The 143,463-nt window shown below is 49.7% G+C and overlaps 1 protein-coding gene across 6 annotated transcripts; it reads right to left on the minus strand.

Moving 5' to 3' along the window:
* Positions 1–18,569: 18,569 nt before the first annotated feature.
* On the minus strand, positions 18,570–88,559 carry NFASC (neurofascin). 6 transcript variants are annotated; one of them, XM_065878112.1, is made up of 30 exons: positions 88,469–88,559; positions 82,363–82,380; positions 81,630–81,735; positions 79,734–79,930; positions 79,148–79,270; positions 75,701–75,871; positions 64,983–65,094; positions 64,358–64,542; positions 62,888–63,019; positions 60,285–60,428; positions 59,513–59,624; positions 59,051–59,217; positions 58,406–58,553; positions 56,998–57,122; positions 56,085–56,129; positions 54,736–54,837; positions 54,247–54,444; positions 53,357–53,427; positions 51,786–52,008; positions 49,680–49,795; positions 47,854–48,058; positions 46,557–46,679; positions 45,277–45,450; positions 42,827–42,841; positions 37,193–37,414; positions 33,581–33,697; positions 32,248–32,400; positions 24,609–24,740; positions 22,282–22,351; positions 18,570–18,801 (listed from the first exon to the last, which is right to left on the minus strand). In XM_065878112.1, exons 1-30 carry the CDS (start codon positions 88,557–88,559, stop codon positions 18,570–18,572), a joined length of 4,029 nt encoding a protein of 1,342 aa, XP_065734184.1. The 6 variants fall into 6 exon arrangements, with proteins under 6 accessions (XP_065734184.1, XP_065734192.1, XP_065734198.1 ...); XM_065878120.1 differs by lacking the exons at positions 47,854–48,058; positions 49,680–49,795; XM_065878126.1 differs by lacking the exons at positions 32,248–32,400; positions 33,581–33,697; positions 37,193–37,414; positions 82,363–82,380 and adding an exon at positions 71,130–71,180.
* Positions 88,560–143,463: the final 54,904 nt, after the last annotated feature.

The following is a 143,463-nucleotide window of genomic DNA, read 5'->3' on the forward strand; positions in this document are numbered from 1 at the left end:
TATCTCATTAACGTCTCTTCCCCCGCCCCCACCCCTGGCTTAACATAGTGACTGGTGCCTAGTAGAGACTCACATAACTATTTGTTGACTGGTGAATGAATGGTGGAGAATAACCGCTGTGACAGTTCAGGTGGGGGGAGAGAGGGAGCTAGGAGGTGGGTGAAGGTTTCCATCAGTGGGGGTGGGGTGGGGTGCATCTTGAATTGGGCCTGGATGGACAGAACGGAGGTGGGGAATGCATTCCTGGCATGAGGGTGTTGGGGGCTGGAAAGAGCATGATTTGTGCAGGTCTAGGAGGAGCCAAGTTGAACTGAGCCCCCTGGGGGCTGGAAATCTCACTACTCCATCCACATTTGCCTTCCTAATTTTGCTTGAGGGTCTGAAGGGGTCTGCGGCCCGGAGGGGCCTAATTATTCTCTTAGCCGTTTCAACCCAGGGCTTCTCGGAGCTTCTTTTCAGGCTTATAATAGACAATGCTAATGTCATTATTAATATTTAATAGTAACGGTGCTAATAATGCCCTGCCTTTATGTGGTCTCTCCGAAGAGCTCAGAGAACCTGAGATCTTTTTTTATGAACAATTTGGCCAGTGTGGGAGGTGGGAGGGTGGGAGGGCAGGGGCAGCAGGGGAAGGATTGAGTCATAGGGAAACTGAAGCCCAGAAAGGTTGGGCCAAGGTCACAGAGTGGTGGAGGTGCAGCTGGGACTAGGATTGGGTGCTTGGGTTCCCTGCCTCTCCAGGACATCTGGGTCTGAGGAGGACATGCTTGGTGGGGGAATCTTCTGGCAAAGCCAAATTGTGACCCCGGATGTGGCGGGGCTGCTGAGCAGGGGCCTCTGAGTGTTCTTGTCATAAGCCTGCCCTGGGTGGCTAATGTGCGGCCTGGGAACACGGGAGCCGGAAGGGACAGGTGAGGACACTAGGAGTCCTTGGCCAGATTCTGCAGGCCTCCCTGAGCCTCAGGCCAGGCCCCTGTTTTCTAGCATCCCTGGATGGCTGGTGTATAACCTCCTGGAAACAGCTTCAATCAGCTCACGTCAGGGCACAGACCCTCTCTCTACTCAGCCTTCTTTTTTTTTTTTTTTAAATTTGTTTATTTTTATTTATTTATTTTTGGCTGCGTTGGGTCTTCGTTGCTGTGCGCGGGCTTCTCAATGTCGTGGCTTCTCTTGTTGCAGAGCACAGGCTCTAGGCGCGCGGACTTCAGTAGTTGTGGCACACGGGCTTAGCTGCTCCGCGGCATGTGGGATCTTCCCAGACCAGGGCTCAAACCCGTGTCCCCTGCATTGGCAGGTGGATTCTTAACCACTGCGCCACCAGGGAAGCCCTACTCAGCCTTCTTGTGCTGACGTTGTCAGGGCCAAAAACATACCCCACCTATATAGTTACAAAAAAGCTAGCACGTTGGAATTTCAGGGCTGCTGTGTAGCACCGTCCAGGGAACCGCATTTATATAAGAACGGTGCGTGATGCTCCTTGAAGGAGACAGTGCAGAGCGGAGTTGACGACAGTGGGCTTTGGCATCTGACAGCTATTGATTCCAACCCCCCCCCCCCCACACTCTATTGATTGGCTGGCGACCTTAGGCTTCTCTAAGTCTCAGTTTCCTCGTCTGTAAAATGGAGGTGAGATTACCTGCCTCAAAGGGCTGTGTGGATCACACGAGGTAAGGTACACACGTTGCACAGCAGTGGAGGGGGCAGTGGGAATCTCAAGCTTCTGGCACCCTTGGAGGGAGTGTCCAGTGTGGGCGACGCCAGCGGTGGCACCCTGATCAGGCTGTTTCTGAGATGTGACCTGCATGTGTCTCTGCTGGCTAGCCTCCCTCAGTTTCTGCCCGTTTATGAGTTGGCTTCCGTAGCCTCCTCTGATTCTGTGATCCATCTGATAACCTTCTGGTGAATTTCCTTTTTGCTTATGACGGCCAAAGTCTGATTCTGCTTCCTGCAACCAAGAACCTGGACTGATTCTGGACTTAAAGTTCCTATAGCACAGTGCCTGGAACAAGAGAAGTGCCCAGTCAGTGATAGCCAGAAGTTGTTAGAAAACTGTTGTATCCACGCACCCAGCCACAGCCGTCCTTTCATCCATCCATCCGTTTAACAAGCAAATATCGAGTACCTCTTGTACCAAGCACCGTACTGAGTGCTGGGGACACGGAGGAGAATAAGACGTAGTATGAACCCTTGAGCTCACAGTGTAATGGTGAGATGACAGGAAAAATAATCAAAACACATTCAGGTGAGTGCTGTAATCCAGGCTTGCACAAGCCTCACCTGCCTTGGCCTAGTGAGGCTTAGGAACAGAGAAAACATTTTAATTGAGTCCTGAAGGAAGGCTCTGAGCTCACCAGATAGGTCAGCTGTATGAGGCATGCGCTGGGAGGGGCAAGGAGGGCGTGGTTCCCGGCGGTGGCACCGCAGAGCAGTGAGTGAGTTTGGGGCGGGAGTTGGTCAGCATGTCTGGAGTCAAAGGAACAAGGAACAAGTGAGGCCTGAGGAGTAGGCTGCGGTCAGTCCTGGAGGAGCCTTATGAGCCCTGCAGGGGCTTTATCTGAGAACAGTGGGGGCGGTCAGAGGGGGCTGAGCCGGCAAGAGACAGACTGAGACGTATGCTTTGGGAAATTCACTTTGGGGTGGCAGGGAGGGTGGAAGGCCTAGAGCAGACACAGACCTGGAGGTGGGGATCCGGGCTAGTCAGGCACTGTCGGAGGAGAAGTGACAGGGACCTGGAAGGATCCTTGGGCTCAGACCTGCGTCGGCCAGCCAGAAGTCTTCACTTGGGTGCCCATGGGCCTCTCACATCTCTAGATAGGATGAACCCCCTGTCCCCACCCCTGTGATGTTCAGTTTTGTGTGTCAACGTAGCTAGGCTACAGTACCCAGTCATCTAATCAAACACTGATCTAGGTGTTGCTGAGAAGGTATTTTGTAGATGTGGTTAACATCCACCATCAGTTGACTTTAAGTAAAGAGGTTACCCTCCATAATGTGCGAGGGCTTCATCCAGTCAGTTGAAGGGCCTGAAAAGCACAACTGAGGTTTTCCTGAGGAAGAAGAGATTCTGCCCTCAAACTGCAGCATCAGCTCTTACCAGAGTTTCCAGCCTGCCAGCTTGCCTACAGAAAACAGACTTGCCAGCCCCCGCAATTATGTAAGTCAGTCCCTTGAAATAAATCATATGTGTGTGTGTGTGTGTGTATGTGTGTGTATATATGTACATACACATGCACCTGTGCACACATCCTACTTGTTTTGTTTCTTGGGAGAACCCTGGTTGATACATCCCTCTTTGCCCTGTCTACCTGCTTCTCCTCCTGGGTTCCCTGTCCCGTGAATGGCACCCCCCAGACCTTCACATCCTCTATGACTTCTCCCTCCCTCACCCTCACTCCTATGTCTTGCCAACCACTCAGTCCTCCCACTTTGCCTCCAAGGGCCGCTCCTATACATGTCCCGCCACCTCCCCCCCCACCAGCCTCCCTCCCACAGTCTTAGCTCTGACCCTCACCCGTTTTCACCTGAATTCTTACCATCTGTCCTCCCAGGGTTTCTGTTTCCAGTCTTGCCCCCTCCCATTCACCCTCCAGACTGCAGTCAGAGAGAGCTTCCTAAAATGCAAATCAGATCATGCCACTTTCCTACTAAAAATTCTTCAGCTTCTCTTGTCTCCAGGTTGATGGCAGGCTCCTTCCTGTGACACACGGGCTGTTGTCATCTGGCCCCTCTTTAGCTCAGCCCTTGTCTTGCATATCCCCAGCTCACTCAAGGCATATTGACCTGCCTGCCCTTTTTGGAAGGGGCTGGACTCTCTCATTTCACTCTTTTAGTGTTGTTCCTTGTTTGGAAGGGTTCTCTTTCTCCCTTAGGTATACCTGGCTAAGTCCTCCTTGCTCTCAAGGATTGGCCCTGAGGTCCCACCTCCAGGAAGCCTAATCTGTCCCCACTCTCTCGGGCACTAGGTGGTCCTCTTCAGTGTCCTTGTCACCTCATAGGCAACCCTCTCACTAATCTGTATGGGGATGGGGTGTCTCACCCTGTGTCTTATACCTTTGCACCCTCATCATAGTATCTGGTGCTCAATATATATTTGTTAAATGGCTTGATTAGTGGGTCATCCATTCTACTCTGAGGTTCAGGATGGGGCAGAGGAGACCATGCTGGGCCACATTTGGCTACCTCCCTCCCCAACCTGGATGACCTGGTGTTGTGACCCCTCTGAGATGCTTGGGTCCAAGTGCTAAGTGTGTGTTTCAAAGTTTCAAATAGTTGGGAAAAAAAAGAAAAGAGTTTTGTGACATTTGACAAAAGAATATGACATTCAAATTTCAACGTTCATAAGTAAAGATTTATTGGAACACAGTCACGCTTGTTCATCTGTGTATTTCTGGCCACTTTCATGCTGCACTGACAGTGGAATAGTTGCCACAGAGGGCTGTATGGTCTGCAAAGCTGAAATTATTTACTATCTGGCCCTTAACAGAAAATGTTTGCCAGTGCCTAGTTTGAGCCATCCCTTTGTCAGCTGGAGCCTGGGAGTCAGAAACGTGGGGGGTGTCAGTCACTGATGTTCAGGTGTCAGTTTTCTTTCTTGCCTTAGCTCAGTGGTTCTCAACCAGGGGACATTTGGCGATGTCTGGAGATAGTTTTCATTATCACGACGGGTGTGGGTGGGGGGGGGTGGAATGTGTGTTAGGCATCTAGGGGGTAGAGGTCAGGGATGCTGCTCAGTAGCCTGTTAAGCATTGGGCAGCCACACAACTAAGAATTACCTAGCCCCAAACGTCAGCCGTGCCGTGGTTGGGAACCCTGTGCAGAAGCTCAGGACAGGGCAGGCCAGAGTCCTGGTAGGTCTTCTGGATTGAGGGCCCAGCCAGAACTTCCACTGCCCTGGAACTGAGCAGTCCAAGGACCGTGTGTATAGGGAAGGGGGCAGTGGGCAGGCCAGCTTTCTTCTTGGCCCCCTGAGTCTCCTGTACCTGTTAGGGGCCTGGGTGGGCCTCCAATGAAAGAATCGCCTTTTCCCCTATAGCCCCCTAAGGAACAGGACAGGTGCCTACCTGCTTGGGCAAGTGAACTTGGTTTCAGAAGGGGAGATGGTTATCGAGGCTGCCAGCTGAGGTCATAGGGAGGAGTGCCAGGACCAGGGATGTAGAGGAACTGGAGGTGCTCCCAGGGGACCAGGTGATCAGGGTGTCCAAACTGGCAGAAGGAACGTGAGGCAGGGGGAGCCCCAGGGAAGGGGCTGGCACTGCTCCCACCCAGCCTTCTGGAGAGTGAGAAGAACAGATGCTGTGACTGTCAGATGAGATGCTCCTGGCACTTTGGGAAATTGCAAAATTAACAAAAGGACAGTTGCTTTCAGGGAACACAAGCAGCAGTGCAGTGTGTACAGCTGGGCTGGCCTCTGGGGACTCCCTTTCCTTGGAAGGGCACAGAGCAGGGGTCCTCCTGCCTGGCTTCTGGGCTGCTTGTGGATTGGGATTAGGGAGAGGGAGGGCTGAGGCAGAGCGTCGGGCCTGGGGGCAGAACAGGGTCAGGTCAGATTCAGGGCCAGGGTACATGTAGCTTGGAGTCTGGTAAGCGGCAGGGCTGTTTGGAGGTCATCTCATCTATCCTCCTGTCTCTGGGTCCAGCCTCAGCAGACGGTGTCTTGCCGGCTGAGGATCCAAACAGAGGGGCCCTCAGCAGGAATGAGAATTCACCAGCTGTTACTTGCAAAGCCCCCAGAAGCAGCAGCCAGCGCTCTCTGGAAGCTTCATGGACAAAGAGGCATGTGCCTGAGGGTCTGCAGGGAGCCTGCACTTTCTCCTGGTAGAGAGTGGGGGCAGCAGGAGTGGCCGGAGCTGGTGTGGCCTCATCCTGGATGCTTACCTGGGACAGGGAGGGGACTGTGACTAAAACCATGTGGCTGGGAGTAACTGAGGAAGGGTCAGACTAGAGCAGGTTCACTGGGTCCAGCTTAGAGGGAGGAGGATTAGACTCTATGCTTCTAAACCTATTAAAAGAACAGGAAAAGAGAAGGAAGATAAGCAATTTCCTAAGTGGGGATGGTTTGAATTGCAATGTGGAGCTAATTTAGACCCAGAGAAAACTCCTTCTTTTTTTTTTTTTTTTTTGTTCTTTTTTAAAACATTGAAGTATAGCTGATTTACAATATTGTGTCAGTTTCAGGTATATATATATATATATATATATATATATATATATATATATATATATATATTCCAGAGTATTTTCCATTATAGGTTATTATAAGATATTGAACATAGTTCCCTGTGCTATACAGTAAATCCTTGTTGTTTATCTATTTTATATATAGCAGGGTGTATCTGTTAATCCCATACTCCTGATTTTATCCCTCCCCACCCTTCCCCTTTGGTAACCATAAGTTTGTTTTCTATGTCTATGAGTCTGTTTCTGTTTTGTAAATAGCTTCATTTGTATTATTTTTTAGCTTCCACATATAAGTGATATCACATCATATTTGCCTTTCTCTGACTTTCTGACTTCACTTAGTATGATATTCTCTAGGTCCATCCATCCCCAAAAAACTTTCTAACACTGGGATGTCAGACAAGTGACAGGGGAGCGGTGGAATCCATCTCAGGTGTCAGGGACCTACCTGCCTGCTCTGATGGCCAGACCTGGCTAAAGGTCCCCCGACAGATGGTCCTGGGGCACAGCTTTGTCCTTGCCTGGGAGACCCTCTGCTTCCTTGTTCCTGGAGCTGCAGCAGCTGAAGTATAGACGGGAGACTGGGGGTGGGGGGTCTGGGGACTCCGAGTCTTTGGAGGCCCTGGGCATCGGCCAGGGAGCCCCCGAGAGGAGGCAGTTGCCCGTCTGTCCATTGGAGAAGTGAACTGGCCATCAACCGATGGCCAGTCATGACTGGGAGGCGAGCAGGGCCAGAGGGCAAGGGGCAGCAGACAGATGCGAGGGGTCATGCTCCTCATTTGCTGGAGTGCCATCCCTTTCCTTGTCAAAAATCTCTCCGGGGGGCCAGCCAGCTGACAGATGCGCCCCGGAGGAGGGGGGGCTGCCGGCCTCCTCCCCGTTGGCCAGCCGTCCCTGGCTTCTTCCCCCTTCCCTGTTTCCCTGGAGCCTGCTACATTGTTAGCTGGCACCCCAGGGGACGGACTTCAGATGCAGGGAAGCGGGTGTGTATTTTGTTCTGTGGTGGTGGGGTCTCTGAACCAAGAACATATTTGGCTAATGAAGTCGTAATTACTCCCGGCCTCACTAATAGGATGAAAGCCAGAGGCTCCCTTAAAAGCCACTGATGGACCCGCGAGAGTGTGCCTGACAGCTCTGAAGAGGGGCTGGACAATCAGAAATGGAAAGGGGTGGATGTTGTGGGGGGACTGGGGGTGGGAGGAAAGGGCTAAAGAGGCTCTGCCCTGGTCTGGGGCCTACCTGCTCCTGGGAATGAAAGTTATACCTACATATTCCTCAGTTTAGGATAAGACGAGTTTCCTGAGAATTATCATATTGTCTCTTCTGCCCCCAACTTTCCCAAACTCAGCACAGCTTCCAGCTGTCTGCTTTGGTGGGAGATAGAGGGCCAGGGGGAATCTAGGGCAGCTAAAAATCCCAAACTATTTCTACCTGTCTTTAGAATGAGTCTACTTATGTTTGTGTATGTATATATATATTTTTTCTTTTTCTCCCCTCGAAAAACCTTCAGCCTTTTCAAATGCAGTCTGGTTGGCCATAATTTGAAATGTGAGCCTGCTTTCCCCAAGGAGGCCTCAGCTAATGTGGAAGGCAAGGGCAGGGCATTCACGGGGGTGTGTGGCAGAGCCAATTTGGATTTAGCGTTTGATGTGGGGAATCCATGGGATGAGGGGATGGACCAGGGCTCACACCAGCCCTCACATCCTGTGGGTCCAAGCTGCATGCACATAACTGAGAGGGGCTGGGGTGACTCCAAGGACCCTGACAACTAAAGACTGCCCCAGTGGCCCCTGTGCACACCCAGTCCAGCCCATATTCTCTCCCCTGCAGTTAGCCTGTGGCCTTGACTACCTCAGCCACACCAGGGCACAGCCCTGAGGAAAACTTGGGAAGGACGCCCATGTGGTTCAGGAAGAAGGACCTTTTGTTTTTTGTTTCCCGTGGAGGTTGTTGCTGGACCTTGGGAGGGAGAAGGATGGCAGATTTTAGCTTCTCTGGACCTAAGAGCTGATTGCATCAATGATGGTCTTTGCCAAACTCCCCTTCCTTGGGGAGAGGTGTGTCAGTGTTGAGCAGGAAGGAGCCCTGAGTCTTATACCTGTGGCCTAGAAGAGGTGGTTTCTCCTGTGCTGAGCTTGGGCATTGGGCTCCTAAATCTCAGGGGAAATGACCCCAGGTCATGAGTTGCTGTCGTGCCCTCTAGAGGCCTGTAGACTGGCCAGGCCTAGGGACAAGTTGGGCACTTATGCTGAAGGCCAATGAGAAGGGGAGGCAGGAAGTTCAAGAGAAGCTCCTTGGAGAGAGACAGACCTGTGGGCCAAGGTACTTATGAAAGGAGGGGTTTGAGCCTGGCTGGAAGGATGGGAAGGACTTTTGAAGGAAGGAGTCAAGGTCAGGGTGAACATTCTAGAAGGCAGAAGAAGGGGATTCATTCATTTATCTAAATTTAACAAATTATTATATAGTGCCTACCATGCATCAGGCATTTTTCATATTTTAACTAATTTGACCCTTACAACAACCTAAAAGGTAGCTACAATTATAACCCCTGTTTTATAGATGAAGAAACTGAGGAAAGCAAGGTTAGGTAACTTGCCCAAGGTCACACAGCTAGGACCTTACTGCCCTGTCTGCCGAGCCCTGGCTCTTTCTAGGTACTCAAGGCCGACTTGCAGAAGGATGAGCGCCTATGGCTTCCCTGCCCCTCATCACATGACCAGCGGCTGCATGGCACCCCAACCCTCTCCTGAGCTCTCCTGGGCTCCCTTGGGGTGGAGTCAGGAGCCCACATGTCCTGCTACAGCAGCGCAGAGCAGGAAGGGATAAACCGTTGCCGGGTCCTGTGAAGAGCTGGCAGGGGCTGCTCTGGCATGAAGCCTTTGAAGCACGTCGCCAGGGCTAATTCTTCACAATGATGCCCATTCATACCCAAGTGTGGCAGTGAAAGCTGAGGTTTCAGAGTCAGACGGACCTGACAGCTGGTTCTGGCTTTGTCACCTACCTTGGGCAAGTTATCCAGCCACGCGGAGCCACAGTTTCCTCATGAGTAACAGGATAGAAAGCTACCTGCCTCAGGCGGCTGGTGTGAGGTTAAGAGAACATTTGCATAAAGTGCGCAGCCCTCTGCTTTGCACAGTTGGCCGGCGTCAACACTATTGGTTACTCTTCTCCTAAGTCACTTAATGTAAATGCACGGTGACCCAAGTACCAGCTGGTGCCCTCTTGCCTCTTTGCCATCTACATATAAATGGCTTAGTTGCCTGCCAATTCCATGGTCTGTGGAAGTCAAAGTCTCTCCCGTAATTTTTGCTAATTCCTGAGGTCTTGTGCTCTGACCTCTACATCCTCCTGTGGTCTCTGCTTCATCCTGCGTCACTTTGGATGTAGAATTCGCCAACTTTGCTAGTTTTTATAAAACGTCTACTCACACGAAGCTAACTCATCAACTGGGTAGATTTGACTGACAATTTGGGGGCACCAGGTAGGGCCACATCCCAGAGTGCCCAGCCTTCTCCTTGTGGCCCTCTAGTCTAGGAGTCCTCAAACTTCAGTCTGCCTCAGAATCACCTAGAGGGTTTGTCAAAACACAGATTTCAGAGTTTCTGAGACGGTAGATCAGGGTGGGGACCCGAGAATCTGCATTTTAATAAATCCCCTGGTGATTCTGATGCTGCTGGTCTAGGGACCATACTTGGAAACCACTACTCTAACCTTCCTTCTGCCTGTCTCTGCGCCTAGGTTGCCTTTTGCCCTGGGCTGCTGCGGAGTTCTCAAATCTCTCCCCTCTGTTATGCAGGATTCTCTCGCTGCTATCTGCAAACTCCCTACCCAGACCAATCCTGGACCCTCCATTTAATAGGATTCAGCCCTGTTAGAGGGCAACTGTGATTTTAAATATATCCTAAGTAATTTTGTTTGTCTGTTTCGGAGTGAGCTACTCCCCTGCCCTCCAGGCACAGCTCGCCCTCTGCTGTGGTCTCTTACTTGAGCCTGAGGGGTCAGAGTTCCTGTTTAGGGTGGGTAAGATGAGTTCCTGCGGAGCCTGAGCCAGGACTGAGAGTCTGTCTGTGGACCCCGCCAGACTGTTCCCTGTCTACACAAAGCTGTGCTTCTCTATCGTGGGGTCTGGGGCTAGTCAGCAGCAAGTTCTGGGGAGGGGGGTGGGAGTGGGGGTGGGGAGCTGGGCCGCTGAGCCGCAGCTGTGGCTCCAAATTGCTCTGAGGCCCACTGCCCGGCCCGTGCTCCAGCAGGAACCAGCATCAAACAAATGGGCTCTGATGCATTAAGTGGGGAGAGGGTGGCTGAAATGGGCCCTCCCCCACCCGCTTCCATCTAATACGGTGTTGAGCAGTAGAGGCTGACTTGATGAGAGGAGCCATAACGAATCCTCAGATTCCATCCCTTTGGGGGCAGCTGGGCAAGAGCAGGTATAGCCTTCACTCTTAATAAAGACTGGAAGATGACTTGTCCCCTCCCACTGGGTCAGTTAATCCAACTGCACGCTGGAGATTAGCATTTCTAATGGGCTGGGAGGCGCAGCCTTCAGAAGACAGGGATGAGGGATGACAGATATTCTGGGGTTTCCCGGGGCTCTGAAGGGAGGCGGGCCTCTCTTTGTTTGGCCTCAGTTAAATTGAGGTCCATGTTCTTCGAATAAGGTGGTCGCTTCATCTCTCCACTTCTGTCCCCTTGAGAGAGGGCTCCTGCTCTAAAAATGGGCCAGTGGGCCCCCCAAATGTCATATCCAAGTCCAAAATCCAAATATCCAAAGAGGATGACACAAAAGTCTCGAATTCACCTGGCCACTTCTTTCCTTCAAAGCCAGAATCTGTCTCTGTCATTCATTCATCCACTTATTCACTCATATTCTTTCATTTTGTCCTTGCTCTGTGCCAGACTGGCCTGTGGATAGAGGTGAAAAAATGGTCTCTTACACTTAGGATGGTCACAATTTAGTGAAAGAAACAGACAATAAATGTCATATGACAAGCCCCAGTGAGAGATAGAAAATAGGTGTTCTGGGGGCATAGCGAGGGGATCTCAACCAGACCGTGCTGATGTGTGTGTGTGTGTGTGTGTGTGTGTGTGTGTGTGTGTGTACGTGTGTACTTGTGCGGTCATATCAGGATCAGGGAGGACTTCCTGAGACAGTGTCACCTGCACTTCCTGTTAAAGATGTGTGACCCGGCACGGAGGCCACAGCCTGCCTTCCAGGAGCCCAGAGAGATGATCTGTAAGGAGAAAGGTGATTACAGAGGTATGAGAGCCTGGAATCAGGACTTACAAGTCTTGGTTGTGAGCATCAACTCCAGGGATTATGAATTATCCAGAGGGAGGGGGTTCTGGAAGGTTGAGAGGAGAATATTCCAAGCGGACTCACCTTTGGGCCATAATTCATTTGTTGAACCCACAGTATGCTGTCCTGGACACTATCACATTGCTTTTGTTACCTGACTGTCGCCCATGACAGTCTGAATTTCCTGAGGACTGGAATTCTATCCTACTTACTTTATGTCATTAATTGGCCCAGAGTAGGTTATTAATAGGTGCTTTTTGAGCTCAATTGAATTTCCGAAGTTGAGGAGTCTGAGAAACCATTGCATGTCAAGGGAGCTGGAAATAGCTTGAAATGGCTAGAATTTAGGGTATATGTGAGGAGTAGTAAAAAAAAAAAAAAAAAAAAAATGAGGCTGCAGATGTAAGGTCTAACATGTCAAACCATGGAGTTTAGATTTTATCCTATTATAGCAAACAAGGTTATTATAGCAAAGGTTATTGTAGCAAACTTGAAGTTTTCCAGTCAAGGAGTGACATGATCAGATTTGTATTTTAGAAGACCCTTTTGGCTACAGTTTCAAGGGGGAGTAGGCAACACAGGAGGCAAGGACACTGTCAATTCAGGATGAGGCCTTGGACTAATGGAGGGGCAGTGCAAGTGGACACAAGGAGCAAATTTCTGAGACAATCTGTGAACTTGAGAATGATGAGGTCTTTCTCATATTCCAGTAAGTGAATAGGGAGGTTCAGAGGTGGTGTGTGATAAACCCAACGAGTTATTCAGGAGCCAGACCTGGAAATAAGGTCTTATTTTAATCTAATGAAGCAATAACCCCTCAAGTCAATGATGTTTTCTGAAGGAAGAATAAACACAGGTGGCTTGGATAGTTACTTTGCAGTTCTTTGTCCGAGAGATTTGGGTCTACATTTGCAGGGGAATCTTTTTGCCCTTATTTCCCATTACTGCCTACAAGCCACTAGTTATCTTTCTACACGAGCAGAACCACTCTACTCCCCACACTAACCTGAGGAAAGGGAGGGGGCTTACAGTGCATCCTCACGCTGCCTGGGTGACGGTCTTCAGCCACTCCTCAGGGGCAATGTGCACGACAGGCCAAAGTATCAAGAAAGGCGGCGTGGTGAAACTTAAGCGGTGTCGCTAACCAACACAGCCCCCTGTGTTTCCTTCCCTTCTCTACTCGCTTGTTGATTGAGATTCCTTTGAGTCTATTAAGAGGGGGGGTTTGGTTTGTTGTAAGCAGTTTTATTCATCCTTTCAACGATATGAAATGTCTGTTCTGTGTCAGGCACAAGGCAGGGCATATGCCGGTGTTCTCACATCCTCAGGGCAGGCAGGGCTGCAAAGGAGGAGCGGCTAGGAGGCAGAGCTTCACTGCACGTTCCTTTCCTTCTCCCCACATCCCGACACGGCCCTTCTTAACAGGTGGCTGTGCACAAGCACACGTCCGTTGCATTGAGTCAGGGGTGTCTCCATGGCTACCACTCGTTCTACCTTGAAAACACTAACTGTGCCAATGAGTTTTCCAAGATAAGACCAACTTCAAGATGGGGGCTGGTATCGCGGAATTTCTGGGTATGCTGTCTGGTGCCCATGAAAAACCCCATGATTCATTTCTGTCATTAATCCCCAGACATCCCTCTTCTACCCACTAGGGAAAATGAACAAATTACATGGCCAGAGTCCATTTTGAACAACTTTTATTATACGTTTAGTGTTCTCTATACAAAAGAAATCAGTTTTTTTTTTTTACAGTGATTCAAAAAAAATTCTGAATAATTTGGCCTTTTCATTGCTCATGCAGTCGTTTATAAGTCCACATATTAGATGGTCCTCACGACCCAGAAGCCTTCCCTGCTGAAGGTCGAGCGTGACACCCTCAGATATGCATCTGTCACTGACAACGTTGGTTAATGCAAAACAACTCGCAAAAAGGAAAGAACACGATGTGAGAGGGGTTAAAACGAGGTGTGCCATGGTGAGTTAAATATTTAACCAATGGAAGAAAAGATCAGACCAATTTGTGGGTGTGTGGGTAGGTGGGAAGGGATGGAGACATTCGGAAAAGATTTCCCCACTGAAAGGAACAAACTGGAAAATGTGTGTGTTGAAGGGAGGTGAAGGGCAAGAGGTCCTCCAGGGCCCAGCATGGGTGAGGGTGGGACCGGGACAGAAGGTGGCCACGCCACAGACAACTGATGCTCAGTGCAGGAGGATGTGAGGTTGGCAAAGAGCTGGGAGCTGGGCAGAGGGACAACACTGACCGAGGACGTCGAATTTGGGAATCAGAAAGGAGAGCAGGGCAGGGTCACCTGATCTGCATCCTTTTTGAAAAAGAAACAGAGAAGTGCACAAAATTCTGGATTTCTTCTCCCAGATTTTTGTATTTATTGCTTCACTGAAGTCTTTACACGTGCTGACCTCCAGCCCAGCAAATCCCGGGGTCGGGGGGAGCTTCCATGGGCCCTGCTGCCCCTCGGCACCCTGTGGCCGTCGCTCTTCCGAGGGACACAGTATGCTGGGGGCGCGATGCATTACGACGAAGCGAGAGACACCACCCTAGGGGATACTCTAGGCTTCATGGTGGCAAACACCAATCAGCTCGTCACTCTCTTCTCCTGGCTTGGGTCTCCCCTGAACAGCACGGCTGGTTCACCACAGGCTGGCACAGACTGGCTGAGCTGGGACTCAGAAAAATCCGCTGATTTCATCTGTGGAGGTGTATGGGGATGTGGGAGACGTGGAAAGAGACGTGGGAGACAGTGAACCAGCAGGCCAGATCTTAAGTAACACCACTGCTCCCAAGGCAGCAGCTGCAGTGAGATGAAAGAACACTGAACAAGGAGTCAGAAGGCCTGAGCTCAAGCCCTACCTCACCTTGATTTACTAGCTGTGTGACCTTGGGCAAGTCCCTTTACCTCCCTGGATTTTAGCTTACGATGAGTACTTTCAATCAGATCAGCTCTGTGATCCTTCTGCGTGCTGAGATCTGATCCTGTCTTAAGCTAGACAGCTTTGTACCTATTTCACTTCCATCCTTATCGTTACAAAACATCCATTTAATACTAATGTACTGCTAGAGGGGCACTGGTTTTGGGTGTGGCTTGAGATACTGGGTGGTGGGGTATGGTGGCTTCCCTGGACAGCTGTCCTCCTTTCCCTCTGTTCCTTCTCAGAACCCATTCTTAGTAGGGGAGGGAAGGAAAGGGCACTGCCCTGGCTTGGGCTGGGCAGGCTGGGGACAGCCACAAGGTTGGCTTGAACTCCCATGGGGTGGCCCCTGCCTGGTTTCAAGGAGGGGCTGCCCAGGATTTGGGCTCTGCCCGGGGCACTGAGTGTCCTCCTGACATTTCAAGCTCTTTGTTTCATTCGTTGGACTCCTCTGATTTTCTGTTTTAATCAGGGATCTCCCTATATGCTACTCTTAAGCCACCATGTAAAGATCAACTCGGATCCACAGGGTGATTTCTTTCCAGTGGACCTAGCTGGGTGGAACGAATTACAACACGGGCTTGTGTGTGTGTGGCAGGGGCTGGTGCAGTGGTGACCGAGGTATCACGGGCGGGGAGTGTGCTCTGTGCCCTCCCGCTGAGAAGTGATTCCTGACACCCGCCCCACCAGCTGAGAGCCCAGGAAGCCTCGCCTTTTCAGCGTGTTAGTGGAGCAGCCTTGCAAAGACTGAGGCAAGGGTGTGTGAAATCCCCACGGCTCTCGTCACACGGGCTGTTTGGGATGCTCTGTGACTTGGCTCTGATACTGCAAAGAGGAGCCCCAGGAGCCTTAAAAAGCTGCTGCCTGTGCTGTTCCTGGGGAAGATTCGCTCTCCTTTGGATCAGACTCTGTCTCTCTTGGTTTTGCCTCCAAGAATTGCCCAAGTGGGGCCCAGCATGGGCAGCCTCCTTCCCCTGCCCTGAGTTGTGCACGGCACCCCACACAGCCCTTCACGTTTCATCTCCAGCGGGTCTGGCTATGGACTCATCCTCTTCAAGACACGGTCGTAATCTGGATTGCTCCCCCGAAAGTGCTGCCCTGCAAAGGCGCCTGCCACTAGGTCTGCTGTGAGTGTGCCGGTGTGGCTGCCGGCTGTGTGCAGGGAGGCAGTCCAGCGGCTGGAAAAGCCACAGGTATCTGTGGGTCTGTTCCCACCCCTTTTCCAGGGCTAACTGCATGCACGGAAACCATGAAAGCACTGTCTGGGCCCAGGCAGCGGTCCCCTTGCAGGGTGATTAGTACTGGCACCAGCAGCCTCTCGGACCTTGGGACTGAGACCTTGGGACCTGCCAGGAAGGGGGTAGACCAAATGCCTCTGACCCCTCAGGGCGAAGGCAACGGACGAGGGAAGTGGCTACTTTTCAGCTGAAACTCAACCATCTCCCCAAAAGCAAGGTAAGGAAAGAAGGGTCCCATTCACAACGACCCAGGCAAGGTGAGAGGCAGCTGTCCCCCGGCCCCGCAGTGGTGCCCTCCCCAGACACTGGCCTCCCCGCTCCTTTAGCTGGGCCCATGCCCCTCCGTGGGGACAGGTTTTCAAAGGAGGGACTGACTAGGGGAGACAGAGGCACCAAAATACAGACAAGTTCAGCAACTTGGCCCAAGGGGCAGAGAAGAGAGGCTCAGGCAGCAGGCACCAGGACCAAGTTCCCGCTCCAAAGCTCTTCCCTTTGAGCCTGGAGCCACTGGCGGCTTAAGCACTCAGTGCCAACCAATGCCAACCAATGCCACTCTGTCCCAAGACTCAGTTCCACGACTGTCAGCCCTTCCCCCATCATCAGTTGTGTGGAGGACTTTCCTGAGGCAGAGGGACGGGTGTGACATCTTACGGTCCATCCTACCCAAAGAGCTTACTTCCGGTGCAATGAGTTTACTAGTGCGTCCTGTGCAATATGGAATGAGGGCCTGAGAGGCTGACTGCTCTGCTCAGATCCAGAGTGTTTTCTGGAAAGGCCGGTCCTTTAATTCAGCTCACAGGCACACTTCCCTGACATTCCCTAGGCTACAGGAATGCCCAGCAGTATCCAGGCAGGTGGAGGAGGAAAGGCAGGGGAGGGGACCCCTGAGCTGGCTCCCTAGTCCCCTACTATTCGCCCTGTCCCCCATCATCACGAGAGCGCTTCCCCCCAGGCTTCCGGGCAGCACACCTGGCTACGGCTTGGACCAAAGGACAGTTACTCGCTCGGGTTCAGACAACATAACTGGCTCAGCTCTGGGCTACATTTTCTCACCTGCAGACAGAGTAGGTGTGCCTATGGGCTTGACCTTCAACTGACTGATTATTAAGTGATGCAGGCATTGCTAATACCTTTGCGGCTTAAACATGTGGCAAACGATGCTTTAAGAATGTCTCTGAAGGACACAGCCTTGCTCCTGCCCAGGTCGCCTGGCAAGAAGCTGGAGGCTCCTATCAGAGGCTGTGTCTGTGGCAGGTGGTCCACTACTGGGGGTCAGCTTCACCCTCCTGAAACCGACTTTAGCTGCAGCAACAGCTGAAGGGTTACTCTTAGGCTCTAGATCTCTCTCTCTTTCTCTCTCTGAGGCTAGGTACCTTTGGTTTCAAAATGGAGTAGGTGGGGAGCGTGAAGGCAGTGCCTTGGGTCTCAGAGAACTGCAGGTCTGCGAGTGTCTCCATCTGGGGCAACGGGCTGCAGGACACATTTTGAGTGGCTGCTTCTGGTTCTGCTGTGATGCTTGCATAGGCCGCCCCATTCTCCTTGAGACTGATGTCACTGGAGGCTTCAAGGCTTGCAGGGAGGGGCTGGGAACCTGGGAACTGCAGGGACAGGTCAGAGCTGCATAAGGCATATGAAGAGCACTCCCAGGCCAGGCTTTACAGCACTGTTGGGGGGGGGCGGGGAGGGGCTCCTGATAGGTAAATACCCTAAGGAAAGGACACACCGGCTCAGTCTTGGGGGCAGCAGGGCCCCATCCACACGCCATAAAACACCAGTTTCAACATCATACAGGAGCTGCCATCTGCTAGAGACGAAAGGGGGAGCAGTGCTTTCCACCCCCAAGCACACCGGCACAGCCTTCACATCGCAGGGGTCCATCTCCTGGAGGGCAGCAGCACAGACCCCGACCAGGTGGGAGGCACCCTCTACTCTGGATGCAGTGGGTGTGGTCCTCTCTCCCACATCCTGAGTTTCACTGATGGGGAGGCAGGAAGTCCAAACCTAGCCCTTTCCTTCTCTCTAGAGGTGGGCAAAGCTCCCTAGGGACGGACGCCTGGTTTTCCTCTGCTTGAGGTACACAGTCACTGGAGCTGAAGTCCTTCCCGCTCCTGTTCCTTAAACTCCTTCAGTCATTGCAGCTTTCGTCTCAGACACTCCAGAGGCAGGGGCAGGGTAAGAGCCAGGAGCAAGAGGTAAGCCCACCTCCCAACTGCACCAGAGCAAGGCAAGGAGGCCTGCTTACCCTCTCCCTGCCAAAAATACTGTCATTTTCCAGAAAGGAGCCAAGCCCAGCTCAGCAACTGACAAGGCTGAGGTGGATGGGTTGGGGGCCAGGGGAGGCATCTGGCGAGAAAGGCATCCTTCGGAAATACGTTGGCCCAGCTGCGGTTTGAATACTATAGCTTTTCTATGTGTTCGTTTACGGATCAATCCTTTTTTTGCCTATCTATCTCTGAAGTTTCCTGGGGGAGAATCCACCTATTCTTTCTTTTTTTCCAGGGACATTTCTTCAAAAGGAAAAGAAAATGGAGATGTTGGGTCTGGAGGAGAAGACCCACAAAGCAAAAATAAAGACAATGAGTTAAGTACCGTAACCAACAGAAACTGGTGAGTGTGTGTGTTGAGGTCAAGGGCAGGCAGTGTGGGTAGAGGCTGGGGGTGGCTGTGAGGCTGAGCAAGGGACCTGGGCTCCCTCCAGCTGAGCTTAGCCATGGCTCCAGCTCGCCCACCGGTGGCACCCCGGGGGGGTCATCGGGAGGGGGCTTGCGGTTGGCTGGGTGGTCACTGGTCCTCACAGCTTGGCAGATTCCCATGTTGTACCCTTGTCCCTGAAGGTGGTGGCGGCTTTGTGGTAGGTCTGCAGTGGCTCGTCTCCCCCTCTCCCCTCCTTCTACTTGCAAGGTAGTGGCTGTGCCTGGGGGGCTCTGTTAGGCCAGAGAATAGATGGCGTTGACAGGAGATGTGGCCTCTGAGCTTTCGTTGCCCTCTGTCTCTTCCTTGTCCTTTTTGACTGTGTACTGGCCGATGAAGGAGCCGTCCTCATTGAACTGTCCCTCGCCGCCCTCGCCATAGTCCACCAGGCTGTCATCACTCTCCTGCTGCTTGATGGTGCCATCCAGGGACGTCTGGCTGCCCTGCAAGGGCTTGTTGTCCTCGTCACTGGATGGAGAGAGGACAGAGAGTCAGGGCTGGCCCACCCAGCGCAGCCCAAACCCAGGCCGGGCGGAGGAAGGCCTCCAGCCTCTTGCCAGGCATGCGTACCACACAGCTCAGAGAGGACGGGACCTCAGGGATGACCCAGATCAGCCCTCACTCCCCTCCTCGTCCGGCCAGTTCTGCAGAAGGGAAGCTGAGGCCTAGAGAGGGCAGCATCGTCTCCCAGGCGAGGGGCAAGCTGGTGCAGAGCTGGGATGGACCCACACTCCTGGACGCTGGGTCTGGGGTCCTCTCTGGGAAGCTGGGTGACTCTCCGGGATGGAAGCGGGCAGAGGACGCCACCCCATGGTGAGGCAGAGCCAGCCGCTTGTAGACCAGGGGGACAGGAAGGGTCAAAGAAGGGGAGTCAAGGACTTGGAGTTCTGGTCCCATGTGTGTCACTGTGTGGTTCTGCAGCCTTGGGAAAGCCCTTCCTTCTTACTGGGCCTTAGTTCCTCCATCAAGAGGGTTCAACTAGCTTTGACTGTCTGTGATCTGTGACTGTCTCCGGAAAGACTCTGCTCTTGACAAAAAGCAAGGGTCTGGGCCTTAAAGGGACAAACCTCTCCCTGCCTTTCCCCTTCTTTGTCTTGGTGGTGTTCCTCTCAGCTCTGGTTTATCCACAGACAGATGCTGTTGTTTCAGGGCTAGCAAGTGATGGAGGGAGGAGGGAGGGACATGCAAATGAGATAGGAGGGGCCAGCAACTTGAGACAAAACCAGCAAGGCTCAGAGGATCCAGCTTAGCCCCCCTCTGAGGCCCCAGGTCCTGCCCTTAAGCTCCTCTCATGCAAGGAGAGCTGGTAGTTAAAGTGGCATCTACCCACTGGGGTGCCTGCTGTGCCCCCAGGAAGTGAGATACCCCGAGGGGGCCGGCATCTGCTCAAGCACCACATCCCTTCCCCTGGCTCTTCTAGGCTCAGAGGCGGGGACCAGGTGCTGCTGGCTGCACTTCAGAGGAGAGACGAGGTCCCGGCAGGGGGCAGCCGGACCAGCAGTGGGCATCTGGGGCCCGGCAGGCACGACCACAGCGGTGCCAGGCGGTCTGAGCAGACACCCCCCACCCCCACTCCCCTTGCCCCAGGCCACACTTAGCCCTCCCTGGGCTTGTGGCAAACCACCGGCTGAGTTGCCATTAGAGTGGGCCATGAGTTCTCACTTCTAACCGCAGTGCTGGTCAAAGACGGCTGTCGGGGCAGGGCCGCGAGCCAGAGGACCTAGGCATCAGGAGATGGAGGGCTATTAGCCCACTGCCCCCATGAGCTGAGTGAATGCGGCCCGTTACCCTGCTTAACTGTGTTCTCTGACGGCAGTGCTATGGGAGAGGCAGCTGAGTGAGGGAAGTGGGTGTCTGGGGTTGTGCTGTATTTGTTCAGGGGGTGGAATTCACGTTTTGAGAACCAGGAGATTCTAATGACCGGGCTCCTTACCCGACTTGCCAGTGTTTTTCACAGGCACCCTCTCCCCGGCGCCCTCCATTCCCCCTGCAAGGGAGTGACAATTGTGTCTATGTGTCTATGTGGTTCTCGGGAATTCGAGGCCCCCAAGCTAAATGCAATCACTGAACAGGGTGGCCCAGTGGGGGTTGGGGGGGTCCTTAGTGTGTCAGGTTCTTGTGGAGAAAGAGGATCTAGGTCTGGAAAGAACAGACCTCTCCTAAGGGAAGCCTGAAAGAAACCCAATGACTGTGGCCCCCTGGTCCAGCCACCTGTTAGCCGACCTTCCAGGAGACCTTCGAGGACCAGGTGGACAGACAAGGGAGAGAGAAGCAGAGAGAGACACGCCAGAGAGGTGCCTGGGCAGCGAGGTCCCAGACGAGCAGGGTGAGCCAGACCCCCAGCCTGTCCCACCCAGAAACTTGGTTTTTCCTCTAATGTATTAATTTCTCCCCTTTCCCAGTTTCGGACTCTTGGACTCATCCAAGTGGGGGCTCTAGGATGGATGCCGCAGGCCTCCCCAGAGCCGAAGCCAAGGGGTGTGTATGTGCGTGCGCGCGTGTGTGTACACGTGTGTGCGTGGTGTGGAAGCCCGTGCGTGCGTGCACCAGTATATGTGTATCCAGCCTCAGTGTCGGTGGGTCAGGGGGTTGGGGTGGTGAGGCAGGTGTTTTCACCCAACAGCTTTGGTGTCTGGTGGAGGAGAGGTACCTGAGGAAGTGGCTTCTCATAGCGCAGGTTACCTGGCCCTGTATTTGAGGAGGTCTTCACCCTTCCTCACGCTGCATTGAGGGCCTGGGGAGAGAAGGCCCAGGGCCTTTGGAACTGATGGCCAGAGGATAGCTCCTGGCCCATGGGGAAGCTGGGCCCCACCAAGGGTGCTGAGGACAGCCTGGGGCGGGGGGGGGGGTCTCTCGTGCTTGTTCTTTGGGAGGCTCCTGGGGATGCATGAATTGGATGGATAGACAGGGTCTATAAGCCGCCAGACGGGCTCCTGTGTGGGCAGAGCCTCTGCCGCCCATCGATCTGATCCTGTTTGAGAGGCTGCAGATGGGCAGAGTGGCGGAGGCCCAAGATAGGATAAGGAGAGGTCAGAGGAGGACGGGGTGACCTGGCCCCAGAGAGTGACTTGGTGGGGGTGGGGAAGGAGGGCTCCAATCAGAACATTTCCTCCCTTTGCACTTGGCCTGGGAACGAGACCTCCATGACTCACCCTGCACCATTCCTTTACTCAAAGCATACTTGCCAATAAAATGGACAGATTACAACTTTTGTTAAGCCAGATACAAAGGCCCGTCCAGATCTGAGGGGGAGCATGGGCATAGGACAGTGGCAGTAGCTGGACGCCGGTAGCTGGACGTTGGGCCCCTGGGCTCTCCAGTTCTGCACTAGCTCACTGAGTGGAGAGCACAGGAATCTTCCAGGTCACTTCCCAGCCTGGGCCTCGGTCTTCTCATCTGGGACACAGGCACCAGACCAAATGCCTCTCCAAGGCCTGTTCCAAGCTGCAGCCCAGAGAAGTCATTCTAGTTCCCGAGGAAAAGGCCTAGAACACCTCCCCACGCCCCCTTCATCCCTCACCTAGTTGAGTTTTAAAGACATTACAACTTCCCCAGGTCGTCATCTTCAGAGTTAAGGTGGGGTGTAGGCAGAGAGCAAGCTGAGAGCAGAGCTCATTTCACAGCAAGGGGGGGCCTGGGTGCGCTTTCAGAGCAAAAAGGTGGAAACACACATACAGAGATGCAATAAATCTGAGTTGTGCGGTTGAATGAATGAAATGCTGTTCATCGAATGAGTGTAAGTGTGCTGGGCAGTGCGCGCCATCCCCGGGGGTATGGGGGGGTGCTGTGACAGGCGGAGGTGACAGCCTGATGGGAGAGGACATCCGTGCAGCGGCGTCTCAGCCCAGCTGAGCAGCTCTGAGGGAAGGGGGCTGCCTCAGGGGGGGTGAGGAGAACCCACCTGACAAGGGGTGCTCTGTGTGAACAGGAGTCAAGGAGATCGCGCACCTGTAATCAAAGGAGCCATCCTCTTCTTTGGGGTCTTCAGGGCCAAGGGGAACATCCTTCTTTTCTCGCACTTGGTCAGTAAGGGAAGCAAAGACACAGACGTCACGATTGACCGTGCTCGAGCTCTGCGGGGCCCCAAAGTACAGCCAAAGAAGCCGCCTCTGGGTTCCATGACTCTCCCTCTTAACAAGGCCCCATCCATGCCCCCCTTGTTCTTGCCTCCCACGGTTGATCGGGTGCCAAGTGAATTCTGCTTCCTCCTCCCCGTCACTGGGGCTTTTCTTACATCTCCACTGACAACTGAAATCTCCCCCGACCCGGCTCCCCACCACCGCTCCGTGAGGTCTTCTCCAAACACCAAATGGATGCGATCCTTGGCACCTTTCTTTTTTTCTTTTGTCTTTTGGCTGCGGCACTCGGCATACTAGATCTTAGTTCCCTGACCAGGGATCGAACCCATGCCCCCTGCAGTGGAAGCGCCGAGTCCTAACCACTGGACCACCAGGGAATCCCTTGGCACCTTTCTTAATCTGGTTCCATGTTATAATTATGTGTGCACCTTTATTTTGCCTGTAACAGAATGCCAGTTCTTTTCTCGAGGGTGGGGACTGTGTGTTTCTTCAAAGCTCCTAAGAGAGTGCCCTGGGCAGACAGGACACGCCACACACACCTCTGGAATGGAAGGTGCTCTCTTAACTGTGACCTCACTTGTTTGTGCGACCCCCCTCTTCCCACACCTCCTCTGTGATGTGTCAGCGTCCCTCCCAGGCCCTGTCTTGTGCTGTGATCCTCCTACTATGCCAGCTGCACTGTCCTTGAGGGAGAGGTCACCTCTCCCTCTAGTATCCTTAGCACCCAGCACAGAGCCTGGCACACAGCAGACTGTGAGGTGAGTGACTTCGTTTCTTCCTGAGGTACGAGGCAGGATAATCACCCCTATTTTAGGGGAGGGAAGCTGAGGCCTTGAAGATGTCACGTAACTAATTAGCACCTAAAGTTTAAGGTGGAGACTGGAGCCCTGGCCTCAAGGCTCCTGGTTCACTCATCTTCCTAATGGATGGGGGGCTTCCCTTGGAGCTGGAGGAAAGGAGATTAGCTGTAAGAAGAACTTTCTGGAACGGGCAGAGGAAGGCTGAGTTTATCTGATCAGTTCTCAGGTGCATCAGTTCCACCTGGAACAGAGGGTAAGCTCAGAAAGGCTGCCCTTCTCCTAACTCTGCCTTTCTGTCTTACAGAAGAAAACCAGCCCCAACACAGCACAACAAAGTGAAAGAAAACATCATTCACCAATAAAGAAGTATAATTTCCTGCCCTCCCTGACTTGAAGGAGAGGCATAACTCTTTAGAATCCTAGGGTCTGAGGGCACACGGGCCAGGGGAAGAAAATAAAACAGAATCTCCTCTCTCTTTGAGTTGAGTTTTAGGGGATCGTGGAGGAGGATGTGTTCACAGAGATGTGCAGAAGCCGGCACTTGGGGAGCATGGGGTGTGCCTGGCGAGGGCTTTGGGGGCAGGGAGCAATTTCACTGTGCAATCCAGCTGGATTTTCACTCTCAGGGTCATCCATTAGCCTGTCTCCTGTCACCCTACCCACTCCATCACAGACAGATGGCTTTCTCATCCCTGTCTGAAAAACAGTCAATATTTCCAGAAACAAAAAAAGCCGGAGGTCCTTGTCCTTGACCTTGGTTTGTCTGGGCTGGAGGATCTTCAGGCCACAGAAGAGAAATACTGCTCTGGGACTCAAGAAAAGCTCAAAGCCCTTTAAGGACCGGGGGTGGTCCCTCTCAGTGCAACCCAGCCCTCAGCCTCTGCCAGCTCCTCAGGTAGGAGCATCTGACCCTCTCTTGGTATATCTGTGATTTCAACCCAGCCATGCTGAGAGCCCAGCTCTGCGGCCTCTTCCATCCAAACCTCTCTTCACTCCGGCCTCTCTCTTACAGTTCCAGAAAATGCATCTCTCCTTCCCCCTTCACTGGGACATAGCATCCTCATGAGATTCAGGCTGAAAAAAGCCAATTACTGAGCAGATGGGTGGTGAGTCAAGGGGAGGGAAGGTCATTTTTAATGGGAGCCAGGGTTCTTTCCATCTCCTCTCTGGCTGCCTGGACTGTTCCATCCCCCCACCTCAGGCGAACTTAATTAACTCAAGTGCTTTCTGGCAACTCTGAGATGCACAGAACAGGCAAGAGGACTGTACGTCCAAGCTTGGCAAGGATTGTGCTCACTGAGAGGGCGGAGCCTCCTGGAGCTGGCAGGGGACCTGGTGACTCACAGGAAAGCCCGCTGGCCCTGTCCCCCAAGCCCGCTCCTCTGACACATCTTACCTGGGTACTTGCCGCCTCGACTCCTCTTGATGAAACAGACGATGAGCAGGGTCAGCACCAGGAGGGCGACGGCACACATGAGCCCAATGAACCAGCCCTGGGTGGCGATGTCCGCCTGGTTGTTGGTGTAGGCTGGCGGGGGAGGGCCAGAAGCAAACACGTGGTGAACGATTCACATGGGAGAAGGTGAGGAGGGGAGGGAAGAACTTCAGTTATTTCATGTCCAGGTTCCTCCTGCAGCCTAACGGTACCACCCAGCAGCTCTCTGGCCCAAACTACCCTACCCTACTACAGGGACAAAGAGAAAATAATGTAAAAGTCAAGGTCAAAAGGTCAGAAAAGAGGCACAGGACAGGGGTACAGGGAGCAGAATAAGCAGCAGGAGGCTGGACAGGCCCTTTAGGAAGGGAAGTTTCCTAAGCAGGAGGCGTGGCATTCTTGCAAAGCCGGTGGCTGGGCACAGCCTGGTGGGGAATGAGGGAAGGCCAGGGGTTGACTGTGATTTCCCACGAATGAGCCACAGGGGTGAGCCGGCATGCTACCCGTCAGGGAACAAGGTCAGCGGTCACATGGCAAAACCCCTGGAAGAACGAACGCCTTCGCAGGCCTGCACAGGCACCGAGCGGCGGCCTGTCCCACCAGTACGGCCCTGAAGCCAATCGGGCTTCCCGGCAGCGGGTCGCAGGTGGGGTACAGTTCCAGGATGCCCTGTGCTTCCTTGTGTCTCCCCAGCTGCACTGTGGGCTCCCTGACAGCAAAGACAGCCCCTGTGTGGGTAGCCCAGACGGGCCGGTGGCGAGGTTAGGGCCAGGGCTGTGCATTCAGCACACCCCATGCTGCCTCTCCCAGACCACTTCCGTACGTGGAGACCCCTGTGACAGCGGGTCCCTCGCTGTCCCTGCCTGGACATGTGGAGACCTGTCTCAAAGTGGGCAGACACCTTCATGACGCGAGGGGCGGATGGGCGGGCCTGGAGACCAGAAGCAGATCTGACGGCATCCTGGAGGACCAATGGCTAAGGTTAGAGATCAGAAGGGGTGGGGTGGGTAGGAGTCACTTGCCCTCTTCCTTTCTATGGACTGGAGAACAAAAGAAGCAGCCTTCCACGGAAACCACGACGTGGAGGACAGGAAGGATCACAGGGGTAGAACAGACCCTGGGTAACCCTGGGGCCAGCAGAGCGAGCGGAGTGGCCTCTGGGAGAGCCAGACAACAGCGGGAGTGCTGAGAGCCACGCAGCCGGAACCGAAGCTCAGGGCCTCCTCGGGGGAGAAGCACAGGCACAGAGGATGGACCCTGGGCCCGTGCCGTACTCTAGGGTCTGCATCACACACCATTTTGTGGGCACGTATCTGGGTGCAGTCTACCCTTTGCTCTTCTTGGGCAGAGAAACTGTCTTTATAGCATTCTCAGCATCTAGCCAAGGGTATTGCACCAAGATGGGTCTCAATAAACAATGAAGACTGATGAACAAGACCTTCCACGCTCTGTGCTCTGGCTGCCCAGGCAGCCCGGGATGGAAAGCAGCTGAGTCCCATGGGAACATGGCTGTGACTACCCTGATCCAGGCACGCTGTGGGGCAAATCCCATCCCTGCTTCCGCTCCCGCTTCCGAAGGCCATTTCCTGCACAGGGTCAGAGAGGTCTTCCTAAACCCCATGCAGGATCAGATCATTTCCTCGCTTCAACCTCCAATGCTTCTCATTACTGCTAGGAAAAACCGTCCATTCCTTATCCTGATCTGCTGGGCTCCATCAGTCCCATCTCCCACCACCCTGGACACTCCAGCCACACTGGCCACTCCCACTCCTGCCTCAGGGCCTTTGCATCTGCTGCTCTTTTTTTCAGATGGCTCCCTCAGCAAACGTCATCTCTTCGGAAAGGCCTTCCTGGAACTTCCCAGCTAAGGCAAAAGCCCTCTCCCCCACCCAGCCACTCTCTATCCGAGGGCTCGAATTTGTCCTCTTCATAATAGCACTTATAACCATTTGCTACCTTACTAACAGTTTACACCTGGAAGCACTTCCTATGGGCTGGCACGACTCCAAGTGCTTTCCCATGATTATCTAATTTAATCCTCACAGCAACCCCATCAGGTGGATTTTCACCATTACCCCTATTTCACAGGTGGGGAAACTGAGGCACTGAGGTTAGTGATTTGCTTAGGGGCCCAGAGCTGGTAAGTGGTAGAGCTGAGCTGTGACCCTTGGCCGTCACAGCTCGAGTCCGTGCCCTTCACTACTCCGCTCTCATCTCTCCACCCAGAAGTAAGCTCCCTGAAGGAGGGACCGTCAGGGTTACTGTCACCCCCCCAGTGCTGGGACACAGCCTGGAACATAGAGGCACTTGATCTGCTTCCTGACTTCCTTCCCTTCGCTCAGTCCACTCATCCTCTTGGCCTGATGGGGTCTCTGCTTCCCTCAAACTCCACGCTTGCCCTCCCTTCTGCATCACCCACTCCAGCACGCGACTCAGTCGCCTGCTGTGGGTCCCCTTGGCAGTTATTATCGCATCTTTTTGTGCTTGCCTTGAGCTTTGCTGGAGGAAGATGAAGACCCAGGCCCCTCACAGATTCACTAAGTCATACTTCAACTGGACCTTCTCCGCAGCCTGGCCACCCTTCCACTCCTTTCTCACTGCCCCTCCCAACTGCTCCCCCTCCCCCTCTCGCTGCCCCCATGTGACCCCCCCTCTCTGAGTCAGTGTCTCGGCGTCGAGCTCACCTGCTCCACTCTGGAGACCACTGAAACCTCACAGCCTCCATGACTGTCCCTTCCTTCTGTGTCCAGTAGGGCTCTCCTCTCTCCCCTCTGAAGGGACCCAATGCCTCACCTCCTTGGTGGCTCAATCCTGTAAGGATCTCTGAAAACCCTAGCATTTTCAATTTCTTCCTCTGTGCTATCTCCTCCCTTCTGCTGTCTAGCACGTTGAAGCTCCTTGTACCTTAAAACAAAAAACCCTCGAGGAACCTGGCAGACTTTTTGGCTCTAGTGCACGCACTGTCCTCTTATAGGTAAACTCTTTGATCTTCCATCATCTCCAGCTCCTGCCAACTCCTTTCTCTGCCCCCAAGACGCTAACCTCGAGCCCCTCTGTACTCAGCGCTCATCCACCATCACTGAGGGCATCTTTCCCAGACTTACCTCGACACCCTTGACTCTTACTCTCACCTGCCCTCCAGTCCTGCCCTTCCAGCTGGTGATCCTTTTTTCATCTCTCATTGTCCTTCCAGCCTGTCCCACACTGTAAGCCCAGGGCTTGCTCCTGACACCTCCCTGGACGGTCCCTCTGCCCCCTTCCTGCCCCCATGCTTCTGCCAGTGGCTTCACGACTCATCTCTAAGGGCTATCATTTTACTCCTTCCAAAATGTCTCTCATATTCACGTCACTGCACCATTCTAAAGGAGTCCCCTCACCCCAGTGTCCATGAGATCCCAAGGATACAATGACACATCACGTTATCATGTTCCCAGAACACTTCCATCATGCCAGGTGCTCTGGTCTTCCCCTCCCTGCATTCTTCCCATCCTGCCCCAGAGAGCCTGGATCGCCACCCTTCTTGCCCTCCACCTTTCCACATTGTACCCCCTCCTTCCTGAATCTCCCATTCCTCCAGCTCACACCGATCTCTGAACCCCCACTTCACCCCTATTTACTCTGCACAATGTAACATTTAATTGCTCTGTTTCCTGCGTTCTGATGTCCAGTGATACTATTAAGGCTTGAGAAAAGGGTATTCCTTGGGCCCCCCGGTACTTAGCACGATGTTGATCTCCTAACAAGCAGTCATTGACTACTTACTGATTAATGACCGATTGAATCCTAATATGCTGTGGTTAACCTGGGGTATCGCTCTCATTTTTTCCTGATACCAGCTGGAGGGTCACATGGATATTGGCTTGACCACGTGCCACCTGGGCACTGGGATGAAGGAGCCACTTCAACTTGTGTTTGGATGGTGGTCGCCACCTTTTGCAGAGAAGTTGGTCTGAATGTCTGCGGTGACCTGTTTGCTCCACCATCTTGCTGATAGCCGTCTCCCACGAGACTCCTTTCTCTTGGGAGAGAAAGTCACAATTCCAGGGAAAGTGGCCATATGGGCAATTTAGAAATTAAATGTAGCTTTCCATTCCTGACAGCACCACGTAAAGTTCAAATGTGACCTTCAGTCCTCACTGAAAAGATCAAAGAAATTGCTGTGAAGTTTGGACACAGAAGGCTGTTCAAAACCAAGTAGATTTTGTAACTATGCTTGGTGATAGATGTTAACTAAACCTATAGTGTTAATCATTCTGCAGTATATACATAGGTCAAATCATTATGTTGTACACCTAGAATTGATCAGTGTCAATGAGGCACAAAAACAAACAAAGAAACCAAAAACCCAGTGGGATCTGGGGTAAGGTGGGCTCAACCAGACCCCATCAAAATGACTCTGTTTCTCAAGAACCAAAAGAAATTTAGGACGTGATCTCACTCACAACGTGACCCCACACACAGACTCTGAGAGGAATAAGGCGTTTTTGCAAGGCAGTTACATTTGTCTGCTAACACCATGCTTAATCGATCCGTTCAACATGTTTCCAGATTCCTAACGGACATAGTCATAGCAACATCCCAAGACCAGGGTATATTTACACTCACCACCTTTGCTGTAGCTAACGGAAGCCAGATCAGCACCCGTCCACTGGGGGCACACAGGTCCTAATAACTCTTACTCTGGCCTGGAGGCCATATTTTGTGTGCCTTCCACACCGCACCCTACAATCCTGCTCAGAAACGGGCAATTCACCTGCAAGGCAGACAGTTCCCATAACTCCGAACTCTCATCAGGAGGAAATTGGTTTGGCCATTGGAGAGAGGCCAGTCACTCAAAGTCAGCAAAAAAATGATATTTCAGAAATACGGCAGATGAACAAGCATGACAGGGATGGGCTTTTTTGTTTGTTCATTTTTGCAGTACACGGGCCTCTCACTGTTGTGGCCTCTCCTGCTGCGGAGCACAGGCTCCGGACGTGCAGGCTCAGCGGCCATGGCTCACGGGCCCAGCCGCTACGTGGCATGTGGGATCTTCCCGGACCGGGGCACGAACCCGCGTCCCCTGCATCAGCAGGCGGACTCTCAACCACTGCGCCACCAGGGAAGCCCCTGGGCTTCTTCACATGCAGTTTAGCTTGGCTGCTCTCACTTAAGCATCATTTTACACCTTTCCATCTTCACCTCGCTCCATCCTGGGTTTCTCCCAAACACAGCAGAAAGAGGCCCAATACAAGTAGGTCCCCTAATGTCCCTCCTCCCGGAGTCCCTGAGGTCTAAGGCAGTTTGCTGTCTGTCTCGCTGGCCCCCGTCAGCCCCCCATCCCACCTGCCCCAGGATGTAAGAGCTGGCAGGCCTCCTGGAGTCCAGGGTTATGTGTCTGTGGTCCCTCGGGTCTCTTTGGCTTCAAAAGCTTCAAGAATTGGTGATAACTTCCCATGTGAGATCTTTCTGGTGAGAGTCGGGGAGCTTGTTAGCATTCCTTGTGGTTTTCTCCCATTTCCTTCCTGAACCACTGTAGCATGTTTGAGCCTATAGACTACAGTGATGGCCTGTGGTTGCCTAAATGACTAGTGGTTGGGCCCAGAGATGATCACCTACTTTGATGAGACACAGGGACCTGGGACATTGTGTGAACTTGACTCTGGGGTCCAGCCACTCCTCTGTGTGTTTTCAAAGGATCTGAACACACACTCACAGACACACATGAACTTCAGAAAGTGGAAATAGTCTCCTTCTCTATGTGGTTTGCACATAGTCATTTCCAGCCAGCCGGTGAGGTAAGTGAGCTGTATGTACTCAGGGCGAGGGTCATACCTGCCCTCTCCAGCTTGCACTGGGAGGAACTGGGGAAACGTGCAAGTGCTTAAGGCCTCAATCACTCTGAAAGCAAGTTATGGGATCAGTTTCTCCATAGCAACCACAGGAAAAGAGAGATGAACACCTGAGTCAATATTCAGAAGCGTATTACCAATCATTATTATTATTTTTCTGTATTGCGCGTTTCATATCTCAAAGCAGATTGGGACATACCCCAGGGCAGGGGCTGGTCCTTTTTGCTCTGGCTCTTTCTCCCCAACCCTCACCCACAGTCCCAGGGCTCAGCTCTGGGAGAAGTCAAAGTCTGAAAGCAGGCTGAGCTGGCTTTCGCTGCAATCCCTAGGATGGAACGCCATCCTCAAATCTCATCTTTGCTTTCTGCCCCTGTGCTGGACTCAAGTTTGTAATGAGCAAAACCAAATGCACGCACTGGTGAGCAACAGCTTGGGACCTCGACTGGGTCAGACAGAATCCAGCCACCTGCTCTGCTTGGTCAACTGTCCAGTCCCCTGGCCTGGCTCCCAGGATGACCTGGCTGCTCACGGACATCCTGCCTGAGTTGGCCGGGTTAGCCTCAAGCAGGCAGCAGGACTCTCAGACTCCCCGAGACTTGATGGCATGGGCATGCATAGGACAGGCAGAGACACAGGGAGGAGGCCGGGACACCCAGACCAGGAGGCGCCAGGCTAGCAGGGGTGGAGTGCGGCCCTTATACACGTGGGCAGTGACTCTCAAGGTGCAAGCTACCAAGATCAGCCTCGTCAAGCCGGGCGCAGGGAGGGTAATCCGTACTTAAGTCCACATTCAGAAGTTCATATAAACCGTTGTGTGTTTTCTCCTTTATCCTGTGTCTAGCAACCTGCACGTGGTTAGGATGTGCCTTGAGGCAGGGACTGGTGCTTTCCTCTCTCAGTCTCTTTCCCCACACTCATCCTTACCCCAGGGCTCAGCAAACTGGCCACTTGGCTAGCTTGCCTGGATGATTTTAAAGAGACACAGAGACAGAGAAGCAAGTGTCCTCACGGTCTCCAGACTGCCAGCCACCCTGATCAACAGAGAGATTTCTGAACCTTGCACCTTTTACTGAGCCCCAGTTGGTACAAGTGAAGAAGCTTCTCTATCCACAGCCCTGATAGATCCAGAGCTCTTTCAGGATTAGAAAGCTTCTTCCCCTCCCCAGTACGACCAAAGGTCAACTACATTTAAGCCACGACAAACTTGGGGCAAAATTAAACCAAAACAACTTGTGTAACACACTTTCGAATTTTTAAACAACAGGTGACAGTGGCAAGGCAGTGACATACATGCTGATCCTTGGCTTGGTTCCTGGGAGGATTTTGGGGTCAAGACCCTTGGATGGCCTATCCCCCAACCCCACGTGCGAGAAGCAAGCCCCTGTGCCTCCGGGACACACTGCCCCCAGACCCACACACGGGGACCATGTCTGCATATACACCAAGCCCTGGTGGCTCAAGCACAGTGGAGGCCAGGTGGTCTCCCCTGCCCTCATTCTACAACGCCTCCGTTACCCCCTGACATCCCACTCATCCCCACAGGGTCAGAAGCATGGTTTCCTATCTACTGGCATGCACTTTTGGCTCGTCTTGTCTTCCGGGGAGCTGCAGACTGACACATAAGAAGAGCCGAGCCACGTCATGCAAGGTGAGGAAATGGGAGGATGAGTCTTCTTTCCGAGGAGAAGAGACAAGCAGGAAGCCGACAATGAGAACAACATGCCCCATGCTTGTAGGGGACGGCCAGGTCAGGCCAGATCCCCTCTCACCTGTACTGGTCATAAAGGTGATGACGGTACTGCTGATGCCCTCGTGGTCCCGGGAATAAACTCGCAACGTGTATGTCATACCGGGATAGAGGTCTGTCAGCTGTATGGGCTGGGCCTGGGCCTTAACAGGGACAGTTTTTTTCGTATGGTTGCCTGGGGAACAGAAACCTCAGTCAGCCTAAGGCTGGGCATGATGAGCCGGAGAGGCAGTGCTTAGGCTCCTGGGCACCTGTCAAAGGTAGAAGCATGGAGGGTGGGGGAAGGGGCCAGGCTGTCGTGCAGACCTGGAGGTCACGGGGCAGCTCCACCAGCTTTCTCACATGCTGACTCTCCTACACAATGGCCCTGCAGCCTAGGACACTGTTCCCTCTCCTAAAGTTTTCTGTCCTCACCCCAGTCTTAAGCACTTAGCACATCATGACCTGCTTCCTTAAGCTCTCAGGGTGTCAGCCAGCGCTCCGTTACCCTGGAGAGGGTCAGAGAGCCAGTCAGCATCCCTCACGGTAACCGGAGGTGAGACGGCCTCTGCTTCTCAGCTCTCACTCCTGGTTTCCCCTCTCATTTCTCGCTGCGTGGTGAATTCACACATCAGGAGAAGCGAGTGCCTGGGTGTCTGAAAAAGTGCGGACCAAACTAGGAATTCTGTATTCTGTGGATGTGAAGCTCTCTCCAACCGCAGAGAACTAAGAGTTGGCTTTGTTCTCCCTCAAAGAGCTTTGGGTGGATTCCCAGCACAAGCCAAATAGGCCAGCATGGTGGGTCTGAGCCCTCAGGAACAGGGGCCTTCACTCAGAGAAGGCAGATAGCCTGACCACATCTTACAGCCTCACAAATCTCAACGCTTGCTCCCCAGGTCCAGTAAAGAATGAACAGCTCAGCTCAAGCCACCAGCTGAGTCGAGTGACCCTGGACGGTGTCTCTGACCTGTGAGCAGCTGGTGTCCCTCTGTGAGCAAAGCACAGTTGAACCCCAAGTCTGGACTGGCCCAGCCTGTCTAGGGGAGACAGCTGAGAATCTGGATCCTGAATTAAGGAGATCCAAGCAAAGGTGAGATCTGGCTCATCGGAGGGCCACCAGAACCGTCATCCTGGGCAGGAAATGGACGAAGGGCCCCTCACCCAGGCCGCCCCCACCGCAAGGCACCCCTGGACCTTCACTAACGGCCGCAGAAACCCCTTCCTCCTCCTCGAGTCTGCTCTTCCTACCTCGCTGCCACCTGAGCACACGTCGACTTCATTAAGCCACAACGAAGCGGCTGGAAGGCCTCCCTGAGCCTGGGGGAGCGCATGGGATCTTTTTAATGGCATCTCCGCCACGCGCACAGAATGCTTACTGTCGATGTACTCAACCACAAAGTCAGTTCCGGGCCCGAAATTGTGCTTCCAGGTGATGTTGGCCCATTTACTGTTGGGGAGCACTGTGACATTCCAGATGGATCGCTCGTCGGGGGCTGGCAGGGGGGTTAGAAGAGGAGTTAGTGGTGAGGAGGGAGGCAGCGCTGCGGACACCACACACACACCACACACACGCACGCGCGGGCAGCTAGGAAAGGGTAGAGTAGGAAGTGGCTATGCACAGGGCCCGACAGAGCTCCAAGCTGCAGCCTTGGTAGCCAGGCTAGGTATGAGCAAGTCCAGTCAGGAGGACCCGTATGTGAGGGAGAGCCAGAAACTACGTGTCCACGTAGGTGGGAGTAGGAATGAAAGAGTGGGTTTGATCCAGGCCGTTGGAGGCTCTAACCTGGGTTTATTCCCTTTTTAGGTCCCTTGTCGTGGATGTGAACAGGGCAGCCAAAGGGGCCAGTGAAAAGCCCCATTAGCTAGGATGCAGACGGGGCGGGAGAGGTGTGCCAGCCTCCTTCCCCTCAACCATAGACATTCTACAGGAAGGAGAGAGGGTATCTTGAAAAGCCACTCGAGAGTCATGTTGAGATTTGCAGAAAGGACAGGACCAAACAGGGGAAAGCCTTAATGGGATCCTGAAACTGGAGGTGGAGAACGGCAACCTACAAGGGTGACTCTGGTCTGAGGAGCCCCTGGGGTCATTCTTGGTCAACAAGATGCTGAATTCTTGAAAAATGGCCTCAGATTCTCTAAGGGGACTTGGGGCCTAAAACCCCAGGGCCCCAAGCAGAGACAGTACGAATCCTTCCTCTCCCTTTCATGGGCTAGAGGGGACCAGAGAAGATAACTCCTTCTTGACACCCAACGTTCAGTGGTCCAGACACCAGAAGACTCCTGCTCTGTTGCCTTCTCAGCACTGTATCTTCGAGGCCTGATCTCTACGTAACACAGAAGACATTAATTATCTAGCTCCTATGAGCTGGGAGCTACTTTATCAAAGCCATCACCCTGTCTGAAACTACAGCCTGTGAACAGGAGAATGGCACTGATCTTCAAACGTAATCATTTTTCAAGCATCCCAGCGGTCTGATTACCCCATCTCCCAGCAAAGATTTAATAGTGGAATACTAGCATGAAGCCTTATATTTCAAAGACTTTACAAGTGTGTCTCCTCTATAGTTTATTAGCATGCAAGGGGGCACTGTCACCGACTCACCTGTCAAAAATAAATGAATAGAGTACCTTGGTGATGCATTTATTCATTATCTATTTGACATGTGGCTGAGTCTGCAGGGCTGGGGGAAGTGATAAAAGATCTCCTGGTCTCCACTTCAAAGAAGCACCTTCTCTACTACAACCTTGTCAGTTGTCAGTCGCCCCAGGTGAATATGATTCATTTTAGAAAGAGATTCCATTGATGGCACGAGGCATTCTCCGTGGGGAGGGCAGAAGGCAGCCTTCTTTACTGATCTGCCAAAGGTTTCCGCTGTATCGGCTGCTTTAACTCAGCCCAAATCCCAGCTCCTTAGAATCTCATGGCTCTTTCTAGTGGGAATGAATTATGATCAGTTATGATTTGGGAACTTGAGATTTTTCCTCCTCAGCCCTGGGTCCAAAGAATTTGGGTTTAGACAGTCTGACCACCAATACAACCCTGGCCTAAATCTGACCGTCTTAAAGGTAATGGAGATTGGGGCATTATTAGATACGGTCAAGCAATGGGAAACCAAAATGATTTAGAGGTGGGAGCTGGAAGAAGGCACTGGCATCTAGAGAGACCAAGATGACGGTCACTAAAGAACAGAAAAGCTCAAAGAAAGGCGCCGAGAAGGAAAGCTATCAATTACTATAAAAGCAAGAGGAAGAAGTGAGGGGAAACAGGGACTGTCCTGTCAGCTCCTGGGATGTGAGACTTAAGGCGTATCCCTTGAAATCTGAAAAAGACAAGGTAAGGACAAAGAAAAAGTCCCATTTCACCACCCAAAAGAGTCAACTTAGGAAACATCTTGTCCTAAGTTGTAAGACACGATAAAGATGAACTTTCATTTTGAAAATCCTGGACAACAGAGCCACTCTGCTGCGTTGAGGGAGATGAGAATGTTGAGGGGAGCCCCCGAGCTCTAAGGATAAGGTCAGAGTGTGGCCGGGCGCCCGCAGCATCTCAGGCTCAGTTAGCAGTTGGGATGTGAGAGTCCATAGGCTACTCCTCTGTGACAGCAAGGCCAATCCTTCCAGAACGGGCAAGACCCACTCCCTGTCTTCATTCTTGGTACATCTCCTCTGTGAACTCGGAGCATTAAAGTGGGGCACGGAGGCCCACCTGAACGCAAAAGAAGCCTCACTGTGGACCCAAAGAACACCCGTCACCAAACTGCCAATGGCAGCTTCTCACAGCCTAGCAGGTTTCTCTCAGCCAACTCTTCCCTACAGAGCACGCTGTTTAAATTCTCGTTATTGCAGCTTTAAGGCAAATCAGTGTTTTCAAGGTCTGAGGAGCATAATGTCAGCTACGTGTCACATGTCTCCCCTTACGGCTCACACAACTCCATGTAATTGGATTGAAGAAGATACTCACACATGCATTAAGCTTCTATCCTCATCCAAGTGCTGAGAGAAGAGGGGTGGGATGGGTGACAGCGAGGCCTCGGAAGGCGAAGGGGCTTGCCCAGGAAACAGAGGGGGCCTACAGCTCTACAGCTGCTGGAAGAGGGTTCCGGGTGCTTCCTGCCAGCCCTGCCGGCTGCATCGTGCTTTACAGCTGGCCTGTGGCTCCACAAGCTGGAGGCCCTCCCCTCCGTGGTAATAAGAGTGTTTGATGTCAGTTCTTAGAAGTACTGCTGGATTCCCGAGGGGGTCTCCTCGTGCTGGAAGAACAGAGCTTCCTGGCCTGGATGCATGATGCGGGAACAGCACACTCTCTGGGCTCGGCGGGCCAGCCCTGGGATCGACTCTTACCACGGGCCCCTAGAAAGGCTGCGATTTTCCCTCCGTGTGTATATCTGGGGGTGTGGGGAATATGAGTGGGGAGAGCCACAGAGCACTCTCTGGCATTACAGGACTCCTCGGTAATGTCGTTTCCTGCAAGCTCTGACTAGAAAAGTCTATAAGTGCGCCTTTCGGGGAGAGGTGCAAGGGAGGCGCACGGTTCTGGGGACAGAACCTGGCATGGCTGGCCACTCCCCACTCCTCAGCCCTCTGCTGCAAGGCTGGGGCATCATGGCGGAGACAGGAAGCCTTCCCAGGCTGGTTGCAGTGTCAGGCCCTTTCCTTCCCCACTCTCCGCCTTCTGGAGTGCTCAGCCCTAAGCTGATCCCTCAGCATGTGGTTGGAGGCAGCCCTACAGTCTGGGGCCCGGGGGCCTCTGTTAAAGAACAGGGATCCGAGGTTAGGACAGGGGCTCTGAGCAGTGGAGGCCACCATAGGGGCGGGTGCTCTGTGCCTCTAGGCCACCAGACAGAGAATCTAGTCTCTTGTGCTTTCAAAGCAGAAACAAAGGGAGGTGTTGACCAGCACCATCTCAGCCCCGCCCCCCACCCCCCACCCCCACCCCATCTGAGGAAGCCTGTGGTTGGAGGGACAGGAGCACGGATGACGGGCAGTACCGGATTCTTGAATCTCAGTCCTGGTGGTGGTGGGAGGACTCTCCGTGGTGGTGGCGGCGGCAGTGGTTGTAGTAGTTGTGGCGACGGTGGTGGTGGCGACGGTGGAGGGTGCGACAGTTGGGATGGTGGGGACTGTTGTGGCTTCGGTGGTGGCAGCAGTGGCATCAGTACTGCCCACCGTGCCCGTCACACCCACCGTGGTCGGGGGCGACGTGGGAGGAGCTAAGGGGGAAATGTAAAACAGCCAAGTCTGGTCGGTGTGGCCGTCCCCAGCCTGGACACACGGCCCCACGTGCAAGGCAGGCAGCCCGCAGAAGAGATGGAGCTTAGGGACCAGAAGCCTCCCCGAGCAGGATGGACTGGGTCAGACGGGTCGCCATGAAAGAGAACAGGACCATGGCAAGGAAAGAGAATGAAGCCTGTGTGTTTCATTTTCTTCTCATGGTCTGTGTGGCTCAAAGCACCAGCATGCACACAGCCAAGGGCGGTGATGAAGACGGGACACACACCAAATCACTCAGACCCCAGGGATGACATGGAGTCCCAGGTCAAGCACCACCCAGCACAGGCCAAGCAGCACCACTTGGGTCCAGGCCCGGAGCCCCGGCCTCGGAGGCGGGCAGGTTGCGGGGCCCTGCCCTGCAGGAGCACCGGGAAGCCTGCCATTCCCACCCATTCACGCCAAAATCACCCCTTCTCCTGCCTGCTTGAGTTCTACCACCACCCGAACCCAGTGACAGAGAGAGAGAACGATCCCCACTCTGTGGGCAAGACTTGCACCTTGGTTCGTCTTTCCTACCTCCACCGCCAGCCCCTCCCCAGGCTCTCAGCTCTTGTTCATTCCCTGGCCTCTCCTCCCTTCTTCTCTGTCCAGCGACGGTCCCAGATTACCCCAATCCACCCTGACTTGTAGTAACTGCCTTTCTCTCTAGGACATCTGGGGTCTGGGCACCGGAAGCCCTTTCCCTTTGATTAGAATGTGGGAAAAGGGCACTGACGGACTCACAGTGTGGCCTGCGCTCAAGTAGCACCATCTTCCCGGCCCACAGTAGATGTAGAAATCCGCAAAAGAGCATAAATCTTCAGAGAAGTTCAAATCTGCACTACCTCTTACTTCCTCATCTCCCATCCAAAGCTACCCTTTGCCGTCGGTCAGCCCTAAGGGGCTAAGTCTATCATGACAACATTTCCATAGACCCGTCTTTCCTTCTACAGAAGGGTTGTGGACACTAACAAAGGGCTGGCCTATTACTCTTTAGTTCCAGTATTGCTAAAGCTTAGGGTATGAGAAGAATGATGGGCAAATCAGAGAGAGACAGAGCTGCCTCTCCTCCTTGCCCACTATCTCCTGTGATCTGACCACAGTCTACTTTCTAGTGTCACTGCTGACGGGGCAGAAGGCAGTGATGTTAAGACAGAAGTAGGTAACTCTAAGTTTCAAGGAAGAGTGATCTCCTACCTTATCTCAAATCTGCAGAAGATCAGGAAATACTATCCCCGCTCTCCAGAAGGGAGCCAGGGCAGCGAGGGAACCAGAGAGAAAATTGCCAGAAAGCCTTTCTCAAGAAAGAATCAAGAGATCCTAAGTCTTCTCAACAAGAGCCTGACCAACAAAAGCCCTTTCATTCCCCCCGGGGACTCCAATATTACAAGTCCTCCATAGAGAAGGAGGGACTGTTCCCGGGATCCCAGTCGCTTCCCCATTTGTAAGATCAGAGGCGTTACTGGGCCTGAGGGTGCTGACCACAGAAGTCACACTGGGTAGCTGACTATGCCCCATGCATTCCAGAGATTCCTGGGCAAGGTGAAGGCAGACTGCGCTATATTCCCCAAACCCCAGTCAACTCGCAGACATCAGGAAGGGGTGGGGGGAGGGGAACGTGCGGTGGGAAAAACTCTCCCTCTCACAGTCGGTATTCAAGGATGTATTTCAGTCCAAGGTGGCCCCAGGCCTGGAATGCGAGCTCAGTGCTGTAAGAGCTCAGCCTGCGGGAATTCGCCTATCCCACCCACCAAGACACACACACACAGACACACACAGACACACACACACACACACACATAAGGGCCTGAGAGATCACAAGGCAAAGGTGAGCTCCCTCTCAGGCCTGATGCCTGGCAGCTCCCGTGGCCACGGAACACACATGGGCTTTTCCTGCTGTTCTGAGCTGCCGGAAGGAACCCTGAGAAGCTATTTTGTCCATCTGGATAGGACTGCTCTGCTCTGGTTCCTTACCAGTAGTGTATTTTCTAATAATTTCTGGCAACTGCAATGTTCACAAGGTCCCCCTTTGCTATGACTATTTAAGAGGCGTCATCCAAAAACTGAAAATGCCTTTCAAGTTAAATCATCCCACCCTGTGCAGTGCAGAGACGTGGGCTCCCCTTCTTATGTGCACAGCGGTGCTGCATTTCCCAGCCCCCGGAAGCTATTCACACTCTCACGTGGGCCCTGGTCCTCGTACAAGCAGGTACACACACTCATGCTCACACAGGGCCTGCAGCCAGGCCCACACGCTTCCCCGGGCGCTCCAGCCAGCAGCCCTAGAAACAGAGATGCTGAGAGAGGCTAGGCGAGAGCGAGTTTCTTCCTGGGCCCCGCTGGGCAGAGACAAGAATGAGCAATGACTGAGGATGCTTCCACACTCTCCTCCCCTCCCTCTGCCAAGTGTGACAGGAGGACGGGTTTTCTTTGATGATGGCTACCTAGATGCTTATCCTCCAGCTCAGCAGCAACAATCAGGTATTAGCGAGAGGGGACCAGAAGGGGGTGGGAGGAAAGGAGGCACTTCCCAGGCGTCCCCCCAGAGGGTCCCCGGCACTGGAGGCACAGTGGAGAAGACACCTTCTGGGCTGGCTGAGGTCCCAGCTGGTAAATCAGCATCCTCTCTGGCCTAGTCATTAGCTGTGTCTATTGTCCCAGGGTTGGACAGGGCCAGAGAGACTGGGAGGTCAGAGGTAAGAAGGCAAGGCTCTGAGGGAAGGGACAGAAGGGTCAGGTGAGTGAGTTGTTATTGGTGGGAGGGGAGGGCAGGATTTCCATGGGAAACTGTCCAGCGCTCAGGTCTAAGGGGATTCAGATGATTTCAACCCCTGGGGCGGGGTGGGGGTAGCAGATAAACGGGGAATAAGGACCAGAAGCGGGGCTTACAGTCAGAGTGGCCCACAGGCTGGACAGACTCGTTGCTGGGCTAGGGTGTCATCTTCAGCCACAGCAGGAACTATGGGCTGGAGAACCACCCTGGTCACTGCCCAGTGGAGACCACCAGCCCAGAGACCGAGAGTAACGGGGAGCCACAGTGGGCCTGGAGCTGGAAGCACAGGACCCCTACCTGAAGGCAGTGTCAACCTAATGGCTTACCTAATGCACACTGGAAGGCACCCCAGCTATGGCCAAGGGTTTTCCACCAGAGTTTTGGGCGACACCACGCAGGAGATGGAGAAAATTAAGACAACATGTCTCTTATTCATTTTTCGTTGCCCAGAACCTGCCCTGGAGCTGCCCACCAAACACTGGCAGATCTGAGCCGAGTCAAAGACAAGGACAGCAGTTTCCAGACATTCCAAGGTGGAGGGTTCAGTCCAAACATGTCCACCTGGTGCACGGACTACCCTGGCCAAATCACAGATGGCCAGGACAGATGGGCAGCAACCCTAAGAGACTGCAGATGGGGTGCATGAGAGGGATTATCTTTACCGGGTGAGATAGGAACAGATCAGTCCGGGGGGGAGAATGCCCACGTCTGGCGAAGATGAGAGGGAAGGGAGCAGCGGGCTGGACTCCAGGCCCGCGTCACCCGTAGAGAACCTGAGCGCCATCACCTCGCACCCGCAGACTGTGCAGGAGGTTCTTCTGCATCTGAGGCCGGGAACGGCTGATGTTCCCGGCACAGCTCATTTACCAAGACGTGCGTTGTGCCTCTACCACCACGTCACACGGAAGCTGGAGCCTAGGAAACACATCTGACCGATGGACAGAGGCCCTGGCAGCCTCTGCACACCAGGGTGAGCTTGGATCTTTCCTAAACGAGAAGTAGGAAGTGGGGTGTTTGGAATTACATGCACCCCCCTCACACCTGCCACACACGAGAGGGGCAGCAGACTGGCACGGATGCCCACTGAGCAAAGCGTACTCCCCGCGACCGGATCCACTTGCTTTGGGTCCTGGGTACCAGAATGGGGAAGGTGGACTGCAAGCCGCTTGACCAAAGAGCGTCTAGGTGATTCACGTGGTACCCTCCCTGCATCTCCCCTTCCATCTCCACTAAGTCGCTTCGGCTGCCCTGAGCATCTGCTATAATAGTCCCAGGGGAAACCCTTATGCAAACTTGAATCAGAAAGTTAGGGCCACTCCCAGACTGCAAGGATGGCTTTCTCCCGGTCTCCAGGCCCAGGACACCTCTCTGCCTCACATCCCAGCAGAGGTGGGGAGGCACTGGCCCCTGCAGGCCTGGGTTATTTGGGGGCGGGGGAGATGGAGAGGACGGGGGGTGGGAAGGATGATGGCAGCACACCACCCAGACCTGACTGGTGGAGCAAACGCAAACAAAGGAAGCAGGGTGCGCAACAGAAACAGAATCAACCTAAAATAGCGGGGCAGGGGGCGGTAAATGAGTGAAGGCGGAGTGGAACCAAACTGGGTAAGGCGGCGTCCCCTGCCTAAGCCAACCCTCCAGTTCCTCACCTGGCTCTCGGCTCTCCCTGCTGCCTAGAGCCTGAGGAGGCTCTGGCAAACCCTTGCCCTATAGCCTTGGTTCTGCCTCAAAGGAGGGCAGCGGAAGGCACCCTGAGGCCCCTGCCTAGCTCCTCCAGCTTGAGGAACGGCCTTCGGTGGCGATGTTCCTCAAACCCACAACATGAGGATTTGAGACAAGGACCTTGGCTAGCAGGTCATCTCCTGCTCCAGACTTGCCTGCCCAACTCCTCACTGTGCGTCCACCTCCCAGACCCCAAGAGTGGAGACTGTTCTTAACACCCAAGACTCTGAGAAGCTGGGCTTCTGAGGGGTGAGTGGGCCATCAGTGCATGGTGTCCACTGAGACTCCAGGTCCTGGGGCACCCGGCCCCATCCCGGGACATGCAGACCTGTTCTCACTGACTAGAAGCCATGGTGGATGGCAGAGCTGGTGCCAGGCCCCATGCAGCATGCAAGGCCAGCATGCACGGCGTGCTCACCCACAGGCCACCCTTTCAGGGGATGGCAGCCTGACCAGGAGACAGGAGCCAGCTGCCCCCACTCCTTCTAGGGCGCAGCCGGCCACCCAAAGGCTGTGGACCCTTTCTCTGTGCTCTGAGATGTCGAGCCTGGGCAAGGCCCCAGGTGGCTCAGGGGAAGTAATCACTCAGCTTCAGAGAAAGCTGCAGCTCCAGAGAACAGGTCTGCAGCCTGTGCGTGTGGGGCCCCTTCTCAGCCAACCTCCTTCTCTAGCGAAGGGAGGAGGATGTGTTTGATCTCCTCTGGTCCCATCCTCCACACACATCCTCCTGGAGAGTCTGGCTTCCCAACTACTGAAAGGGTGAGTCCGGAGCATGCTTTCACCCCAAGCCTCTCCCTCCTTCTCCGCTCTGGCTGGGCTGGACTCCACCTTGAATTGCCCCATGCCATGCCCATTACCTCCGCTGCTGGTACGGTACCTGCGGTTGGAGCAGCTTCAGAACACAGCGCCCAAGATAGCCAGAGAGGGAGAGGGCGAAAGAACGAGAGGGAAGAGAAAACAGCACAGGTGAAACCACAAGACAAGCAATCACAGGACAGAGAAGGTTCTGGCTCTAATCTGACCCAGACGGTGTGGCCAAGTGCTGGTCACGGCCCTGAGGATGCCACCTGGTGTTCGGGGATCATGTTAAACTCCACTGGGGTCTGGCACGTTCCTACGGAAAACTTTCCTGGGTCTTGGAAACCTTTCTAATATACTCGCTTCTGCCTCTACTCAAGGACATCTAAGAGGTGGCAGCAGAAACAGTCTACCTCGAGTGCTATGTTCCCAGGTCTTTCTCAAAGGGTGTGTCCTTTCCTAGCTGGGCTGGGGTGAAGGAGTCTGGGTAACCCTCAGTGACGCCAGGAATTGAAGGCATAAAATACAGGTGGTTTAGGAGGACATCAACGCCTGTCAACAGGATGGTTCCTTCATCCCCAGGGGCAGGCGTTGAATAGTGCTCGGGTGTGGGGGTGGGTGAGAGGGAGCACATTTGGCTGAACGCTCCCCACACCAGCTCAGCCTCTGAAGGCTGGGGCATGTGATGGACTGGAGCCCGGAGCCACTGTCCTGCTGCCCCGTTGTATTGTATGAAGTAAGAAACTCAACTGGGGACTGAGAGCCCTAAAAGGAATTCCTGAATTTGCCGCAAACCCCTAGGTTGAGAAGAGAGTCTCTCTTTGTTCTCCTGTCCCCTGGAGCTGAAGATCCTTCCCTGGGGTGGTCACTGGGGCCAGGCAACGGGGCTTTGTTTATCTGATGTTCTGTAATGGGGGGGGGGGAGATGGGGAGGGAGAAGAGGCTCTCTTTATGTATCTCCTTATAGAATTAAGTAATCAAGAAAGTGCATCATTCCTGGCCTGGCCTTCGGTAATAGGCATATATTAACCACTTACCCAAAGTCCCCCAGCCCTAATAAATTGCCCAAGTCCCCAGGAGACGGGAAGGGTACACTAGGAGGGGAGCTTCTTGTGTAGCTCACTCCTGGTTTACGAGAGCAGAGAGGTAGAGACAAAGCACTGTCAGCCTTTCTCTACATTCTGCCTGCCCCCTCTCCTCTCTGCTTCAGTGCTGGCCTACTGGCCAGGGAAGTGGGGCCTGGGGAGGGATGCAGGGCTGCTTATGAAGCTGCACCGGGAGCCTGGGGTAAGGCAGCAGAGGCAGCAGGGCCTGGAAGCACGGCTCCTCTCCTGGGTTGGGGGTACCGGTGCTCAGGAGGTCCAATCAGGCCAGGGTCAGGCCACCGGACCTCAGCCTTCTGGGGAAAGCACTAGACAGGATAACCTGTTGTCAGCCTCAAGGATTCCTAATCACATCACCCCTTCTTTGAAGTCTTCCCTTGTAGAATCAACCCCCCTCCCCTGCACAGCCACTGCACTCCTGCCATCTAGACATACACAGCTCATGGTGAATTACAATTAGATATTCCTGTGGATGTCCCTCCTTCTAGACTGTGTGAGCTTATTAGCTTTACATCCCTTGTTTTGGGTACAGCGTCTGGCACCTCATGTTGTGGGTGCTCAAGAAATGGCCTTTGAAGAGACCATGGTACCTCTGGAGAGGCAGAGCCTCCACCCGCTGTCATAGGGGATCTGCCAATATCGAGGCTTCTAGTGGCTGGTCTGCCCGAGAGGTTCCCGGAAGCCAGCACGTGTGCAGATGGGCCTGGAGCCCCCTCTAGTGGACTTCTCAGGCAGGCGCAGCTCTGGGGCGGGGTGCGACGCTGCTAGATGCCAGAACCCAGGAGAGGAGCTCACGTGCTCTCTGTGGAGCTGGTTTGGCAAATGGCTGTTTCCAAACCCCCTTTCCTCTCCTCAGCCTGACAACTCCCTCAATGCAGGCGGCAAGGAGGGACTACACCTCCTGCTCTACTCGTGATCCCAGCAATTAGCTTCAGTCACAGCTGTCCCCCTCTCTTCTCGGCGCCACGCATCCTCGACAGAAGAAGGGGCACCCCCAGATCCCTCACGGGGTGGTCTCCATTGTACTGCTGCCTCCCTCACTAGGCGAGCATCTTCACTGCTCTTTGGAGTTCGTGAGCACATTTACTTCCAGTATGCTTTCTCTCATCCCCTCAACTCAGCTACGATTCACACTCTCTTCCCTACTCCCCCACCAGAAGGAAAGATCACAGGTGTTAAGTATCTGAGTAAGTTAAGGCCGAGTTGGGATCCAGGTCTGACTGCATCAGTAAGAAGATGTGTTTTCCAGATACATCGCCGGTACCTACCTCTCAGCACACAGGGTGGCTCCCTCCTCTGGAGGGCTCGAGGGGCCTGCAGCCTCTCCATCCCAGGAGGCCGGGGAGGCCAGAGGCCGAGTGAGTGTTTCTCTAGGCATCTGAATTCCCCGGGACCATTCGCCCCGAGGCTGCCGCAGTGCACCTACCTTCATTTGGGGGTGCTGGTGACTCCTCTGTGACTGCTTCCCCAGAGCCCACCTGCGTCCTGGCACTGAGGGAAAAGCGGTAGCGCGACACGGGGTCTGCTCTTTGCATCGTGAACTTGGTCTGATTGGGAGAGAAGTTTTCCACTATCTGCTTTCCTACTTTGGTTCCATTAACTGGGGAGAGACAGGTAAGCGGAGTTGAACTTTAGCAACATTGACCATGATGGGTTATATGATCTGCAGCTGGAAGGACGAAGCCTTCCCGACTCTGCTGGGAAGGGAACCCGTGGAACCTGCCCGTGATCTTAAGGACTCAGGGGAGGGAGGTGATTCAAAGGCCGAGGGCTGCGCAAGAACTCCTTTCCGGCTCTTTGATGGCGCACCAGGGTAACGCTTTTTCACTGATCTCGTTATCGCCAGCTCAGTGCAAAGTTATGCGGCTGATTCGGAAAGATTCAATTTTTAATCCTCAAGCCTTTTCAACAAGAACAGAACTTGAAGTTCCTTTTTTCCTTTCAAACAGAACTAGGGCAAAACCACTAGAGCTTTTCATTGTTAATGCCTCCTTTGTAAAAGGCCTCCTTTGTCAAATACCTCGAAGGGGGAAGGTCAGGTCCAGAGATGGACTCAGGACCACGCACACAGTTGGCTATTAACATCCTCAACAGCACAGCACCTGTCCTTTGAACTTCACATTGAGGCACGTCGTCACCCACTTTAGGAGACCTGAAGCTTTTCAAATGAATGACACTCCTGTCCCTGCCTGGTGATGCCGAACTCTTTAGGTGAGGTCGTCCAGACCCAGGCTCCTGACTGAGCCACTCCCAATTCCACGGCAGCTCTACATACAGCTGCCTTACCATAAATGGCATCTTATTAAGGTGTCCCCGAGTGTCAGTGTCGTGTGGATTCCTATGCACGCGCTATCTGTCCCATCGGATGGAAGGTCCACCAGGTAAGGAAACTTCTCTCCTAGACTTGTAGGTGTTAGAGACTCTAAGATTCCTGAGGGCAGGGGTTGAATCCCTCATCAAACCAGAAGTCCCCTTTGTCTCACCGGGCCGACTGGAAGCTCCCTGCAGGAGGAGGTGTGTCAGAAGAGCAGGGATTGGGTCTCACTTGCCTCCCCTAACCCTACAGGAAACTTTTTCCCTGGCCCCTCTATCCCTCCACAGTGACCTCTGTACCCATAGGCTTTCTACCTTGATTCCTTAGGAAAAGTGTTGAGAATGGGGTTTCTGATTCTCAGGTTATCCAAGAGAAAGAAGGGCAGAACGTACAGGCCACGTATTTGAGAGTGTATCCAATCAGGATCCCATTGGGGTGTTCTGGATGATCCCATTCCAGGTTGATTGTCTCCAGGTTGGGCTGCCGGACTCGGAAACGCCTGGGGGCACTGGGTACTTGGGGAAGGAGGAGAGAGTGGGGGAGATGGGGGAGAGAAGAGGGGCGGGCAAGATGAAGAAAACACAAAAAACAAAGCACAAGTATGAAGGCATTGACCTCTGGGCAACCCCCGTGCTGGATCACTGTTAAGCCAGAACCCAGAGAACTACGAGGTGGCCAGTGCCCATTGCCCCGTCCAGGACGGCGTTTCCCCAGATCTGGGACAAGCACGGCTCAGACTCGGTTTACATGGGGAAGAAGTCAGTCAAGTTCTCCTTTAACAACTATCCTGGATTCAACACATGTTAGGCTCTGATTCTGCAAAGAAACCTCCAAGGTGGGCAGCCATTCCCAGGCAGGGAACCAGTCTTAGCCGTTTGGTAATAGAGGCTGCGGTTCCCAGTCCTCAGACAAGGGCTCTCACCGCTGGGTCCAAGCATCAGGCCCTGGCCTCTGGGCTGAGAATGCCGGGTCCAGGGGTGAAGAGAGAGAAACCCGTGATGGAACATGTGGATGGTGCCAAGAGCGTGAGCAATGGGGAGAGGCTGGTGATGAGAACCAGACGAGGAGGGAACACAGGAATAAAGAAACAAGACGGGGGAACAGAGGAGAGGACAAAGGAGGAAGAGAAGAAGAATGGGGAAAATAATAGTTAAGAAGGGAGAAAGGAGAAACAGGAGAGGGCAAAGCCACCGCCCAGCTGGTTCAAGAGGGCTGGCGGGAACAGGAGATGCGCCGGGACCTCGGCAGGTGTCTGCCTCCCAGGACCGGGCCACCCACTGCGGGGTAGTCTCTTGACTACAGTGGTGTAACAAGAGTGAAGGTCCTCGGGTATGGCAAACCAACCAGGTGCCTCTTGGGGTCAAGGTGCCTGAGCTCCCTCAGGAGGTGGTAGGCAGGCAGCCCCGGCTCCCGCAGTGCCCTCGGGAGTCCGTGTGCACATCCCGTCTGGAATCATGTCAGCAGCCAGCACAGTCTCGTCTTGATGTACAATCGCCTGTCAGGGCGGCCGCCTTGGTGACGGTGCTCCATGAGCACGGCTGGAGCTGCTCAGCTCGCAGGTCATCCCTCCTTGAGGTCAGGCAGAGGTCAATTTGTGTGGTCCAGGCCGAGCCACGCTGGAGCCGCTCAGGGCCACCTGGCCGCGCCACCCTCGTCCTGCCCTACCCAGGGAGCTGCGGCCGGACCTACCTCCTTCCGGGGTGGTGAACTCCTTGGTTTCACTGCGAGGCCCGTCGCCTCGCCCATTGACCACAGCCATCTCCAGCTTGTAGTTACTGTAGGGGAAGAGGCGGGACACCACGCCACGGAGGCGGTCGCCGGGGAAGCCGGCTTGCTGCCTCTTCTGAGACACCCACAGGTTCTTCAGCAAGCTGCTCTCCCTCCAGTAGTAGGCCTTCAGGACAGAGGCAGGCCGGTAAGGGTTCGGCCAGGCAGGGCCAGGTTAGTTGTTAGTGGTGGTGCTCGTGGTGACCGGTGTTCCCTTTGCTGGCCACAGGCTCCAAATCCCCAACGACCTCGTCCGGCCCACAGAGGGCTGGGGGTGTCCTGACAGTCCCCATACATTAGCCACTAGTGAGTGGGGACTGATGTCAAACAAAATGAGAGTTTTTGGTTTCAATCATTTTCTGAGCCATGTCGCCTCTCTGGGGAACAGGCAAGTCAGCCCAACTTACAGCTGAGCGGCTCCGTCTTGAGACTTCTTTCCAAGCTGGGAATAGGTTGCTCAGGGAGTCCGTGCCAGAACCACAAATTTGAGCCAAGGGTCCAGGCACGGAAAGCTCTTTTCCGTGCTCAAAGGCCGCACCACCTCGAGTTAGATTTAGTATGGTTTAGATTGGCAGCGGGCAGGAGTCGGAAAGCAGCAGGTTACCCCCGGAAGTGTGAATATAAGAAAGGGTTGATTTAATCCATTGAAGTCAAACAGTTCCTTTTAATACTGTTTAAAGACCTTTAGGATAGTGACATGTCCAAGCCAATGGGAGACCGGGCTGTGGGGTGGCAAGAGCTCGGATGGGATGGGACGGCCTGTGCAAGGCGGTAGTGTCACAGGTACAGTCGAGAGAGTCTGAGACACGGGGTCTGATGAGCAGTGGAGGAGAAGCCCCAGGGCAGCTGTCACACGAGCATCACCCGGGGCCTCCAAGGGCAAGGTAAGGAGGAAGTCCAGACTTAAGAGGGGGACCCAAAGGGAGCTTTAGCCAAAAAAATCTCTAGGCAAGTAGGTTAAGGGTGCAAGTTGGGGAAGAGCTCATTTAAGCATATATATCACCTTGCCTTCCTTCCCCTACCTACCAAATCCATTTCCCGAGAAGACACTGACTCCCTCTGTGTGCCCCCAACTGTCCGTCAGCCAACTCTCCATGACCCCTAAGCCTGTGTTACCCCGGGGCTACAGCCTCCCCAGGAAGTTTTAAAAAGAGCTACTCATCAGGGAGAGCCTTGCATCCCATGGGTTTTCTCTCCCTTCCCTTTCAAAGAGAGAGACGTCAGGGATGGAAGAGGTGGCCAGGGGAAGCCAAGGGCCTCGATAATCGGAGTTGGCTGCGACAACAGGGAAGGATTTGTACCCTTCTAGTGGCTCTTCCGGTTAGTTGGGGCTTCATGAAATCAGACTGGGTGAGGCAAGCAGCCCAGCGGGGGCCATTAGGAGAGGGGAGGGGTGTAGCTCAGCGGCGCCTCAACACTGCTTCTGGAGATACACGTGTGTCCACACACATGGATTACAAGCATAATGTGCTACGTATTGTCAGCCCAAACCAACACCCTTCACGTGATTTTCTGCTGAGCAGAATCTCTCAGCATACCCGGTGCGGGACACATCTGGGTGTATGTATATTTTTTTCTGGGTATATTTTTGAACAGCTAACCCTAGACATCATCTTCTTGAACCAACTCTGGATCCAACAGCTATCCCAAGGGACCCCTTCCAAATATCTTACGGCCCGCATCTGCTACCCCCTTGCCCTGGTTAGTGAGCTGGGTGGTTAGACAGGGCTTGGAGCTGGCTTCCTCACTCGGTACTCTCTGAGCTGGCCCTGGACCGTGTCGGAGTAGACGCGGTTCCACTGAAGGCTGATGGCTGTGCTGTTCAGGACTCGGATTTTAACATCAGTGGGTGCAGCCCTGGGATCTGCAATGTGTAGGGACAGAGAGCTGGTTATGCAGGCGGGGCTGGGCCCCCGACTCCGGAGTCCCCTCCGACTCGTCCTCTGCTGGCCTGCACCTCCAGCCCACTCTGGACACCGGGTACTCCCTGAGGGCAGGGGCCATGTCTCCTCCACCAGCCTGGACTTGAAAGAGTGTGGGGAGGCTCAGTACAGGTGGAGGGCTCTGCCTACACGTTTAGAGGGCAATTATGTGCAACCGTCACACAGAGTCTCTGTTTGCCCCTCCATCCCACTGGCCACCTTTCCCCACCCTGCTTTGGGTCCCGGGAGGCTTGTCCTCTCTGGACCGTGTCAGCGGGGCTCCCCTGTTCTCAGGCTTCCAGATGGGTCTGCCCAACAGGAGGTAGCAACAGGAGCTCCCAGGGCAGGAGAGGGAAGAGGGTATCTATCCCCTTAGCTGCCTGTTTGCGGGGAGGCAGGATGACAGTAGTGTACTCTTCTACACAAGGGCAGCCCTCGCTGGCCATGGTGACTCGCCCGCCACCAGCCCCTCAGGGCCGGAGCGGTATAACAGCTTCCTGCTGTTGCTGGCGCTCCAGCTGGTTTGCTGTACCTTGCTGCTGTCCCTCTTAACCCTGCCCTCACATTAGAAATAGTCCCCTTTGAGTGGCATTTATTTTCTGCCAGGGCCCTGCAGGAAACGTTACCTACAGACTGAAGACACCCTAACCAAGTTCAGGAAAAGATCCTGATCCCGTGACTACTTGCAAAGGGAGGGCCACTCCTCCCTCCCCCATAACTGGTTCTCACCCCCGTTTTCTCTACTCTCCTGCAAAAGCAGTTGTGCCCCATCCTCTCTAAAGCATCTGCCGCAGGGGTACACGGATGCGATGGAAGCCGTGAGGTGGCCCGTGAAGTCCATGGCTAGATGCTGCCTCTTCCATACTTACCCTCCAGTAGTCCCTACCATCTTCTGTCCGGAAGTGTCTGCCACCGTGCAGATGAGGAGTGGGACGGACGGAGGGCCTGCTGATCCCGTCTACTGATCTCCCAAGTGGGTCCAATGCATGATCACTTCCAGGGAAGCGCCCAACCCTCACTTACTCCCATCTCACCGTTATGAACCCCACTGGCCCTACTCCTGACCCCAGCATTGGCCCCTGTGACTCTGCTCTGCCCCAAGACTCTCTCCTCCCTTCCCTCTGGTCACCTCATCCACCTACATGATTTCTTCTTGGATCAGACCCACACACACCAGGACACGGATTGCCCTGACCAGGAGGGGCGTCACCGACCCTGTTGCTTTGCTCAAAAGCCTACAGGATTGACGTGCTGCGGGCAGAGAGGCTACCACCATCTGGAAAGCCAGACACATACTTCTACACGTATGCCCAGAATTGTGTTGATTTACTCGGTGACAGCCTCCAAAGAACTTCTCTTTTTATGTTCAATTCCAAGGGCTAAGAGCGACACTGGGAATGTTGCGGTGCCTGGTCTGGAGGGTTCCAGTCTGGGGCTCTGTGGACCTTGCTTCCTCAAGGATTCCCCTGGGGAGCCCAGGGGGGAGTCTGGCCTGTGGCCCTGCTTCCGGTGGAGGTGGCTAATTATGGCCCGTTGGGACGGATGGTCCGTGGTGCTAGCAAGCCCTGGCAGTAAGGTAGATCAGAAGGCCTGGGTTCTATTTTCAAGCCTGACATTTGCTATTGTGCAGTATTGGCAGGGGTTTCCCTTGCAGGGCCTCAGTTTTCATGTCGATAAAGTGAGAGTATTGGACTAGGTGACGACGTTCAAGGATACTAACTAGTGTTCGGATCGTACCATCTCTGCTCCCGGCATGACCTGGGGCCTGTCTGCTCGAGGTCACTGTGGGGGATTTCCCTTCCCTGGGAACTGGCTGTCCTCCCGGGATGCTCTCGGAAGACCCCCGACCCACCCTGAGGTTCCTGGTCTGTGAGGGTGGCCTGTGAAGCCCAGCCGTCAGGGTCCGGGGTGGGGACAGGGGCGGGTACTCACAGTCTTCTCCGGAGAAACCGATGACAGTGTCTGGTTCAGGGCCCTTCCCAAAGTCATTTTCCGCCTGGACTCGGATCTCATAGGGCACGTAGACAGGGGTCTGCCCCACCACATAGCGGGAGCCCCACACAGTGACATTGTTCCAGGTCTCTCGGGTCTCTCTCCGCCGCCACTTGACGATGTAGCGCAGGTTGGGGCCAAAGGCGGAGGTGGCGTTCATCGGCTGGGCAGGGAGAGAGATGGCAGGAGTGGAGAGGGTGCAGGCGAGGAGCCCAGGCCACCCACGGCTCGTACTCTTTCTGTGCCAGGCACCCTGCCCCAAAGTGCCCAACAGCGGCCAGCCCCCTGGCAGAGCTGGGGAGACCATGGCCCCCACTCTGAGTCCCCCCCGGAGCCTGGAGTCCTGTGAAGCCAGCAGCATGCAGATTCTCCACCCAAGCCCTAGTCCCTCTGATTCCACAGCCAGCCCCCCTGGCAGGTGCACAGGAGAGAAAGCTTTATTGTCGACAGGACTCTTTCCTGCGATGGAGCAACCAGAAAACAAAATATGGACAGTGATATAAGGTCTCCAAAGTCAGAAAGGGGTGAGTTTGGTTCAGCCACAGCATGCCTGCTGCCAATGAACTCAAAATTCCAGATTTCAGTCCTACTTGATCCTTGCATGTCTGCCCTGTCCTTCCCAAAAGGCCGGAGCTGGGAGTGAGCATAACTCTTGTTTTTGTTCCCTAAGGGCCTGGTCCGGGAAGCAGTCCCCCGGGAGCCTGGAATACAGAGCCGTAGACCAAGAACCGACCCTTGCAAGGTCCTGCAAGACGAGTCCCGGTGTCTTAAGTCTGGGCTCCGCCCAGTTGCCAAGGCTGCTGTGAAACCAGGCTCTCCGAAGACAGACGGGGATGGTCGTGATTCCAAACTCTGTCATCTCCCTGTTTCCACTACTCACGTCAACAGCACAAAAATGTTAATGTTTCAGTGGCTGAATTTGCATCTCTTAGACTTGGAAGGGGTTTGGAAAAAAGTCATTTTGAGGCCACATATCCCAGTTTTGGTTTGGAAAACGTGGGTCAGTGAGCCGACATGAAGATGAGCTTTTTCAATCCTGGCCCGGAGGACATCTTTTGAGTCACCTCGTCCATCCTGGACTTACAGATGGCTGATACTGGAGGACCACTCAGAGGCTGGTCTCTCCCCACTCCCAGCAATCTCCAGTGATGGGCCCCCAGAACACACCAAAGCGAGGTACTGGTGTTTGGACTAAATCTTTCCTACAGACTAATCTAAATTTCTCCCTCTTCTGAAGAAGCCCATTGATCCTGCAGGACTCTGTCTGATTTTTCTAGACTGACAGTCTCTGTCCCTTGGTCATCTCTGCTCCTGTCTCCCGTCTTAAATGTTGCTCTTAGACGTTCTCCTGTTTGGTTTCTGGATGCTCAGTGCAGAGACGAGTAGCCCCCGCACCAGCCAGGTAGTCTGAGCCACCCTGCGGCCTTGGAGTCACAGGGGTGTAAAGGGCGAGGGCTCCCAGGCTGCGAGGCAAGCAAGCCCATCGTGGATGGGCTGCGAGGGGCTCTTACCGTCCACGTGATCTCCATGTTGTTCTTTCTGGTCCCCTCTCCCTTCACATCAGAGGGGTTGGACTCAGGGGCTGGAATCCAAATGGATGCAAAGTTCAAGTCCAGTCTGTGCATTACCAGGGCACAGTAAGCAACCTCTCTCCCCCAGCCTGACTGGTCCCTTCTACGCTCTGTCTTTTCTCAGCGTCTCTCAACACACTCTGTCCCATAAGCAGCTGAACTCGCTCTGCCACTTTCTCATATGGCTGACGCGCCTTCCTAGCTAAGACTTAAACCCCCCAAAGCAGGGATAATTTCTTTTGAATTTTAATCCCTTACAAGACAGCATTTGTCATAAGGCTCTCCACACTTTAGATGACCAGTACAGCCAACTCAATGTGGATTATCCCCTTTGTGGATTATCCACTAAGTATGTTTAATACCAGACTGGTCTACCCTGGCATTCAACATTTTGGGGGAGCATCTCCACCCTCAATGAACCAGCATGATTTTAGAAATCTAAACATTTCATTACCCAAGTGTGTTAAGAAACCTGGTGCAACCCCAGATTATATATTTCTACTGCAAACCTTTGCCAGAGCTCTTCCCTTTAAAGCAGAGCATCAAGAATTATTCATAATATTAGTGATAATAAAAATGACAGTTAACTTTTATTGTGTGCTTGCTATATGCACATCACAGTAAGTACCCGAATCCCATTTTCGAACGTAATCCTCACAACAGCCCCATGACGGAGATGGTGTTATTATTCTCTGTTTCACAGATGAGGAAGCTGAGCCTTGGAGAGGTTAAGTAACTTGCCCAGATTCATGTGGCTGGGGACCGGGGGAACTCAGTCTGAACTTGGGGTACCTGGCTTCAGCACCTCCCGTTAGCTCTCAAGCACTCACGTGCTCCACTGGTTCGGTAGCGCTCGGACGGGAGGCTGGGATGGCTGCTGCCCACCTCATTGATGGCAATGACCCGGAACTGGTAGTTGACATAGGGGGACAGCTGGAGGATGGCTGAGTTGACACTGCCTGGGAACTTGGAATGGTCATGCCAGACCCCTGGCTGGAACTGGTCCTCTTCAAACTGGACAACGTAGTCTGAGGGGGCAAAGGAAGACAGGGCTGTTTGGGGAGCTGAGTTAGTGAGTTTTTTCTCAAGAGCACTCCTTCATGGTTTCCATTAGTCTTTATAATCTCCCTTGGGTAGACAAAGGCACTGGTATTCTTCCCAAAACCCAGAAAGGGAAACCAAGGCCTCCACGCGTTCTGTCAACAGGCCAGGACACACGTCAAGTGAGGCCGAAGTGGGACCAGAAACCAGGGCCAGGCCTCCGGCTCCCGGGCTGCCGTTCCCCCTTTTCTGGACAGTAGTGCAGGGCCTCGGCTGACCTGTGATGGGGCTGTTGTTATCGTCCCCCGGGATCCAGGTCAGTCTCACGCTCCTCTCGGCCAGGTCGGTGAGCTCCAGGTCCCGGGGTCGGTCTGGCCGTCCTGGCAGCAGAGGGAGAAGACACCACGCAGGCCTCCCGAGTTAGAGCCGGCCCGTCCCTGTGCTGGCCTCAGCCCTGAACACTGTCCCACGGACAGGACTCTGGCGGGCTGAGGTCACCACTGCAGGAACCAACCCCAGCCTGTGCCGGAGGGTCAGCACAGGGACCGCCCCCTTCCCTCAGGGTTCAAGGAAGAACAAAGAGAGAACCCTGAATTCCACCCCCACCCCCAAAATATCAAGGAATGCAGGGCACAGGGAGAGCTGGGGCCAACCCACCCCATTGCTGTGGATGTTCTCAGAGTGCAAGCATTTGGGAAATGCTGCCCTTTGCATTAGACCCATGTTCACAACCTTTAGGAAAACTGGTGAAGAAGTTTGGGATTTTGTCTCATTTTCTCATAATTAACTTCTACTCAGTGTACCGAGGCTCTGAGGGGGCAGGAGCCCAGCGGGTGTTCGGAGAGCTGAGCAGGGCAGACCAGTTAAGGGAATAGAGGGGACAAAGACGGAGGACCAGGCCAGGGAGGAGACAGGGACTCAGTCTAGAAGTTTCAGTGATGGACAGCAGGACAGAGGCCCTAACAAGGGTGGGGGCAGCACCTCTTTGGGGCTCCAGTCTCACTGGATTTCCTAAGTGTGTGTAAGTGCCCTCCCGGCCTGGGGATAAAGGCATCTGGCCACTGACTGGTGAGGGTAGGCGTGGTTTCTTTTCTCCTATCCTGGCTCCTTGAGCCAGCTATTTCCACATTTTGGCTGGTTACTGGAAGGATCTGGAAGGTGAGTCACTGGAGCCCACATTCATGTGTGTTGCACACGAATGTGTGCGGATTGGAAATGGGTGTATAGTAGATGTGAAAGGCTGCAAAAAAGATGGGCCTACAGATAACTCAAAGCAAGTGGGTTTCCTGACTGAATACACTTCAGAGGCTAAGCTGGGGGAAGAGAACAGGCCACCCCCAGGGAGTGGTGGGCGTGGCCAGAGGTCAGGGGCTGGGGACGCAGGGAGCGACAGCCGGACTTCGGAGCTCAGTCTGTGAAAGGAGCAGGAAGCCGGGAGTCGGGCTGTGATGGGCTAAGGTAGGTGACGTGGGCCTCTTCAGAGGAGTCAGATTTGGCAGGGAGCGGGGCAGGCCGCCCCTTGCCTGTACACAGCACTCCTGTCCAGCAGTGCTTTCCTCCTCCTGGACTCCTCCCTCCCAGACACCTCGAGTGCTTGGCGACGGTCCCCGGGATTAGTATGAATTACCTTTGGGCAGGGCAGCCAAACGGTTAGTTGGAGTGGCCTGATCAGCTGCAAAGGTAAGATGGGTTATCCAGGTTAGCAGGTTACGTGGGGATAAAGGTGTCCTCGAAGGGTGGGAATAGGTAGCCAAGGCCTGAACAGCTGCCCCTGCACAGCTTCACCCCTCCCCCACTTCCATGGAGAGTGCCCCACCCTCACAAAGGCCTTCCTGTGCTCCCTCCACAGCTGGGGGCAGACACCCTGGGTCCCTCCTGTCCCAATGCTACGACTGTGCCTGGGCCCAGTGTTCCCTGCGACCATGCAGGGACACTGCTGAGGGACAGGAGTGCACTGAGAGTTATGGCAACAGGGGGCCCAGAGACAGCAGAGATGAGGTGATTTGCTTCCCCGGACGGGAGAGGCTACGTCCCCAGGTCTGGGATGGCTTAGTATTTACAGTCTGGCCTGGACACGAGGGCAGGCCAAGACAGGATCACCCGAAATGCACAGCACCCTGTGAAATCCCATCAGGAAAGGGGTGCAGAGAGGAAGGCTAGCAGAGGGTGTTGGAAGGACAAACACAAAGTTCAGCCTTGCTTCAAGGATGGATTGTTTTAATTGACTTAGTGGTTTAGAGTTAGCTGTAAAGTTGGTAAAAATGATCCCAATGAGAACCCCCTGTCCATTTCCCTCTCTCCTTCAGGCACCCTTCAGGTGAGGATTTGGGCAAGTTAATGGTTCCATTCAGGAGGTAAGGCATCCAGCACAGCTTGTTCGGAAAGGAGCAGCTTCCTAACCCTTAAACCAGAAGGCAGGAGGATCACCAGGCCTGGCTGGCTCACTGACCACGGGCTCTGCCCTTGGAACCGTCCTCCACTTCTCTGGCCTCGGGAAGTAGGGGGTGGGGATCAGCGCCAGTGTGGGCAGCGGCAGTTACCTAGCACGGTCAGGTAGGCCTTGGCCAGGTCTTGGTCCAGCTCGGTGCTGGCAACGCATGTGTAGCTACCCTGGTCCCGCTCGGCCACACCAAAGATGGTCAGGGAGTCCTCTTCTTTCTTCATCCTGCAAAGGTATCGGGGAGGGGTTGGGAGGAAGGCGAGGAGGGTGACAGTGAAGGGGGCAGGCAGCAGGAATGCTGGGCACTGCCCGGCTGCTTTCTCCCTGAAGTGGGGACGGAGGGTCAGAAGGGAGGAGGCGGTGCTGTAGTCTGGGCTGGGCCGCCACAGCCCCTCCTAGGGGACGTGAGGCTCCACCTCAGTGCTTCAAGAGAGGCAGGGTCTTCATGTCACCTTGAGCACTTATGGTGCTTGCGGGAGGGGACAGGAGAGTGGGTGGAGCCAAAGCGGCCCTGGACCATGTTCACTGTCCTCAGTTCCCACACTGGGTCTGCTCTCTGTGCCTTTCCTGTGCTGTGCTCCCCTCCCGAATTAGGGCACAGTTAGGCCCACGCCCAAAAGGCAGGTCTTCTCGTACTTCCAGCTCTGTCTTCAGCCCAGATGGACGCCCAGGCTCAGCCCAGGTGCCCCGGGCTCCTCTGTACTGTCTCCCACAGAGGGAGGAGGGCACCAAAGAGCAGGGCTGACTGTGAGCATGGCTGAGGGCCAGAATGCCTGCACCCACCCGCAGGCTACGCCCCTGCAGAAAACCAGATCATCGCTGGAAACAGCTGGTACCGATGCTCAACCTGCCCCGAGACGGACGGAGTCCTGAGGGGAGGTTCGGATCAGCTCTTCTTAACCCTAGCTGCACGTTACAAACACCTGGGGGGACTTTTAAACACTATCTATGCCTGGGCCCCCCGTCAACTCCAATTAAATCCGAATCTGGGATGACGGATGGATGGGGCAGGCCTGAGCCCGGTAAGCGGTCCCAGGTGCGTTAAGGGCGGAGAGCCCCATTAACCACAAGGGTTAGAGTCTGCTCGGCCAACCGTGCCCTCTGCTGGAGAACAGGAGCGCTGCAGGCAGGGCTGAGAGGATGGGGAGGGCGTCCTGGCTGTGAAAAGGAGGAAGGGAAAGGATCAAAGTAAAGGGAGGAGGACAGGAGAAGAAGTGAGGGAAGAGAGGGAGAGAAGTGAAGACAGGAAGGAGTGGGAAGGAGAGGAGATGAGGGAGGGAGGAGGAGGAGAGAGGAGCAGAGCCCTGATGGGGGAGGGGGGAAGCTGCAGTGGGAGGGGGGTCTCGCCTGATGTGGAGGGAGTCGCTGAGGCTGTCACACCCTCCTCAGCAGTTCCCCGGTGACACACATGACACAGGTTCCCTGCGTTCTTCACTGCATCCCCAAGAGCAAGGGAAAAGAAAACGCCCCAGAGGAGCAGCAGGAAGAAAGGAGGGAGGAGCAGACACCTGTTCCCGACGTAGAGGGGCTCGTCGTCCTTCAGCCAGTACACTGTGAGCTTCAGGGAGGGGTCGTGCTTCACGCGACACTCCAGCTGCACCGTGGTGCCCCTTTTGGCGACCTGGTCCTCAGGCATCCGGTAGATCCTGGTGGGGTCTGTGGGGAAGCCCCCGGAGCTCGTCTCTGCCACCCCACGCCCGTGTGGCCACACAGTGTGACATGCATGACCTCCAGGTTAGATGGACCACGGAAGTGGCAGAAATAGGATTCGGTTACATGAATGGTAGGGGACGCCTGGTATGGGGGGGATCCCGAACGGTAGCCAATCCCCAAATCCTTTCTCTCCGGCTCAGGAACATAGGACGTATTTTCTGGGGTGGTAGTGGGGAGCTGGTGTGGGTAACAGGCGTCCCTGCCTACGTCTATTTGGACCAGGCTGGTAATGACTCAGTGCTCGCAACAGCAGGCCAGCCAGAGGCCCTGGCCACGAAACTTCCACGGAGAGGACACACAGACCTGGAGGGAGGTCCCACTAGGTATTAACCATTAGGTGTGGCACATTGTCAAAGTGAGTGACACACATGGATAACCTTGAGGAGATGGCTTCCTTGCCCTCCCCACCCCTCCCTCTAGCTAGCAACTCTCTCCTTTACCTTTGACCTCCAGGCGGACCTGGTTCTCAGCTTTGCCCAGGATGTTGGTGGCAACACAGGTGTAGATGCCTTGGTCCTCTTTGCGGATCATCTTGATTTCCAGACTGCCGTTCTCGTAGACATGGTAGTTGCCACCATCCAGGTTGCTTCCTTGCCCATTCTTAAACCTCACAACAGAGCAGCACGACACACAGCATACTGAGAAAGGACCAGCCCGGGGGGCGGGAGGAGCCCCGAGCCTTGTGGGTCTTGCCTCCGACCACTGGGTGGCCTTGGCAAGTCCCTGGGCCTCGGTTTCTTTCTTTGCACAATAAGAGGGTTGACCCAGCTGATCTGCCAACTCCTCCCAGCTTCAACCCTTTAAGGCTCCCAGGACTTGCTGAATACCTCTCATGGGCCGGATGGAATGAGAAAGGCAAGAAAGATGACCCCATGGTGGAGGCCTGGTCTCCTGGAACTTACCATCGGAGTGTGGGGATGGGAGACCCAAAGAACGGGCAGTCCAGCCGCGTCCGGTTGTACAGGATCACCCTGATGAGCTGGTTCCGGGGTGACAGCATCCGAGGCGGCACGTCTGCAATTCCCAGAGAACTGAGCTTGGGTGGGGAGTCTTCCTCTTCCTCTTTGTGGACCAGTCTTATCTCTCTGCTCCTTCTCCTCACAGCAGCTTTCTCAGCACCAGTGTACCTTCCCCCATCAACCTCCCTCCTTTAAGAAGCCTCTGAGGATTAGGTGAGGAAGGAGGAAGCTTATCCATTTGTCCTTCACCTACCCTACATCCAGTCCAGCTTTTGCAAAGGGTTCCCCCCAGTTTTCCAGCAGCTTCTCTACCTGCCCCTCCACAGCCCCAAGGCTTCTCCTAGCTGCACCTGCCCACTGCCCTCTCCCTGCTCTGGGAATGCCACGAACATATTCAGAACTATTTCCCACCGACACCATGGAGAACCCAGGCAGAGTCAACATGGACACACCAAGGAGACGAGACGGTCCCTCCTCTCATCAGGGGAGGAAGGGGACTGAGACTGACTTTTCGCATGGAATGAACTCTGTCTGCACACCCAGCTCTACGGATTTTAAGTCCTCCACCCTCCCCGCAAATGTCATTCTGGGTCTCCGTGCTTCCCCCATCCTGCCGCCCTCATACCCCACCAGCCTGGCCAATCACTGGAGAAGAAAGTGTACCCATGAGGGGAGAAAGGTCCAGGCAGGCGAGTGGAGGGAGGGGTGCACTCACCCAGCACGCTGACGAAGGCGTTGGCCAGCAGGTAGCCGTGCTCGTTGGAGGTGTTGCACTGGTACACGGCCCTGCTGCTGATCTGGGTGTCCCGGAAGATGATGGTGTCCCCGGCCACCTCACGGTTTGGGTTGGGTGGTGCCGCTACAGTCAGAAAAGACACTCCTTGTGAGAAAGGGGGAGGGCAGGGCGAAGGGCACTTGGGACTCTGGCCAGGACTCCCTGGTAGGACTGGGGTGCTGTGGAGGCAGTAGCACTGGGCCAGCTCAGACCCAGCTTCCGGCCCACCACTGCCTAGCTGTGTGGCCTGGGTCCATCACTGAGCCCACTGGAGTTTATTTCTCAATCCATCCAATGGGAATAGGAATCCCGGTCAAACCTACACAGCAGGTGGGCAGCTGTGGTTGACAGTGTAAGCTTTGGAAACAGGAGGGGTGTGAATTCTAACCACACTACCTGCCGGCACTCTTCAATGGCTCTGCACTTCAGTCTCCTCGTCAGCTGAATGGGGCTAACATATCACCTTGTGGGGCTCTTAGAGGATGACCGGAGATTCTCTGCATGTCATTAGCAGAGGGCTCAGCCCATACTGATTATTATCGTTGTTACTGTTTTAATTCAATGTGCATATACTCAGATGTGTTTTGAAAAGGATAAAGCAATATCCAACTAGATGGGACCTACCACCTTCCCATCCTCCGAGCAGAGCACGCTGTAGACATTCACAAAGTTAAATCCGGAAGTCGATGCCTGCTGAAAGCTGAATGAGTCCCTGCGTTTGCCAAAGCTACCTGATCTTCCCAAGACGAGTGCACACTGAGAGGACAACCCCTGCTGCAGTTCTGCTGGTACCACTGGGGATGCAGAGAGCAGAGGCTGGGGAGTGGCCGTGGGGTCTCACACCTGTCCCCGTTATCACTCCAAGACCCGGGGCAAATCAATAACTCCTCTGGGCCTCATTTCCTTCACCTGTCAAACGCGGAAGCATTACTCACATCTTTCCCCTCCTCTTGAGGAAGGTTAAGATAAGAGAATGATAATGAGATAATGAGCTGTACAAATAAAAGTTTTTTAGAAGTGTAAAGAATCCCTACTTTTCTCATCTTTCACCACCAGAAGGTGCCTTTCCTCTGTAAGATTTCGGGACTGAGCCAGATGACTTGGTTTGCGTGATCTAGGAACTCATCCAGGATCACTCAGACCTACCACAGAAGTCGGCAGAGAGGAACCCAGGGTCTGGCCCCGTGGGCTCCACCCCACAGATAGCAAGTCTGAGCCCGGAACTAGGGAATCAGCAGGTGAACAAAGCCGAGGTCAGCATCCTTATCGTCTTTCCGGAGTCTCCACTCAGCAAAAAAGCACAAAGGAAGCCTATGCCAGCAACTTTAAGTCTCCTTGCCCGGCAATTCCCACAGACCAGCTTTCCTCCCGGTCACTCCCCTGAGTGACGGGGGCCCTTTCCCTGGGCCAAGGCTCAGCTGTAAATCCTGAACTTTGCATTCATTTAATGGCGCTGTGAAGTTTAAAGCCTTTGTTTGCTTTGTCCCCACACTGCTACCAGGACAGGGAGAAGGGCAGAGGGCAGGCCGTGTCCGTGTGTCGCTCGTATCCAGAGGCAGAATACTTCCTGGGATAACTAGATGCTCTAGACAGGGTAGGCATAGTGCACCGTCACAGCAGCCCACAGCTTCCCCACTCACTAGCCATGTGACCTCGGGCAATTCCCTGCACCATCAGAGCCTCATTTCCGCATCTTTAATGTTTGAGGTTAAAGAGATGAGAGGAATGCACAGTGCCTGGCACACAATAAATGTCTAGAAAGGTGCATTCTCCTGTACCTGTCTCCCTGCCTCTCCACCTGTTTCTATCAGCTGTTGCTTGTGAGTTAGGCTCTGAGGTCTCGCCATCTATTTTTTGCCCCATCGGGTTGATAACACTGTTTGCATTTCCTCTGACCCCTTAGAGAAAGTAAGGACAGGACACTTAAAAAGTAAATGCAACTGGAGTGAATATGATGTGAAAAGTTGACCTCTGGCTGGAAGGATCCCTGGAGTCACCCATTCCGGTATCTGGGTAGGACTAAATCTTCCTGACGTCTGTGCGTACTCAGTAACTGCACTGTGCACCTCTGCTCTCGTAGGGAAGTTTTCCCTCATTTCTGACCATATCTTTCATGTTGTCGCGTAACCCTGCCTCTTATTTTGCCCTCGGCATAGAGAGGGACTTGGGTAAACGATGGAAATGAGTTACCGAGCTCTCCTCTACCTCCTGAGCCCCAGCCATCGCTCAGAGCCTATACTCTCAGGAGATACAGGCTGAGGTCTCTAGCCCTTGAACTGGGCTCTGTAGTTGTAAAGGGCAGAAAGCAGAAATTTATGAAAAAAACCCCAGGGAGCAGAAATCCCCTAAACATGGGAACATAACCACAGGCCTTCTGTTCTCTCTCACACACAAATGAGGCAGGTTTCCTGCCTCCTGAGACGTCCAAAGAGCTGGCTACTCCCTCACTTCTGCTGCAACAGGGCTGGCCCGCAGGGATGGTGAGCTGGATCCTCCGGCAGGAGACGGAGCACAGGCAGGAGGGAGAACAGTGCGTTACTCACATTGCAAAGGTTCCCCATTCACCATCCACTGGACGGTGGGCTTGGGGTTCCCGTTGGCTCGACACACCAGTCTCCCGTCCTCGCCAGGAGCCAGGATAAGGTTCTTGGGTTCGTCCAGCCAGTAGGGAGCAGCTGGAAGACAAGGACAGGCATAGGCAGGGGTGTCAGATGACAGGAGCAGCCAGAAGGAACCAGTGGGCCCCCTCTAGGAAGGCAGGAGCCCCCGAGTGCCAGCCCCAGGCCCCCGCCACCTGCCCAGGGCTCATCCCGATAGGGTGACAGTCTAGGCTGCCTTTGGTCAGCTTGGCACTACAGATGCTGACTGATTTATTTCAAGTTCACAGAACAAGAGTTCTAAACTGGGGCTCCCTGAAGAGCCGTTAACAAACGTGGGTGCCAGGGCCCATCGTCGACCTACTAATCGGAATCCTCGGGGGACGACTGGGCAGCCAACGCGTTGAGAGCTCCCCAGGCACTCGTGGTGTGCACCCAAGGGCTTGAGCCAGGGAGGGTGGTCGAGTAGCAGGGCTCGGCCCTGTGGATTCCTGCTGTTGTTGCTGCAGGATCAGACCATTGAGGAAAGGCCTGATATTCATTCTTTTAGACACTAAGCTTCGGTTAGAGCAGACGCTCTTAGCCGGCCACCCCTTCCAATTTTCTGGAAATTTCTGTGAATATGTGGGTATGGACTTTTTTGAGAAGAGGGTCCTTTGGATCAGAGTTCCAAAGATCTTGAAACCCCAATAAGGGTTAAGAGCCCCTGGTTCGAGCGTGGTGCTGAAACCAAGGTCACAAGTCAACCTGAGCATGTACTAGGAAAGTTCTTGCACTGTGGTTTCAGACCTCATCACCCCAATCATCCATTCAGCCCACCATTCAGACTGAGAAGTGACTAGTGCACCCCCCCCCACCCGCAACTCGTGGCTGGGACCCCCACAGAGGCATGTGCTCTGTTGCCTACAACAGCTCAGGTGGCCCATCTATGCTTTGTGGGGAGGGAAGTGATTTCTTTGAAAAATAATCTGGGCCATGATGACTCCCCATTTTTAAAAGAGAACCACACACAAGTACACGGATAGCACAGGCCTAAGACAACACACCGTGAACAGGACTGCGAAACGAAAGACAGAAAGGTTCTGGGTGATCCAGATAGGCCACAGGAGAAAGTGCACCTGCTGAGGGAGCCCCAGGCACAAAGAGGAGTTGGGCAATGGTCAGGGCAGATTCCCTCCCTTAACACCTCCCTCTTTCCCCCTGCCCTTTTACACACACACACACACACACACACACACACACACACACACACACACCCCTGGGGGTGACACCATTCCTGCAGGACACTATTGCCACTAATCAGTGTGTTGGACGTCTTCCCCACTCACCCTGCCCACCAACCACCCTGAGAGGGAAGGGTGGCCACGGAGTGTAGGGCTGGCAAAATCATCGTAATGAGAAATACACACAACGTACCCTTCACTCTCACCGAGATCGTGTGCCGGATGCTGCCCATCTTGTTGGAGGCCAGGCAGAAATACTCCCCGGAGTCTTCCTCGGACACGTTGGTGATACGCAGGGCCTTGTTAAAGTTCTCGAACTTGGCTTTGTCAGACGGGAGGTCCCCACCTTTCTTGTACCATGCGATGTCTGGTGTTGGGCTAAGAGGGACCAGGCGAGAAACAGGGACTTACCATGAAATGTGGCTCTGCTATTATTGTATGGAGCCCGGGACACCCAGGTATCCTTAAAGTGTACTTGGGCCCAGGAGGATGCATGTCCTCTGAGAGCTGATGCCTCCTAGGCAGAGGGGATGCTCAGCCACAGGGCACCTGAGGGACTTATCTAAGGTCACAAGACGGTCTAACACACATACAGGAAGCCTAGTCACCTCCTTTCCTCATTATCTAAAAAAAGAGAGGCGGCCAGCGGGCTAGAGATGACTATGATTTGCATCGTCCTCATTAGGAGCTGTTCGCCTTGCTTTTTGCACTGCCACAATGCCCGCCCCCCCCAAAATGTGGCAAGAACAGAGCATGCACAAACCCCCAGCCCAGCCTCCCGGAGGGTGACCAGAAGTCAGGGTGCAAACTGTACGTACACCCCGGAGGCGATGCACTCCAGCAGGAGGTCCATGCCACGCAGCACCATCTGACTGCTTGCAGTGCCCTGGGGATACATGAAGCTGGGTGTTCTTTCTGCAACTCCTCGGGCTGAAACAGGATGGAACAAGCTCTCGTGAGCTTATTGCCCGGAGGGCTGACCCAGCTAGGCCAGAGCTGTCGGGCTAGAGAGAAAGGTTATCATGCCCTCCTGCTTACCCCCTTACCCTCAGAGGCACCAAGCCCCAGACCCTCCCCGCTGAGACCACCCCAAGGGCCGGGACATCATTAAGAGAGGTGTGTTAGGAAGCGCAGGGCTCCTCGGCCCCACCAGCACATGTGTGTGAGCAGCTCTACGTTCTGACAGGATCTGCCAAGAGGAGCCCAGCTTCCCTCCCAGTTCAGTAAGCCTCTCTGGCCCTGGAACGGGGGAGGAGCTGCCTGAGCAGCGAGTAGTCTACTCCCCAGAGGCCAGCACGGCGGCCCCCAGGGAGGCCATCTCAGCAGCAGTGGAAGAAAGAGAAGGAACATCTTGGGGCCGCAGGATAACCTGCTCTTTGGGACCCTGGAGACAAGGAGCTGGGATGAAGCCACAGAGACTCAGATGAACAGTCAGAGATGCAGGGAGTATTATTAATGGTTTAGCAAAGACGTGGAGAGATTTAATGAACAGAGATGACAGGAAATCACTTTGGGGCCAAGACCATTCTGCTCCTTCACTAATGACTCTGGAAGGGGGTTGGGGAGGAGGGTGTTAATTGGATGTGAGAGACTGGGGGAGGGGTGAGAGGCAAGGGGCAGCCGAGATGGAAGAGGCGATCTGCAATTCAACTAGGCTGGAGCAGCCACGGGGTCTGGAACCAATGACATGCACACAGCTTTTGGGAGCCAGATGGCTCACAGAGAGCGACGCTGTCGGGGTGGCTATTTCCCTGTGGAAGGGGTCATGCAAGTCTGGGGACACCCCAGCGCAGTGGACCCCACCTTACCTCAGCCTCACCTCTCCCTCAGAGCACAGTTCTATGGAAGCGGATAAGATGGGACGGAGAAGAACAAGGATTTTGCAACCAGGAACCACAAAGCAAAGGGAAACTGGAGCAGTCACCCCTGCTCAAAAGGTGTATGACTGCAAACAAGAAGAGTTAAAAATATAAATATAAGCTGGGCCTACCCATGGGTCTCATGGGTCTTCAACTCAGCTGGAGAGGTGAGAGCTGGAGGGGAGGCAGGGCTGCCAGGAGCAGGGAGCCCTCAGACATGCCTGGAGGGAGAGCGAGGCATTCTTCCCGGCAGGAGTCAGGTATTGTTACTGGGTGCTGGCAGAATGAGGACAGAGCGGCAGGGGGCTCTCTGTGTCTGTGACGTTGCTGGACTTATTGAGCTAGCTAATGGCTGGCTGGAACAGCGGGGCTCCTGTCCTAGGGGCGCCCAGCTTCTCTCCATCAGCCATCAGGGGAGTGCGTTTCGTAGAGTTGGCATCTATTTTATCCTTTTGTCGAGGGGAAGAACTGATGAAACGTCGAGGTGGTTAGGCTACTGGCACAATATATGGCACATATCGAGAGTTCAGTAAGTGTTTGTGGGATGAATAAATCCAAGAGGAGAAGAGAATAAAACAGAAGGCAACAATTTACCCCATGTTATCTCTCTCTCTGTAGATATGCTCATCTGTCCCACCAGCACACACATATACAACAGTGGCTACTGAAGGGGTTAAGCCATTATGTGGTTAATTGGTTACCATCTATAACTCTTATAGCATCCAGCTCTCAGTACCGAAGAAGCCTGATACCAAAGCAGCAGCTTTGTCCCACCCATCATCCCGGAATCACCCAAACGGTCAGACAACACAAGGTCAGGGGCACATGAGGAGATCTGATGGCAGGAGGCTCTGGTGCCGGTTTGGTGAATCTGGGAGAGCTGCGAACCGTGGGGTTACGTGGAAGCTCAGTCGGCATACTCCTTCCACATGGGAACGAAACCTGCAGAAACCAATCTGTGACCCTGTGGACATTTAATTCACACCACAGTGTGCAGCCCTGCAAGTACACACGACCAGCAAAGCGTTAAGTACAGGAAAGGGGGAAATGAACACCGAGGGCTGATGTGGCTGCCTTGACACACTGCAGCTGTGACTATAAAAAGGTTGCAGCAATCCTTCATTTGTAGGATGTGGGCTAGCAGCCAGAGTTGTTCCAAAGGAGGAGAAGCTACTGGGAAATGAGCCAAAGTTCAAAACTACAGGGAAGAACATGCTAAAGCAGAGGTAATAATCAGGCCGCCACTTGGCCGTTTACTATGGGCCGAGCGCTGGGGCTGGGCTCCATCTCCATCACCATCATCACGTTCGATCCTCTCAGCAAACTTGGGGGGTATTACTCCCATTTTCCACAGAGGAAACTGAGGCTCGGTGGAGTCAACAGACTTGCCGAGGTCACAAGCCAGTTAGATTTTGGACTGTGGACCGTCTGGTGTCAAAGCTTGTGTTCTAGCATCTGTTCTATATTGCCTCTCTCTTTAAAGATGGATACCCTACTTGTTCCTACTTCTGACAGTCAGCTTTGGGAAGATGTTTTGTACTCAAACCAAAGAATACCAAAATTCAAGGGCCAAAGACGTAAAGGAGAAAGATATTTTTGTCTTAATGAGCTGCTCTGGTGAAACTCTTCCGTGATGCTTTTCTCAAATATTGTTCTTACCGTCTCAGCTGAGATTCTATCTCTCCTCGATGGCTATTAAATAAAGTCAGGCCCAAACTGGAAAAACAGAAGCTGGGCTGGACATTAAGAGGCTCCAAAGACATCTCAGCTGGATTGTTAAAGCCACAGAAAGCTTGAAGAGGAGGCAGGGTGACACATGGTATCGTTAAGGGATGAGAAAGCTGGTCCCAAAGGGGAGATCGTGAAAAAAATGTGGTCTTACATGAAAGGGATTTGCAGGAAAATTTACAAAGGAGAATCCAGCTGGTGGTTTTGGGAGCCATTGCTCCCAAGGGAGGGTAGCTCATTTCTTTCCCTGGAGACGTAGACCCGGAAGGAGGGTCAGAGACAAAGGCGACTGATTACTCTATGAGACTCTATATGGTGGAAGATGACAGAGTCTTTTAGGACATCATAGGATCCCGCCACCTCCTCAGAGGTGGGGATCCCAGCCTCTCCAGCTTGATGACGCTTCCCTGACTCTCCCATATCTTCAGGGCTGGACCTGATATCTGAGCATCTCAGAACCCAGATGCTAAAGCTCACATCTGTGGGGATTGGGGAAGAGCTTCCCATGCAGGCCCATCTGACCTCTAGGCCAAGGGCAGCCCATCCTCTCCTGCCTCTCACAGGATGTAGTACAAGAGCAGGCTCATTAGTTTCCAGGGAAACCTGGTCAGCAGGGGGACTTCAGCAGATGCCTCTGCCTCAAGCACCTTGGCTTTAAAGAGCCCATGAAAAATGCCTCAATTGTCTCCTGCAAAAGTACGGGTCAAAATTGCTGAAAACCCGAGTTGCTCCCCCTCTGCCTGTCAGCAAAAGAGAGTTCAATGAATCAGATGTATCTGAAATCCACAAACAGCTTTTAGGGGCGGCTGGATCCTACCTTTAGCAACTTGTGATTCTCAGAACTGAGAACTCATGGGCCTGGATCCCTGGCATCTCACCACCCCTCTGGCTCTAGAAACGGCTGACAAAACAACCCCGGAAGACGAGAAAAACTCTTTGTCTAGTAAATTTGATACCTTCTACTGCCAAGGAAATCTCTTCCCTAAATCTAACCCAAATCCCTCATGCTGTAGTTGGAGCTTTTTTCTCATCCAGTTCTCAGCATAGCTGAGGATCTGAAAAGCTTTCTGGAAAGCTGGTCTGCCCTAAAATTTCTCCCTCCGTGGTACTTTCTTCCCATCATCGTGCCTGCCTCTGTCCCCTAAGCTTCTCTTCAAGTTCTCCACGTCCCTCTTAATTTTAGAGGCAAAAAACAACTGTACTTGATACAGTCAACACTAAGCCTTTAACACCAATAATGGTACCATTTATTAATCATTGCTGTGTCTGACACCACACTAGGAACATAAGCACATTAACCTGTCTAAGCTTCACAACAAGCCTTGGGGCAGGTAATACACCCATTTTGCAGATGAGGAGATTAAAGGTCTGACACACTAAATGACTTGCCCAAGGTCACTCAATGGTATGTCCTGGAGGCTGAGTTTAATTCAAGACAGTCTGCCTCACAGCACACATCCTTATCTTCCTTTCTCCTCTCCCGGATGAATCCTAAGTGGCAAGCTACAATTTTCAGACCAGCTTCCGCCTGCTACTTAGCAGGTCAGGGGGCATCTGGCATATGTTCAGAGGATACCAAACCACTATAGAGATCACTAGGACAAAGTATAGCCATGGGCTGGCCCTACTGTTACAAAAGGGGCATACTTCAAAGCCAAGTTCAGAGGTGTACTGGGTACTGTTCATCATACCGTGTCTCTCTGTCCAGCTCCCTGAACTCAGGAAGGACCTTATCTTCTTTCCTTTCTTTTCACTTTCTGTTTCTTTCTAGAAGCATTCAAGTTAGCTGTCCTTTGTTCAACACGTACCTCACTTTGACTTTATACCCTTTCCAGCTGGGGTCATACTTGGTCAGCCCCACTCTACCTTGGATCGAGGAGATGAGGTCCATCTTCTTCTGAGCTCTTGTGAGTTTTGCTTGGTTTCATAGCCCTGGATGATTCTTATAACTCCTACTTATTTACTTACAATAATATCTACCACTGGTCACAAACTGGTTTAAATGGCTGGAATCGCTTAAACTTATATAATTGATAAAACAACTCTATATGCATGTCCCCTTCAGTGGTTTGTCTTATATAAAGCAAGGAGCTTGGACCAGATGGCCTCTAAGAGACCTTCTGGCTTTGATAGACTCCAGCTTTAAGAATACTTCCATAACAGATTACCCGGAGTCCAACTGAGAAAAAGGCACATTCCACACCAATGCTCTGGGGCTCTTGACACAATGGTGGTTGGCCCCATTATTTTGAAAACAAACAATGCCCCGAATCCAACAAAGGTCCCCTGCTTCCTCGGGCAGTAAATCTCTTTGGCAGGATCTCAATGTGGCTCTGGTTGCTCGGTGCCAAGTTAAAGCCTTTGCCACTCTCGCTGGCTCTCACTCCCTCTTCCCACCCCCCCAGCCCAGACACCGATCATTGTTTATATTAGCACATCACAATACAGACACTTCCTATCTATTTGAGCCCACAATGAACCCCCCGGGGACCTGCAGCCTCAGCTTCCGAGGCGTAACTGATGATGGGAGCCAGCTGCCTCTCCAGAGCCAGCAAATGAGGATTCCTCTGGCTGCTCAAGGAAAACAAGACATTCTTGAGCCATGGTTGGGGGTAGCTCAGGTGTGGAAACAGCCAATTACTCTACTAATCAGCCTGAGCAACCAGTTGTGTGATGAGTTAGAAATATGCCTCATGGAAATTGTTCCATGACTTGCAAATGTGTGGGTGGACGGGCATTGGATTTGCATGCACTCCCACAGCAGGGAAGAGGCCCAGGTGATAGATTGCAGTGGATGGTCCAACTTCTTTTTACTTACCTTGAAAGAGAACTCAGAGCTAGACTCTTCCTCCTATTTCCCAGATGGATTTTAAAGGGATATGGGACCTGTGAAATGGTACCCCCAGTAACTAAGGCTAGAGGCCAATGCAGGCAATTCATATCCAGACACTTAAGAGCTAGCTAAGCGCACACTACAAAGCTTTCTGTGTTCTTTAAACCACTGATAGAAACGAGACCTCCCCTTTCCTCCTGACTGTGGGAACTCCCTATCCTCAGGTATTCTCCATCCATCCACCACTGATTCCTAAGTTTCTACTGAACCCTCCAAGAAGCTCTTTTGAAGTCCTACCCTGGCTTGACCAACTTGTCCAGAACTCAGACTGGAGGCTGGCACATTCGAAGAGTTCGCACCTCCCCTCCCACGCTGGCCACCTTCCTCCCCGTGAGCAGCGCTTTGGAGGTGGCGCCTTGGTATCCTGACCTGGCCAACTGTCAGACTCGGTACCCAGAGTGAGTTAATGGCATGGTATCAGTCAAGTTAGGCAAACTGGGGTTAGGACCGGCAAGGTTACTCCCAAGGTTACCACGGCGACTCACCACTGTACATGTCAGGGTGGTTTCTTAAGGACGAGTCATTATAGGGGTGGTCTGCAATAAACAAAAGAGGGTGAGCAAACAGGGACCACGGAGAGGTCATGGAGGCATAAACGGGAGAGAACAACAGAAACGCAAAGCCACAAAACAACCAGGGAGCACCAGTGGTCTTTTGCAAAGGAAACACACAGCATATTTGGAAAGGAAATGGGCTTGGTGAAAAACAAGCAACACAAAACAGCCCCCGAGAGGGAAGAAAAGGTTAAATCCTGCAAAAGAAGGCAATAATGTTTCTTTTTTAATAAAGAAATTAGGCTTGACCTTTAATTGCTTGGTCCTACTATGTTTTCAAACAAATGAGATAAGAATTAGTGGTATCCCACAGCAATTGGAACAACTCTTTGCCACCAAAATCCTCAGTTCCCAGGACTCTGGATCAGGCCAGCTCCTGGGGTCGCTGAAGAGAAAGGAGTGTTAGTGAGCCCTGGGGCAAGAGCAAAACCCTACCTGAGCAGAAGTTAACTTGCAAGGGGTGGGAGGTAAATGAGGGGACAAGACAGAGAGAAACAGATCATCAACAGAGTGAGACAGAGAGACCCTTGGCATTGTCCAGCAATCACGTGCTGACCAGCAACAAACACCCCCCAACCTGTCCAGGTGGGCACCGCCCTGGTCTCCAAGATGTGTCTGCTGGCAGAATGGCCTCCTTCTGAGGAGGTGAGGAGTGGTCCGGGGAGGTGGGGACGGCCAGGCTGAGGTTCAGATTTTAGGATTAGAAAGGCAGCCTGGGACAGGGGAGAGAGTGCGAGCTGTGAGATCTACACTTAGAACAGGGAAAGGCCTGCTAACTAAGACGGAGGTTCAGAGCTCTCTAGACTAGCTTGGGATGAAGCCATTCCTTAAGGAACAACATCAGTGGGCTCCAACGTTACGTAATTAAAACCTTCGGGCATTTCATCCTCAGTGAAAAAGGCATTCTGGAATAGGGCACCATCATGCCAACATCCTTAAGTAGATTTTCATTCTCCTATCACTGTCCCCTTCCAGCTACTGGGTTCAAGTTTTGACAGTACCAACAGGGGGTGGGGAGTGGAACAGCCGACTGGAAGCCAAGCAGACGGCCCTGAGAAGCCTGGACTGAGCCCAGCTGCCTGAGGGGGGAGAGGTGCTGCCAGAACATTTGCATATTTGAAGACAGACCAAATCCTGTTACAACTCATGCCAGGGAGGCAACGCGAGCTCTTTTCTGGGACCCGCATTGCACCGCATCCCAAATTTGCTTAACACCTGCTAGAAGGAGTTCCATTATTCAGAACCATCCTTTAAAGTGGGGCGCGCTGTAAAAGACCTAGCCTGCGTTTGGGAAGTTGGCTTGGGTTTATCCGGAGCTAAAGGTGGGGAACTGATCTGCGGTGGAAAGAAGAGACAGGGTGGCAGAGGGGCGGGAGGGGCAGCGACTGGCCTTGGGTGGTAACGTTCCCCTCCTGGGGAGGACAGGGCACACACAGGTGAAAGGGCCCTTGCTTCGTGCTCCCAGTGCCACCAGGTGAAACGGAAGTGACCAAGCTCAGGATTGACCTCTTGGCTTGTGGATTCTGGAGCACATCTGAGAGATTTAGGGAGACTTTCTGACTCCTTTAAGAAGGTCCCTGAGACGACAGACGTTAGAAGGAAGCAGGGTTAGCGCTCCACCGTCCGCCTCAGGGCCATCCCTCCTCCCTCACCACGGCTGCCTCTTGTCCCCAGGAGGCACCCGGTGCCTGTGTGGTGTGGACAAAGTGGGACACGCATCTCTTTGTTACTCCGACTTCACTGTTTGTCTTTGACTGCATCCCAAAACAAAATTTTAAAATGACTTTATATTGCCCAGTATTTGGTATTAGATCCCTTTCTCTTCTTCCTTTAATGCAGGTAATAAAAACTGGGCTGTGATGAGATGTATTTCTTCCCCAATGGGCAGACTGTGAAAGAAAACCCTGGTGAGAACAGTCTTTGAAGCTGTCCCAACTTGTCTGTTTTGTCTCCCACCCCCAGACCTGGTTCTGAAGGTACAAGAAGAAGCTTGTGTCCTTTCCAGGCAGGAAAGCAGAGAGAGCACAACTGAGTTATTTTAAGCAACTGTGCCCAATTCTGGGCTGGCTCGGATGCCCAGAACTTGCTCCCAGCCAAAGCTGCCCTTGGGAGAACTCCAGGAAGGCTACAGGGTTCTGTTCCCATCACCCAGGGGGTTTCTCAGCATTTGGGGGAAAGCGATTTCAGTGGAGTAGGGGACCCAGAAATGAAGCAGAAACAAACATCCCTTACCTCCTCTGGTAGGGAAAAGGATGTTTCTGGAAAGTTCAACTTGTAAGTGTTGTTGAAATCTCCAACTGCTTAATTCCACAGAGGAAGGCTCTTCCCCACCTCTATCTCCCTGCTTCTACCCCGTGTAACAGTGAGGGCCCCTGCTCAGGACTGCAGGTGGTCACTTGACTCAGTCCCCAAACAGCAGGCAGACTTCAAGGTGATGGCACTGAAGGCTATCCAGGGAGCATCTTGCTCTTCATACTCCTGTCTCTCCCACTGCCCAAGGCTGCCTGCTCTGTCCTGGCTCCGGAGGCCCCTCTGAGGTCCTGGGCAGACCACACTGTCCTCCCCAGCTCAGCCAGCTGGCAGGCGATCGCCCCTGCACTGAGGCGACACCTCAGACAACCCAACTTTCTTTGCAGGGGTCCTCTCTGGGCCTGGGTCCGGAATAAGAAAACCAGGGAACAGGTAGCAAGTGGATCGGAGCTGGGCGACCCTGCCAGGAACAAGGGGGCCTTGTCCCTGGGTTGCTGGCCATCGTGTTGGCTACCAGAGCACGGGCAACTCAGAGCAGTGTGTGGGGAGCTGTACAGGCAGGAGAGGGGAGAATCAGAGGAGGGTGAAACAGGGTTCAAAGAGAGAAAGATGAGAGGGGAAAAGAAGAGAGAAAGAAAGAGGGAGGCGAAACAGTGAAGAAGGAAGTGAAAAAGAAAAGGGAAGAACATGAAGAGAAAGGAAGAAAGAAAAGCACCACAACAGGAGAAGGGGAACGGAAGGGACGCTGCTTCTTGTGGGTCCCCCTCCGTGCTGCGGTGGAGACGGAGCGTGGGGCAGGGCTGACTCTCAGCACCAGGGGTTCCCATCACCGGCAGGGACTGGTGGGGAGAGAAGAGCCCACCTGTCCTGACCGAGGGGCGAGCTCACCCGCGCCTCTCTCCCGCCGCCTGCGCCCACCCAGGAGGTGTCGTCAACCACCCACCCACTTCCGGGGGGTGCTCCGGGAAGCCAGGGCTCAGCCTCTTTCCTTCGACCTGCGGTAACCGCCCTTGCCCACGTGGGGCCCTCTGCCTGGCCTCCCCCCATGACTGCCTCTGCCCCTGGCATTGAAAACAACCCTCAGAGCTGGGTCAGACAGACGAAGGTCTATGGGGGGCTTTTCTACAGAAGGCAAGTTACAAATCCATGGTATAAACCAACACAGCCACTTTCAGTGTCCTGAGCAGGCTGAGGACTTTGCAGCCAAAGCTCCAGGCCGGCTGGCACCTGGCAAAAAAAGTGTGTCTCTGACCTGACTGTCTTCTCTCTCTCCTGGTGGAGGGTCACCATGCTAAAATGGGTCAGGAAATGCTGATTCACTCTGATACCAGCCAAACAGAATCAGGGAATAAAACTGAAAACAAATAAAACTAAAAGATAACCCTGCAACTTTTAAACACAGCAACTCCACATGGTCCAGCATATACTTATTACGGAATCAAACACAATTCGTTTTGCTGTACTCACTAATTTGCATATTCCATACTGTTGCTTTATTCTAGAAATAAAGATAACCAAACAAGGACTAGAAATAATCAAGCTGGCTGCATGAGAGCGTGGTGGATGACCACTTATAGTAGTACTTCTCAAATTGTGGTGTGTCCCTAGACACCTGGAGAACTAATGAAGACCAAAGAGGCCCCAGACTGCCGGGCAGGAGAGGGCTAGGCTTAGGTACGGGTGCCAAGTTTGCCAGGTGATTCTTTTTTTTTTTTTTTTAACTATTTATTTATTTATGGCTGTGTTGGGTCTTCGTTTCTGTGCGAGGGCTTTCTCTAGTTGTGGCAAGCGGGGGCCACTCTTAATCGCGGTGCGCGGGCCTCTCACTATCGCGGCCTCTGTTGTTGCGGAACACAGGCTCCAGACGCGCAGGCTCAGTAATTGTGGGCCCAGTTGCTCCGCGGCATGTGGGATCTTCCCAGACCAGGGCTCGAACCCGTGTCCCCTGCGTTGGCAGGCAGATTCTCAACCACTGCGCCACCATGGAAGCCCGCCAGGTGATTCTGATTCCACCAAAATTTGAGAAGTGCTGGTGTGGAGTAGGACCAAGTTTAACTCAAGGCTCATTTTAGAATCAAGAGATGTGGCTGAACAGCAGCTAAAGTCACTCAGGCACAATGAGCTGCAAGGATTTCTAGGTCAAGATTGGGGACAAGGCTCTTCCCAGACCCAGGTGCCAGGGGCCGCTTGGGCTCAGTGGGCTGCTGCCCCCAGCCCCCAGCTCCCAGCCCCGGGCAGGGGCCTGCACTTACTGGTAAGGACTTTGAGGTTGAATGGGTTCTTCTGCTGGATGGTGTGGGTGAAGTGGAAGCGGGCATTGCAGCTGTAGTCCGTCTGCATGTCCTGCAGCATCACATTAGAGAAGTACAGGTCTCCGTTATGGCCCTGGGACACACGCTTGTCTTGGGTGATGGGCTCCATGGCTATAAGGAAGCAGAGGTACAGTGGGAGGTTAGCAGTAACGATAACAGTAATAAAAATCATCATAGGGCTTCCCTGGTGGCGCAGTGGTTGAGAGTCCGCCTGCCGATGCAGGGGACACGGGTTCGTGCCCCGGTCTGGGAAGATCCCACATGCCGCGGAGCGGCTGGGCCCGTGAGTCATGGCCGCCGAGCCTGCGCGTCCGGAGCCTGTGCTCTGCGACGGGAGAGGCCACAACGGTGAGAGGCCCGCGTACCGCAAAAACAAAAAACCAAAAATCATCATAGTTCTGGCAATTGAGCACCTACAGAGGGCCAGGTGGGGGCTGGGAGCTTGACATTATTTGATTTAATCCTTTCAACTCTGAGGCAGGGCTTATTCCCATTTTAAGGATAAGAAAGCAGAGGATTTAACATGACCTGGGTCGCGAAAGCAGTGAGAGGGGAGTAGGATTTCGATTCAGCCCTGCCTGCCCACCACGCTCATGCTCCGTGACCGTGCTTTTCTATCTCCTATTCATGCCGCAAAAGATCTGACTGGCTCCGAGGCCAGAGGGAGGAAACACAATCCTTCAGATGCTCCCCAAACTGGGAGTCAAGTTCACCTGTTTTATTTTTTAAACGTCTACTCATCCCCAAGAAAGAAAAAAGCACCACCAATTATAATTGTAAGAGGTATACCAATCAATGATGCATACCAACAGCGTTAGGGCACCTTCCAATTTTAGAGATGTTCAAATATGAAAATGTGTGCTTTTTAGAATTAATGACATCACAGGAGTGGCTGAGAATGCTGACAACATAATCTATGTCTCTTTCAAGCACTGCATCTGTAAACTCAAATGATCAGGTTTCTAGGCTGTTAGGTTTAAAAAAATATACTTAATAAGGCTGACTACCCACAGGTATCTCATTCTCATCCCTGATGATTGTTTCTCAAGTCACCATTTCTTTTTTTTTTTCTCTTGAAAAGTGGTTCTATTTTATTTATTTATTTGCTTTACAATGTTGTGCTACTTGCAGGTATACAGCAAAGTGATTCCGTTTATTTATATATATAATACTTTGTCAGATTCTTTTTCCATTATAGGTTATTATAAGGTATTGAATATAGTTCCCTGTGCTATACAGTAGGACCTTGTTGTTTATCAAGTCACCATTTCTTCAAGCATGTCTTAAAGGTTAATGATGCCAACTTTCCAATGATGGGCTGCTGAGCTTTTCAATTCATTTATCAAAGATTTACTGTAGGCGTCAGGCACTGTGCTAGGCACTGCTGAAAGACAGAGAGATCAGAAAGACAGTTCCGGGCTTCCCTGGTGGCGCAGTGGTTGAGGGTCCGCCTGCCGATGCAGGCGACACGGGTTTGTGCCCCGATCCGGGAAGATACCACGTGCCGCGGAGCGGCTGGGCCCGTGAGCCATGGTCGCTGAGCCTGCGCGTCCGGAGCCTGTGCTCCGCAAGGGAGAGGCCACGACAGCGAGAGGCCCGCGTACCGCAAAAAAAAAAAAAAAAGAAAGACAGTTCCTACCCTCAAATCACCTTCGGTCTAGTAGAAGAGACAGCAGATAAATGCAATGCAGTGTGGTGCGTGGGAAGCCCCAGATGAGAAGGGGATGAGCTGAGAGAAGGAGCACCCAGTCCATTCTGGGGTTTGAGCTGACACTGGAAGGCTGCATGACATTTACCAGGCAGAAGGGAAAGGACCTAAGTGGTTTCTAAGCAGCAGGAACAGTGTGTGCTAAAGCTAAGAATCCACAGCCTGAGCAGGGGAGTGGGGGTGGGGAGAGGCAGGGGGTAGGGGGAGGGCTGGAGAGTCAGAGGGGACCACGTCAGGAGCTGTGTGCCAGGGAAAGGGGTCTGGACTTTATGGGAAGTGATGAGGAGGCAATGAAGGACTCTGAGCATGAATGAATCAGTTTTACATTTTTAGAAAGACAGGGGAGGCCAGGTACAGATGATTACTTTAACCCAGGGAAAAGCCGACGGTGGCCTGTGCTGGGTAGATGCTAGAGAGGATGGAAAGAGGAGGGCCATGAGATTTGCTCAGGAGGTAGCATGGACACAACTTGGTGTGATGGCGGGGGATGAGAGGAGAGTCTGAACTGTTAGCTAACAAACCAACCCTCCAGCCTGTCGCCCACATATACTCACGGTGATGAGGCAAGGCAGGGACAATGATTGAGCACAAAGCCATCCTCACCTCGCAAAACAATTGAAAGCAGCCTCTTTCGGAAGCAGGCTAATAAGAATTCAGAGATGGGGACTTCCCTGGTGGTCCAGTGGCTAGGACTCCACACTCCCAGTGCAGGGGACCCAGGTTCGATCCCTGGTCAGGAAACTAGAGCCCACATGCCGCAAAACTAAGACCCGGCGCAGCCAAATAAATAAAATAAATATTAAAAAAGAAATTCAGGGATGGAGAGAATGATGGGTGACAGGGAGGAGTATCTATAGATTGATGAAAGGATGGATAGATAGGGAAGGAGGAGGGGAAGGAGGGGATGGGAGGTATTCAGGAAGGGAGGGAGGGAGGAAGGAAGCCAGGGTGATGCTCAGATAGATAGCAGTCTTCTATCCATCTTCATAATGCCCTCTCCTCTTATTTGACTGAAAACACAGGAATAAACATCGGTCCAGAGCAGTTAAGTGAGCCTCTGTCCAAAACTGAGCCAGGACAAGCTCTGAATGATGTACTCTGTCCCCGACTCCAAACATCCTGTCTCCCCATCACTCCTTTATCAGAAGTTTCATTCCTGAATCCCGCTTCTGTCCTACAAGAAGAGTGAATCGGAATAAATCCAGACGCACCGAAGACTGAAAGAGGAGGCTTGGTTTCAACCTGCGTTCAACTGGCCGACTGAAAACCAGTTTCTCCTCCGTCCCATTCCTTTTGCTCTTCCTCTTTTTAATCCTCACAAATATCACTGAGCACTTATTGTGTGTCTGGCCCTGTTCTAAGCACTTTGGATGTATTAACTCATTTATCCTTACAATAATTCTATTAGATAAGTACGATTACCAGGCCTATTTTTTCCAGAGGAGGAAACTGAGGCCCAGAGATATTAAGCAGCTTGTTCAAGATCACACAGCTAACAGCAGCCAGGCTAAAAAGTGAGCCCTAGCAACCTCCCTCTGCAAAGCCAGTGTCCTCTGCCACATGGCCACCTTATATCTGCTTCTCACAAGTCAAGGTCGTCGAGCCTTGGGAAGACCCCTCCCCATTTAACACTCCCTAAGGTTAAAAGAGAAATAAAACACCAGGCCCCCAAGACTTACAGCTGCTCATCCAGAAGATGACTGGGGACGGAAGTCCAGGTGGGGGGTTGCACTGGAGCGTCAAGGGAGCACCTTCTTGAACGACGACAGGGTCTAGGTTTTCCTTGGGCCACAGAGGAGATTCTAGGGAGAAACAGACAAAGGAGGATGTGATGAGGGTGATGGCTAGCCTGGGGCAAGGAGCAGGGTTAGAGGATGGCACGCAAGGAGGGCAAAGAGAGGAGGAAATGGGAGGCATGACAGAGGAACGGGGCCTGTGAGTCCAAGCGAGGCGCAGCCCTTGAGAGGCGGGAGAGGCCTATTTCATCTGACTGAATGGATGCACATCCTTAAAGCCTCTTCTCCTTCCCCGCCCTGCGCCCGGAGTGGCCAGTGAAGTTGTTCACGACCGGTTTGGAAACTTCTTTTCCAAGGAATCTTTTTGAGTTGGGGGAGATGAACCCCTGCTCAGAGGCAGAAAAGCAAGCAGGACACGTGGGGCACCAAGGTTCCTGCAGGACAAGGGTGGGGCAACCCTTCTGGAATGACCCTCCGTGCCCTGCCCTCCACTGACCCAGGGCATCCTGGGCCCGCCCCATGCACTCACTGGACACCTGCAGGCGGATCCTATTGGACAGGGCCGTGCCAAACTTGTTGCGGGCAAAACACTGGTATTCCCCCTCATACTCCTCTGGCCGCCCGCCACTGCGGAAGTCGATCACCAGGGTACCAGACCTCCTCCTCATCGACACCCGGGGGTCCTTGGCGATGTTGAAGAACCTACTGTTGCGAGTCCAGTGGAAGCTGTGGACAATGAAGGGGGTGGGTTGGAGGGGGGTGGGCAGGGACAGCGAAGAGTAGCAGGTTGGGCTCCAGGCTCTGAGCTCCAGGTCAGAATCTCAGGGCCCTAGACTCTGACTCAGGCCCATAACTGTTCCTCCAGACCAATGGGTCCCAGCCCTGGCTGAGTAGCAGGACCTGCTAGAATGCCTGATAAAATGCCAGGACCCGGGTCCCACCCAGGTGAACCCCTGGGGCAGGTCCCTGACATTAGTAGTTTTACCCAACCCAGGCTGGGAGTCATGGCTCTAAGTGATAGATACCAAGTAGCCCCTGGGGGACTGTGCTCTTTAGAGGGGTAGGCAGCAATTTTGAGTCTTTAAAATCCAGAGTCAGCTGCTACTTCCACCCCCAAGCACTCCCAACCTCCGACTAGGAATGCAAACCCAAATTCCTATTCCCCCTGACCGGAACACATCAGCGAGGGCCGGCCCTGTTCCTCCTGTCTTTTACTTGATAATCGAAATGGCCCGGGTTACCTATGCCGCTGCTCAGTGGATGCAGATTATAAAACGGTGGCTGTACATTTCGGGAGGAGCGATTTTGAAAGAAAGGGCAGCCTTAATAAAACTGAGCCCCGGGGTGGAGAGACTAGAACATCTCTCTGCTTCTCCCGGGGGGACGTGTGTCTGCAGCTGCCCAGGACTTAAGTAAAAGAAGCAGGAGCAGTAGTGGCCGCTCAGTGTCTCAGAGTCATTGTTCCTGCGAAGGACCGTGGAAGAAAGACCAAACCTCAGAAGCAAGGTCACCAGTGCCCTGCCTGACTTTTCAGGGTGACTCCTGCTTCTCCCGTCAGGGGCAAGGGAGGCCCTGCTTGCTCCCGGGCTCACAGCTCTGGGCCAGACCATCTCAGGCAGAGCGGGGAGGGAGGCAGAAGCAGGACGCCACACACCTGAGGCGGGCTCCACTCGTCTCATTTCTCCTGCTGACAGACACACTCTACATGGGGGCCTGTCACGTCTGGGTCTGAATCCAGCATGAGGCTCCTGAGAGCTCCGGCCTGGGGATGCTGTTTTGAAGATGGTGGACGCGTAGTGCATCCTTATCACCGATGCCTATCACTTGGTAGAAACGAACCTGGCCTGGGCGGTCAGAGGCCTGGGATTAGGTACTTCACATCTCTGTGCCTCCACTTTACTGCCTCTTCACCAGGACATGAGTCGTTCCCCAAGCGGCAGTGAGGTGGTTGAACAGACAGTGTGAGGAACATCTAACACAGAGCCCGGTACAGCAGGCTTGCAACTCGTGTCTGCTGACGTCTCATGTGATCCTGCTGTGTACGTACATAAGCAGAGACGAGCTCAGAACGAAAGACTCAAGTTGGCTTGAAGGCGAACTTCCTATAACCTAAGCGTGGGGTGGATGCTGGGAACACAGGCAGTGGGACGAATGCTTGACTCGAAGTCGGAAAACTTAATACCTAGTCCTGGCTTTGTGGTGTGAACTTAAGCCAGTTGAGTTTCCTGGCCCCCAGCGTCCTCACCGTCTCAATTTCCTGGCTATCCAGATTGTACCTTCTACCTTGTGGGTGCCTAATGGACATTTTTAATTTCTCAGCTGCTTCAACTATCATCAGACCCAGGGGGAAGGGGACGGTTTAAATGCCCTGTTCGCAGGCCCCTTTCCCTCCAGCCAGCTTGGATCTACCTGCCAGTACACTCACCTGGGGGCAGGGTTCCCTTTTGCTTCACACTCAATCAAGATGTTATCACGGGGATCCACGATGTGCTCCTTCACTGACTGCTTGGTGATGGTTGGGGGCTGGGACACTGCAACAGCACACACAGTGGGCAGTCAGGGCTGCAGGGACCTGCCCTTGGGGAACGGCTGAAATGAAGAGCTTCCGGAGCCACACAGACAAGCAGGCAAGCGGGGGTGGGGGGTGAACAGTGCCCCATTCTAGAGACCCAGCTCCTTAAACGGGGCTGCAGGAAAGGGGCTGTGTGTCAAGGACCAAGCATAAGAAGAATCCCTTTAAGATCTCATAATATCGTTGTGAGAAACTGAAGGCCAGGCTTTTGTTTTACTCATTCTTGTACTCCAGTGCTTAGTACAATGCCTAGCGTACAAGAGTTCTTGACAAATGTTTGTTGAATGAATAAAGGAGCCAAAAGCTGTTCGATTTCCAGAACCTAGCGGCCATTTCCAGAACCTTCTGAGCCCTGGAGGATCAACAGTTGGCCAAACTGTGGTGAGGCTGGAGCTGAAAGACGCTTAAGTCCCCAGAAGCCCTCCCAGGGACTTACTTGTCTGCAGCTAAAGAGCCAGCTCCTCTCATTCCCAGTCCCGGACTCCAAAGTTCTCCAGGGATCTCCGCCCTGGCCTTTTCCCGCCCCTCCTTGCTGCCCTCCTAACTCCCGGAGGCACAAGTGCAGACGGGCACCCAGGGGACTTACGCTCATTCTGAATGCTTGCTGTTAGTTCCCGATGGGTTAGCATTGTGAGGGGGGAGAAAAGAAGACAACGGTTATCGGTTATCTGTGGTCGGACACGACTGATCGCCCAGGTGGCCTCACACCCCAGCATACAGGGAGAGGGCGAGGCGGGCCTGGGGAGGCAGTGTGTGGGCTGTCTCCTCCCAGCTGTGGAGCTCCGTGAATAGCCAAACAGGGGTGGGGACGGACCCGGCAAGTGCTTCACGGAGAAGGTGATGCCTCCCCCAGGAGACCAGACTGTGCAGTTGAGCAGAATGACCACCTTCTGACCAAACGATGACGTCTCCAGGGACGTCTCCCATCAGGAGTGGCAATGTTGCTCAGAAGAGGCTGGGGTCCGAAGATGCAGCCTGTCATCTCCAGATGCCCCCGAGAAAAGCGGGTTCCTTAGCCAAGGGTGCAAGGGTGAGGCTGGGGGCACCAGGGAAGGAGTGGATCTGAACCACCGCTACAGGGGGAAGCCCGAGGGCCCAGCCAGGTCCACAGGCCTCACTCCTCCCTCTACACCTTCTTCTCCTTCACACCTGAAAGCACCTTCTCTCCTCATGGTCCTTTGGAAAACTCCAGGGACGGATGAATTATCGTCGTCTGCTCATGGCAGAAGTACATTGTTCTATGGAAACTCTGCTTCTGAAAAACTCTGGGGATGAAGCAGAGCCCACCACTCCTTTCTGTGCTTTTTACAAAGAGGGTAAAGAGGCAGGTGGCACAAACTTTCCCCAGCGCTCACCTGAGATGTGCATGTGCTCATGTACAGGTGTGCGTATGTTTGGGGTTCGGGCTTCTCACACTTTGAGAAGCATGAGAATCACCTTCCAGGGGGGTCTGGTTAAAATGCAGGTTCTGACTCAGTAGGTCTGGGCGGGGTCTGAGCTTCTGCCTTTTTGACAAGCAGCCAGGTGATGCCGGTGCTGGTGGTCTGTGGACCACACTTTGAATAGCAAGGTTTCAGAGGTTTTAGAGGGTATACTCTTGCGGGGGAGAAGGGCTTGGTTAAAATTTGTCTGCAGAAAAGAGAACATGTGTTGCTATAACTCTTCCCCTTACAATTATACAATATATTATTACACGATTATGTTACTTTATGTCATTCTTATTTCACGCTGGTGGGGATGTCAGACACTGCCGGTGTTGTGAGCTGACCTTTTCCGAGTGATCGCTTCCTGGCGGAAGGCTGAGCCACGGTGACCTCAAAGCTTTCTGACTTGACCGCAGCGAGCTATGCAAGGGGAGTTTAGGGGCTCAGAGAGGGGGCGGCCTGGAGAAGGCAGAGTTAAGACGGGACTAAGAGATGCAACAGGAGCCACAGGAGAGAGAAGGGAGACAGAGAGGGGAGACGGAGGGTAGCAGGGATGAGGGCCCTGCTACACATGCTATCAGGAAGTGAAAAGTGTTGAGAGTAAGGCTTATGGAGAGGTTCAAAACAATTCTTTCATTGGGCCAGGGTTGTGTGGCCTGTTCGGGCACTGAAGAGAAATTTTGTCTGCTTTACCATGTGCCTGGGGCAGCCCTGGCAGGAAACAAAAAGGAAAAGAAAAGTCCAGGGGAACAGCAGAAATCTGTGGTTTCTGAACACAGGCTCTGTGGAGCACCCCACTGCAGCATCTTCACCCATCTATGATTTCCCTGCCACGGCCCAAGAAAGGTAATTCTGGAAAATCAGTGGGGCTGGGCTGGGAGGGGGAGCTGGGGGTAAGGGACCATTGTCCGGAGCAGCAGGGCTGACACCTGACCTACTCCTTTGACAACCAGCCCAGACCCCTGGGTTCTTCAACTCAAGACACAGTTGACGTCTCTTGGGTCCTCCTATCCATTTGAGGACTCTGGCCTCACCCTGGATGGAAAGCCTGACAAAGGATCTGCTTTGCCCACGTGGGCTTCCAGCCTCTTTTATATAAAGGCCAGTTCAATGGAAACAGCCCTAGACGTTGCCCAGGGAATCTCAGGTTCTTGGAAGGGAAGTCACTCAGTTAAGGTCACATAGGAAGTTTGCTGCAGAATAGGAATGAGAATCAGCTCTCCCACTGCTGGTCGAGAGCTCTTTTTGCAAATCCATCCTTGGCCGGAGAGATGAGCTAGTCTGGTAGGGTCTCGGCACTCCGTTCTCCTTGACACTTTGGACAGAGCTTGGGGGAGGGGAGACGCTCAGGGTGCTGTCCCCAGCCCCACACTGAAGTCAGGCCGGGGGCCTCCTGAGAAACTACTTGCCTAAAGAGGTAATGACATGTGCAGCCACCACGGTGCTACCAAGGGGTTTATTACAGGGACACAATCAACCCAGAGGACATGCCGCCACAGGGAGAAGACAGCGAGGACAGCCTGCCTAGGGACAAAGGCGACCCATCTAGACCTGGGAACGCCCTTGCCCCCCGTGTCACACAACTTGCCCTCTCTCCTTCTATGGAAGTTGCTGGATGACGATGTCAAGTGGAGAATGAATTTGCTCTTTTGACTTCCAAGGGGGAGGAAAAGTCTTCCAATGGTCTCTGCAGGGGGTGAGGCAGATGCCTGCCCAGTCTGCAAGGTTTCTTTATTCACGAACCACTTTTCTTTCCCTGGCTCTGATATCTACCACCAAAGCAGTCATCCCTTGGAGAATGGAGTGTGTGTGTATGTGTGTGTGTGCTTTGCTGAGGTGTCCTGCAGCCTCACTGCCCGGGATGACAGTGAGGAGGAAGTGTTTCTCCTACCCCAGGGCCCTCCTCTGTGGGTTCCTAGGAGAAAAACGCCGAGTTCTTTGATGTGGGGAGGGAGACGGAGGGGCAAGCTGCCAGCAGACTCACTTTTCTGGCAAAATCACTCCGGTGGACGGGGCAACCCTTTGCTTTTTCCAAAGGTCATGCTGTTCTGCTCGGGGTGGTGAGAGTTGGGGTACATGTGACTCGGCTGGCAGAGCAGTGGGAACGGGAGGCCGAGTGTTCAATGAAGGATTGTGCCTCGGCCCGGGGGTCCGTTCCAGGAAGCCTGCTGCACCCAAGCTCCCCAGGGCAGAAGCAGCGCCCTGGTCCTTAAGGCACAGACGACGCCCTCGCAAAGGGGAAGCGAGTGGAGGGCACGCCAGGCCGGGGAGCCTCTGGCCTGAGCCCCTCAGTCCCTTCCAGCCAACACACAGAGAAAGTTACGAGTGCCTGATCTGAGGTGGTTCCCGTTGGCTATTGTGAGCAATGCTGCATGAACATGGGGGTGCAGGTACCTCTCCTGCCTTTTGCAACAACATGGATGGACCCTGAGGTCATTATACGCTAAGTGAAAATAAGTCAGACAGAGAAAGACGAATGCTGTGTGTTCTCACTTATATGTAGAATCTAAAACAGTCAAACTGAAAGAAATAGGGAGTACGATGGTGGTTGCCAGGGGCCGGGGGTGGGGGAAGTAGGGGGATGCTGGCCAAAGGGCACAAACTTTCAGCTACAAGATGGATAAGTTCTGAGGATCTCATGTACAGCATGGCAACTATAATTAACTGTACTGTACTATATACTTGTAAATTGTTATGAGAGATCTTCAAAGTTATCACCACACACACAAAAAGGTAATTATGTGAGGAGATGGATGTGTTAACTCACCCTATTCTGGTGACCATTTCCTACTGTATATGTGCATCAAATCATCGAGCTGTACACCTTAAATTGACATATATGTCAATAATATCTCAATAAAGCTGGGGGTGGAGGGGAGAAAGCCCGATCTTTCCCCAGCCCATTCCACTGGGGCTCAGCCCAGGGTGAGATGGAAGGATGGGCTCAGATAATCTGGGGGGCGTCTATCCTGGGCCCAGGGGGAGGGAAAATCCTGACTGAAGAGGACTTCTTCTCATGGCAACTGGGTATTCTCTGAAGGGCTTGCCTCACTCTCGCCTTGCATTCAGCTTCTGTAGACTCAGTCTGGAGACGTCGCCACGGCCACTGTGCCTGCAGCAACCAGGGAGGCACAAGTAGGTATGAGGCAGGCTCCAGCAGCGGCAGCAGGAGTGCACAGCCCAGGGCACTGGGAGTGGCTTTGCAGAAGGACTCGCCTCTTCATTCAAAGGAACACTGGCCCCGCCACTATGAGCAGGAGAAAACAGCTTTGTCTCTCTGCTCCTCAGATGTCTAACCTGTCAGCTAAGGATAATACCTACTTCCTGGATTCGCTGTGACAATCATGGGAGATGATGCCTGGAAAGCTCTTGGCTCTCTATTAAGCACACGGCAGCTGCTGTTCCAGGGAGAATAATGGGGGCTCCAAGAGGAGCTAAAAGGGGGCAGATTACCAGAGGTAGGGGTGTGGCATGTCGTGCCAGACCGGGGATCCAAGAGGCCTGGGTTCTTTCCATGAGTCCATCACCCGTTTGCTGTGTGACCTTGAGCAAGTAGGGACCTGAGTTCCTGTGAACACATGGGAAGGGGTCCTGCAGACCCTCCTCAGGGTCCTGGCAGCTCTCTGGCCCACAGGTGGTGCTCTGGAGAGACTGACTGCGCGGGTCCTGCCCGGGGCACGGCTGAGCTTTAGGACTCCAGATTCCTAACACAGACATCAAAGCCATCTGTTTACAGGTTCACCTTGCAGGAACCCCTCACCCACCAGCCCCGGGGATCGAAGTGGCAGGTGAGTGAGTGAGGAGAAGCGGCAGAAGAGGAATGAGCCTTCACCACTTCCTTCATAACGCAATTTCCTCTGCAGCCCCTCTCCTCTCCAAGGACGAGGCCTTATCATGCTTGTTATTAGACTGTCTGCCTGGGACTGTTAATGAGAAACTATCCTTGAGCCAGCAGTGCAGATGGTCTCCATGGGAACAGTCCCCTTTACAACTCCCCTCTCCCTCCCTCCCTAAGTGCGTGCGTGCGAGTGCGCGCGCACACACACACACACACACGTACACAAGTACGCACATACACACGTTGGGGCCATAGGGAGGGCAGTAGGGACCTTGTCCATCTTACTCAGGGTCCAACTTAAGAGTTTCTCCTGGCCTTCTCCGTCCAGAAGCACCCACTGCTCTGAGCAACTATTACTGGCGAAGTCGGGGACGGGGAGCAGAGATACCTGCAACTCTTCTCCAAGCTGTGCTAATTCCAGGCCCCAGGGGCTGGTTTTGGAGAGCTCAGTGGGGACTTCTTGGAGGCTATATCACTCTCTCACCCCTCCCCAGACACCTGTCACCTGGAGAGAGCCCAAGTCATCGCTGGCATCACGTGGGCCCCATCTATTCCTAGAAGCAGGGAACAGGGGACAGAGGTGGTATGTCTACATCATAGCACTGGGATGCCAAGACTTTCTGGCAGAAGTGTCAGAATTGTGGCAAAGGTGGTACACAGCTAAATGCAGAGCCAAGGAGCATGGCTGCCAGTCAATGGGCCGTTTACGAATGCAACACCAGATACGGTTGCTGGAGACATGGCTGTTAGATCAGCATTTTAAGCTTTACTTTATGATCCTGATGGCCGAATAATTCCCCCACCATGGTGAACAGATGCCATGGATTTTACTTTTCAACTTTACCATGGGAAAGTTGAAAAGAAACAGAAGGAATCCATGCCTGGTTCTCCCACGGTGACATTATAATGGGGCTCTATTTTAATGTCTCATTTAGCCACAGTCTTTTGCAAAAGTAATCTCCTTCTCAACCCTCCCAGGCCATCTGTCCTCCTCATCACTTCAGCCAAGAGGACCTGGACATATGAGAAAGGCAAATAAGAGCTGTCCACCACGCTCGGCCCCTGGAAACTCCACTTCGATAGGTAAGTCAAGACGACGGAGGGCCGAGGGAGGGGTGTGGAGGGAAGAACTTCCCAGTGACACTCCGACTTCCAAACTCTGCCGGCTCTGGTCCCACTCAGCAGGCTCCAGGCAGCCATCCTCGCAGCCATGGTCCTGAGAGACGGCACTGCGACTCAAGGTCTCAGGTCCCCAACTATGAGGCTACCTGCATCGATTCTTTGGAGGGAAACCCAGCTCTGAATCCAGAAGCCACTGCTTCCCCATCCCCAAACTTCTTTGAATGGTCTTCACTCTCCCCTGACCTTCCCTACCCTCCAATTCCTCTGCCACAAATCAGGAGAATAAAAGAGGACAGCGCAGGACTCACGATCCATAGGAATCTCGATGGCCCCGCTGAGGCTGAGCAGGCAGAAGAGGAAGGCTGTGTGGACCCAGGGCGGTGGCTGCTGCCTGGCCATCCTGAGCACTGGGCCTCGCTCCCTGCTCCCTGGCCCACAGCCTCCAGCCGCTGTAACTGGGCCTCCCGGACAGAGCTCAGCTGTGGAAAGAAATGTGATGACAGGTGAGTTTTTCTTGAACTCCTGGTTTGCTCCAGCAATCCTACAGGGCCTCGAGGACTCAAGGGTCCCCTTGGTTATAGACCTATGTTCTAATACAGGGTTTCTTAACCTTGCACTGTTGACTTTGGGGACCCAGTGATTCTTTGTGTGGGGAACTGTCTTGGGTATTATAGCATGTTGAGCAGCATCCCTGGCCTCTACCCACTAGATGCCAGTAGAGCTCACTCCTGCCTCCAATCAAAAAAAAACATCTCTAGACATTGACAACTGTCCCCTGGAGGGCAAAACCACCCCCTGTTGAGAACCAGTATTCTAGAAGGAAGGGCAACTCGGCATAGAACAGTCATGAAAACAAACACTGGCTCCTAGGTCCAGCACCTAGAAGGTGCCATGCACGGAGCCAGCAGGAAATGCGCCAATCTCGCAGCCTCTGTGAACCACGTGTGATGAGTGGACCCGAGGCCGAGTGTGTCTGGGGTAGCAGCACAGAGACAAGATCACAGTGCTGTCCTTTGACCCAGAGAGAGGGGGAGGGGAGCGCACTGTGGGCCAGAAGTTTGTTAAGTGAAAACTTGGTTGCCCCAAAGACTTTTTGTAAATGAATGATTTCTGCTAACACTTTGTGCAGCTAAATATTTGGCGGTGGTCCCTGATGTTGTCCCTTAAGAGATAAAGGCAGTGCTGAGATGAGGGCCCGGGGCAGGAGGCTCCAGGAAGGTTGGTAGAATAAGCAACATTCATGACAGCACGATGTCACGTCCTCCAGCACCAGACATCAATCCAGGGCTTACAGGGGTAAGGATTAAAAATGGCTGTCCAAGGAGCCTGGAACAGGTCCTTGAGAGACAAACCCTTTTCCCCTTGTCCTGAGAGAGAAGAGCAAGCATGGCCTAAGCTGAGGCTCAGATACTGAGCTATAAAACTGCCCGAGGCTCGGAAACACCGATTTGTAAAAACTGGTCCGTTTTGCTGTTCTACCTACCATGGGGCCAAAGAAAGCAAAGAGGACAGTGGGAGGCAGTTTCCCCACAATGCCTCCAGCTTTGCTGGACCAACAGCCGTCTAGCAAATGGACACATTGTCTAAAACAATTTGGCAGCAAAACGAAGCCTCTATCACCTGTACAGCCCCACCGTCTCGCAGCTTTCCAGACTGAGGGTGTAAGGCATGCCCTGTGCCGGGATGTGAGCAAACTAGAGGATGCTGATTCAGATTTCAGCAATTTCTTTCCTGGAAGCTGGGCCCAATACCAGCCTCCAACCTCATGTGTATTTCTGGACTCCATCTGCTGGTCTCCTTTCCCATTGCTTCCTCCTTGGTTTTGGGCACCACTGTTTCACGCCAATTACTGCAGCAGCTTCCTAAGTGGTCTCCCCCCACTTCTACTCTTGCCTCTCTGGTTCATTCTCCATCCACAACCAGAGTGCTTACTCCTCAAATGCAAGTATAAATATGCCACTCCCCTCGTCAAATTCACTAGCTCACTGCTGCTCCAAAGTGGAAGCTGAAGCCCGTGAAATGGCTCAGAAGCCCTGCATGATGCAGCCCCGTCCGCAAGGTCATTTCTCAGCACCATCCCCTTGTGTTCTGTGTTCCGGCCAACATGGGTCTTCTACCAGGTCTTTCAGTGCATAATGCTCTGTTGTGCTGACTTCTGCACAGATTAACTTCTGTCTAGAACACTCTTTGCACCTGCCTTCTCTCATTAGGCTATGCTAAGTATGACTTATGTGCCCCCTTGTCTGCGCTCCTGAACACCACTCATGACCCCCTATTATAGCACTTGTCACTTTGTATTCTAAAAGTACTCTAAAAGTCACTAGTCTGTACCCCCTATAGAAAGGAAGGTACTGTAAGGGAAGGTGCCTCGTCTTGTTATTCCTGGAATATAGCATAGTGCCTAAAACACAGCAGGCACTCAAAACCATGTGATGGATGGATGAAAAATGAGCAAATAAAATAATAAACCACTTGGATCACATGTTTTAAACCTGTTTCCCCACAAAACCACCAGGCGGCGCAGGAGAACACAGGCTCTGGACCTGGGCAGCAAACTGCGAAGGCTTCCAATCAGTGGAGGACAAAATTCCCTCCCTACACAGGCACTGCTCTCTGGCCAGGGAACCATCCAGCTGTAAGAGAGTTAAGAAAGTAGAAAATCTCCCAAGGGGGGGGGACTGTCTGGCTGGAAGGCATCACAGCAGGTCTTTGGTTCTTTCTCCTAAGATGATCCTCACACTGTCTCAAAAAGAGTCTGCTAATGCCTCTCCATGGCTCCTGCGTTTCCAAAGACTAGACTCAGGTTATCCAACTGAAACCTTAGTGCTGAGGGAACCAGCACCGGGGGGGAGGTTCAGCTTTCCTTCCAGGAGGACAGTGGGGATGGCTCCAGTCTTGGCTCCATGACCGCCATGTTTTGTTCAGGAGCTGCCAAGTGGTAGGAAGTGATGGGAAAGAGAAGGATATCTTATTCTGGGAATCTTGATGGAAACGGGAAGCCAGAAGCTATTCACTAACTAGATACACACTGGCAAGAAGAAAGTCCAATTATTTGGGGTGTCTTTAACTCACAATTTAAAAACACAGCAGGAAAAGAACAGAGAAATAATCACGTTTAGCTGTTTGACAATTCTCTCTCTCTCTTCTCCTGGAATCCAGTTTTTCCAATAAAATCTTTAAAAAGGAAGATAATTTAAAGAGCATGTAGCTTTATGCAATCCCCTTACTTCTCAGATGAGGAAACAAGAGCGGAGAAAGGGGAAGTGATGTGCTCAGGGTCACTGTGCAGGTTAGTGGCAAAGCTAGGAAAAGAACCCAGGTCTCCTGATTCCTAGCTCAGGGTTTTTCCATCCTATTTCCCTGTCTCTCAATATGCATGACAGGTCCTAAGCAAAGTTGCAACTTAAAAAAGGAAATGTATAGTTTGGCAGTACCTCAAAAAATTAAGCAAAGAATTACCATATGAGCCCGTATTTCTGCTCTTAGGTGTATGTCCTAAAGAATTAAAAACAGGGACTCAAACAAGTACATGTACACACATGTTCATAGCAGCATCATTCACAATAGCTGAGAGGTGGAACGAGCCCAAATGTCCATCAAAGAATAAATGAATAAACAAATTGCAGGTTATCGCTGGGAGAGGAGAAGCAGACCATCCGGCCAGGGGCGGGGCTTGGGGGTGGAGTCGTCAGGGCTCTTCAAGGGAAATGCTATCTAACTGTGGAGCATCCCCTGGAGGAATAAGGAAGATCCCATATCCTTGAGAGGGCAGATAGAGGCTGCAGAAGAGGGGGTGGTGATGACTGTCTTGGAAAGTCGGAAGAGGGCGTGGAATTTTTCTGTTTAGCTCCATGGGGGCAAAAGAAGGATCAAATGGGAGGAAGCTCCAGAGAGGCAGATGCTTCTCTGAGACGCAAGGAAGAATAATCCACAGCCATCGTACAAAACCATTCATGAAAATGAAACACACCACCCACACACACTACCACTATGATGTACCTGAAGGATCCTTTTATATCGAATCAAACAGGTAAGAGGTGAACCGTAAGGCTATAAAATACATTGAAGGGGGGCCTATTGCATGGGGAGTGAGGAAAAGAACAAAAATAAATAAAACCAAAAGAGAAATCTTGTGTGGACTGGTGGTGTACTGTGAACTAGGGAATATGATTAATTCAATTCTTGTGTATCTGGGATGCCCGCACCCCAATCCACTGTGTGGAAAGAAAAGCCAAAAAAAAGAGAAGAAGAAGAAGAAAGAAAAGGAAAAAGAGAATAGAGTCAACTGAATATGAAGTGTTCTGCATGTGATGTGCTGAGCTCACTGCTTTTTATAAAGAATCCATATGGCATTTGGTCAGGTGTGTCCCTGACAATGTGCCCCCACAGGAGGGAAACTGGATGCTGATCAGGATTACCTGGGTACTCTTTATTTTATTTTATTTTTTTTTGCGGTACGCGGGCCTCTCACTGTCGTGGCCTCTCCCGTTGCGGAGCACAGGCTTCGGACGCGCAGGCTCAGCGGCCATGGCTCACGGGCCCAGCCGCTCCGCGGCATGTGGGATCTTCCCAGACCGGGGCACAAACCCGCGTCCCCTGCATCGGCAGGCGGACTCTCAACCGCTGCGCCACCAGGGAAGCCCCCCTGGGTACTCTTTAAATACACAAATCCTTGGACCCTCAAACTTCTAGGTAGGGTGTCAAATCAAGCCTGCAGATTAAAACATTTTTTAAAATTTGAATGCCCTTAGAACCTCTGTTATCTTACATGGGGGTGCTTCACACACGTAGTCCTTCTTGAACTCAAGGACTTTAAATTTGCAAGCCCTGTGGGAGATCTGAATTCAAAATATCTAAGATGGGGCCCAGGAAAGCGCACGTGAGTTGAGTGATGATCAGCCACTGGTGAGGGGACAGCAGACATGACAGTCTCTCTCGGGTGAGTTCAAGAACATTGGCCATGCAGCAAAACCACCTGGGTTTGAAGCCGCTCCCCACTTACAAGGAGGGGATCACGGGCAAGTACTGAAACTTTGGAGCTTTGTATTTCTCATCTGAAAAATGCATATAATAGAAGCACCTATTCCAGAGAGCTGCCACTGTGACTTGATACCCCAAATCCTATATAAAACACTTAACAAAGCATGGGGGCACAAGCTCAAGAAATGTTAGCTAGTGCTATCCATCGGGCTTTGAACTACCTCCAGGACACTACCAGCAACAGCTCCAAGGAGCAATACTACTTATCCAACCGCAATCAGGGTGCTTTTCTATTTTTCCTTTCTTCTGGGTCCTGGTTTGCTTCCTTTCCCCAGATTGGGGGGCCCCTGGTGTTGATTCCACAAGCTGTCCCTGGCAGATGGATGAGAGGCCCACAGCTCCCACAAGCTGTTGCCGTCAGGAGCTCCCCGCATTCCCGCAGCCCCATTCTGAGCAAGCTGCACCGGTGTTCACAACACATCTGAAGTGATGGGGAGAAAAGACAGGCTTGCACGGAGACACGCCTCAGTCGGCAGCACCACGGCCCCTGCAGCAGAACCCGCCTTGGACTTTTGGCCAGCAGTCAGCCGGCCATTCGTTCACTTACCGGACCTGGTGGCAGGCGCCAGTCTAGAGAATATACAGGGACAAGAGCTGAGCTTTCTCTACTCTTGCAGAGCCTACGTCTCAGTGGGGAAGACAGGAAATAAACGTTGAACAGCAACAACAACAACAAAATCAGGCAGCAGTAAGTGCAAAGAAGGAAACACAATCTGACCTGCACACAACGTTTACAGCAGCCTTTTCCATAATTGCCAAATTTGGAAGCACCCAAGTTGTCCTTCAGTAGGTGAACAGATAAATAAACTGGTCCATCCAGACAATGGAATATTTTTTTTAGCACTAAAAGGAAATGAGCTATCAAGCCTTGAAAAGACATGGAAGAAACTTAAATGCCTGTTAGTAAGTGAAAGAAACCAATCTGAAAAATCTACCTACTGTATGATTCTAACTATGGAACATTCTGGAAAAGGCAAAACTAAGGAGACAATAAAAAGATCAGGGGTAGGAGGGAAGGAGGGATGAATAGGTGGAGCACAGAAGATTTTTAGGGCAATGAAACTACTCTGTATGATACTCTAATGGTATCATTATAATTTGTCAAAACTCATAGAATGTCCAATACCAGGAGTAAACCCTATTGCAAACTGTGGACTTTGGGTGATGACGATGTGTCAATGTAGGTTCATCAGTTGTAACAAATGTACCACTCTGGTGGGAATGGTGATGACACAGGGGTGGCTGTGCACGTGTGGGGGCAGGAGGCATATGGGAACTCTATGTACCCTCTGCTCAATTTTGCTGTGAATCTAAAAGTGCTCTAAAAAATGAAGTCTATTAAAAAAAAGAAAAAAGAAACTACAGTGATGGTGATGTGATAAAAGAAAGTGAATGGTCAAGGAAGGCCTCTGTAAAAATGTGACATTTGACCAAGATATAAACGGCAATAAGGAGCCAACCTTGTAAAGATGGGTCAGAAAAGCATTCCAGGCAGATAGAACTGCCTGTGCAAAGGCCCAGTGGCAGGAAGCAGATGGGGACATGCAAGAAACTGAAAGAAGCCGGTGTGACTGAAGCTTGGAGGGTACGTGGGGAACAGAACAAGTCATAGTCGGAGAGGGAGACAAGAGTATACTCCCAGAGGGCTGAAGGCCAAAGTAAGGAATTAAAATATATTCTAAGCATGTCAGGAAACTATTGTAGGGTTCTAAGTGGTGAATCGACCCGATAAGATTTGTTTGTAAAGACCACTCTGCTGTGTGGAGGGTGGAATGTAGATCGACAACACTGGAAGCAGGGAGACCTTGTAGGAGGCGCCGTATCCTCTGGGGCAAGGCCAGCCCCTCAGCTTCCAAACCCAGAAACTTCATCACACAAAGTTTTATTCCCGGTGGTGAGGGCAGAGCTGAAAAATTCTGCAAAAATCTTTTAGTGCTGGGTGTTTACGATGGGTCCAGAGAAGCTGGGTGGCTTCTTTGGAAGTGCCTCAGGCCCTCTCCGAGGGGGAGGGTGGGTGGCTAGCTGCTTCACAGTCCTTCTTTTACACTGGGCTTTTGCATAAGGTTTTGTTTCAAGAAAGGATTCTGTTAGTAAAACAAAGAACTGAAAACCCCTGTGCAACAGCCTAACTTCCCAAATGCAGAAACCCTGCGCCCCGTGGCAAAAACACGTGAGTGCAACAGCCAGGTGCAGGCGTGAGGAACAGCACACCAGGCTGGGGCCGCAGCACTGCACTGGAAACCGTCTGGCTTCCCGTGGCTAGCATCTCCTCACTGAGGCCTGGGGTGCCTTCTCGGGACAGCCTCACAATCCCTGACACCCCTGGTCAACCTGTGTCCATCCCCACCCCAGCTGCTTCTGTCCTTTATGTCTCTCTTAAAATAAAACGTGCTTCGAAAGCCCTCCCTGATCAGGCCCTTGCGTACCTGCCCCGTCTCATCCGCCGCTCCTCCACTCACCCCCAGTTATACTGAATTATTCCTAGCTCCATGAATAGTCCTTGCTCGCTCATCCACCCACTGAGAGAGCACCGCACAGACGACGGCCACACCATCTACGACAGCAGGAGCCTGGCCCACAGCCTCTGCAGCAGACAGCCCAGAGTGGTCAGGACTCGGGCAGTGACTACAGGCTTTCAGATACTTTTAACCAGTATTTCCAACTCAAGACCAACCGGGGAAAGACAAATATGCTTCTCAGACCAATCACATGGGATGCCTGCTTCTACTTAGCCCGCCTCCAGGTGCCCACGTCAGTCTGAGCATACAGGAAGTCTTCCCTTTCTTTCACTAAAAACCTGTCCTCTCCCCTCTCTGCCTTTAAGTCTCTGCCAAAGCAATTGATGGTGGCTGACTCCCTTGCTATAGCTCACTCCAAATAGCCTCTACTTGTTCTCATTTGGGTGGCATTTATTTTCACACTACCTTTACATAAATTACTCTCTTTTCCTAGTCTGCCTTTTTCTGCTCTTTCACTCAACTTTCTGTTATCTTTCAGGCTCAGCGCAGGTGACACCACCTCTGGGAAGCCTTCCTTGGTTTCCCTGGAACACCCTATCCCACCAAGGCTGGATGCAGTCCTCATCCTCCTTGCTCTCAGAGAATTCTGGGATATACTCGCTGTAATGAGTGCTAGGTCTTGGTGTAGATTGTTGTCTCCCCAGTGAACTCCTTGAGGCTGTCAAGCACACAGAGAACCTAGTGGGCATTTCCTGGATGTTTATCCAGCACCCTTGCTCTCCTCCCCCTATCCACTGTACCTGTGTTCATCAGCTAGCACTGCCATTACAAAATACCACAGACTGGAAATTCACTGTCTCACAGTTTTGGAAGCTGGCAGTCCAAGATCAAGGTGCCGGCAGGGTTGGTTTCTCCTAAGGTCTCTCTCCTTGGCTTCCAAATGGCTGCCTTCTTGCAGTGTCCTCACACGGCCTTTCCTCTGTGCAAATGCACCTCTGGTGTTTCTTCCTCTTCTTATAAGGACGCCAACGTTATTGGATTAGGGCGCATCATAATGACATCACTTAACCTTAATTACTTATTTAAAGGCCCAGTCTCCAAATAGAGTCACATTGTGGGTAGACCTTCAACATATGAATGTTGGGGGGGACACGATTCTGTCCATAATAGTACCCACATTTTTCTTCAGCAAATTTCTCTCTGCCTCTTTCGCGGAATGATCCTACCCCAATTCCAGGGCTGGCTTGTGATTAGTATAAGAAAATTAGCATTCCCTACCCCTCACTGCTATGGTTGGTCCAGGAAAGGATACTTCATCCATCCGGAGGCAGTGTGCTCCACGTAGACTTCTGCTGAAAGCTCTGCGAAAGACAAGTTTCCCCTTCTTCTGAAAGAGATCCAGTGAGGAACCCCGCTAAGGGGAGAGGATGGAGCTTCAGGGAGTGGGATTAGGGGGGTCTCCAAGCATAATGTGAGGATACTCCAACACTGCAGAAGGCAGAGAGAAGACACAGGAAGACCTGATCCTTCGCGTCACTGAGTCACTGATGGAGCGTTTCCTGAAGCAAGCCCTATTTGGGGATTTTAAATTACTTGTGTGCTTATATTAAAAATTCTCTTGAATTTTTAAGCCAGCTGGAGTTGAGTTTTCTATCACTTGGAAATGACAGTGCTGTCAGAGTCAGAAATGTCCCTAGTATGTTGGTTGAACACATAAGCTTCCCGTGACCTCCACTTTCTGTATTAAAAAAGCATTCCTCCCTCCACCTACCTGCCTGCCTTTGCCTGAACCCGGCCCCAACCCTCTGCTCTCAATTGGTTGTCTAGTGGGAAGCTGCTGCATTGCACAGGGAGACCAGCTCGATGCTCTGTGACGACCTAGAGGGGTGGGATAGGGAGGATGGGAGGGAGGCTCAAGAGGGAGGGGATATGGGGACATGCGTATGCTTATGGCTGATTCACTTTGTTGTACAGCAGAAACTAACACAACAATGTAAAGCAATTATATTCCAATAAAGATATTAAAAAAAAAAGAAAGAAAGAAAACTCAGGGCATTTCCATCTCCTGAGGCCCTTAAAATGTAGCTAAAGTGTGTACTATGCTGGAAACGAAGGAGATAAAGCACCCCCCCAAGAAACCCTCCCATGCTAATGGGGTGTGTGAAGAGGGACACAGGAGGGTGTCATAATCAGTGCTTTTTTTCCCCATCTTAAAATAAATAAATAAATTAGGGGAAAAAAAAAACCCCAAACTATCTGCTCTCTCCTGAATTTCCAAACTCTTCTCAACTTGCTCCCTGCCTTAGCAGAGAAACATGTTCATGAGTTTCTCTCATAACGAAACCATAACATCATTCTCTGCATCTCACAGCCTCCCTATATGTACCTGAAGTTTTTTCTTCTCATACAAGTTTTTTTTTTTTTTCTACAGTGGTCAGTGGCTTCTGTCTTTACTTATTTCATTCCCATTCACTCCTCATCCAATGACATCCTGGAACTCTCCTGTCTGGACCTCCCATTGGCCTCCTGATGGCAAAAACCAGTGTTCTCAGTCTTTATCTTGCCAGACCTCTTGGAGGCACTAACACTTGTTAACCACCCCATCCATCCCTCCTAACATCCTTTCCTCCTCGGCCTCTGAAACACCACCCTGGGGCCTCATTTTCTCTCTGGGCCTTCTAACCTCCACGACGGCACTGATCACACTGCTGGATCCTCTTCTGTCTGATGTCCTCAGTGTCTCCATCAGGGTCCTGACCCTCCATCTCTATTCCCTGTCTTTGTTGGTGGTACCCACCTAAGTCACCAAGCTAGACACCTGGAAGCACCCTTAAATCCCACCTCTTCTCACATCTCACATCCAGGCACCAAGGCCCTTGGACTGTCTCCCTCCCGGTGTCTCTCATCCCCCCTCCCTTCTGCATGTTCCCACCTGTTTACCTCTGGTAAATATCACGTCTCACGAACCACTGCAATAACCTCCCAATTGGTCTCCTTCCAATCCCTTCTCCATGTTGCTATTACGGTGATTTTTCTAAACCGCCAGCTGATCGTATCAGTGCTCTGCTGCAAAAGCTTTCCATTTCTCCCCATCAATCTATAAGATCGAATCCAAACCCCCAAGCGTAGCACATAAGGCTCTTTGAAATCAGGTTCCTGAAGGCCTCTCCAAGCCCACCCAAACCCTAAATGCTTCCTTACTGAATGCTGTGCCATTTTCTAAGCATACCACACCGTTTACAGCCTCCATACTTCACCCGTGCCATCCCCTGTGCTTGGAAAGGCCTTCCCTCCTTGTCACGTGATTAATTCCTACTCAGTCTTCAAGACCTCACTGCTCAGACATCTTCTGCTCAGTGAAGAATTCCTTGTGCTTAGCCTGTGTCCCCCACCCCCAAGCAGAGCTGAGAGTCCATCTCATCTCTACTGTAGCTTAAACCTGCCTCTCTGAGGCCCTTAGCACACTGCCAAAACTATGTGATTAAAGTAAGGGTTGGAGACCTTTTCTGTAAATGTCTAGACAGTAAATATTTTAGGCTTTGTAAGACAGACGGTCTCTGTCACAAGTACTGAACTTCACTATTACGGTGTGAGGGCTGCCATAGACAATAAGTGAGCGGATGGGCATGGCTATGTTCCAATAAAACTTTATTTACAAAACAGGCAGTGGGCTGGGATTGGCCTGAGGGCTGCAGGCTGCTCACCACTGGCTTACGCCTTCTCCCCTCTTTGTGGAATTCGTGAGGCTCAGACAATGCCCTGATCACTTTCGTGTCCCTAGTGTCTGGCAGGGTCCCTGGCAGGAAACATTTATGGAAAGGAAGATCCAAGTAAAGATCTCAGTCCTGCCACTTATCTTTTGTAAATTACTTGTTTTCTAAGCCTTTTTTAAAATCTCAAAAATGGAAATAAATATTCCCGCTTTGCCTGCTGCAGAGGCTCATCGTGAGAGGCACATGAATAATGCATAGGAATGTGAAGCGCAGTCCAGATGGAAGCTGTTTCACCGTTCAAGTGACCCCACGACGCACAGACCTTTATCAGGTAAACCTAAGTCCTAGAGAGGGCCTGTGATCTGCCCATCGTGCTGTCCATCTGCTGGCCGGTCTGGGGCTTAGCCACAGGCCACTCTCTGCCCTAAATCATCCTCCTGCTCTGGGAGCGAAGCCCAGGGGTGAGGTTTCTCGACCACTTCTCCTCTCCCCGTCACTCCACCTGCCTTCTCCTAGATTCCAGATTCCACAGGTGCCCCTGGGCAGGTGTGAAAGAGACTGTGTGTGTGACAGATGAATGGCTTGATGGCCTCCAAGGCCTCCCTGAGATTTGAGGATGGTCTCTGGGTTAGCCATGGCCGCTGAGCCTGCGCCTCCAGGGCCTGTGCTCCGCAACGGGAGAGGCCACAACAGTGAGAGGCCCGCGTACCGCAAAAAAAAAAAAAAGAATAAAGAAAGGGGAAGAGTCTGGAAGTGGCTGGGGCTCAGGGAGATCATGAGCTTGGAACCAAGTTCAGTTCGAAATGCCCAGGGTCGTGAACAAACAGCTCTGCAGGTAGTCTGAGGCTGTGCTCCCGAATTACTGCCTGGGGATACGCACACCAACAGATTCGTGCTATGAGGCCACGTGCCAGCAACTAGCTCTTAGAATAAACTAATGGAATGACTAGAATAGTTCTACAAGAACCAACGAAGGAATACACTCACACATCATTGCCACAGGGTATTGTGGGGGAACAGAGAGATAATAAAAGCCCGACAGAGCCAACGCAAAACTCAGCCATTTTGCATTAGATTAAAAACAAACACACACGCAGCAGGGTTTATTACTATAGGTGCCCAGAAGCAACCCGTTCAGAAATCAGAGAGAGGAGCTGAAGCAAAAGAGGAAACAGAGGCACGTCAAAATAAGTGAGGAAGGGCCGTGTGTGTGAGGTCTGAAAAGAGCTCGGAAGTATTCCAGACTGGGCCGGGGGGTTCCCTGTAGACAGGCAGGCAGGCCCTCTTAGCTGGAACTCAGGACTAGGATATGAGGAATTTCTCAAGTAATCTGTTCCCAGTACAAACCAAGAACAGTTGTAAATGATTTATACATAAATATAAATCTGAGTGGCTCGGGTTACTGCTATAATAATCACATTTTCCCTCACTTTCTGTTTTCTTTCTTGAAGAACGGAGAAAGAGCCAGTGTGTGTTCTCTATCACGTTTGTTTTGGCAGAAGAAACAGTCGAGGAACTGGCCTAAGAGACAATATCTACAGTCTCTGTGCACCATGCAAGCCCCCGTGACCAGACTCCCGCCCCACTCAGCCTCCTCTCCCGCAGGTCCAGCCCAGACCTCGCACCACTCCCCAGACCGGCCAGGTGCTTTCTGGACCTTTGGCCACACTCTGCATAGGCTGGAAGTGCTATCCCCTTACCTCTCTACGAGGCCCTCAGTGGCAACCTCTCCGCGATGCTGACCCTACCTTCCCACTGAAAGTGGGCTGCAATTTCCCCTGTGCTCCCCAGCACACTCTGTTCTAGGGGTCATTTCCTCCTGCCTGTGGGAATAGTTGCTCCAACATCCATCTCCTGCATCAGACTCTGAACTTCCTGAGGTCAGAGTCCATGTTTTGTCTCCCTTTGTAGTGAGACAGTACGATAAACATTCGCAACAGCCATCTTATCAGATATTTCCTATTACTGAGAGATACGCATCCCATCAATGAATTAGTATATTATAAACCCTCGATTAAATCACAAATGATAAAAACTGTTGTTACAGTATAAGCCTGAGTAATAAAAATAACAGCTGCGAAATAATAATAATATCTATTAAGCGTCCCAAGAAGTAGGTAGATCCTGTCCCTGCTCAGCAGACATATTCATCTCCATTTTTCCTGAAATCCTCCCCCACTCCCTCTCAGGATTTCTGCCTGATCGCAGTCAGGCCAACCTGCTTTCTCCAACCCACAGACAGACTCCCAGAATCTTGGGATTCAGCCGCTCCAGGCACTAACCCCAGAACGGCCATCACCTCCGTTCCCAGCCTCCCCACGTCCTCATCCCGAGCGCTTCCGCTTAGCTGCCCTGGTTCTGAGGTCACCTTCAGCAGAGGGTTGTTGCCCTGGGCAATGTGGAGGACCCTCCTCCCTGCTTCCCCTCCTACCTCGGGTCCCCTCCTCCCTTTCATCTCTCATGCCAAGGAAGGAACCACGCAACAGATGGTGACCTGAGCCCACTCACTCCCTCCACTCACAGGCATCTGAAGGCCAGAGGGGTATCCTAGGAAACTGGAAATGCCCCCTATTAGTGATCATCAGCCTATCCCAAAGAGACAGAGCGCCAAGCTGGGAGAAGGAAGATAGAGGGGTCTCTGGAAGAGGATGAGACAAGACGGGGAAGCCGCAGGGGGAGCTCCCTGCCTTCCTCTTGAGAAAGCCCCAGGGAAGCTGGATATCTCACATCTCCCCTTCACCGCCCACGAAATGACCACAGTCTCAGCATCTTTACAAAGTCTCTCTGCCCGCGCAATCCTCCCACCTCCCCTTTATGGGGCTGTAACGGCACCAAACCCTCCCAGGCCCAAGGACTTGACAGCCTAAGAAAGCACTCACCAGCCTGCTTCTAGATCTGCCTCTCCCCCTGTCCAGGAGGGGAGACCCCGCTTCCTCCCTGTGTGGGGTTGAACCAGTTGTCTTCTAGGATTTTCCAACAGCTAAAGACACCTTGTTATGGGATTCAAGCCCCCTCCCCCCTCCTCCCTTCTCAGGGTTGGAGGGGGGTGGTCTCCATCTGCTCGGTGGCTGTGTTTCATGCTTGGCTCCCTTGCATGGTCAGGGGGAGAGATCTGGGAGGAGTGAGGGGCTGTGTGTTTAACCATTGATAGGGTTCCGCTTGGTAGCAGAGGCACCAGCAGGTCCGGCCCCTCCTCGTCAGGGTCTCAGCAGGAGTGCAGGGTGGGGGAACAACAGTATCAGGTGGCCCTGATTCCCGCCGGGAGGGGGTGGAGGGGGACACCTGGGTTTAGGATTAAGGATTTGGCTGAAAACAGCTGTTTCCTGCTCAACACCCAGAACTAATCTATAGGTTGAAACCTGAACCACTTGGCCATTTATTAAGTTGGGGGTGAGGGAAGGAGGGGTCAGGAAAGAAGAAAGGGGGAAGGGACCTTTTCCTCGAGGTGCCCACCATAAATACCTAGTGAATTTCTCGTGTTCACTGCAGGCTCTCTGGGGCACAGAGCACTTGCAGGGCACCTTGGTGTGCAAAAGCCACAAGGCAGCCAGGCTCCACACGAAGGCTGCGCCCACCAGGAAAGTGCCCCCCTTCTAGGGGGAAAGGCGCAGGCACCTCACTGTGGGGGCAGAGCTGGTTGAGTCACTAAGTCAACAGAGCCTGGACATAAGAGACCTGCTGCATACTTTTTCATAACTGATTTCTGTGGATCTACAACAAATCTTTTAACCATCTGCTTATAGTGGACCTTTAGATTATTTTTCTTTATTTTTTCTCCATCACCACAATGCTACAGTGAACACCCTTGTCCATACAACCCGATATATGGAAGAAGTGGGGTTGCTGCCTTATCCTGTTTCTTTGACCCCAGGCCAACTGGAGCCTGACACATCTTAGCCTGGCATAGCAAGACAGCCCAAAGTATACAGGCAGCTGGGTCCACAGCCCAGCCCTGCACAGCCGACCGCACAGGCCGGCAGTTGCTGGGCACACTGGGAGGGATATCGCTGGTGCTATAATCCAGCCAAGCCAGCCTTCTGAAGTTCTTTGGGGCTGTCCATTTTCTCCTCATTATTATTGCTTATTCGTTCATCCTCCAAGAGGCAGGACTGGGAAACATACATGGAATGGAAAAGACTCTCAAATGTAGTCAGTATAGCTGCCTGTTAGCTGATGTGACACGCTGTGCAGGGGCTGCCTTCAAAAAGGTTTGTGGATATCTGTGAATTTCCCTTATTCCGGCTCCACTCACTGCCCCTGCTCGGGGTTAACTGAGCTCTGACCAGTTTTCTTATAGAGATTAGCAAGTAAAGCAAATTGCAAAGGGAACAAAAGTTAACATGTAGGGTATGCAGACAGCCTCCACCTTGGAGACATCAGCTAAAGACACAGGAAACAACCTTCCCTCGGTGGGGGGAGAAATTCTGCCACCTCCAAGAAGGAGAAGAAGAGCCCCCACCTCTCTACAACTTAAGAACCAACTTCACACTCATCTCCCTGTTTTCTACCCTCAGGGAGGAAGTTTCACAGCAATTAGACACACATCTTCTTCACAGCTGGAGGGAGAAGAGAGAGAGAGGGCTGTGAAGCTCTCCACCCACCTCCAAGTGGGGGAGAAGACACCCGGGATAGCAGAGCTGGCTCCCCTGGGCCTGTTAGTAAAGGGAAATTGCTCTGAGGAAGGCTGGAGGGGGAAGTAATCATAATCCTATGGACATAATCCTATGTGTCCAAGGGTACAGCCCAATATTTGGGAAGGGTAAGAAGGAGGGACCTGAGTGGGAGAGAAGGTAGAGACTGAAGGTAAAAGGCCTGAAAAGGAGGCTTGGATTTAGTATGAGAAGACCTAGGGTTCCTCAAAACATGAAACACAGAATTACCACATGACCCAGCAATCCACTCCTGGGTATATACCAAAGAGAACTAAAAATGTATGACCACGTCAGAACTTAAACATGAATGCTCACAGTAGTGTAACTGATCATAGCCCAAAAGTTGAAACAACCTAAATGTCCATCAATTGATGATGCAGAAGTAAAATGTGGTATATCTATATATAAAGGAATATTATTCAGCCATAAAAAGGAATGACATATGGACACATGTTACAACACGGATGAACCTTGAAAACATCATGCTAAGTAAAAGAAGCCAGACACAAAAGACCACATACTGTACCATTCCATTTATATGTCCGGAACAGGCAAATCTACAGAAGTGGGAAATAGATTAGTGATTGCCTAAGGCTAGAGGAAGACCAGGGTCGGGGGTGGGAAGAGGAGTGACTGATAATGGGTATGGGTTTTTGTGGTGGAAGTGGAAGGTAATTAAAATGTTCTAAAATTAATTATGGTGATTGGTGCCCAACTTGGTGAATATATTAAAAATCAATGCATTGTATACTTTATTTTTTTTCCAAATTTATTTTTTATTGAAGTATAGTTGATTAACGAGTTGTATACTTTATATAGGTGAATTATATGGTATGTGAATTATATCTCAATAAAGCTTTTATTTAAAATATCAATGAGAAAAAAGAATTAATTACATAAGAACTTGGAAGACTTTGTAAGAAAACTGGGATACTTCAAAAAGTGAAATAAATGATTACATTTATAAATGCAGTTTCAAATGTTCAAAGGAATTTAAGTTTATTAATGGAATCAAACAAGTGATTGTTAAAATTTATGAGATCTATGAAGAGAATTGTAAAATCTGTCAGTTGAAATGAAAAGTTGAAGAAAAATTAGGTTTGGGGATTCCTAACTTTAACATATTGAATATTGATTTTTTAAAAAAGACCTAGGGCTAAGTTCCTGGATGCCACCCAGAACAAGTCACTGTTTGTCTAGTCCCTATTTCCACAGTAAACTGCAAAATGCTGTACAAAGGGAATGCTGCAGAAAGAACAGCCCGAAAGCTCAACCTCTGTCTTTCCAGAAGGGTGACAGCTGTACAAACCCCTATAGCCACCTTTCTTTCAAACCCCAGCTCCTCATTCCAGTCACTGACCAATGCGTTCCCAGGCTCCCTGAGTGGGGTGTCCATTTGGAGTCGGGGCCTCTGTGCATCTGAAGAGCTACCATCTGGGCCCATCTGCTCAAACGTCACTCACGTTAAGCTGCTTACTCCACCCTCTATTTGTGGGATTCCAAGCCTAGTTTCAACAGACCAGGGTTCTAAAGCCATTTGAAAACCATAGGATGAGTTCAAGCAGGAAAAAAAAAAGGGGGCAGGGGGTGGGGCAAGATTATTGAAGAAGCTTGGGTTGAGGGAAAGAGAGATGACCTCCAGCCCCTTAACCGGACTGTGAGCTTCTTGAGAGTGAGGGCAGTGGCTTCTACCTTTTTCCTGTGTTCTTCATAGAAGTGAGCACCAGCTCAAGGCAGAACAGGGCTAGCTAAGAAGATGCAGACCAGGGGAAACACACCAGACATGGATTCTGAGACGCAGCTTCAACAGTAAGTGACGTAGTATAATCCCTCTGGCACATGGCAGGGGCATGGACTTGCGAGCCACACACATTTGTTTCAATCCCACCTCAGCTATTTACCTGCTGCATGGTCTCCAGCAATTTGTTTACTCTCTCTCTTAGAGCCTCAGTTTTCTTGTCTTTGAACGGGATAATACACTTATTATAAGATTATTGTGACGATTATTAACTGAGTTGATTTGATTCATTTTAAATGAATTAATGGGCTAATGTTTATGTATAGCATCTAACACAAGGCCTGGCCCAAACTAAGCATTCAGAAACTATTGGTCATTTCCCCTTCCCCACGAGTTACAGCTGGTGCAATGCTTTGCTACATGACTTTGGACAAGCTGGACTTTCGAACCTACAGATCTATTTTGTAGATGTACAAAGTACACAATGCCTGTGCTAATAACCATACGTTAGCTCTGTGGCCAAGGAGTTATTATTCACTCTTAGAGCCGACATACGGTTATCTGCACAAGTGTTGTCTACTGTGGACCAGAGAGCAGGGAGGTTCCCGCAAGATTCCAGACCAGCCAAAGCAGCTCTGCGCTGCCCTCTCTCCTGCCTTTACCCTGGCCTCCTTAACCAAAGTGCTTCAAACTCCTGGAGACCACCCTGCACGGCCCCAGTCCTGCCCTTGTTCATGCCAGCTTCTTCCACCAGTGGTCCATGACCTATGACATCAACTGCACCAGACTGGAGTCAGCCTCAATGGAGCCAGGTCAGTTCTTCTGAGGCTTCCATCCTGCTGTCAATATTGGTCTAGCTGCTGATATTCCAAGGATTGCACAACCCCGGTGGCATTTTTAAGATTCCTGTGTGACATGATAAGGAGGCACAGGGAGGAAAGGACTAAGACAGCAGGAGGGAGCAGCATCTGTTCTTCCTCTCTCTCCAGCCCTCTGCATTCACATCCAACACAGACATCGGTCTGGATCCAACTGCCATCCTGGCAGGCTTCTACAGGCTGGAGGAGATGTGAAAATACAGGCGCGTGGAGGAGAGGAGGTGGAACAGACAGGGGAAGGTTGTTTCCTGCATTATAGGATGCATTTGTCTAGAAGTCTGGTGCAAAGTGCTGGCTATTATGCTCACACCGAAGACACCATTGGCTCCAGCGGTGTAGGGAAAAGCTTGGTGTTAATGCCCTGAGTGAGCGCATACACCTGCTTTTAGAAAGGCCTCCCTTTGCTATAGTCTATAATCCTCCCATTAGAAACGGAAACTCACAGGGTGACATGCTGTCTCAAACCCAACAGCCCAGCCTCCAGTAAAAAGGTGGGTTTAGTAGGGCAGCAAGGAAGGCTGAGAGGGGTGTAGAAGCGATTGCATCACCTCAGCAGAAACGAGGTAGATAGCACATGCGAATGAGGGGAATAGCCTTCACTGCTGCCAGCTGTGGCTCCACACCTAGCCCTGCAGATCTCAGCACCCAGGAGAAGGTGGCTAAGCATGGATGCTGCCTCAGGGGCCCGGAATTGGTCCTGGGGCAGGGAGTGCGGAGGCAAAACAGTTCCTAATGCAGTTCCACGGCCCTTCCCCAGTCATCCCACAGTGGTGCGTCCTGAGCCCACGCTGGCCACAGCAGCCTGTTGTAATGTTTCTGGAGAGAGAAGGCCCAGCTTCTTACCAACAGGCAGAGGGGCTGAGGAGTGTGAGTGCCATTAACCAAATGACTCCATTTGAGAAACTGAAGGCCTGGGGGAGCTGGGTGGTTCTTCTGCCTTGCATCAGAGGGCAGGTGTCTGCTCTGAGTGCCTGGCGAGGCCCAGGGGCTGAAGCACTGGGGCAGGGGAGACACGGGATGTGAGAGGTTAGTCTGTGTGGGAAGGTGCCTCACGCTGGGGCTGCAGGAGGAGGGGGGAGGGAGGAGACCTGTGCTGGGGAGCAGATGCCTGGGGCTGCTCCAGATGGCAGTGGCCCAGAACAAAAGAAGAGCCAGAGGGAAGGAGGACAGAGAAACAGAGGACTTGCTCCTCTGAGGCTTCCCAAGTGGAGAGACAAAATCAGATTCTTACCTGGAACCTGGCCGGAGGCTTGCTCAGAAACATGTATGCAGCCCCAAACCACCCTGAAAAAACCCTGCAACCCCAAGCCCAAATGGCCGACCGTGTGGGTCCCAGAGCTGGAGAACTGCTGGGATTCGAGTTCAGGTGCTGCTGCTTTCTCAGCTGTGGTGCCCTGAGCATGTTCCTCCACCTTTCCGTATTTCCGTCACCAGTAAAATGTGGGTAACAATGGGCCCTATTTCATAGGGTTACTGTGAGGAGGATTAAATGGAAAATGCACAGCGCTGGCGGCTGGGGAGTCCTCCAGTGCTGATTCTGGCAAGGATGGCTGTTACCACCTCTAAAGAAACGGCTCAGACCCCCGCAGAGCTCAGTGGTCCTCACGTGGCCATATGTGTGTGCTCTTTTCTTCTGTTAAAAGTTTCCCTGTATGTCTTAAGGTCCTCTGATCCTTTGACCTCCTGAAGGTGTGGGTGCCTCAGACTGGAGGAGGCAGTGTGGTGTCCCAGCAAGAAAAACGGCCCACAATTCAGGACATCTGAGTTCTTTCTTTTTTAAAAAATTTATTTATTTTATTTATTTTTGGCTGCGTTGGGTCTTTGTTGCTGCGCGCGGGCTTTCTCTAGTTGCGGCGAGCAGGGGCTACTCTTCGTTGCGGTGCGCTGGCTTCTCATTGTGGTGGCTTCTCTTGTTGCAGAGCACGGGCTCTAGGCACACGGGCTTCAGTAGTTGTAGCACATAGGCTCAGTAGTTGTGGCTCGTGGGCTCTGGAGCACAGGCTCAGTAGTTGTGGTGCACGGGTTTAGTTGCTCCGCGGCATGTGGGATCTTCCCGGACCAGGGCTCGAACCCGAGTCTTCTGCATTGGCAGGCGGATTCTTAACCACTGCGCCACCAGGGAAGCCCCAGGACGTCTGAGTTCTAATATGAGTTCTGTTGCCGTCCGTTTTGTGGACGTTGGAGAAGTAACTTCTTGAGCCTCATTGTGTTCATCAATCAAATGCGAATGATGACGCCAGCCTTGCCCACATCACAGAATTGTCGTGAAAGTCAAATGACACAACTAATGTAAATGAATGCACTGTAAAGCAATAGGGAACCAATATTAGGTTCCAATTTTAGGGCTCGTGGATTAGACTGGAAGTGTCCAGAGGTGCAAAGCCTGGATAGGTTTGCTCTGCATCAGGCAGGATGCAGCAGGGTGTGACTCTGGCTGCCACTCAGATGTGCTGCTGGGTAGTGACATTGCTATCATCAGAGAAGGTCAGGGGGCTCCCAGGTTCCTTAGGCAGGGATCTGGTTAGGCAACCCAGAGTGTGTGTGCCCAGGGAGGAGAGTGGAGGGGCCTTAGGAGCGGGAGCAGAGATAGAAAGTAGGGTGGGTTCATGAAAAAGTGCCAAGAGAGGGGCCACAGTGACCACAAAGCTGGACTAACCCCTGATTCTGGCACAAACCTGGGGATCTGTTCCCATGCTGTTTTACATATATGTACAGGCCCATTATAATAACCTGTACACTATTTCTGCAATCAGAGTCCTCCAAATACAAACCAAAAGAATGGTGCCCCACCCCCTGCCCCACTACTGCCAGTATGTTAAAGTTCAATACTTAGTAACAGGTGAAAAAGTCCTATGGTCAGATGGATTTCCCTGCTGGTCCCCGAAACCTGACACTGTTCTAAGGCAAGTCGTAGACCTAAGAGAACCCACACAAAAACTATCTACCTTCATAAAACAAGTATATCTGAGCCGCTGTTGATATGACAAATAATTTCATTTACTGAATACCTAGTGTAAGCCAGGCACAGTGCAGCGTTCTTTATATGTTTAATCTTTACAAGATGTTCATTATTATCCCTACTGTATAAACCTAGAGCGGTTTGAAACTTTCCTACAGTCACAAAGCAAGGACAGCCAGAATCCATGTCATCAGCGTATTCTGTTCCTACCTTTCAACTCCCTCCCTGCCTGCATCCTCCCAGCCTAAATCTCCAACTCTTTCTGGGAGAACAGAAGCCATCTGAAAAGGGAGTTGGAGCAATGAGGCTGAGATGCCCACACTCAAGAACAGGGAAACCTTTCTCTGTTCAGGCCTGCAGGTCAGACTCCGCCAGCCCAGAAGCCTCCAGGCTGCTAGCGTGTGATTCAATGCCAATTACTCCTTGGTTAAATTTGTAGCCCTTATTGCTTGCATGTACTCCCCTGCCATCCCTGCCTTGAGACTAAGACAGGAGTCGCTGGGAGCAGCAGGAAATTTTACCCCAGAATGGAACAATGCAGACCCTGGACACAGGGTGTGGCTTCAGTGATGTCAGCTTCAGCTGTTTACGGTGCCCTGGACAGCTGTCCATCTGCCAGGGCCCACTGCTCCGCCCAGAGGAGGGGTTCTCAGACTGCCCCCCATATGCTGGGGCTGTCACTCAGGAGGCTCCCAGGTTGTGGAGGCCAGGCTAAGGGGGAGTGAGGGCCACAAACACAGCTGTTTCCCAATTTTTCAACTGAACAGTCGGGACAATGGCAGGGCTAATGCCGGCTCACTGCATCTGCTGGAGAAAAAGGAACAAATGCTTCCCCAAAGTCAGCCTCTGGCCTAGGAGAGCCTTGAGGTCTGGCTCTGTGGCCAACTCTGGGGAGAAGGAAGGAGATGTCCCCTCAGAAAATTCCGGGGCCTGAAACGTCTCTCATCAAAGAGAAGGGGCAGGAGGTGAGAATTTCTTCCCACCCTACCCCTGAGACACAGGGCCCAGGCCCAGGCCCAAGCCCCACTCACCGTCTCTGCCTCATTCAGCCTCCTTCCTGTAACACCAGAGGGGGCTCCCTTCCAGTCTGCAGCGGGAAGGAACACTCCAGCGTCCCAAATTGCACATAAGTCAATCAACCTGTCACAAAGCAAGCACAAAGAAGAACCCCAGGGTCACTTTAGGAGAGGAAAAGAAAAGCCTTTGTGCTTTGCAGCTTGTTCATTCACTGGGAAATTACATCGTTGTCCACACCCATTTGGGCAGTTTTACATAGCATAACAGCATCTTTGTTCACAAAAATTCAAAGCACTCTGCAAGAAATGGGACCGATTCTGCAAGGTGCCTAAGCATGCTGGACTTTGGGAAGCGGGGATCATCTCTCTCTTCATAAGATCATTATTGTGGCCTGACATCATAATCGAATTGCTGAATCCGTAGTCACCTGAAGGAGTTAAGCCACTCCTCAAAGAATCTCTCCTACACCCAAGGGAGAATTTACCCATAATTATCTCATTAATTTTTTTACTTAGGAGAACTATTATGTTTTTCTTCCCCATCTACAGATAATCAAACCAAGTTCACCATAAATAAATTACCCATTAAAAGGAGATCTAATTTTAGTGTTAGGAGACATGGGTTTTAGGTCCTAGCTTGTTTTATCATTTTGCATAGATCACGTCCCTACATGTGACTCATTTTCTTCATCTGTTAAATGGGGAGAAGGTACAGGACAGTGGGTCAGACCACTAGACTATGAGGTGGCATTTCAAGAGTTCAAGTCCCAGGTCTGGTCCTTTGCAGCAATCATTTAGCCTTTCTCACTACAGATAACATATCTCATTTAATCATTTGCTTTAACATTAAAACGTGTCTGCAGAAAATGGTCACATCCACCTATGTAGAGGGGAATGCGGCCATATCTATCAAAATAAGTATGCATTTACTCTTTGTCCCAGTAGCCTCAGTTCTAGGAATCTTTTTGAAATATATCTTATATGATGCCCAAGTTCTGACCTACAGGATTATTGTCAAGTGAAAAGAAACACGACAGAAAAAAGTGTGCTTAATATGCTACCATTTATTTAAGAAAGGGAGAATGAATGCAAAGATATATATGTATTTGCTTATATTCTGCGAAGACAATAAAAGGATAAAGCGTAAAATAAAATTTAAAGGACTTATAGGGAGGGGGAGGAATGAGGTGGAGGGAACAGGGATATTGAATATACCTTGTTTTGTGGATTTGCTTTGGAACATGTAAATATTTGACATAATTGTAAGGAACAATATTTTTGAAAGAAATCCCTAAAATGAAAGTGTAGCAAATGAGTCTGTATGTCCAGCTGGTTGGCATGACTACACATAGAGAAATTAAAACACAGTAATTTGACTCTGTATCCTTGGAGGGATATATCCTAAGAATAAAAAGAACTGCCTCATTCCCGCCACCCCAAAATCCTAAACTGTTTTCAATAATCATTATTGTTGTTGTTATTCTGAGACTTTTGTTATGTGTATCGTGGGATAAACCAAATGCGTACTAATATTTATATTACTGAAAAACAAGGGTTTCCTATTGCAAGAAGATACAAATGTAAGCTCGATGAGATCAGGTTAAAATTTTGTAGTCCTGATTGTGAACTGAGAGTATCAGGATGAACTCCATATGTTTTATGTTACATCCATCCATACACACACACACACACACACACATACACACACACACACACACACACAATACCTAGCAAGGCCTAGAAACAAGGATCATCCTGGAAGGAATGAGTACCCCCTAGCAATCAGATTATGAACTCTATATACCATCCCCCACAAAGAAATCAGGCTTCCTTGGAGAAGGGTCTGAAGCAGCAAATATATAAGATGAGCCTAGAGCATCTTGTTACACCATAAAAGCAAACAAAGCGTCAAAGATTACTAGAGTTGGAGGGACCTTCAAGATGGCGGGGGAGTGAGATGTGGAGATCACCTTCCTGCCCACAAATACATCAAAAATACACCTCCATGTGGAACAACTCCTACAGAACACCTACTGACCTCAGACTTCCCAAAAGATGCCTGAGGGCGACCTATACACAGAGGTGGGGCGCAAACCAAAGCTGAACCCTGGGGACTGCGAACAAAGAAAAGAAAGGGAAATTTCTCTGCGCAGCCTCAGGAGCAGCGGATTAAACCCCACAATCAACTTGATGTACCCTGCATCTGTGGAATACCTGAAGAGACAATAAATGTTCCCAAAATTGAGGCGGTGGACTTTAGGAGCAACTGTAGACTTGGGGTTTGCTGTCTGCGACTGATTCGTTTCTGATATTTATGTTTACCTTAGTTTAGTTTTTAGCGCTTGTTATCATTGGTGGATTTGTTTATTGGTTTGGTTGCTCTTTTCTTTTAAAACTATTATTTTATGTTAATAATTTTTCTTTTTAATTTTTTTCCCTCCCTTTTCTTCTGAGCTGTGTGGCTGACAGGCTCTTGGTGCTCAGCCTGGTGTCAGGCCTGAGCCTCTGAGGTAGGAAAGCCGAGTTCATGACACTGGACCACCAGAGACCTCCCGGCCCCATGTAATATCAATCAGCGAAAGCTCTCCCAGAGATCTCTGTCTCAATTCTAAGACCCAGTTCCACCCAACGGCTAGCAAGCTCCAAGGCTGGATGCCCCATGCCAAACAACTAGTAAGACAGGAACACAACTCCACCCATTAGCAGATAGGCTGCCTAAAATCATAAGAAGTTCACAGACACCCCAAAACACACCACCAGACGTGGCCCTGCCCACCAGAGAGACAAGATCCAGCCCCACCCACCAGAACACAGGCACAAGTCCCCTCCACCAGGAAGCCTATACAAGGCACTGAACCACCCTCACCCACTGGGGGCAGATACCAAAAACAATGGGAACTACGAACCTGCAGCCTGCAAAAAGGAGACGTCAAACACAGCAAATTAAACAAAATGAGAAGACAGAGAAATACGCAGCAGATGAAGGAGCAAGGTAAAAACCCACCAGACCAAACAAATGAAGAGGAAACAGGCAGTCTACCTGAAAAAGAATTCAGAGTAATGATAGTAAAGATGATCCAAAAACTTGGAAATAGAATGGAGAAAATACAAGAAACGTTTAACAAGGACCTAGAAGAATAAAGAGCAAACAAACAACGATGAACAACACAATAAATGAAATTAAAAATTCTCTAGAAGGAATCAGTAGCAGAATAACTGAGGCAGAAGAATGGATAAGTGACCTGGAAGATAAAATAGTGGAAATAACTACTGCAGAGCAGAATAAAGAAAAAAGAATGTAAAGAATTGCGGACAGTCTCAGGGACATCTGGGACAACATTAAATACACCAATATTCGAATTATAGGGGTCCCAGAAGAAGAAGAAGAAAAAAAGGGACTGAGAAAATATTTGAAGAGATTATAGTTGAAAACTTCCCAAACATGGGAAAGGAAATAGTCAATCAAGTCCACAAAGTGCAGAGAGTCCCATACAGGATAAATCCAAGGAGAAACATGGATTCAAGACATGTTTAATCAAACTATCAAAAATTAAATGCAAAGAGAAAATATTAAAAGCAGCAAGGGAAAAGCAACAAATAACAAACTAGGGAATCCCCGTAAGGTTAACAGCTGATCTTTCAGCAGAAACTCTGCAAGCCAGAAGGTAGTGGCAGGACATATTTAAAGTGATGAAAGGGAAAACCTACAACCAAGATTACTCTACCCAGCAAGGATCTCATTCAGTTTTGATGGAGAAGTTAAAACCTTTACAGACAAGCAAAAGTTAAGAGAATTCAGCACCACCAAACCAGCTTTACAACAAATGCTAAAGGAACTTATCTAGGCAGGAAACACAGGAGGAGGAAAAGACCTACAAAAACAAACCAAAACAATTAAGAAAATGGTAATAGGAACATACACATTGATAATTACCTTAAATGTAAAGGGATTAAATGCTCCAACAAAAAGACATAGACTGGCTGAATGGATACAAAAACAAGACCCATATATATGCTGTCTACAAGAGACCCATTTCAGACTTAGGGACACATACAGACTGAAAGTGAGGGGATGGAAAAAGATATTCCTTGCAAATAGGAATCAAAAGAAAGCTGGAGTAGCAATTCTTATATCAGACAAAATAGACTTTAAAATAAAGACTATTATAAGAGATAAAGAAGGACACTACATAGTGATCAAGGGATCAATCCAAGAAGAAGATATAACAATTGTAAATATTTATGCACCCAACATAGGAGCACCTCAATACATAAGGCAAATGCTAACAGCCATAAAAGGGGGGAATCAACAGTAACACAATAATAGTGGGGGACTTTAACATCCCACTTTCACCAATGGACAGATCATCCAAAATGAAAATAAATAAGGAAACACAAGCGTTAAATGATACATTAGACAAGATGGACTTAATTGATATTCATAGGACATTCCATCCAAAAACAACAGAATATACTTTCCTTTCAAGTGCTCATGGAACATTCTCCAGAATAGATCATATCTTGGGTCATAAATCAAGCCTTGGTAAATTTAACAAAATTGAAATCATATCAAGTATCTTTTCCGACCACAACACTATGAGACTAGATATTAATTACAGGGAAAAAACCTGTAAAAAATACAAACACATGGATGCTAAACAATACACTACTAAATAACCAAGAGATCACTGAAGAAATCAAAGAGGAAATAAAAAAATATCTAGAAACAAATGACAATGAAAACACGATGACCCAAAACCTATGGGATGCAGCAAAAGCAGTTCTAAGAGGGAAATTTATAGCAATACAATCCTACCTCAAGAAACAAGAAACATCTCAAATAAACAACCTAACCTTACACCTAAAGCAATTAGAGAAAGAAGAACCAAAAAAACCCAAAGTTAGCAGAAGGAAAGAAATCATAAAGATCAGGTCAGAAATAAATGAAAAAGAAATGAAGGAAACAATAGCAAAGATCAATAAAACTAAAAGCTGGTTCTTTGAGAAGATAAACAAAATTGATAAACCATTAGCCAAACTCATCAGGAGAAGAAGGGAGAAGACTCAAATCAACAGAATTAGAAATAAAAAAGGAGAAGTAATAGCTGACACTGCAGAAACGAAAAGGATCATGAGAGATTACTACAAGCAACTCTATGCCAATAAAATGGACAACCTGGAAGAAATGGACAAATTCAAAGCACAACCTTCCGAGACTGAACCAGGAAGAAACAGAAAATATAAACAGACCAATCAAAAGCACTGAAATTGAAACTGTGATTAAAAATCTTCCAACAGACAAATACCATATGCTAACACATATATATGGAATTTAAGGAAAAAAATGTCATGAAGAACCTAGGGGTAAGACAGGAATAAAGACACAGACCTACTGGAGAACAGACTTGAGGATATGGGGAGGAGGAAGGGTGAGCTGTGACAAAGCGAGAGAGAGGCATGGACATATATACACTACCAAACGTAAGGTAGATAGCTAGTGGGAAGCAGCCGCATAGCACAGGGAGATCAGCTCGGTGCTTTGTGACCGCCTGGAGGGGTGGGACAGGGAGGGTGGGAGGGAGGGAGATGCAAGAGGGAAGAGATATGGGAACATATGTGTATGTATAACTGATTCACTTTATTATAAAGCAGAAACTAACACACCATTGTAAAGCAATTATACCCCAATAAAGATGTTAAAAAAAAAAAAATCTTCCAACAAACAAAAGCCCAGGACCAGATGCCTTCACAGGCGCATTCTATCAAACATTTAGAGAAGACCTAACACCTATCCTTCTCGAACTCTTCCAAAATATAGCAGAGGGAGGAACACTCCCAAACTCGTTTTACAAGGCCACCATCACCCTGATACCAAAACCAGACAAAGATGTCACAAAAAAAGAAAACTACAGGCTAATATCACTGATGAACATAGATGCAAAAATCCTCAACAAAATATTAGCAAACAGAATCCAATAGCACATTAAAAGGATCATACACCACGATCAAGTGGGGTTTATCCCAGGAATGCAAGGATTGTTCAATATACGCAAATCAATGTGATACACCATATTAACAAACTGAAGGATAAAAACCATATGATCATCTCAGTAGATTCAGAAAAAGCTTTCAACAAAATTCAACACCCATTTATGATAAAAACTCTCCAGAAGGTAGGCACTGAGGGAACCTACCTCAACATAATAAAGGCCACATATGACAAACCCACAGTCAACACTGTTCTCAATGGTGAAAAACCGAAACCATTTCCTCTAAGATCAGGAACAAGCAAGGTTGCCCACTCTCACCACTATTATTTAACATAGTTTTGGAAGTTTTAGCCACAGAAATCAGAGAAGAAAAAGGAATAAAAGAAATCAGAGAAGAAAAAGAAATAAAAGGAATCCAAATCAGAAAAGAAGTAAAACTGTCACTATTTGTAGATGACATGATACTATACATAGAGAATCCTAAAGATGCTACCAGAAAACTACTAGAGTTAATCAATGAATTTGGTAAAGTAGCAGGATACAAAATTAATGCACAGAAATCTCTTGCATTCCTATACACTAATGATGAAAAATCTGAAAGAAAAATTAAGGAAACACTCCTATTTTCCATCGCAACAAAAAGAATAAAATACCTAGGGATAAACCTACCTAAGGAGACAAAAGACCTGTATGCAGAAAACTGTAAGACACTGATGAAAGAAATTAAAGACGATACAAACAGATGGAGAGATATACCACGTTCTTGGATTGGAAGAATCAACATTGTGAAAATCATTATACTACCCAAAGCAACATACAGATTCATTGCAACCCCTATCAAATTACCAGTGGCATTCTTCACAGAACTAGAACAAAAAATTTCACAATTTGTATGGAAACACAAAAGACCCCGAATAGCCAAAGCAATCTTGAGAAAGAAAAACAGAGCTGGAGGAATCAGGCTCCCTGACTTCAGACTAGGGAACCTAGGGACAGGAGAGGAATAAAGACGTAGACGTAGAGAATGGACTTGAGGACACGGGGAGGCGGAAGGGTAATCTGGGACGTAGTGAGAGAGTAGCACTGACATATATACACTACCAAATGTAAATTAGATAGCTAGTGGGAAGCAGCTGCATAGCACAGGGAGATCAGCTTGGTGCTTTGTGACCACCTAGAGGGGTGGGATAGGTAGGGTGGGAGGGAGACGTAAGAGGGAGGGGATATGGGGATATACGTATACATATAGCTAATTCACTTTGTTATACAGCAGAAAGTAACACAACATTGTAAAGCAACTATACTCCAATAAAGATGTTAAAAAAAAAGAAAAAAAAGATTACTAGAGTTATGCCAAAAGGACTTGGAAGCTACCCAGCATAAGGTGTCCCTGGTCAAGTTGAGCATTAAAAAGGATCATGACTACAATAGGTTGAAACATAACAAATGTGTTTAAACATTTAAATCTTATAAATCGCTAATAATATTCTTTAAAAGCCCAAATAACCTGTGAGTCACCTTTTAGGGATGTTAGGAATACACTTTATTATTTTAAAATCTGGTCAATAAAGCAAAAGAGGGAGGAGTGGGTAGAGGTATCGCTGAGACAAGACTGGCCTTGTACTGACCATTGTTGAAGAGAGTGATAGATACATCAGGTTCATTACATTATTCTCTCTTCTTTGTAACACATTTTCAAAATAAAAATAAACTTTAAATGATAGAACAGGTTGAGAAATGAGAAATCTTAGAATGTCTTGAAACTCTTTAGAACCAGAGTCATTTAATCCTAACAACAACCCTATATGGTGACCAAGGATATAGATATTATCATCCCCACTTTACCCTGGAGGAAATAAGTGTAAAGAATCCTTTGCCTCAGGATTCAAGCCCACATGTTCTTAGCCCAAAGGCTCACTATTTCAGAGGTGCCTCTTTAATATTCTCATCTTTTATATCTGCATTAATAAAACTTTCCTTGCCCTATATGAGGTTAATGGGGGGCTGCAATGAGAAACGTACTTGGAAAACAAATCTTTGTATAAATATTTTGCTGTCATTTGAAAATTGGGGATCAGATATGCCCTATGCGGTTGCTGTGAGGATCCACGGAGAACTGTGATTTGAAGATAGATAGACAGATATCAAGAGAGAGAAACAGAAAACTCTCAAAGATGAGTGAGGTTGCCATTACCCTGATCCCTCTATCATCACTCACAGGACTTCAGGGTTAAATGAGAAGTGCGGCTTCAAACCCAGGGTCTAGACTCTCCAGCTGACCCAGGGATAGGAAGGTTACAGGAGGGACACCTGATGCTCTGGGGACGATCAGGGATCAAGAAAGACACCTGATACCCTGCAAGCTGCAAGAAGAGCAGCTCTGAGGCCCAGCTGGGTGGGGACCATGGTCAGGCTGCTGGGCATCTCATGTTCATTCTCAGATTGTCCTTCCCTCTGCCACAGAAGAAAAGTGGGTCTGGGGACTCTAAGACTTTTTCACCTTGAAATTCCATGATTCTATAAATGCTTATTTCTGAAGAAGTACAAAGTCAAACTTGTCCTGAGTCCTGGTTCATGTGCTGCCTCCCTCTGGATATTTAGTCTGAGCTCAGGGAACAAGAACTCTCTCTGTGTCTCTTGCTCGAGGTTCTTACTTAAACATTTAAAAAATTACTTTATTTGTTTTTTGAATAGGTAACCCCTTCACATGATATGAAACTCAACAGATACAAGAGTGTATAGTAGAAGTACAGTATATATAAGTAAATTTCCCTCCCAAGCTTCTCCTGCAGCTTCCTAGTCCCACTGAGCCCCTCTCCCCCACCAGCCACTCTTACCAGTCTCTGTGTATCCTTCCAGAGACGTCCATGCATACATAGATACATTTTAAAAATTATAGCATACTATACAAATTTTCTCCTAACTTGCCTTTTTCAGTTAATATCTTAGATGTCTTTCTATATTAGTTCATATGAAACTGGCTTATTACTTTTAGCAGCTGTATAGTATTCCACTGTATGAACATATAATAATTTACTCAACCCTCTACTGATAGACATTTAGGATGTTTGTAATCCCTGGATGTAGAAAATTGCTGCAATACATATCTTCGGATAAATATGATTTCTCTCATTTGCAAGATTATTTTTAGGATAAATTCTTGGATGCAGAATTCTTAGGTCAAAGGGAATGTGGCTAAATTGTTCTCCATGAAAGTTTTCACAACTTAAACTCCCACCAGCAATTTATAAAAGTTCCTGTTTTCCTTCTCCAACATGCTGTTGCTATTATTATTTTTTAATTGTAACCATCTGATGCACAGAAATTGGTGTCCCTTTGTGGTTCTCTTATTATAGTGAGGTTGAGCACTTTTCTTTTCTTTGAATTATTGTATTCTTTGCCCAGTTCTCTACTGGGTAGTTGGTTTATTCTTATCAGTTTGAAGGAACTCTTTATTTTTTAGGAAAATTACCCCTTTATTTATAAGAGTAGCTGCAAACTGTCCATATCATTATTTTTATCCTGACTTTATTTATGGTGTTTTTGCCATGCAAAAAAAAGTTTTTTCATAGTTATAGATCTTTTGTCATTGTTTTTGTCATACTTAGGACTCTTCTTTCAAGAATATTTTTAAGTATTCCCATGTTTTCTTTAGCATTTCTATAGTTTAATATTTATGTTCCAATCTTCTATTCATCTGGAAATTACTTTGAAATCATAGGAGGGAGGACTATAACTTTATAAATATATAAGATGGCTTTCCCAACACCATGTACTAAAGAATTCACATTTTACCCTTTGGTTTGAAATACCTTTTTTGTTTTCATATATTAAACCCCCTTATGTGTTTGGGTCTATTCCTGGATTTGCTCTTCCACTCATCTATTTATCTCTTAATATGCAGGTACCATACACTTTTAATTACTGTAGTTTATTTGATTTGATATTTAAGAATTTTCCTGTTTATTTTTGCTTTTTTTTTCCACATGAACTACAAAATCAGATTCTCTAGGTTTGTCTTTTAATCAGATGGTATTTTATAAAAATCATATTAAAATTATAAATTAACTTAGAGAGAACTGACATATTTATGTTGTTGAATCTACTTAAGAATGTGACATACCTTAAATTTGTTTAAATTTTCTTTGGGGCTTTTCAACTACATTTTAAAGTTTTCTCATATAGATTATATACATTCTTGTTATATTTATTACTATGCATTTGATCTTTCATTAAGCTATTTTAAAGAACTGTTTTAAGGACTTCCCTGGTGGCGCAGTGGTTAAGAATCCGCCTGCCGATGCAGGGGACACAGGTTCGATCCCTGGTCCGGAAAGATCCCACATGCCGTGAAGCAACTAAGCCCATGTGCCACAACTACTGAGCCCATGCTCTAGAGCCTGCGAACCACAACCACTGAGCCCGTGTGCCTCAACTACTGAAGCCCATGTGCCTAGAGCCCGTGCTCTGCAACAAGAAAAGCCACCGCAATGAGAAGCCTGCGCACCGCAATGAAGAGTAGCCCCCACTCGCTGCAGCTAGAGAAAGCCTGCACACAGCAATGAAGACCCAATGCAGCCAAAAAATAAATAAATAAATAAATAAAAATTTAAAAAAAGAATTGTTTTATATTAATTTTGAATTCCACTATTTTGAATTTTATTTTCTAAATAATTCATCATTCAAAGGGAAAGCTTCAAGGGAAATTTTTTTTTTTTTTTTGCTTCAAGGAAAATTTAAAAAATACGTTGAACTGAAGGAAAATTAAAATACAATATATTCAAATCTGTGGGACACAGCTAAAGCAGTGCTGAAGGGAAATTTATAGCACTAAATACATACATTAAAAAAAAAGGAAAAGTTTCAAATCAGTAATATAAGGTCCCACTTCAAGAAAGTAGAAAAAGAGGAGCGAAATAAACCCAAAGCAAGAAGAATGAAAGAAATAAAAAGCAGAAATTAATGAAATAGAAAACAAAAACAATAGAAAAAAAATCAATGAAATAAACTGGTTCTTTGAAAAGGTTAATATGATTGACAAACCTCTAGCAAAACTGAAGAAGAAAAAAAAGAGAGATGACACAGTTGCCAACATCAGGAATGAAAAAAGCGAATGTCATTACAGATCCTGCAGACATCAAAAGAATACTAAGAAAATACTATGAACAATTCCACACCCATAAATTTAAAAACGTAGTTGAAATGGAACAATTCCTTGAAAAACACAAACTACCACAGTCCTCAATAGGTACTAGGTAATTTGAATAGGTTTATAATCATTAAAGAAATTGAACTCATAATTTTAAAATTCCCCAAAGAGAAATCTCCAGGCCCAGATTCTTTCACTAGAGAATTTTAACAAACTCTTAAAGATAATCAACACCAATTCTATAAAATCTCTTCCAAACTATAGAAGAGGAGAGGACACTTCCGAATTCATTTGATGTAGCCAGTGTTATCCTGATACCAAAATCAAATGAAGACAGTATAAGAAAGAAAGAAAGAAAGAAAGAAAGAAAGAAAGAAAGAAAGAAAGAGAGAAAGAGAGACAGAGAGAAAGGAAGGAAGGAAGGAAGGAAGGAAGGAAGAGGAAGGAAAGAAGGAAGGAAAAAAAATTAGCAGCTCAATAATACCTCTCATGAATATAGATACAAAAATCCTTAACAAAATAGTAGCAAATAGAATTCAGCAATATATAAAAAGAATTATATACACCATGACCAAGTAGGGTTCATTCCAGGGATGTAAGGTTGGTTTAATATTGTAAAATCAGTCAATGTAATTTACTATATTAACAAGCTAAAGAAGAAAAACACATGACCATATCAATCAATGAAGAAAAAGCATTTGACAAAATTCAACACCCAGTCATGATAAAGAAAACAAGTCTCAGAAACATAGGAAGTGAGAGAAAATTCCTCAACTTGATTTTTAAAAATCTACAAAAACCCACAGCTAACATTATACTTAATGGTGAAAAACTGAATGTTTTCTCCCCTAAAACTGGAGACAAGGCAAGGATGTCTACTTTCACCACTCTTATTCAACACATTGCTGGACATTTTAGCCATTGGAATAAGACAAGAAAAGGAAATAAAGGGCGTGCAAGTCAGAATGGAAGGAATAAAACTGTTTCTATGTACTGATAACCTGATGGTCTATGTAAAAAATCCCAAGGAAACTACAAAAAATTGTCTTAGAACTGGAGCCATCAAAGTCTCAGGATACAAGGTAAACATACAAAAATCAATTGTATTTCTGTATATAAGCAATGAACCCATGAAAAAATTTAAAATACCACTTACAGTCCCTCAAAAAAATAAATAAGTATAAAATGAACAAAACATGTACAGGACTTGTATGCTGAAAACTACTGATGAAGTAAATCAAAGATCTAAATAAATGGAGAGACATATCATGTTCATGGATTGGAAGACTCAATGCAGTAAACATGCAAATTCTCCCCAAATTGATACACTGGTTTAAAGCAACCTTTATCAAAATCCCAAGATTTTTAGTAGATATAGACAGATTATTCTAAAATTTATATGGAAATACAAAAGAACCAGAATAGCTAAAATAATTTTGAAAAAGAAGAAAAATGGGAAAAATCAGGCTACCCAATTGAAAGACTCATTATATAGCTACAGTAGTCAAAACTATGTGGTATTGGTGGAGGAACAGACACATAGTTCAATGGAACAGAATTGAAAACACAGAAATAACCCAACACAAATATGCTCAACTGATTTTTGACAAAGAGGCCAAAGCAATGGAGGAAGATAGCCTTTTCAATAAATGGTGCTGGAGGAATTGGACATCCATAGGATCCACAGGCTAAAAAAAAAAATTCTTAACCCAAGTCCTTATACAAAAATGAGCTCCAAATGGATGGTGGAGTTAAAATGTAAAACTATAAGACTTGTAGAATAAATACAAGAGAAAATCTAGGCAAACAGTTCTTAGATTTGATGTCAAAAGCAAGATCCATAGAAGCAAAAATTGATAAACTAGACTTCAAAATTTAAAACTTTGCTTTTCAGGAGATAAGAGTGGGAGAAACCACGCATATGACAAAGAACTAGCTCTCTGTCATAGAATATAACTAGAATATAAAATAAAGAACCTAAAAACTCGGCAGTAAAGATGCAAACAACCCAATTAGGACATGGCCAAAGTCATGGTAAAGACACTTCACTGAAGTAGATATTCAGATGGCAAATAAGCACTTGAAAAGATATTAAACGTCATTAACCATCAGGGGAATGCAAATTAAAACCACAATAAAAAGAAAAACCCAGTGAGATATGACTACACATCTATCAGAATGACTAAAATAAGAAATAGTGACAACAATAAATGCTGACAAGAGGTGGAAACACTAGATCACTCATACATTGCTGGTGGAAATGTAAAATGGTACATCCAGCCTAGAACAGAGTTCAGCAGTTTCTTAAAAAAAAAAATTAAACATGTAACTATCATGTAACCCAGCAAATGTACTTCTGGGCATTTATCCCAGAGAAATAGAGACTTATGTTCACACCAAAACCTGTACAAGAATGTTTATAGTGGCTTTATTCATAACAGCCCCAAACTGGAAACAACCCAGGTATCCTTTAATGGATGAATGGTTAAACAAACAGCAGTATGTCCACATCATGGGACACTACCCAGCAATAAAAAGGAAAGAACATACATTATTAAAACATATATTAACTTAGATAAATCTCCAGAGAATTATACTGAGTGAAAAAAGTCAACCCAAAAGGTTAAAGTGTGTAATTCCATTTATATAACATTCTGGAAATGACAAAATTATAGAAATGCAGAACAGATTTGTGGTTGCCACGGGTTAAGGAAGGGGGGTGGTGATGGGAGGAGGTGGGTATGGCTATAAAAGGTCAACAAGAGGTATCTTTGTAGTGATGGAAGTGTTTTTTATCTTGACAGTATATCATCAATATCCTAGCTCTGCAAGTTGTTACTACTGGTGGAACCTGGGCAAACTGTATAAGGGATCTCTCTGTATTATTTGCTGTAACTGCATATGAATCTATAATTGTCTCAAATTTTAAGAATTAATTGAAAATAGTTTTCAGTTGATTCCTTTTGAATTCCATGTAAATAATTATATCATCTGTAAATAATGATAATATCTCCTCATTTCCAATTTTTATACCTCATTTCTTTCTTTTGGCAGATTCAACTTAATGTTAGGCATAGGAAAACAAATTAGGAAAGAAAAATCTGCTATCCTATAAAGTAATACAAACTGCATGGAAATAATTTTTTAACATATTCTCATTACAGGCTAGCACAGATTACAGAATTTTGACAGTATTTCTAAAACCTAGATGTATTTAAAAGCTATTGCTCCTCACAACAAATTGCCCAACGCTAAAAGCATCACGAGTGTTCAAAAATGACATTTCCAAGAAGAGAGATTCGTTAGCCTTCCTTGATAACTTGCTTCACTAAGTGGGTCTCAGATTCCAAATGAGCAAAAAAAAATCCCACTAAAATCCGACACTGTTATTTCAGTACAGCTGGACCTGCATTCCGAAGCCATCAGCAAGAGGAAAAAGAGGTTCTCTAAATGCAAGAAAGATGGGCATTCACTCTGGAAAGTTCAAGACAGATGTGAGCACCGTCACTCACAGTTTCAGCAAAGTTAGACCAGTCAAACAGAACAGTGAACAACGTGGAGAAACGGTATCTTCAAAATGCGCCCAGGGTACAGGGGAAGAGGATCAAGAGGTACAAACCATTACGTATAAAATAAGCTACAAGGATATGTTGTACAACACAGGGAATATAGCCAACATTTTACAATAACTATAAATGGAGTATAACCTTTAAAAACTGTGAACCACTATATTGTACACCTGTAACTTATACAATATTGTACATCAGTTATGCTTCAATTAAAAAATGTGCCCAGAGTGATTGCTGGTGATAGTGGGGAGGCCAGCATCAACTGGGCCCCTGCAGCTCTGCCTGCTGCATAGTAAGGGGAGGAACAACCAGGAGAGCCTAGAGGGGCCTGCATGGCCACTGGAAAGACACTGCTAAGAGAACAAAATGACAGGCCACAGACTGAGAGAAAATGTTTGCAAAACGTAAATCTGATAAAGGGCTGGTTGCAGAATATACAATGAATTCTCAACTGAATAATAAGAAAACAAACAACCCAATAAAAAATAAGCAAAAGATCTAAACAGATCTTCACCAAAGAAGATATATTTGGCAAATAAGCACTCAAAAAGATGTTCAACACCCTTAGTCATTAGGGAAGTGCAAATTAAAACCACAATGAGATACCATGAGATACCATTATATAACTGTTAGAACAATTGCTCAAAAAAACCCCAAAACTAAAAACCTTACAATACCATGTGCTGGTGAGGATGTGAACTGAAACTTGCATACATTGCTGGTGGGAATAAAAAAATAGTACATCTACTTTGGAAAACAGTTTGGCAGAATCTTAGAAAGTGAAACATACAGTTACCATATAACCCAGTAATCCCACTCCTAGGTATTCACGCAAGAGAAATGAATATATATTTCTACACAAAAACCTACATGTGAATATTTATAGCAAGTTTATTCATAATTGCCAAAAACTAGAAATAAGCCAAATATCTGTCAACAGGCGAGTGGATAAATAAACTGTGGTACATAATACTATGGAATACTACTTACCAATAAAAAGAAATGATCTACTAATACATGCAGCAAATCAGAGGCATCCCCAGTGCATTGTTAAGTAAAAGAAGCCAGTCTCAAAAGACTACATATTGTATGATTTCATTTATATGACATTTTAGGAAATGCATACTCTAGGGACATAATAAAGATCAGTGGTTACCAGAAGCTGGGATTGAGGGGGAGAAGATTAACCAAAAAGGGGTACATGAGAACTTTACGGAATGATGGAAACGCTCTGTATTTTGATTACAGTGGTGGTTACATAATTGTATGTGTTTGTAATATTCATAGGACTGTACACCTAACAAAAGTGAATTTTATTCTATCTAAGTTATACCTCAATAAACCCGACTTGGGAAAAAACCTCTTAAGGTATGGGAAAAGACAAATTAAAACCTAGGAGAAGCTATTGGATATACACATCTGACAAAGGGTTACTATCAAGAATATATAAATAAGTTCCATAAGTAAATAAGAGGATAAACAATCCAATAGAAAGATGGCTAATAAACACACTGATGACTGGGAAATGCAAATCAAGACCATAATGAGATACCAATTTACACTCACTCGATTTGCAAAAATTACTAAATCTGATGATATCAAGTGCTGAAAGAGGAACAGAAAATAACAGTGTTGGTGAGGATGTGGAGAAACTGGAACCCTCCTACATTGCTGGTGGGAATGTAAGATGGTGCAGCCTTTATGGAAAACAGCACGGTGGTTCCTCAAAAAATTAAAAACAGAATTATCATATGATCTGGCGATTCCACTTTTGGGTATATGTAAAAAAGAACTGAAAGCAAGGTCTCAAAGAAGTATCTGTGCATCCATGTTCACAGCAGCATTATTTAAGATAGCCAAAAGGTGGAAGCAACACAAGCGTTCATCAACAGATGAATGGATTAACAAAATGTGGTATAAACATACAATGGAATATTATTCAGCCTTAAAAAGGAAGGGGATTCTAACGTGTGCTACAACATGGATAAACTTTGAGGATGCTATGTAAATTGAAACAAGTCAGTCACAAAAGGACAAATACTGTATGATTCCACTTATATGAGGTACCTAAAGTAGTCAGATTTCATAGAAACATAAGTAGAATGGTGGTTGCCAGGGCGAGGAGGGATGGGGAGCTGTTCTTTAATGGGCACAGGCTTTCAGTTTTGCAAGATGAAAAGAGTTCTGAAGACTAGTTGTACAACAATGTGAATGTACTTATCACTACAGAGCTGCACACTTAAAAATGGTTTAAATGGTAAATTTTATGTCATGTATATCTTACTACAATTAAAAAAGAAAGATAATGATTACTTCTGGTAGTGGGGGAGGTGGAGAGAACAGCTGAATGGGTGTAGTGGGACCATAAGATTAGATATTTGCTATTCTCAAAGTCCTACTTTTTGCAGTAGGTGGTAGATTTGCAGGTACTTACAATATTACTATAGATAAGTAGGTACAAAGATAGCCAATTAGGAAGGAAAGCAGGTAGCAAGGAAGGAAGGGGAGAAGGAGGGAGAGGAGGAATAAAAGAGAGAAGAAAAACAGCAGGGCATGCATGGACCAATGATGAGAATGAATCGTGAACCAAGGATTATAATTAATCCAATGCTGTGTACCTGAGGTTCTCCCCGACAAAAGTCTGTTCCAGTGGGTCAAAGGAATCCTGCATTACCTAAAATGAAAGGACCTCAGAAATCTCTAATTGAATTCCATCATTCAATGTGATGAGAAAAGTGATGCAGAAATAGATGAGAAATATGAATAACGCTCAGAGATGTTCGATGATCTCTCTGTCTCACAGCTATCTACGTTCTAATCCTTTCTCAACCATGTTTGTTAAAACAGGAAGCAGCAATGAGGGCAAATTAAGAACAGAAATCCATTCTTACACTAACCATCACTTTTAATCCTTACAACATTCCTATAAGGAAGGCATTATTATCCTGATTTTACACATTAGAAATCTGAAGCCTAATGATGTTAAAAAAAAAAAAAAAACTTGCCTAGGGTTTCTCAGCTGGTGAGTGGCAGAGCCAACACTCAAACCCAGGTTGGTGGGTGTCTCCAGAGCCCACACTCCTTTGATGCCACGTGGAAGCCTAGTTCACAGCAATAAAGCAACATTCCAACTGCTACTTTGTGAATGGCCATGGGTTTCTTTTAAAAGTTCTCTTTGTGATTATATCAGAAAATTGTCATTATGCCCAAGGGGGGAAAGGGGTATAATTACACTTGGTTTATATATTCCATATGTCTTGGTTTTAAAATATACCATGAATGAGAGACAAATTGTAATGGTAACATGACCTTGCCAGAGAAATGTTTTGATTTATAGAAAACTCTTCTTAAAGAAGATAAAGTAGGTATGTCATAGCAATTGGACCCCTAGTTCTGTGACTAGAACCTAGGAAGAAATGCTCCAGTGAAAGATAGGCTCCTGCTTCAGATGGAAGAGACTTGGAAAAGATTACAAACTGGTAGACAGGAGGGGGTGAGGGCAGCACTCTACAAAGGCTGAGCCATCATCAGGGATGTGGGAAACACCCTGAGTCCTTGACTCCCAACTGGGCCTCAACGACATGCTTCACAGAACAAGCTAACAAGTGAAAATGGGAATCTGACTCTATCAAATTACCCATGACATTTTTCACAGAACCAGAACAAATAATCCAAAAATTTATATGAAATCATAAAAGACCCAGAATTGCCAAAGCAATCCTGAGGAACAAAAACAAAGCAGAAGATATAACTCTCCAGACTTCAGACAATACTACAAAGCTACAGTAATCAAAACTGTGGTATGGGAACAAAAAAAGACATGCGGATCAATGCAACAGAATATAGAGAGCCCAGAATCAAATCCACACACCTATGGTAAATTAATTTTCGACAAAGGAGGTAAGAATATAAAATGGGAAAAAAAACAGTCTCTTCAGCAAGTGTGCTGGTAAAGTTGGAGAGCCGCATGTTAATCAATGAAGTTAGAACACACCCTCACACCATGCACAAAAATAAACTCAAAATGGCTTAAAGACTTAAATATAAGACACGACACCATAAAACTCCTAGAAGAGAGCATAGGCAAAACATTCTCTGACATAAATCGTACCAATGTTATCTTAGGTCAGTCTCCCAAGGCAATAGAAATAAAAACAAACAAAAACAAATGGGACCTAATCAAACTTACAAGCTTTTGCATAGCAAAGGAAACCATAAAAAAACCTAAAAGACAACCTATGGAATGGGAGAAAATAGTTGCAAATGAGGCAACTGACAAGGGCTTAATGTCCAAAATATAGAAACAGCTCATACAGCTCAACAACAAAAAAAACTAACAACCCAATAGATAAATGGGCAGAAGACCTAAATAGACATTTCTCCAAAGAAGACAAACAGATGGCCTGTAGGCCCATGAAAAGATGCTCAACATCACTAATTATCAGATAAATGCAAATCAAAACTACAATGAGGTATCACCTCACACCAGTCAGAATGGCCATCATTAAAAAGTCTACAAATAACAAATGCTGGAGAGGGTGTGAAGAAAAGGGAACCCTCCTGCAGTGTTGGTGGGAATGTTAAGTTGGTGCAGCCACTACGCAAAACAGTACGGAGGATCCTTAAAAAACCAAAAATATGATCCAGCATTGTCACTCCTGGGCATATACCTGGACAAAACTATAATTCAAAAAGATATGCACCCCTATGTTCATAGCAGCACTATTCACAACAGCCAAAACATGGAAACAACCCAAATGCCCATCGACAGACGAATGGCTAAAGAAGATGTGGTTCGTATATATAATAGAATATTACTCAGCCATAAAAAGAACAAAATAATGCCATTTGCAGCAACATGAATGCAACTAGAGATTATCATACTAAGTAAAGTAAGCCAGAAAGAGAAAGACAAATACCGTATCATAGCACTTATGTGTGGAATCTAAAATATGGCACAAATGAACCTATCTACAAAACAGAAACAGACTCACAAGGAGATCAGACTTGTGGTTGCCGGAGAGGGGGGAAGGGAGAGGGATGGACTGGGAATTTGGGGCTGGTAGATGCAACCTATTACATTTAGAATGGATAAACAACAAGGTCCTACTGTAGAGCACAGGGAACTATATCCAATCTCCTGGGATAAACCATAATGGAAAAGAATATGAAAAAAAGAATGTCTATATGTGTAAAACTGAGTCACTTTGCTGTACAGCAGAGACTGACACAACATTGTAAATCAACTACACTTCAATAAAAAAAAGAAAATGGGGATCTGGCATTGTTCATGAAAGTCATTAATATCACACTTGTCCCAGCCATGTGCACGTGGGGAGAGGACTCGCAAACCAAGATTACCTGCTACTTAGGACCAAAGGGGAGGGGCATGAGACACAAGGCAACTGAAACCACTTCTATTCCCACTTTTTTTTTGCTTGTAGATGCAACCAAGTAAATCTTAAAAACAAACAAACTGGTAATATAGACATAACATAAAATTTACCATTCTAACCACTTTGTGTACGGTTCAGTGGCATTAAGTACATTCACCTTGTGGTGCAACCGTCATTACCATCCATCCTAAGAACTTCTTCATCTTCCCAGACTGACACTCTGTACCCATTAAACAATATATCCCCATATTCCCCTCTCCACTTAGCACCTCCAAATAAATCATTTTAAAGTACTTGCGATTGAGTTTAGTCAAAACATGTGGGTGGTGGGGCTTCCCTGGTGGTGTAGTGGTTGGGAGTCCGCCTGCCGATGCAGGGGACACGGGTTCGTGCCCCGGTCTGGGAAGATCCCACATGCCGCGGAGCGGCTAGGCCCGTGAGCCATGGCCGCTGAGCCTGCGCATCCGGAGCCTGTGCTCCGCAGCGGGAGAGGCCACAACAGTGAGAGGCCCGCGTACCGCAAAAAACAAACAAACAAAACAAAACAAAACCATGTGGGTGGGCTAGGGAATCAGCTAGTCAAATTAGCTGTGAAGTCACTGAAGCAAAGACAGAACCCCAGTCCTCCAAGACTATCAACACAATGGGAGGATGATATTCTCAATTCCTGTACTTGGTTGGCTAATCCCACAACGCTTCACCTACTCTGTGCCCCCACGTGTGCAGCTGCTCGTGGCTGAGGAAATACATACCTCGATGCTGCCTGGCTTCATTTTAATTCATGCTTTTGAATCTCAAGTGGGCCTTTAATGGCATGGGACAATCAAATGCATCTCCCCCTCATCTGCTCTCCCAGATGGCAATTCATACCTTCCCCTTTCTTCTTAACCCCCAACCTCTCCTTCCCCATTCTTTTTTCCTTTGTTTTAATTTTTATTATGAAGTATAATGAAGTACTATGAAGTATAGTGAGTGAATCTCCATAGGCACACCAGCCAACACTGACAATTACTGACCCAAGGCCAATCACACATTATCTAACACACACATACACACACTTCTCCACTGGATTATTTTGAAGCAAACCCCTGTTACTGTATAATTTCATCTATAAATAGTGATTTTTTGGCATCTATCTCTAAAAGATGACCCTTTTACAAAACATAACCTTAGTAACATCACGCCTCCAAAATTATCAATAACTTTTATTATCAAATATCCATTCAATGTCTGAATTTCCGGCACACAAATGTCCATTTTTTTACTGGTTGTTTGAATCAGAATCCAAATAAGGTCCACACGTTAGCTGATAATTATGTCTCTTTTAATCTGTAAATTTCATCTCTTTATTTCCCTTACACTTTATTTGTTTTTAAAGAAACTGGAGTTGCATCTCTTTTTTTTCCCCTACCCTTTATTTTTTTTAAACTGGGATTCCCCCACCATTTCTTGGCTGATGGCCACGTTTATTCTTTGACAGAAAATAGAAGCAATGAGTAAGAACTTCCACAGGTGCCGCCGCTCCATTTGCCCACCCACCTCTGTCTTGTATGTTTCACCTTCTCTCCCATATCTGTGGATGACCCATCTTTGCTCTGGACCCCATCCCCTGTTGCCCACTTAGCAAGAGTGCTCCAGCAATTCTTCTCTTCCTCCTGCCTCATCATTACTGGATCTTTCCCACCAGCTTACAATGCTGTGATTTATCCCAACCCACAGATTAGCCTTCCCTTGCCCACACTCTTGCCTCTGGCTATGGCCCTATTTCTCTTCCCTTTACAGGACAAATCCTTACAGACCTGCCCACGCTTACGTCCTCCAATTTCTCTTCTCCAAACTTCATTTAAACCTGTACCAGGGCTTCCCTGCTGGCGCAGTGGTTGAGAGTCCGCCTGCCGATGCAGGGGACGCGGGTTCGTGCCCCGGTTTGGGAGGATCCCGCGTGCCGCGGAGTGGCTGCGTCCGTGAGCCGTGGCCGCTGGGCCTGCGCGTCCGGAGCCTGTTGCTCCACAACGGGAGAGGCCACAACAGCGGGAGGCCCGCGTACCGCAAAAAAAAAAAAAAAAAAAAAAAAAAAAAAAAAAAAAAAAGGTGCAAAAACCTGTACCAGTCAAGATTCCCCCCCGACAATTCAACCCAAACTGTTCTTATCAAGGTCACCTCAGTAGTGTAAGTCCAGGGGTAAATAAACTCCTAGCTCTCATCTTTCTTGCTCGTAACACAAGAGATCACTTGTCCTCCTGGAGCACTTCCTTCACTTGACATCTGGAGCAGCACAATCTCCTGATTTTTCTCCTTCCTTATTGCTGGTCCTTCTCCATCTCATCTGTTGGATCCTCCTCTTCCTCCCAACTTCTAGTGCTGGAGTGCCCCAGGCTCGGTCCTAGGAGGTCTTCTCTACATGGGCCCTCTGCCTTGTGATCCCATCTAGTCTCACAGCATTAAACACCACCTGTATGCTCAAAACTCCCAGTTTTATATCTCTAGCCCAGACCTCTCCACCAAACTTTGGACCCACGTATCTAACTGCCGACGTGGCACCTCCGATTGTATTTCTAACAAGTGTCTCAGAGTCTGAAACTCAGCTCCTGATCTCACCTTCCTCCTCCGACTCCACAGGCACAGTGGAGTCCCATTTCATTTAATGACAACTCTTCCAGGTGTTCATGACAAACCCTTGAGTCATCTCTGACTCCGCTCTCTCCCTCTCACCCTGCCCCTGAGCATCAGCAAATCCTATCACCTCTTCCTGGAAAAGGAATCTGCTCTCTCCTCGCTTCCTCTGCTGCTCTTCTCCTGGTCCACACCACCATTCTCTTCTACTACCTTATTTTTCTCCCTCTGATCTTTGCTCCCATGTTCCCTTCTCAGTAAGGAATTCCTGGTCACCGCATCTAAAATTACAAACCATCTTGCCCCAACAACCCTCTCTGTCCTCCTTACCTGCTTTATTTTATAACTTCTTAGCACTTATTACCTCCTAATGTACCACATATTTTTACTTATTTTAGCTTGGTTATTCCCTGTCTTTCCCTATTAAAATGTAAGTTCCTTGAAATACAGGGATTTTATCTATTTACCATTATATTTCTGACATCTAGAACAGTGTCCAGCCCATAGAAGGTGGTCAAAAATATTTGTTGAATAAATAAATACATTTATACATGTAGCTATAGTAAAAAGTATTTCCTCCACACAGGCTTCCTGGAGTCCTCTGAACCTCCCCAGCACTTAGCCTGAACTGCAGTAGTTAGTATTATGTGCTACTGCCACGACTCTTAGTCATTTATCCCTCTAGACTCTGGGTTCTCTGAGCCTGAGACCTGGTTTCCCACTTATCCTTTCTCCCCCTCAGCCCTACATAGTATTGGTCATGAATTAGCTGTTCCCGCCGCTCAGGCTCTCAAACCTGTGTGGACTCAATATTTATTTTAGCTAATATTAATCTCTTACATTTTAATAAACTTTTTATTTTCACATATGATCCTTTTTTTCAATATTATCACCACCACAACCATGTGAGGAGGAAAGGGAAGGGTATCTATCTCCCCTCCAAAAAATAACACTGGTTATTAAACGATTTAAAATTGTCCAAGTATTTCAGCATATTCACTATATTGACCCTCATAACCTCCCAGGATGGTAGACATTACTGTCATAATTTCCATCTTACAGGTAAGAAAACTGAAGCTCAAGTGATTTTTAAAAATCCTTTATCTGGGGACTTCCCTGGTGGTCCAGTGGTAAAGGATCTGCCTTCCAATGCAGGAGATGTGAGTTTGATCCCTGGGCAGGGAACTAAGATCCCACAGCAGGGCAACTAAGCCCCTGAGCCACAACTACTGAGCTTGCACGCCTCAACTAGAGAACCCATGTGTCGCAAACTACAGATCCTGCGCGTCACAACTAGAGAGAAGCCCGAGCGCTACAATGAAGAGACTTCACGCTGTAAAGAAAGATCCTGCGGGCCTCAATGAAGACCCCGTGTGCTGCAACTAAGAACCGACGCAGCCAAAAAAATCAGGAAAATTAAAAAAATCCTTTATCTGTGGGAAAGTGGATTCGCCTTACCCAAGGTCACACAGTTAGAAGCAGGAGAGCCAGGAATTGAACCTGGGTCTCATGATTTCACATCATGTGGTCTTTCCTGTCCACCATGCTTCCTTAGTTTAATATTGATGGGAAAACAGTGGTCCTGGTAGCAGAGAAAAGGAATGGAGGAGAGTTTGCTCAAGGTGACATGTAAGTCACTTGTGGGACAAAAGCAAGAGCTTCCTGATTAATCCAACATCGCCTTCAGTAGACCTCGAGTTCTCTTTCTCTCTTGCCTGACATCAGCAGTCATGGTCTCCAGGGGAGGTGATAGGGAGGAAGGGCGGGGACACAGAAGGATTCCATTTTTGCCAAGGATGGCCAGACAAATACAGCGCATGTTAGCGCTCTAGAGGCACAGCTGTCCTCCAGAGGCGGGAACTGGCCCAACCCGTGCCACCAGCCTCGCCTGCGCAGGAGAGTATGAGTTGCGAGCCAAGCTGGGGTTTGGATGAGGGGAGCAGAGAGACAGCCTGGGTGCTGCCAGCTATCTGTCTCTGTTCAGCAGCTTCTCCTTCCCTCCTGCCAGGGCCATAAGGAGGCACCTGAAACAAGCCCTGGGCACAGGAGACCAGCTCAACCAAGACGGGCACAGTCTCTGACATGACTGACTTCACTGGCTTCCCATTTTACAGATGTGATGAGCACTTGCTGCTTTTGCAGCTTGCCAGGAAAAGGCAAGAAGAAGCGAAGGCTTCAAAGTCCTCTGGTGGCAGTGTGGAGTCAGAAAGGCTGTGACTTTTTTTTATAGCTTTGGTAACTTTGATCATTGTGCTCTTATTTATTCTCCTATGTCTGTGCTTTCTATCTCTCCCATCAGCCTGGGGGCTCCCTGGGGCTGGTCTGTCACTCCCCTTCAGGGTGACTTCATGAACACAGGAGCTGTGCCTCTCCCATCACATTGGGAGCTGTCCGAAGGCAGGGGCTGTGCCTCTCCCATTAGACTGGAAGCTACCCAAATTAAAGGTCATATCTCCCAATAGCTTTAGAATCCCCTGAACCCCAGGGCTCCCATCTCCTCTATTAACATCCCCCAACACCAAGGACAGGGGCCTGTATTCTCTCCTCCCCTGCAGTCTGACCTCTCAGAAATCCATGAACCACACAGGACCCAGTCGGGCTCCTGGGAGGAGATCAGGCACTCAGCTCGTCCTGCGGTGCCCAAATCTCGCATATCTGGACTGAGATGCAGAGCACACCGGCTGCACTTGGTCTCTCCGTTCCCTCCCTGCCCCTCCCTCCTGGCTTCTGGCCCCATGAGCCATGCTGCCCACCCTGCGAGCAGAGAGAAAGGAAGGGCTCTCTCAGCCTAGCAGCACAACCCTAGTTTAATCACAGAGTGCTTTGCCCTCACAATTAGTCGTTTCATGCTTCCTCTTACAGATTAATGATAGGAAAAAGAAAAAGGTTCTTCCTGAGGAAGAAGTCTACTTCATTTTTTCAGATAACAAGGGTTAGCTATACAACTTACAGTGTCTCCTTTTATACCGTATCTCCTAAGAAACTGGGGGGGGGGGGGGGAATCTGTGCTCAGATGGAATTTATATCTCCTCTCAGTTCATGGGTTTTATTATTTTATTCCAAATTTAATCACTTGTTTTATCTAAGCCATTATAAGAGTCTTCAAATCCTAAATTATACAGAGATGCATTAAAAATTGTATTGTGTGTATATTTTGTCTTGTTAATGACCTGAGAGGACAAAATTATGTAGTGGTTCATAAAATGGGCTTCAGAATTAGAGACCTGGATATACATCCCAGCTTTGATTAGTTTACCAGTGAATTACTAACTGTGTGGCTATGGGCCAATTACTCAACCTATCTGAGCTCTGGTGGCCTCATCTATACATTGGTGACAGTATCTCTTCAATCCATTCTCACTGGATCTAAATTCCTTACCCTGGTTTACCAGGCCTTCCCCTCCTGGCTCCTGCCTATCCCTCTGCTCAGCTACCATACTGTACTTCACAGCCCCACATACTCACAGGCTGTTCCCGTTGCCTGAAACTCGCTCCATCCCAGCCCCACCTGTCATCTTCTTTCCTGCTGGGTCCTCATCACATCTCGGTTTAAGTCACTGCCTGGGCGAGGCCTTCCTTCATCCTCTACTTTAGACCAAGCTAATCCCTGTCTGCTGGCCAGTGTTTCCCAAACTTCAGTGTACGTATAAATGAATCACCCAGTGATCATGCCATATTTTATACGGCATGTCTGGGTGGGGCCCTACATTTGTTATTTCTAACAAGCTATAGGTGATCTGATACTGTAATCGAGCAGGACCCTGTGGGGCCTTCCCAGGACAGACCCCTATGCTGTAGCTTCTCTCTGAAGTACTTAGATAATAGTATCTGATGCGTATTTCCTGGGTTGTTATACAGATGCTAAAATCACCACCAAAGGGAAGAGATGGACTACATGGTGATCAAGAGCATGTAGCCCCCAGACCTACTGGCACCTAAAGATTGATAATGCTAACCTCTGTGACACCACCTTCAACCTCACCATCAACCAACCAGAGAAATGTTCATGAGCTGATCACATACCTTGGGATGTCCTTCCCTCACCTTGCCTTTGAAAATGCTTTGCTGAAACCCTTCGGGGACTTCAGGGTTTTAGAGCATGAGCCACCTGTTCTCCTTGTCTGGCGCCTTACAATAAACGCCGCACTTTCCTTCACCACAACCAGATGTCGGTAGATTGCCTTTACTGCGCGCGGGTGAGTGGATCTGTTTGGTTCAGTAACAATGCTGCTGGGAGGAGTACCCTTGAGAGTGACACGGCACCCCTGCATGCCTGTAATCACTTGTTTAATGATATCTGTCTTCCTGCTAGACTAAGATCCCTACTCCAGCCCCTAGCGCAGTGCCTAGACAAGCAGTGCTCAAGAAATGTTGGCTGATCAAACTGAGCAATATCTATAATGTCTTTAGCCTGATTTCTAGTCAGACTAAAAAGGATTCAATAAATGGTGTCAGCCATTATTAATAATAATATTATTATAGGCTCACTACAGCTTCTTGAGGCAAGAACCATATCTTTTACTTCTTTTCCACCCCAAATAGTTCTTAGAATGGTCCTGGACACAAAACCAAGGCCTAGAATGTCTTTATTGAATGGATGCCTAAAGGAACAGGGAATGAGAGACCCTGGTCCACGGCCCTTTATGAGTGTCCAATGTACGTAGAATGTCACAATTAATGCATCCCCAGCCTTTCAGATAAACCCAAACCCTCCTTTCTACCAATTCCTGCTTGTGGTTAGGAGCACACACACAACAGAGACCAAAGAGTTACTGAGAAATCCTCAGAGCAAACAAACAAGTGACAGCCCAGGAAGGAGGGCATTGTTTTAAAAATTATTTCCTTAGTCCTCAAAGAACTGGAACAAAGCAGGATTGTGCTGGCTGCCTCCCCTGCAAGAATTCACATTCTAGGCCTGTCTAAATGCTACTCAGAATACCATTACTAAACCCAACGAGCAGCAGCCACAGGCGGGGGCTGGGATGCTACCCCTCCCACCAGCTTCACAGCAACTCCAGGCAGTGAACTTCAGCTCTCTGCATTCAGCTTTTCTGATTACCCCACCCGGCTCCCCGCCTCCATTTTGTTCCTTTTGGCCTACACCATGCTGTCTTCGTCGGGCCAGAGAGTGGGCAGAGCTGTGCGCAGTTCACAAGCTTCTAAACAAAATAATCTCAAGGAGACGAGTGGACCAGGCCATCTCCAGGCAACCTAACCCACTGGCAGAACGAATTCCCTTCATTCTCAACCTCCTACAGATCAGGGAGGAAAGTCGAAACCTGGGGAAGGCGCTTGAAGACTTTGTACCTCCAAGTAGGTGCTTATAGGGCTAGAGGGGCCACTTACTTACACAAAGGGGGTTGGAAACATCAACCCGCAAATTCAAATGTAGAGTCTTAAGTATTTAAAAAATGAGTCTTGAGTGCTGATCTGCATTTTCTTCATACGAAGAAAATGTAAGAAAATAGGATTAAAATCAAACCAACAAATATTTACTAGGAAAGATACTGTGGGGGGTAAATAGAAATAAATAAGATAGGACACTGTCCATGGGGTTTACAATCTTGTTAGGGGGATGAGATAAATAAGAATAGTAAATAACAACGTGGCATTTAAGTAACGCCTCAAGGCTACAATATCAGAGATATTACATTTAAAAGTCAAATGAATAGTTCAGGTATTCCAGTTTATAGGCAAGGCCTTTCTGGAGACCACATCTTAAAGCTCACTTTTGTAAGGTGAAATCCTGTTTCGGTCACTCCAGCCACATTCCGTGTCGTCAGCTAAAATCAGAATGTGGATGAGTAAAGGCAGTGAGAATGGACGCTCTATTAGGCAGTACCCAAAGAGCAGAGACCAATGACACAAAGGGGTAGATGTGTTGAGAACCCTGATGTACAACAGCCAAAGTGCTTCGGAGTTCAGAGAAGGAAGAGCTTGTGGGAGACTCACAGGGAGGCGTGGTGGCTGCCAGGAGGTGGGATGGGGGCTCTTGAGCAAATTGTTAGACAGTCTAGGTCCTGGAAGATTAAAGAAGGCGTAGAAATTAAGTCTGGCAGGAAAGTCATGAGTCATTTGATACTAGGTTGTGTTTGTGCAACGATTCAAGCCTGGTCTTGAGGGTAGGAAGGATGCCGATTTGAATGGAGAGGAAAGTTCGTGCAGAAGAGCAGTGGAAGAGGACCTGGAAAGAACGTGGAAAACTTTGAATGCTAGGCTAGAGGTTATTTCTTTTTAAATTTTGCAAGTTACATAGAATACATTCTTGCAGTAAAAGATTCAAGTAATACGGAACCCCTTAACACCTTCTTCTCTCACTCAAGTCTCTTCTACATAGACAACACTGTTATTGGCTCGGTGGCTATCCTTCTGTCAGGCTAGAGACTTCATGTAACAGGCAATGGGGACTCGCTGGAACTTTCTAAGCCAGGGACTGTGTCCAAATTGGGAACAGTCAGCAGAGGTGAGCAGGTGACTCCTCAAGAACAAAGTAATGCAAGGCACAAGGTTGAAGAGAGTGAATGGTGTAGGAAGAAGAGGGTGAGCAAACTAGCTTGAAGACGACATTGAGATTGACCGAGGAAACTGGGAATGAGGGAGATTCATCACAGACAGAAAGGAGAATAGGTGGTAAAGTATTTTAAAGGGAGGAGCTGAAGGGGAGACCAGGACTACAGAGGACAAGGTCCACCACACACAGAACAAAGATGATAGGAATACAGGGTTTCCAAAGTCAGGACTAGCTGCACCAGCCAAGATGGTGAGGCAAGTGGCTGCAGTATTGATTTAGAACTGAGCAAAGCCCAGAGGGCTGACTCAGTACCCCGAGCAGGAAAGGCCTCCAAGGAATAACAGAGGCCAACGAAAGGTGGTAGGCAGAAGGCTCTAGTCAGTATTTTAAAACCTGACCTGTTACCTGCCTCAGTGGTAAAGTAACTGTTCTTGCTACACAGTAGCCACTCAGTAAATGTTGGATTGAATGTTCTCAAGCCTAAGTTACAAGGACCAAAAAATATGGGTATGGAAGACACCATTGGTTTCCTACCCAACACCCATCCCTCCTTCTTCCTTAGTTTTCAGGACCCCATTTTTTCCTGGTGGTACCAGGCTCAGGAAAGGTGAATCTTCCTCTCGCTCCAAGGGATGAGCCATGATCTGGCTAAATCAGAATGGTAACACCACCTCCTTTTGCTTGTGCTTGGTTTAGTAATGGCCAAGTTGGCCTATGAGACATAAGAGAAAATCAGCTGGGGAAACTTCTGACAAAGATTTTTATCTCTGTCAAAGATACAGCAGAGGCCTGACATTTTATTCCTTCCAAGAACTTGACTATTTTGGGATATGATGCTTTGAAGTATGGCAAACATCCCGTAAGCATGAGGTGCTGAACCTGGGGACTAAGGATCAACAAACTTAAGATACCAAAGAGGAAAGACAACGAAAGTTGGGTCCTTTATAACATAAGTCCTGCCCCAAACCTGAAGCTACCTACCTTCAGACTGCTTATTATGAGAGGTAATTAAGTGTCCTTTTACTTAAGCCTCTGTTATGTAGTCATTCTGTTCACAGTCATCTGAAGGCTGGCAAACTGTAACTGGTGAGATAATCAGCTTTTACTAAGACCCTGAAATGTTTAACGGGGCAACGAAGTTCTTGCTGTATACTGGACACAGTGAACAAGAGGAGGGAAAGGGGGAGAAGCTGAACAGAGCAGGGAAAAAGCCTAAAACAGCTAGGGCAGCCCAGGAAGTAGTAAACTCAATTCAGTTCAAACCAGTGCAGTGCAATACAATGCAACTTAACTTAATTCAACAAATATTACTCCCTGTCTTCTCTGTACAAAGCCCTCTGGGGAATAAAATGCTAAACACATGGCCCACGATGTTCCAGGAATCTCTTTCTCCTTTTCTTTAGCAATTATAGATTAAGTACCAAGCTCTGTTACGAGATCACTTCTTGGCCTACTTCGAAGGTTCTGTTTCCCTTCCCTGTACTTCAAACATGGCTGTTTCCCAGGGTCTCCCTCTCAAGCAATATCTTCTTAGTCTACACCCGCCTCTCCCAGAGAACCTTATCGTTGCCAATGGTTTTAATTACCTCCTACTTGAAAAGGCTCCCAATCAATTTCTCATGTCCTTCCTCCTCTCCCACAATTAAATCCATATTTACAGTTGTTTACTGACCATCTCCGCTTGGGTCTCCCACAGGTACTTTAAAAACAACATAATTAAACCAGACCTATGATCTTCTCTACCAAACCTCTCCCTCAATTAAATCCATATTTACAGTTGTTTACTGACCATCTCCGCTTGGGTCTCCCATAGGTACTTTAAAAACAACATAATTAAACCAGACCTATGATCTTCTCTACCAAACCTCTCCCTCAATTAAATCCATATTTACAGTTGTTTACTGACCATCTCCGCTTGGGTCTCCCATAGGTACTTTAAAAACAACATAATTAAACCAGACCTATGATCTTCTCTACCAAACCTCTCCCTCTTCCTTATGGTCACATTATCAGTGAATGACACCATTATCCACTTGGCTAGACTTGAGAACCCTAAGCCTCCCATATCCAATTCCTATCTATAGATACTTTGGCTCCCAGGTGTCTAATTATTCTATCCCTTACTATTCATGCTTCCTGCTGTGCTTTAGTTCAAGTCTCCACAGGATCACTATAAAACCTGGTAACTGTTTTCCTGCTGCCTAATAATATTTATCTTTGAGCTTCAGCAAGGTATATGGTATAGTTCTGCTTTGCCGTGGCCACAGAAGTTGGAGACTTCCTTAGGACCTAGAGCATTTGGGTCAAAAGGCTAGGTGGATTTCCTCAGCCCAGCTCAGTGACTGTCACTAATTACAGTCTCTACTTTTCATCGTTTGTTCCAGGTTGGATTGGGGGTCCCGCTCACCATCTTGTCCACCTGGTCCAGCAAGGTGAGTGAACATCAGCTGACTACAGAAGAATGTCAGACTGTAGGACTCTGAGCTACTGTGTCTGCTTCTGGGGCTTGGGATTGAGCTGGGCTGCCGGTGGCATGAAGGCATGGGATGTGATGGGGAAGGGTTTGGGGCTGTCTAGAAGGAGGGAAGCACCTAAGCTGGAGAAGCAGATGGTCCATTGAGAAGCCTGGGATTCAATGACACATCATTGAGGGGCATGAGCCGTGCAGCCAAGGCCTGGATGGCAGGAGTCCTGGGCTCTAGTTCTTACCAAGTCATTTAACCCTCTGGGCCTTTGTTTCCCTCCTTCACAAAACAGAGGTGTTACAAAGCAAGACTCTGTATGCTATTCCAAGCTCCCCAACCTTAAATAATTCTGGATCCTTCTACCAGAAGTGAAATGTATGGGCCAAAGGTGAAAGGTAGGACTGTTTACCTATTTCATCCTTTATATGTATAAACTGTGAAATTACATCATAGTTCCATTTGTAACGCAACTATATATTTCATTCATATAGTATAATGCTGTCCAGTAGAAATATAATAATGCAAGCCATATATGTAATTTAAAATTTTCTAATAGTCGTATTAGAAAACTAAAAAGAAACAGGTGAGATTAAGTTTAATATACTATATTTAACCCAATATTAAAAAATTAGCATTTCAACATGTAACCAATATATCAAAATTATTAATGAGATAGATTACATTGGACACAGTTATTAAGTCTTCAAAATCCGGTGTATTCTACATTTACAGCACACCTCAAATCGGGCCAGCCACATTTCAAATGCTCGATAGCCATATGCGGCTAGTTGCTACTGGACTGGCCAGCACAGCCCTCCACCAAGCAGCTGGTAGCAGCACATACCAGATGTGCAAGGCCAACTTACATCATCCTCTTGGGCCACCAGGTGACTGCAGCCACATGAGTGACTCCAGGCATGACCATCAGAAGAATGTCCCAACCAAGCTCTGCTTAAACTGTTGACCAGAGAATTGTGAATAAATGATACGGTGGTTGTTTTAAGCCCCTAAGTTTGGGGGTGGCTTGTTACGTGTCAATAGAAAACTGATACAGCAGTAGGCAGTGCTGCTGTCTTTACTAAAGAAACGAAGGTCTTAAGGGACGAAGGCGTTAGCTATTCAAGAGGGTAAAGAAGGGTGAATGTAAAAGTCATT

The sequence above is a fragment of the Phocoena phocoena genome, chromosome 1 (assembly GCF_963924675.1).
Source record: "Phocoena phocoena chromosome 1, mPhoPho1.1, whole genome shotgun sequence".
NCBI classification, from domain to species: Eukaryota; Metazoa; Chordata; class Mammalia; order Artiodactyla; family Phocoenidae; genus Phocoena; species Phocoena phocoena.

Excerpts from the sequence above, each read along its gene's own strand:
- NFASC (XM_065878112.1), bottom strand. The coding sequence starts at position 88,559 with ATGGCCAGGCAGCAGCCACCGCCCTGGGTCCACACAGCCTTCCTCTTC. Across the intron at positions 56,130-56,997 it reads GGCCTACCTGACCGTGCTAG|CTGATCAGGCCACTCCAACT; the intron begins GTAACTGCCGCT and ends TTACCTTTGCAG. Across the intron at positions 54,838-56,084 it reads TTTGGCTGCCCTGCCCAAAG|GACGGCCAGACCGACCCCGG; the intron begins GTAATTCATACT and ends CTCTGCTGCCAG.